The following is a 124,997-nucleotide window of genomic DNA, read 5'->3' as shown; positions in this document are numbered from 1 at the left end:
ACGTATATGATTATGAATGACAAATAATACATTTATAACCCTTTAATTATTTTTAGTTCATACAAATTTAAAAGAATTGGACAAAATGCACAATAAATACTTTTAAGTTAGTAACATATAGCAATCCTTAATGCCACATCGGATTCGAAGATTGCAAATATATATGCATAATTGAAATGTTAAATATCATAATACCGATAACGCTGTTGTATTTAGATTTGACTTCATATTTTTTTCACTGGAATTATTCATTTAGTTAGAACATTTTTTATAGGGTTCTGTTTCCTGTATCCATATCTACCCTCAATTTTCCGGCTAAACTTAGCTAGCACAGTGAAGTCTAACAATCTAAATAAATGTTGGAAGATGTGGTATGAGTGCCTTATCCCTATGGAATCGCCTTGTATAGTCTAGTTTTAAACAAGAGTCTTTTATGATTTATTATTTTCAAAAGAAGTATACATTGAGTACTCATTTGTTTCATTTCTTTATTACAGGGGCAGTGAAATAATTTTTATGAAGATATGCTACACTGGATTAGAATTAAACAAAAGACGGATTCAGAAAAAGTGCAAAAAGAAAGGGTAGCAGAAAACAAAAGGAACACTCTTGTGAATACAACCCATGTTAGATATGAAATAACTGTATAAATCTAAAAAAGTGAAATTACAGAACTAGGAAGTACATATAAGTGTATGAACTTGATGAAGTGAAATTACAGAAATAGGAAATAACTGTATGAACCTGGTGAAGTGAAATTACAAACTAGGAATTTACTGTATGAACCTGATGAAGTGAATTATATAACTAGTAAATAATTGTATGAACCTGATGAAGTGAAATTACAGAACTAGGAAATAATTGTATGAATCTGTTGAAGTGAATTACAGAACTAGGAAGTAATTATGATTGTATGAACATGGTGAAGTGAAACTATAGAACTAGGATATAACTGTATAAACCTAATGTCAGAAGTGAATTACAGAACTAGGAAATAACTGTATGAACCTGATGAAGTGAATTACATTGACAGAAATGAAATATCATGGATATACTTAATAATTTTCATTCTAGATCTGATGTTGCAACGTGTATTTACATAAAATAAAAGTTTTAAGAATTTGCTCCTTGTAAAATTAAATAAATTATGTATTGGTATTCATATTTTTGTATTAATTATTTAAGAAAAATAGGTAACATGGATGTGTTGATTTAATTCATTCAAATATGGGTACAATTCCTTATTGATTGTTATTTGCTAAAACGTCCATTGGCAAAATGTTCATGCATGTTCAGGAAGATGGAGAGAAAAACAACGTTGGGCCAATGAATGTTGATACGTTGGGCCATTGTTGTGCCAACATACAAATTTGGGACTAGGCTTAATTTGGGATCCAGATTGGTAACACATAATTATATTTAGGTTCCAGATTGGTTACACAAGGTTCTATAAAGGTTCCAGATTGGTTATACAAGGTTCTATCAAGGTTCTATAAAGGTTCCAGTTTGATTACACAAGGTTCCATTTAGGTTCCATGTTGGTTTTCCATAACGTTATATCATAACGTTCTTACGACGTAACTGGTAGTCCACACTTTTACGTTTCAACAATGTTAAATCACAACGTTCTCACAACGAAACAGAAACGTTCCTGGAACATTTCCTGAACGTTTTTGTGTTTTGTGGGAGTACACTGATATTGGACGTCATACTTAATTTTATGTCAGCTTCTTTATGACTGAAATTTATCATACATTCTTAACATATACACTGAAATAAAGTTACACACGATGATAGTAAAAAACACATAAAAAGATGAGAAGAAAATACAAATAACAAGAACGAATGATTCGACGGTTAGTTTAGACAGTAATAAGTTATAACAAAATGTGGTATGAGTGCTAATGAGGAAACTCTCGATCCAAGTCGCAAACTGTAAAAATAAACCATTATAGGTCAAAGTAGGGTCTTCAACATGGAGCCTTTGTTCACTCCGAACAGCAAGCTAGAAGCGGCCATACAAATGACAATTATAATAGATATAGGAAGATGTGTGAGTGCCAATGAGACAACTCCTCATCCAAATAACAATTTAAAAACCATTTAAACGGGAAAACCAACGGTCTAATCTATACAAAAAAAGAAGACCGAAAAACATTAATGAACCACATTAACAAAATTGTTAAACATCAGTTTCCTGAATTACGACAAGTGCAAAAACATGCAGCTTGTATAACTAATTTCAACGGTCATAAATCTTGTTTGAAGGTGCGTTGAATAGGCAAGTATCTCCTGTAACGCATACATTATCCTGCATCCGAATCTACGCGTAGTCAAATTGTCACAATCGAGAAATTCATAATTAATCCTCATACATTTGTTATAACAGTATATGTGTAACGAATACACCCATTGTAATGAAGCTTGTATAGTGTGATCATGCAAGAGAGTTCCTTATTAATATTGCTGTCTACACACCATTCGATGAACACAGGGTGTATTACTGGTGACCCGAAAGTTTATAATTGTTTTAAACAGTTGTGATCCCCAATTAATTTAAAAAATAAACTTGCATGTTATCACATTTCTGTAACAACACTGTAGATGCAATTTGAAACACTGCTTTATATTAAAGTTTTAACGATAAAGATATTAAAGTTATAATTATATCTTGTTAATGATTTTTAAAAGAATTCACAAAAAACTCTATTCCTTTTATAGCTAAACAAAAGCACTTCCTTGCATAGATAAAAAAAAACCAGTTAAATGTTTAAAAATGATGAAATATGCACATTCGTAAAGTAATATTGTTTTTTCTTATTAAGAAATATAATTGAAAATAATAACAAATGTATTACCAGATTTTCTTTATAAATTAAAACTTAAGGAACACTTCACAGAAGTTGAAAGCTAAGCAACACGAACACAATTTTTTTTTAAATCAACCTTAAAAATTAAAATTTCAGAAAAATAAATCAATTTAGATTTTTTTTATTCAAATAACAATAACTCAATATTCGACAGCACACTTTTGCAAGTTTTATTTTTAAAGCAGTTGGGTCTAGGACCAATTCAGTATATCTTTAATAATTTCCCATTCTAATTCATATATGAACTAGAGTTATCTAGAATTGGTTTAGTTATTGTATTTTGATATTTTTTTATTTGAAATACTTTTTTCACAATTTATTTTTGAACTTTTAATCAAACTAGCACGTGCTTGTAAATTTAATGATGTGTATGCATATTTATAAAAATATGCATAACTAAGTCTGTAATTAAAAGGTGTTTTGGTTCAGTTCCCATGGACCCAAGCCCATCATCATCGGGTAACCCTGGCCATATTTTTATATTTGTAAGTATTAAGAATACTTCAAATTTTCTTTTGATGTGTTGGGATACAACACGTGTTTATACATTCGTTTACCCTCTTTATGTATTGATAAACTTCTTTCTTTCTGTTTATTCCTTTGATTTAATCTTTCTGATAACTTTTTGAAAATCTTTTCGATTTTTAATGTCTTCTGTATGCAATAATCTGATGTTTTGTAAAAAGTATTTCTACATTTCTGTTTTTGCTCGGTTATGTGCTAATGGTTTCTTATAGCCCCGTAGTTTATTTTTAACGAATTAAATCTTGATGCTAAGATGATTAGTGGTGTCATTTCCTTATTTTTAAAAAAAATTATTATATCATAAATACTTTCTTTTTACAATTGTTTGTTTGTTATAATATTATCGATCTCGTTTTCGCATTGTCGTCTTTAAAGATGTAAGATTTCAAAATTGAAATTTCTTCATTTTTTATTAGATTTTTTGCAAGATCTAATAGAGCGATTAGTTTCTGCAGTTATCAATCATTGGGACACTAACGTAGGATGGGTTGATTTTCGTTTAGGAACACGAAAATTATCAATTGATTTTCTATATAGTTTTATGTTTAAAAATATATTTCTTTTCCCTTTGAAGAAAGTTATATCTAGAAATTGGATACTTTTAAATGCTACTTAATATGTAAATCTTATTAATGAGTGTTTTTAAATTTAAGCGATTTTGAAGAAGACCATAAGATCTTTACTTGGGACAAATAGGACGATACCAGTGTCCTGATAAATGGATAAATATAGATTCTTACATTGATACCAGTGGATTATCGGATTTATCCAATCGAGATAGTTAAATTATCAATTTTAAAGTTCGAGCCGCCTCGGCGAGTACTTTAAAATTTATAATTTAACTATCGAGAAAATCTTTTAACTATTTAACTATTTAACTATATAGAAAATCAATTGATAATTTTCGTGTTCCTAAACGAAAATCAACCCATCCTACGTTAGTGTCCCAATGATTGATAACTGCAGAAACTAATCGCTCTATTAGATCTTGCAAAAAATCTAATAAAAAAATGAAGAAATTTCACTTTTGAAGTCTTACTTCTTTAAAGACGACAATGGATAAATAGTTTAAGGATTTTCTTATATCATATCAAGCATTCTGATATCAGCTAAGCTAGGACTCATGTGGTTTCCCATATGAATTCCAAAGCTCTGTTTGACAATTTTAACATTAAATTCAAGTACATTCAAATATTCTAAAATTGTTTCATCAGGTCGGACAAGTATGTCATATCTAATTTCGATCTTTGACCAAGCTCTATCAACAACTTTAATTTGTTCTATGTGTGCTTGTGAATAAGACGTAATCGAAATACCTAGGCTAATTGATCTAATATTTTTTTATACCAAGTCATGAATATGACAGTTGTTTTCATTCGTATGATATGTTTTGCCATTTGAAAAGGGACTTTCCGATTTCAATTTTCCTTGGCGTATATTGTTATTCTATCCTTTTTTGTGTATGTCCATGTAATATAAAATAGAATTAGTAGACAGCTATTTCACAAGCAAAAAACATAGTTTGATTACAACAGCTTGAGAAATAGCCTATGTATAGATTTAATATACCTAAATTTACGAAAAATCATACATTGAATAAATTTAATATCTACGAAAATAGGAATTATTACAAAGCATTATAATAACATGTCAGATATACTGGTTTCGTCCTGAATCCATCCGATTTTAGTATATCAAATTAAATTAATTGTTAACTCTTTTTGCACTGTATTCTGCTATCTCATTAAATTGTAGTTTCTGTTATCAGTAAAAAAAAATACGTTATCACTTTTTGTTTTTGCTCAATCCAAAATCATTTAACTGTTCATTGATCCCTCTTGCACCCTTTTGTTATTGCAAAATATCATTTATTATATCAATAGTATAGTTATTTTTTTAATGGAAAACTAGCATTTGATATATTTGGGAACTATATTGAGGTTTTATAGATATCAATTTAGTACAGTATACTTATACATTGTTTACTTCTTTTGCAGACGAATATGTTTTCAAAAGTAAAAATAGTTCTACAGAATTTAATTGGATAAACCTAATATACAATAAGGAGATGTGTTATGATTGCCAGTGATACGACTTTCAACTAGAAACATAGATGTACGCAAAACATACGTCGCCATATGGACTTCAACACTGAACAAAACACATACGCCATATAAAATTGAGAATGGAAATTGTGAATGTGTCAAAGAGACAACAACAAAACCGTGCTAAAAAAGGCACCAATTCTATACATATCAGAAAAATATCTCAAACAGATATAAAAACAGGTGCACAACTACAAAATGTGTGCAATCTTCCTGTGAAGTTTCAGGGATCTGTGATGAAAACTGTAAGAGGAGTTGGTTACACTAAACATGTAGCTTTTTCATAGCTGATAAAGTATTAAGTAAATTCTAGAAAACCGTAGAGAAAAACTCTCAATTACTTCTATAAAATGAAGCCAATAGTAGAATATACCGTCATACATCGATGGAGCGAAAACAAATTTGATTTACAAACTAAATACTGTAAACCAACTTATTTTCGCGAGCGATTTATTTTCGCGACTTTCGCGAGTAGAAAAAAACGCGAATATAAATCGTCGCGAATATGTAAACCTTGGATCTTTCCCTATTAAACCTTTTCAAGTAAATAAGAAAATCCCGAAATTAAATAGCCGCGAAGTGGTCAAGAAAGGGTAAAACGCAAAATAAAGTATCCGCGAAAATAAGTTGGTTTACAGTAAACTAAACTGATTAAAAGCAAGTTCACACTATCAGATGCAAAATCATCCTTTCAAGCACCAGGGATTTTGGTTGAAACAGTAGAATGAGTTGATAACACATCAAACTTTTTAACACCGCCCCACCCATCCGCCCGACAACACTCTTCTATAAAGTAAGGCAACAGTATTATGTATATCGCTGTTCAATAGTCATAAATCGATTTAACTAAAACAAATCCGTGTCAAAAACAGAAAAAAAACCGAGGAAACACCTTAATAAAGGCAACAGTAGTATACTGCTGTTCGAAATTCATAAATCGATAGAGTAAAAACAAATCCGGGTTACAAACTTAAACTAAGGAAAACGTATCAAATATAAGAGAACTACGAAACAACAGAAACACAAAATTAAAATGTAACACACACAGAACGAACTATAATATAACAATGGCAATTTTCCTGACTTGGTACAGGGCATTTTAAGAAAAAAATGGTATGTTGAACCTGGTTTTGTGGCATGGCAAACCTCCCGCTTTAATGGCAATGTTAATTATAACACTAAAATGACAACATTACAAGACAGGACTACAAAATTAATTGGGAGAAAATATTGGACAGAGAAACAAACGAATAATAGCCAACAAAAGGTACCAGGTTACAAATTTGATACGCCAGACGTGCGCCACGTCCACACAAGACCAACTAGCGACGCTCAGCTGAAAAAAGTTTGAAAGCCAAAACAAGTACAGAGTTGAAGATTACCGAGGACCAAAAGTTCCAAAAAGTTGTGACAATACAGCAAGGGTTATCCGCCTGAGACAAGAACATCCTTATTATTTAGAATAATTCATACTTTTTCAAACAGTAAATTTTATAAAAAGACTATATAATAGATATACATGATTAAACTGAAGTTGTGACAAGCTACAGAATAAAAAAACGGATACATTGCAAAAATACACAGCCGTGTTAGCCAAAGCCAGTGCAACGCAGAAAGTACAAAGTGACGTCACATTTGAATTTCTAAAATAAATTCCTAAATTAAGAAAGATTTTAGATGAAGTTCAAGATCGGATAAACAGAAACACTGAATAGCCACATGAAACAAACTCCAACAAACATAGGAACAAACTATTTAATTTTGCCATTTGATCACGGACTTTGCGTTTTGAATTTTCCTCGGAGTTCAGTATTTTTCATGATTTTGTGATTTTACTATTTGTTAATATTTGCCATATTCCTAACTTAGTACAGGTCATTTGAAGAAAAAAGAGTGGGTTAAACCTGGTCTTATTGCTAGCCAAACCTCCTGGTTATATGGAAATGGCAAAAATACTGCTAAAATGACATTACGTGACAGGAATACAGTCAAAAATAATTGCAAGAACACTCAGGGCAGCAACATCATGATAGTATATTTCAACATGAAAATCATAGAATAACAATAAACACTTAAAATCAATTTACAACAGTACAAAAGTTTAAGCCCAAAAGTTATTGAGTAAAGCATATTGTCGAAGAACGTCTCGTCCTTTTCCTAAAAGCAATCATCAAAAAAGTACAAAGACCCAATAGAGAAATAGTTCAAGATGGTCTAGAGGTATACATCGTCTGGCGTATAAACAAATTTTAGTCCTGGTATCTATGATGAGTTTATTTACTACCACTGGGTCGATTCCACTGCTGGTGGAGATTTATTTCCCCGAGGGTATCACTAGCCCAGTAGTCAGCACTTTTGTGCTGACATGAATTGTCATTGATATGGTTATAAATTTACTGTTTACAAAATTTATAAATTTTTGAAATACTAAGGCTTTTCTACCTCAGGTATAGATTACCTTAGCTGTATTTGGCAACACTGTTAGGAATTTTGGTCCTCTAAGCTCTTCAACTTCGTACTTTTTTGGCCTTTTTAACTTTTTTGGATTCGAGCGTCACTGATGAGTCTTTTGTAGACGAAACGCGCGTCTGGCGCATAAACAAATTTTAGTCCTGATATCTATGATGAGTTTATTTTCAACTGTTGGCGGTGGATATTTTGTATTACCTGTGCAGTTATCCCTTGTTTTTCTATGGCTATTATTTCCCTTTTGGTCGTATTACTCTCGGTGTGACTCCAGCTATCAGGTTTTTGGCAGTATTCTAAACTTTGGAAAAGGGACTTTCAAGCAAATGTAATAAAGTTTATGAGAACTGTTATAACTAATTTCCAAATATACAAATCTGTAGCCCTGGTAAATTATTTGATGTGAAAGAATTGTTTTATTTGTTACACACTTCTTCCTTTAGTAAAGTTCGAAAAGTCAAAGGACAGGTATGTTAACGTTTCAATTTATATTAGTAATTATACGGTATGTTTAATTTGATAATTTTACAAACTGAAATGATTAATACAACACGAAACACGTATCTTTCTTAAACCCCCTTTTCCCATTAAAAATAAACAAAACAAAAAAATCCACTGAAGGTGTACAATGGAAAGTATAACAAAACATCGTTTGAAGTAATTAAAAAAGTATAATGAAGAAAATTTTATATAATTTAAAAGTTTTTTTAAATCAATTTGTCCCTTAATTCTTCGCTCCCTTTCCACCTGAAATTGAAGTCAATAGTATTTGATATTTCTGGGATTCAACATGTTTAGAGTGACCATTAAAAATGCATGTTAGTTTCCAAATATTAATTCAGGAAATCTTTGAAAATCATTAACGGTTGAAAAAAAAACGTACGAAATTGTGTAGCGAACTGTCTTTTTTCTGTAATGGACTTTTCCGCCCATATTAACATATTTTAAAATAAAATCAATACATATCATTTTCATAATCTTCTTTCGTCATTTGTTGAATGTGCTGTTCATTTTTACATATCCTAGACCAATTACAATGCCTAATCTAGCGAAAACTATTAGTCCACTGACGGAAACACATCTGTCACCCTAATATACAATTTTGTTGATGAATTTATCAATAAACCACACAAATGATATATTTTGTATATTAAATTTAACACATCGAAAAAACTTGTATCCTTGGGAGGATTCTTAAGACATAATTAGGATGTCAGGGTAGCATTAGCTGATATTTGGCAGTAAGTTTTCATTATCTTTATTATTTAACCATCAGGGATTAAAATGTTACTTTTGTATGGACATTTCACAATATTTCAAGTAATAATTGATGTGGTGACGTGCAGATAAGTTAAAGAGATTTAATTTCTTATAATCAATTGCATATAGGTGCATGATAAAAATCTATAACAGGTTAATGTGTTGATTTCAATCAATAATTTTGAATAATTACATTTTGTTCATTCAAATGAACTTTTAACCATTCCAACACATTTTAAAAATAAATTAAAAAAAAGCGAAAGGGAAGGTTTTTTCATACGATAAGGCTTAGAGTCCAGTATACTTAGCACATGCGTATTCTCTGAGGCATACCGATATAAATCACATTCGATTTGTAGTAAGTGGTATATAGCATGTTAAATCAGTGGAATGCATGGTGTTCATGCGAAAGATCGAAAACTAATGCTATTTTAGAAAAACAGAACAGATAAGATTAGAAGATTGATAGAACCTCTTCTTGGATAAGCAAATTCAGTTGTTACACTTGAGAATGCTTACATATTGAACAACTAAAAGAAGTATTAAATTGATTAGACAAAGAACAACAAAAAAACCATAATTTTTACAGAGAATGAGCACCTCGAAGCAGTGACTGTATAATTCACTCAGTTGACAAATAAATTTGAGTAGTGCACGTCACAAGAAGTCTTTAAAGAATTTACATATTTTGTTGCGTGTTTTTTTTTAAATTGGTTTCCGTTTCATGTATTCGAATCTTTTGAATTAAATAAATGATTTATATACGAGATTATAAGTACCTCTACGCTCCTTCAGTTTAAAAAAAAATTAGCCTGCTTTTATTATAGGCCAAACTCAATGACATATTTATATGCGTGGAAGGTCGTACACATTCACATTATACACATATAGCGTTTCTTGTTCTTTAGAATGATTTCTTTCAATAACTGTGCAATGCAGAAGTAATCGCATATAATATAAATTATCAGATAAAAAATGTATTGTGACATATGAAGTAGATACGTATAAACGTAGACTTACATGTGTGTAAACGTATTTTTAGTTGATTTTGACACGTATTATTAACTTATTTCATGTACACCGTATCTAGAGTTCATCAAATTTTGTTCATAATGACACAATAGTAATATGATGTTACCTAAAATATTTACCTGCTAAATATGCTTTTTCTGTATTATGAAGCAGATTGACTTTAATTTAATTTTAATATTAATTTAATTGCCATTTAAATCATTTAAAAAAAGATGTGATCCATAAGCATACAAAAAGATAACATATATGCATTCTATAGATGCAAAGATAAACAAACAGACAATAACAAACCTATAAGAAACATATCCCATAATAAATGTACAAGTAAAAAAGCAAAACAATCTATTTATATTTATAAATAAATTAAGAGTCCCCTGTCCCCAGTTCTTATGTCTGTCTAAAAAGGACCAAGAGCCCTCTTCTGTTTTTGAGGTTGATGTACATATATTTAAGTTTCAATTTAGTTCTTAATTATGTTGAAACTAAACGATTGACTAGGAAATCTTTAAATGAGTATGTATGCATTGTGATATATTATATGCATTGTGATATATCATTTTCACGTTTTGATTGTAAAACTTTAGCGGATGAATCACATTGACTGGTAAACATGATTATAGTAAGCTCAAAAAACCTAATATTGACAAGCAGTTTTCAGGTCTACTATACAAGTCATAAAAATCAGGCTTAAGTATTAAGTATTTGTATTTAGTTAACATATATAAATAGTACATATTGCACAGCGAAAATACAATTTACTTAAATAAATTGTATATTTAATTACAAATGTGTTATGTATATTAGTTGTAAAAAATATTATACTCAAAACCATTGACTGTGGTCTGTAAAGTATTGTCTTTGTCATTTCTCAAATTTGTTTGGTCAGAAATAAAATGCTAAAGCAGAAATCACAATAATTTTCAGATAACATGTTAATCTTGTAAGCAAATGTCCGAAATAAACAGTCCAACAAAACAGGAGAGAAAAGATTGAAGCACCGTTTATCCCAAATAGGTTTAAGGATGATCTGTAAAACCAAGCTAAAAGGCATTCCACGTATCTGACCAGGATGTATAAATACGTTGGCGCTTCTGGTCATAAAAGGGCGTTAGATCCTATGCTTGGTTAAGGGTATGTCACACTCTCTGAATATTAAATAAATCTTACAACAACTCTTTGAAGTGCCTGTTCGTGTCTGACAATTACTCACAGTGATATGTTGACGACCCCGATCTCGAATGGTTAAATCCAATTTGTTCAAGACTGAACCGCCCAAATATATTGGCATTAAATAAATGACGATTTAACGTCACATAAAGGTTTCGTACGTAAAGAACAGATATACAATAAACTCAACGACGGAGAAGAAGTATATCAATTTATTCTGACATTTGTGGCACATGTAATACAAATAAACAGCGGGCATATTTTATCTACATTACAGCATTGTAATGTCATAAAGTGCATATCTCCATTATTTGTTTCCATGCATTTCATTTCAAAGAAATTTGCCTTTCATGCAGACAGTTAAGCAAAATAGTTTCGTTTGAAAAAAAATAATTACATTTGATATTTGATTGAACACGATTGACATAAAATTAGACCAGTTATTTTTTGCTTTTACGTAGGTGTCCATTCAAACATCCAAGCAAATGACTCTATTTAGAATGTGTAATGAAAGAAATACATAAAACAGACACAAAGGAAACAGTAGTCGTAACATATGTATGTCATATAAAGGATAAAAAGCTGACTGATTTAAAGTTACAGGATATTACACCTAATGGGATGGCATTTTCAAGGATGGATAATGACTAAAGTCAATTTTGAAAATAATGTAATAAATATATTTACATGCATCTTTTGTACGCACAAACTCAAATGGTATGATTCATACAGGCATTAACGAATTAATGTGTTGAAAAGATGTAAAGATGACCTTAATGAACACGGGGATCACTGAAGCTTTGGAGAACTTAGTTTACTATAGTTGCATGTACATAATTGACTATTTTCTGAAAAGACTAATCGAAAGAAGTTGGTAAAAAATAAAAATACATAGAAAGTAACACTTTTGTAAATTTATCACATTAAAGGGCCTTCAGTTCATTTTCTGAGATTCCCATTTAACTAAAAATTACAAACTATTCCAATTATTTTTTCCCACCACAATGAATCATTATTTCATGACTTATTGCACATCTTTGTGTATATATATATTGCTTTGTTTCTCATTTGCATTTCATGGTTTTAAGTGTTATAATTTTTACAAAAAATAAGCATAACACATTTATAATGTGATATACAGTTTCATAGTTTGTATATATGACACTTCATAGCATTTAATGAATATGGTAAAATTAAACTTTCATGCTGAATATGCATGAAATATTCTACACCGGAGGTAAGAAAGCAACACTCAAACATCAGTAAACTTTCAAAGTCTGAATCCTGTTTTAAAAGTTGATTTGCGGTTAAAATTTAAAAAAAGATCGAAGTCATTGTTGAAAAGCTAGAGAGGCAAGGAACATTTTTAAATCACTGAAAACAAAATGTGTGGTTTTTTTTTTAAGGGAAACCGGATAGTTTTCTGACAATAGGCATATATTTTATCATTTTTTCTTTCGTTAATCCAAAGCAAGGTAACAAACAATCCTCAGTCAAATTGTTTCAAATATAAATTTAAAATTTGATATTAGTAAAGTATCTGCATATGCTGAATAAACTGCACTGCAATATCGATTAAAACAGTAATAATTGATAGACACATTTGTGTTGCATTTATAAAGACTTAATTTGTATATTTTTTGCTATTTGAAATGTAAATATTTTATTGAATTAATTTTCAATTTATGACGATACCATCAAGTACTTGTAGGCTATCTGATGAGATAGTATCAAAGGCCATCGGAAAGATCGATATATTGACACGTTTTATCGATATCCACACAGGATGGTGTTTATCTGCAATTTACAATCCTTTCCAACAAAAAAATATTAGATAAATAAAAGATTTATATACTGAAAGGCTATATATCTGCACTGTCTTCAATTAAAAAATGGAAGTGGGAATAAAATTCATTGGAACTCAAACAACTTCTTCTTATAATATTTAATTACCGAAAAAGAAGGTTTCAAATCCACATGTTTTGTTACATTTTACGTACGGTTGAATAAGGGTTATAAACATAAGAAGATGTGGTATGATTGCCATTGTTACAACTCGCCTTCAGAGAAAAAATGACGTAGAAGGTAGCAACTGTAAGTTATCTCATAGCCTTTAATATTGAGCAAAACACATATAACATAGCAAACTTTAAAAGGCCCCGATATGACAATTGTAAAAAAATTCAAACTAGAAAATTAACAGTCTGATAAATGTACCCAACACAACCCGAAAACCACATGTATACTATAATACGTCATCAAATTGTACCAACGAATTACAGGGTCCTGCCACTAAACAACCACATACATAATGTGGTGGGGTTGAACATGTAAGAGGTTCACTCTAACAAGGAACACACAACACACGAACAAAAGTTATCCAAACAACAAACGATAAACAAACATGATAAACAGCAAAACACGACAACCTGTCAATTACAGGCTACAAAATTGGAACAGACATGCATAGCATGTGGCGGGTTAAACGTGTTTTCGGACGACCAACCCTTCCCTTACACATGACAGTTGTGTAAAACATAAAACTTAACTCTAAAAATTAGTTAGCATGTTTTAAACAAATCAAAACGACAAAAGCAGAAAAACAATTAACAAAAACACATAAAAATACATAAATAACAGATCTGACAATATTCGCAGTTATTGCAATATATGAATATAGAAAAAGGCAGTTATTGCTGTTTATATTTGAATATTTAGAGAATTCTTTCTTATTTTAAAACGAAAAACGTTTCTTAAAGAAAACTTTTATAAGTGTTATTATATTTACCAACTAAATGGAATTAAGAAGGATCTGAACAGAGATTTGCCATACACTGTGTCTCATAACAATATAAGAACACCCCTTTATTGAGGTAACGTATAACAGTTTATTAAAATTGTTTTTCTCTCTCTCTGAGATTAGAGTCTTTATAACTCATTCTTCTGACATAAGTATCAATGCATTTATACGTTCTATATTTTTTGTGAATGATACATAAGAAACAGTTGGTCGTCACTTGCATGGCATAGAGCATTGTGTTGCTATTAAATAGGTTATGAAAAGTAAATATAATATGTTACCAAGGTGTTTCTATTCAACAGAACATCCTTGACATAAGGCCTTCATAGTGTACATTGAGATCAATAGACCAAATGTAAGATAATGGAATGATGAATACCAGGGTCGAAATTATGTTCTTTGATCAGGAGGTCAACCAATTCAATTGGACAAAAACGCCTTAAAAGCAAATAAAGACGTGTAACAATTTGTTGCACTCTAATAGTTTCGAACATTGATTTCACTGTTTAACTATCAGACCGACCTTTGGTTTAATATTAAACCCTAGTACACATATTTTCTTCTAGCTGTTTGAATAATACAAACGAGCGTTTTAAATACTGCGCTTCAAGAATTATTTCCAAGTCTTTCATCAGTTTTTAACAAGTATGAGAAGGTACAACCTGGTTATCAAATTCAATTATTTAATATGTTATTGATTGTTACTTTTACAAAATATAAACTATGCTATTTATAAAAAAAAAGGATAAGATTAGACATCAGTCTATTTTTTAAGACGATATAGTTATCTCTGGATGTTTTAGTTTGTTTTTTATTTGTGTTAGATTGCTTTCTTATTGAAGTATGATCAACAAATATTTTAATCATATCTACACGTCTTACTAAACTGATATAATAAATCGAATAATTGAAGTAATAATAAACGGCATTAAAACATGCCAGACTGAAGTATTTCATTCAGAACTGTAGCTATCACTTGTGTACAAGCTTAACAGTAAACGATAAGTAAACATATACCAAGGAACGGAATAACTGGTAAAAAAATTTAGTCAGGGATTTCGTGACCACACTTTACTTTTCCAGCCATTTCTGCCTTTAGAAAATGTAGTTTAAACGAATACATAATTTTACGGTGATGTTGTTATCGAGCACGGATATTTAGAGGTCCGGGATATAAACTTCAATTCTTCAAAAAGTTCAATAATTCAAGACTTTATTCGATCTTGTAATAATATGTTTATTTGTATAGATATTGTTGTTATCATTATATTAAAACACAAATTTATAACATCGACAAAAAAATCGATCGCACTTTCACGGTACTACAATATGTCGTTGAGCTTTGCAAAAGGTTTATTTCTCTGACTGTTAATGACGATTTTTAACTTGATATTGAATGTATACTGATTTTTATTTTAGTGTAGATACATGTTTCTGAAGTAGTTTTTATTGGCTTTGCACTAGTTACCAGTAACTGTGGCTACTCTCAGATCAGTACTTTGTGCTACTTTTTTGTTGTTGTTTGGAATGTATACATATCATGATCTTTGTTTTTGATAGATGTTTTTCTGTTTTATATCGATATAATAAAATAAGGCCTTTTCAAATCATTTTTATAGTCTGTCCTTGTGTTGTATCGTTACACTACTGCAATATTAGGAGTGGGTTGGCGCCGTTCCATAAGTGCCTGTCCTAAGTCAGGTACCAGATGGTCAGCAGTAGTCGCTGTGGTGCATATCTGTCATATTTGTTTTTCCTAAATTATTTTGTTATGAATGAAGACGTTAGTTTTCGTAATAAAATTTTTGTATATCTTTCAAGTCGTGTTTTTTAATAGCCAACACTTCAGTGAGGACTTTTCTCATGCAATAATTATAAAAAATTAAACAATGCTATTTTTACATTTTAAATACCTTTTGGGCTGATGTAATAATATAATTCACCTTATCGAAGTCAGCGTCATTGGAACACTGAAATCTAGCATACAGTGGAAATCATCAAATAGGATGATAATAAAATAGCAATTAAAAATTGGAAGATTGATCTCTGCATTCATTTTTATCTCTTTTGGTTTATATGTATTGTTTTCTCATTTGAACCAAAATTAGCTTTTTCAATTAGGTTTATCTTCACTTTCTGCATGCTTAATAAACTCAGATATATCAACAATCAGTTCACCATCAAAGTATCGAAAATCATTGGTAAAAATGTAAAAAATTATAACATAAAATTGAATCTAATAACATCGATAATGTTTATGGGGAGATCAAATGAATAAATATCTCTTGTTATAAAATAAAACAAAGACAGAAAAGGATTGTTTTATTTACCCTTGTTTTTGAAGCTGTTTCTACAAAACAAGGTGGTGTAAATTGTATAATGCTGCTTATGCTTAAATATATGTAAAACAGATTATCTCCCCCGTCAAATTCATGGATTCTCTAATCAATAAATAAATTATATTATGCAGTTTGATATCTCAAATCAAATGTATATACTTTTGCTTTAATCTTCGTGTATAATACGTATTCTTATTTTTATTCATTATGATTATACAATACGGCGGGGTTAAACATGTCTTAGAGATCTCAAACTTCCCCTATACCTCTAGCCAATGTAGAAAAGTAAACACATTACAATACGCACATTAAAATTCAGTTCAAAAGACGTCCGAGACCGATGTCAGAAGATGTAACAAAAGAAACTAAACAAAATGACAATAACACACAAATAACAACAGACTACTAGCAGTTAATTGACATGCCAGCTCCAGACTTCAATTAAACTGATTGAAAGATTATGTCTTCATCATATGAATATCAGGCACAATCCCCCCGTTAGGGGTTGAGTATCATACTATCATAAAATATATGAGAAGAACATAACCCGTGTCATTCGAACAACTGTTTTTTTTAACTAAATGCAAAGATCCTATAAGTGAATCAATATTAAACCAAAATATGCTTCTTCGTCCACGAGAACCATTTTTTTACGAACAGTTTTAGAAACTATATCCAAAATGTTAATAGAATCGGTTCTTGATATATTACCAATTCCCATGATATTATCATTAAGATCGAGAGGGTAGACTGCCTGTAATTTTTTAATCCAATTTAATTCAACTATTGTCCATGATCATAAAAACTTGTAGATTTCTGGTCAGGAATAATGATAGAAGAGAGGCGAAAGATACATTCGAACTTATAATTTATGTCATTATGGTTCTTATTTATAACGTTTGTCAACAGATTCGCGCCATAATTGTTAACTCCGTATCTTTCGACCAGATATTTAGAGAGAAACAAATGTTTACAGACTATAACTTTTTATGTCCCATTTATCGACATCATGTTTTTCGGTCTGTGCGTACTTTTCTTCGTTCTTCTGTCCATTCATCCGTTCGTCGGTCCGTCCGTCTGTCCCGAATCAGGTTAACATTTTTGGTCAAGGTGGCTTCTAATGAATTTGAAGTCAAATCAACTTGAAATGTAGTACACATGTTTCCTAGTATTTGATCTTTCTGACTTTAATGCTAAATTTGAGTTTTGACCAAAATTAAACGGTTGACATATACTACGATAGTGCGAGAGGGGCATTCGTGTACTATTGACACATTCTTATTTTAGTATGCTTTAATGCACTAGGTCAAGTTACGTCGTTAATGTTAATTTTATTTGAAATCTCTTATAAAACAAGCCAAGAACCCAAATGAGCCACGACATGAAATTCAGTTGAAATGAGTATACATTTATCTATGACAAGCCAATAGTATTAATCATTAAGGGGTGTGATTAGGTGCACCATCATATGCACGATGTACAAGGAATGTAATCGATTCTTGTATACAAAAATTTCGTGGTTCAATGTCTGCAATTTTTTGTCTGACTTTATAAGATGTTTTTTTACGTTGATATTGTCAATACAGTCATACGTTTTGTAAATTATATTAAATCATATCGATACTTTTAGGTTTAACATACAGCTGTTATATTGTATCAGTTTTTTTAGTGTGTGTTGGTATTTATGTAATCCTTAAATGCATTCAATTTAATGAAAAGGACCTTGTCTATTAACTGATGATTTGTCATTCTTTTTCATCATTTAATAAAAAGCAACATTTGTTCTCTCTTCTCTTTCGAAAAATAACAACTCATTACCATAAAACCTATAATGTATTTATTTAGCTTAACAGAATGTTACTTATATATAATAAAATCCAATACAATTGCACTCGATGTTGCATTAAGAATATCCCACTTGTTCAAACTACTGTAAATCATTAAGCACCTTTACAGGTTATGACAGCGCAATTAATAGTCAATGCATTTCTATATAAAGACTTCTCCCTACAACTATCAATGATGACGGAGTCATATATTTGGCTAATGATTTAGTAATGAGTAACTGCAAATGTTCAGTTGTTGAAATGTAGTTTTATTCTGACCTAAATAGTTATCAAAGGTTCCAGGAGTATAATTTAGTATGCCAGAAGCGCGTTTCGTCTACATAAGACTCATTAGTGACGCTCATATCAACAGTCTAGTTAGAACTCGTTTTTTGTCCTCTGTCCTTTCAACACCAAACTTTGTCAAATAACATACTGTGATGGATCACATTTTGTAGCATAAATAGTGTTTTCTTCATTGAGCCATTAAAACAAGGAATGAACTTAGAAGTTGAAGACCATCCCTTTGGAAATTGTACGGACGCCATCACGAAATAGTTGAGCTTTATGAAATATCCGTTTCACTACGATCTCGTATACTTTTCTTCGAATGTGACCTACCGAATTAGATTTATTACCGGGTTTGTACTATTATGAGAAGCACGACGGGTGACACATTTTGAGCAGGATCTACTTAACCTTCCGGAGCACTCTGAGATCACCCATTAGTTTTTGGTGACGTTCGTGTTGCTCAGTCTTTAGATTATTATAATGCGTTTTGTGTTCTTTTGTTTGTCTCTTTATTTTTATGCCATGGCGTTGTCAGTATATTTTCCACTTATATTTTATCTTATATCCTTTGCCCCTCTTTTATGTGTCAATGAGATTATTCATAATGCACTTTTTTAACACAAATTCTTCTACTTGCCTCAGAAATTGTTGATTAAAGCTGTATACAATAGAATATAAACAAAGAAGATTTGGTATGATTTCCAATGAGACAACTGTCCACAAGAGACCAACATGACACAGACATTAACTACTATAGGTCTCCTTGCGAAGTTGACATTTATGAATTAATATATCTTATTATATAAGTTATCAGAACTAATTTTTGTAAGCCAACACACGACTATAAAGGTTATGATGGTTTGAGTTGATGAATATTATATTAAAATATCAGAATATGAATCTGCAATAACTTACCCGTCATTACTATACACATATTGTCAATAAATAAAATAGACATTACCAGGAAGTTGACAAATGTAAGAGTATTTTCCTGTTCGGCAGACAGTTCTAGTATGATTGTATAATTAAACTAAGCAATGCGTACTCAATTTTACATATTTGAAATACAGTTGTGGCCTTTTTGTTTTTAACATTTTATGACCATGCTCTCTAGTCCCCTTTCAGTCTTTATGACTTTTAGATAATTGAGTTTTGAGAAAGTTTGTTGCCAGACCGATATTATGGTGCTTATATACATATTTGGTTGAACAAAAGTTCAAGAAAATATTAAGATGTCCTTTTATAATGCATGTACATCAACCAAAAACTATCATTATTTTCAGAAATATTGTTGTCTATTTATTTGTTACTAGACCATGTATCATCTATTTTATTAATATCACTCAGAGAAACTTTTGTAAAATGCCCAATCAATTTGTATTTCGTGTAATTGGGGGAGTTTTTTTATTTATTTTTACCCTTCCTTTGAACACTATCCAATTTTTAACATAAGGCGATTTTGCCTGAAATGACAAACAATGTACGTAGTTATATATTGTACTTTAAATTACTAGTATGTGTACCATATGTTGTCATATAAGAGACCTGTTTGCTTTCCTGTCTATATTTACTATTAACTTTTTCAAGCTGAACGATTATTGTACTACTAATTGATAAGGAGTAAAAAAAACACAGGTTTTTGTTTGTATGAAATATTATAACCGAGATTACATAGGTATTAATCAGTTTTCTTGATTTTGGTCGATTAATCTTGAAGTTTTATGAAAGCTGTTTGCAGTTATAAAATAAATAAATGTTTTTTACACATCCATAATGGGCATACTATACTGTCCATGTGTACATTTTCGTTGTTGTTTTGCCTCTTAGTGTATTACAGTGACCATTTCCGAAAAATAACAATATATAGTGACATTCATTTTGTTTTAGTAATTGTTTTTGCAATAATATTTTGTTTTTATAAAAAGAAACGAAAGTTGTCGTAAGATTATGGATGAATGGATGGACATTTTTATTGGTAATTCTGTACTTTAGGCTATCATAAATTAAATGGTTTGCTAATGACCCCTTCAGGATCGACATAGGACAAGAAAAATTCACAGGAGACTGGTCCGTGAAGCTCCGTAAGTCGAATCTTCTATGGATCCGTGAGGGCCAGTAGCAAAAGCAAACTATATTGAATTTGACTAACTGAGTTCGTTTTCTGCTTTGTTTTGTATAAAATAGCAATAGCTGACAATAATAAAGTCGGAATTTATTAAAACAACTATAAACACCGATTACGAGTATCGTTTAAAAAAAAACTAATTTTGAACGAATGTCATTTGGTTAATGTTAAATTTTGAATGATTGTCACTTCACTTTTGTGAAATAACTGTTCACAGGCATCATGTCTTGTGTTGCTAACATTTATTGATGTTTAATTTTTTACTTTTGGTTGTTTTTTTACAGCTGTTTTTTTTATTTACTTGTCTTTTGTCATGAGTTTGGTGGTTTTGCAGTCATTGAAAAGTAAAAATATCAAACATTTCATGCTTTTGAACTACAAATAAGATCCGAGATTGTCTGTGCATAAACAGATTACATTTTAATGTTTTGTTTTTTGGAGAGATACATTTTAACTTCTTTATATTACCCCTTTTTAGGGAGGGGATGGTTGTTATTAAAAACATTAATAGCTAAGTCTGGTGTTTATCAAATATTTTAACCAGTATACCTGTTTCTTTTGGCATGACTCCACTTGTTGTTTCTTTATTATAATTCTGCATGTGTTTTGGTTATTCCATTCAATGTTTCACACAATGTATTTGAGTCTGTTTTCAAAGCAAAGATTCACTTTATCATTGTATGCATGTTTTCTCCACACCGTCGACAAAATTAAAGTCTTATATCCTACATCACGTTTCAAATAGTCCAGAACGGAATTGTGTTTAAAAGTAAACTGGACATGTACAGCCTTTCCCTGTCATATTCTGGATGATTAGATAGTGGTCAACGTCCCCCTCTACAGATTGATTCACCTTGGCCCATGCAGCATCTTTCAAAATGTCAAAGTCCTTGTTGTTTGGAGGTGCGTTAAGAAGACGATTCAAGAAATTAGAATTGTAGAGATAACTTTGGTTAAAGGACTGATTTTATATACTGATGAACAGGGACAACTGACAAATAATTACTTCATTTGTGAAATACTTATCGAAAAAGATACAATAATGTTCTGAAAACCCCAACCAGTCTTTTATCGTTAATGGTTTGACGTGTTGAAGTTCAAATTCCTAAATGTTGTTGCAGACACAAAATTACGTCACCTGTTGTCTGAAACTTTGGTTAAAGGACCGATGTTATATAACGGTATATGAACGAGGACAACTGACAAATAAGTACTTGATTAGTGAAATACTTATCAAAAAAGGTACAATACTGTTCTGAAAATCCTAAACCAGCGTATTAAATAACTCACACTACCGACAAGACACTGAGTCGCCTACAAATATATTGGGATCGCCACGTGACAGCGTCAAATCAATCACAATATTACTATGAACAATTTGCTATAAGTATAATTGCACTATTTCAGTGTTATTATTTCAATACTAGTATATCTGCAGTTTAAACTGATTTTGTTGGAAGTTTGAGTTTGGGAAAGCTGGTACATGTTCTTGCGTTGTGAGCTTCCATTTTGAACTCTCGTTAAGGTCTCGGCAGTAGCGGGGAAAACTCGTATGGCATTAAAATACTGGCGTAATGTAATATCCGAATCTTTACATTAAGCGTTAATCAGTCAGCCAATCAGTCAATCAATCAATAATTCATTCAGTAATTCTGGAACATAAGACCGAAGAAGTGTCGCTAACTGAAAGTATTAAAATATTAAGGACATATCTTACAGACTAGAATATTTCATGGATTGAGTCAGTAAATCAAGTAATTACGTAACTGATTAGAGCATCCCTAGAATGTCATTCAAACTACTGACTATGGAACACCCAATGTGTTATGTAATATATTATTATTGCATGATTTGAAGTACTTGAATTCTTGTTCAACGTTCTATGTGTATGGTAAAGATATGTATTAATTTGTTTGTACAATATAAGATTACGTAAAGAACATCAAGGATGTTGTCATAGGTCAGTAAACTTACAGAGGAACAATGATGCAACAGCAGAAAAACGTAAGCAATGCACAACGACAGCTGTCTTGTTTTTGAAATGTTTCTGATTTTTATTGTTAGATTAACCATCAAAGGCGATATAATATGCAGCTTCTGATTGTCCTTCACAATGATAAAATCAGATAATAGGAATTCAGACACCATTGCTCTGTTTTTCTTATTGTTCGGCCTATTCACGGTAAGGGAACATTTAATATTTAGATAAGGAAGTGTTAGAAACCTGTTGCAAACTAGCTCATATATTTCCTGTATTTTACTTCTTTTCCGACAATATTAGGATCTTTCGCTTTTGCTGCAATAATTCAAGCTAGACACATTACTTTTCTTCAGGTCTTCTATAGGTTAAGCCTAGTAACGGTAAGGGAACTACATTTAATATTTAGGGTAAGGAAGCGCCGGAATTTTTTTTATTGATGGCATACTAATTTTTACCTGTTACTAGACAAGCCAATTTAGTTCCTGTATATTGTTTCCTTTCCTACAAGACTAAGACAATATTTTGCTTCAGATGACATAATTCAAGTGGCATTTGTTCGAGTCAACGGAATTTATGTGAAAGCCATCAGTTTTGTATTTAACTAGATTGTATAACTTTGAAAAAAGTCCTGTGCTGTTTGTTGTTGATGGAATATGTTCGTTGTTGTTCTGCAGTTATCATGGTAAGCCGTTAAGCGATATTTTTTTTCAAATGCATATAAACGGAATGTTCGCTAGCCATTAAACCAGGTTCAACCCACCATTTTTTCTTAAAATGTCCTGTATCAATATCAAGTCAGGAATATGGCAGTTGTTATTTTAAATAGTTTGTTTCGATAAATGTTTGCGTTTGTCGATGTTTTCTCTCAATCGATTTTCGACACATGTGTTAGCTGTTGTTTCGTTGTCGGAATGTACTATCTTGCATTGTTTATTTGCGTAATTGACTGTCCTGAATGTTCTTGCATTTATTTTTACTGAATTCATGTCATGTAATGGTGTCATTTAAATGTTATATTTAAGATTGTCTTAATTTGGAGATTTGACTACCTACAAAACCAAGTTCAACCAACATTTTTATTCATAAAATGTCTTTTACCAAGTCAGGAAAATTGCCATTTTTATGTTATAGTTAGTTTCTGTTTGTGCTACATTTTAGTGTTATGTTTCTGTTGTGTCGTAGTTATCCTCTTATATTTGAAAGTTTCCCTCAGTTTTAGTTTGTGACCCAGTTTTTATTCTCAATCGATTTATGAATTTTGAACAGCGGTATACAGTACAACTATTACCTTAATTAAGCTACTGTTGAATCTATTGCGATGTTGTTGGGTTTTTTTTAACTTACGTTGCATATGACGTAATACTTCGTAGTAGCATTCTGTAAACAATGTTTTATTGTTCCTTTATCATAATATTATGTTTTGTTTTGTTACATTACAGAATGACCCAGTGGCCGTGTTCAGTGTACGATGACGGCTATTGTAGTACTTCTATTGTTATCCATAACAGCTGCTGACTCGCATTCTTCTTATGGAGGCAGTTATAAATCTAGTTACTCAAAATCAGGTTATGGTTCTAATCTAAGACAAAAGTGGAACTCTGGCTACAAATCAAATAATGATTATCATAATTCTTTAAGTTCGAAAGTAAAATCTGCCTATAACTCAAAAGAAAAATCTGTTTACAACTCAAAAGAAAAATCTGCTTATAACTTAAAAGGAGGATATAACTGGAAATCAGCCAACTCTGGAGGATATAGATATAACTCAAGATCTGGTTACAATTCAAAAGATACCTTGTCCAACTTTGCCAAAGGTCTGTCCAAACCGAGTTCTGACAAGGCATTGAAAGAACTCTATTTTTCATCTGCGCGTAAGTAGAGTTAATCGATGCATGCTTCATTTGATTGCTTTAATATTTACAATATTTTCCAGTTTATTAGATATGTTGAAGAATACTCATTTAAAATGATAGACATTTCACAAGTACAAAGTATTAATAAAATTCTTTAATTATTTAGAAAATAACCAACATGATACGAAAATTGGAGAAAAAACCCGTATAAGAATTAGTTTTATCAATATTGAGGCTCTTTGAGGTATGGTGAGACAAGGCAGAGACTAAATAAATAAACGATGAAAATGAATTTATAACACTTTGCGAAATTAAGTTTACATCGTGCTATTTTCGAAATAATTTTATTAAAAGATTAGGTCTTCGAGTTTTTTTTCGTACTAGAGGATAAATAATGTCATATTTTGTCATAATTACATTTGTTAAAAGAAATTTTATGTGAATTATAAGAATACAAGAAAAGGTACCTTTTGATATTGTGTGTGCTTTTAGAAATTAAAGAAAAATAAAAATGTGATCAACATTTTGGATTTCTTCCTTCAATTTAAATTACTGTATCTTCATTTAAAAAATCATAAACTGACTAAATCGCCTTAAATTGGTCCAATCAACGTTTTCGTTATCATTCAAAAGTTAGTCTGCGATTGTGAAACAATCATTATTATACAATTGAATCACATGATTGTATTCGTTATTTTATTTATTGTTCTAAATAATGAGGATGTTCTTATCCCAAGCATAAAACACAGCCGTATTTGACACAAACTTTTTCAACTTTTAATCTTCATTGCTGTACAACTTTGTACTTTTTTTCAATTTCAATCTTTTATATCTGGGCGCCACTGGTGAGTCTTGTGTGGAGCCCCGTTTTTGGCGTATTGAATTTAAAACCTGATGCTTTTTTTTATATCTATTAATCATGTGTTTCTTTGTCTAATACGTTCTCCTATTTATTTGTTTTGTAGTCCTGTAATATTATGTTGTCATTTCATTGCCATTAAAGTGCGAGGTTTGGCATGCCACAAAACCAGGTTCAACCCCCATTTTTTCCATTAAAAATGTCCTGTACCAAGTCAGGATTATGGCCATTGTTATATTATTGTTCGTATTTGTGTGTGTTACATTTTAACGTTGTGTCGTTTGTTTTCTCTTAGTTTTTAGTGTAAATTCACATTGCGATAAGTCGTGTACTTGTCTATCCCAAATTCATGTATTTGGTTTTGATGTTATATTTGTTATTCTCGTGGGATTTAGTATGATGCTTGGTCCGTTTCTGGGTGTGTTACATTTTAGTGTTGTGTCGTTGTTCTCCTCTTATATTTAATGCGTTTCCCTCGGTTTTAGTTTGTTAACCCGATTTTGTTTTTCGTCCATGGATTTATGAATTCTGAACAGCGGTATACTGTTGCCTTTATTTAAAACTCATACAAATTGATCACTGAATTCAAGAACGTTTTTTTCCCGTGTCTATATGATGAAAGATAATTTCAGCGGATTCACTGCTGAAACAAGACTGAGTGAGTTCAGGCAAACCATTGCCAGTTATTAAACAACAAACAAAGGATGTTTTATTTCATAAAAAAAAATAGTAAAAATTATAACATCTAACACCAACTATTTTAGTTGAGCTCATAAAACTATTTCGAAAACACAATGAGTATATGTGTTTGTTTTATTATAATTATTGAGCTAAATAAATATGCTATCTAAAAGGTAGTAGGGTTTAAAATTCGACTCGAGAAATATAGTGAAAAACATTTCAGAGAATACCAAGATGTGCATGCCTTTTATAGCGGTCACAACAAATTAGGAAAAATAACAAGAAAACAAAATGACAACACCTTCGAGTATCCTGACGTGTTGGTAGGTTTCCTCCGTAAAATTTTCAGTAGTATGCCTTCTGATACCAGACGAGTACAAGTGTAACCGTATCGACTTATGTCAGTTTTGACCTAGTTTTGAGCTCGGTCTCAATTATCTCTGCCTCAAATTCGCTGCCAGTACAAGTATATATACAACATTAATACTCATTTCATTTAATTTTACAATATTTACAACTACACAAAAATCCTAATTTTGACATAATTTAAACGGATCTTGTTTTAGCTGGACATTGTAAGCCAATTTGTCCATGTTATATGAATGGGATAAGCTATGATCATGGTGACCGTTGGCAGTCAAAGGAGGATCCTTGTACAACTTACAGGTGTGGAAATGGTTTCTACGAAGCTATCGTACGAGGTATGAGAAAATAGTATTTAGTCCTAAAACAATGGCATTACCTTAATACATGTAATATTCATTATCAATTAAAAAATTAATTGTAAGGTGCATGCATAAAATAAGCGTCCTTTAGTTATTTATTTTGTAGTTTTTTAAGATATACCACGCGAGCATGTATTCAATATACAAACTTTGTCTGTTCTAGATGGTTAAGAGCACAACATATAAACCATATTTAGTATTGATGACTCTGAATAGAAGTTTGTTTTTGGAGACATGCTTTGACTTGCTTTGACGCTTGTAACCCATTAATCGTCGAATATTAAATAAACAACTGTTTAGATTCTGATCCTTAATCATTGATTTACTTTTAACTATGACAACAAGACCACCTTTGCTATGGCGTTATGAGCTTTTTTATGCACCATTTTTGGTCATTATGTTTTGTGGTCTGTGAGTTCGTTCCTTCGTTCTTCCGCCCGTTTGTCTGTCCGTCTGTCCCACTCCAGATTATTGTTTTTGGTCAAGGTAGTTTTTGATTATGTTGAAGTCCTATAAACGTCACATTTGAAACACATGTTCCTTATGATATGATCATTTTGATTTTGATGCCAAATTAGACTTTTGACCCCATTTCATGGTCCACTGAACATATAAAATGATTTTGTGATTGGGGCATACATGCACTATGGACACAATTCTTGTTTTTTCCTTTTTTTTGAGTTAGAATGTCCCTCTGGTATCTTTCACCTCTCTTTTATATATAATATAAACTGTTCAGATCAAAAGCAACCATATCAAATCACATTACCCTATGCCTGTACCCTCATTTCATCAATTATTTAATATATTCAAAACCATAAAGAGCACAACTCATTTGCCACATGTATTTACCCCTTTCTCCTGACAGTACATTTTAAATACTAGAACCGTGTTTGCCCTTTTCACCTCCGTACTAAAATGACTTCTATGGTATAAAAAAGAGGCGACATTTGTTTAAATCTAGTAAAACACTTGACCATTAGTTTGTTTGTTTGTGATTTCTAACAAACTGAAATGAAGAAAGCAGGTTAGAAAAATTCTCAATTTAATATAAACGCATAACTTTATTCATTCAGGTGTTATGTTTAAAGGACAGTGTAAAAATGTTGGAACGATATGGACAGAGGGATGTTTCACTTATCAAGTAAGACTAATAGGGAACAATCCAATGTATAGACTGAAAGAAGGAGGTATGTTTGATAGAGAGAAAACAATTAGAGATAAAAACAAAGTTTACGATTGAATCTATTGTATTAATGCATTTCATTAAGAATTTGATTTTGCCTTTTAACTATTTCAATTCGAATGCCACTAACGAGGCTGATGTGATCTGACGTACCAACTATAAGATTGGTATATTCGATGATGATCCATCAATATGTTAGTACTATATAAACGAATAAATACATTTAGAGCCCTAACAGGTCATCAATTGGAATGACAAAAAAAACCCAGAATGTTGAAAGTTGTCCGTTTGTCAATTTTAGATTTTGTTTTTTAAATTTGGGTTATGCATTTACACGCAATGACATACATGTTCGAAAGATACAAAAAAAAACGAACTCAGCCCAGCCTTAATAAAGGCAAAAAATTAACTTGAAACACTTATTGACATGAAACAAATCTACTAATGACGACAAATAGCATAACTGATATATCTGAACTAAGCTTTAGTCTAAATAAAAGAAAAGAAATAATAAGATTTACATCAAATGTATTTGCCTATCTTGTGATGCCGAAGCATTTAGCCATATGATCGTTCCGTTCGAATCATGACCAAGAAATAAACATTCATGATAAACAACAGAACTGTGACAGATGTTATCCATTCTTTTGATGTTTGAGCTTTTGATTTTGACATTTGATTTGGGACTTTCCGTGTTGAATTTATCTCGGAGCTAAGTATTTTTGTGATTTGATTTTTGTTTGTTTGTATCAAGTTCATAATATTTATATATTATTCCATGAAGGTTGCAAAGACGAAGAAGGTAACTGCTGGAGGGTTGGTGATCAGTTCAAGAAAAACTGTAACACATATGAATGTCAGATAGTAGGGACATGTTATACCATATCGCTTATCTCTAAAGGTAAGAATTAAGTTTCCCGCTTTTCATTATTTCAAACTAGTATCTGCCTTATATTTTTTGGCTTCCGCGGAACTATTGGATTTATTTGAATTTGAATCCCGGTTTTGAAATATGTGTGTATATTGACAAATTTGAAGCCAAATGACGAATGTTTTAAAATACATATACCAATAAAATGAAATAAATTCACACTATTTATAAATTCAGTTTTTTTTTATGAATATTTGGTTTTACTTACATCGGACCTTTTGTCTGTTGATTATCATTTTTGTCTATCGAACGGAATTACATTTTTTTTTAAAATCTTATTTATTTATTTTGAAAATCATCGGTCACTCGTTACCTGAAACTGAAAAAATAGTTTTTGTTGACGAGTTTTGCATTCGGTGTTACACTACTGACAATTGTTATGAAAAAAACACTCTATTTGATACAAAATACGTATTGTTTTATATCTACGTGTACAATGTGCAATTTCCGAATATTTCATTTGCAATAACTTGCAATATATATATAAGTTTCGTACATCACTTAGTAAAAATTCGAGAGGCACATGTTGAATTACCTGTCACCTTTAAAAAACACCTTGCCGTTGTATTGAAGTCTTTGTGATTTGGTTTTTGGACATTAATAGGCCAAGCGAGTACCGTTGAATATGAACGTTGAAGATTGAATCACACTGAACTTACCTTACATCCGAATTAACTGCTTGAAAAACGCAATCTTTAATAATATTTTCTGTTTGACCTGGTAACTTTTCTGTTTCATTCAATTGTTATGACAATTTCCGCCCTCAAAATTAGAATGATTTATAGGAATAAAAAGGGATGGGGTGGGAGGTATATACACGAATATACACAACAAAAAAAAAACAAACTCAAACCACATTTCTGAAATAATCTAGAGACTAAAATCAAGGGGTACAATCAAAATAACGTGATGGATATACACACACCGGAAGTAACAGTCGAGCAGACCGCTTGAAAGGTAAGTAGTCGTATTTACTTGTTTATATCAATAAAATTTAATAAATAAGGTAGTGCACCGAATGTTGGATACTATCTAGTTTTGAAATACATAATTATCCTTGCTGGAAAGCGTGCAGTTAATGCTATCACTTCGACACAGTTATCCGTCGAAAATTTTGAACTGTGTCGAAGTGTTTGCAATAACTGCACGCTTTCTAGCAAAAACAATTGTGTATTTTAAAACTACATACTATCCGACATTCGGTGTGCCAACTTATAAATCAAAATTTAATTGATATAAACAAGAAAATGCAACTACTAACCTTTCAAGCGACGAGTTCGACTGTAACTTCCGGTGTGTGTCTATCCATCACGTGATTTTGATTGTACCCCTTGAAAATGCATTTTAAAACCATTACCAAGGTTCGTCAATATAGGACGATCAGTCGATCGCTAACGATTCAAACTTTCTAAAAATGTTGGCTTGTTTTTCACTGTTTAAATAAATTGACTATTGTTGGATTTCTATGAAAACAATTATTTGCAACACAATCATTATGGTGCCATTTATTTTTATTTGCAGGCTGTGCATTTGATGGTGAATGCAAAGCGGTTAATAAATTCTGGCATGATGGATGTGCCATTTATCAGTGTATGGATCACAGTGGAAAGGCAGAAGAGGTACATAACGGTGAGTACAACAAATAATCTAAATAAACCCATCATAGACGTCATGATTGCAATATTGTAAATGCGCCAGACGCGTGATTCGTCTACAAGAGACTAATCAGTGACGCTACGCGACATATTTTTATTTGCTGAAAATACTAATAAATGGAATGTATAGGCATAATATAGATTGAATACAATCCCAACCAGACGCATTTTCTCTATCAGAGGAAATTATTACTGTAAACCAACTAATTTTCATAAGCAATTTATTTTCGCGACTTTCGCGAGTAGAAAATTAACGCGAATATAAATCGTCGCAAATATGTAAAACTTAGATCTTTCCTTATTAAAGTATATCCAGAAATTAGAAAATCGCAAAATTAAATAGTTGCGAAATAGATTGCAAAGGGTAAAACGCGAAATAAAGTATCCGCGAAAATAAGTTGGTTTACAGTATTTGTTTATGTCTTACAAACAAATTTGAGATGAAAAGATATGAAAAAATGGATGAATATGTTCAAGCTTTTATGCAGAGTCACGAGAAACAAATATGACTGTTTTTTGTTTTTCGCTCATTTTTTGTACATAAATATGGCCGTTAGTTTTCTTGTTTGAATTGTTTAACATTTTCATGACGGGGCCTTTTATACTGACAATGCGATATGGGCTTTGATCATTGTTGAAGACCATGCGGTGACATATAGATGTGAATTTCTGTGTCATTTTTGGTCTCTTGTGTAGAGTTGTCTCATTGGTAATCATACCACTTTTTCTTTTTTCAAATGTGTTGTTATAATCATCACTTTTGCTTGACTTTAAACGAAATCCTCTTTTCTTTTCTTTAGAGATTATGTACTGGCCAGAGGGTGATTATGGACTACTAAAATCAAAAACTGGTTGTCCAGTTGATGTTGCTGAAGAATGGTCAGAAGGACATAGAGGACATGTTGGAAGTTTGAAGAATTATGTTTCATTTGATTTTGATGCCTTTGGAATGTACAGTAGTTTTGTCTTTATACATTATTTCTGTATGAAGCGAGAAGTAAATGATTCTTCCATCCGCCCTCGATACCAGACATATTGGGAAACAGGCAAATATTGCATCATGAGAAAAAATGGAACTTGTCCTAAAGGTGCATATAATTAACAGAATGTTTTATATTAAGGGTTACAAATAATCGACATGGTAAAATTTTGTTATGATATACATGTATATGTACTCAAAAACAAAGCTTCACGTTAATGACGCGCGAATCAACGCTGAAAATATCCCAACATATAGATGACAACATAAAGTCTTAAAAAACTCAAAGCCATGCTATATTACTAACCATAAAGTGCCCAAATACACATATTTTGATTTGTATTTTGTTTATTTGTTTCAATGAAAATGTGCGATTTGTTCAGCATTACATTCGTTTTCTGAAAGACGAGTATCAAAGAGCAAAGAAATCTCATGTTCCACAATTCCATAGACATATACTTTGGGGTATTAAAGTGATTGGATTACTTACGAAAATATTTTAATTTTGTTTTTTCTTGCTCTGTCAGGTTTTCAAGAGGGATTCATTACCATGGATGATGTAGACAAGTTTGAACATCTTAGTACCACCAACGGTTCACTGCCTGATGGAAGTTACAAAAAAGACACTACATTTTATTTTTGTTGCCGAAATGATGGAGATACTGAAGTTCCACTGGTATTGCCAAAGGAAAGACCCTTTATATTGTTTATGGGAAGTAAGGCGGATGATTGTCAACAAGTTAGAGGTATATGATGCAATAAATATACTATGGTCTCTCATTTATAATGAACTAGTGTCATTTAAATTTTGGAGAACAATTTGGTTTTGTATTTACATGTTATTGTTCACCCTTTTGCTATTGAATGAAAGTAACATGATAATGTTAATATATTGAAAAATAAAACTGTATTTTAAAACCCTTTAAGAGTTTAATCAACTGTTCATATTAGGCTTATATTGATATCATGTATATTTACTCAAACATTATCATTTGCGTGAACACAGAATCAGCGTTTATAAAATAAAGAAACATGCAGTACTGATATTGTTTACTCAATTTTGTAGGTATGACGCACACCCTTGAATATTTTGCGTTTGATGACGATGACAGGAATCCTATGCCTATAATGAATGGGTCCATTCCAATGACAAAGGACGGTGATAATAGCACAGAAATATACTTTTGTCATTATAAACCAATGGATTGTGGTAAGTAAAACTAAACTCTAAAGCAATCGTTTTGTATCAATGGTTTTGATTTGATACCAAGACAAAAGACTGTGACAGTATTACAGAGATCTACTTTTGTCACTATAAACCAATGGATTGTGGTAAGTGAAACTTAATTATAATACAATTATTTTGTATCAATGGTTTTGATTGGATGCCAAGACAAAAGACTGTGACAGTATTACAGAAATTTACTTTTGTCACTATAAACCAATGGATGGAAGAACGAAAAATATCCGGACTTTGTTTCGTAGCTTCTGTGTAAAAAGCAATTCTATATTAAGTTAACCATGGTTGTATAAACAAGATATCCACGTCCTTGTTACCTGTTTAATATGCATAATTTATATGTAAGTACTGCAAAAATGCAGCTACATAGGAACGGGCAGTTCAAATTGATTGAAAAGTAAATCAATTCTCTCTGTTTAAGATGGGGTTTTGACGTTACCTGATCGACTGATTGAAAATGAACCATCCTTTTAGCCATTTTGTTTGGCTCATTACTTTTATCATCCTTTCGGCAACTGTTTCGGGTAGATCTTCTCAATTGAAATATAATATTATACTGTTTTACAACTTACTTTCTGAACCTAGGATGTGACGACGGAGACGGAAACACCGTTCTCGTTGGTGACAAAATAAAGAAAGGCTGTTCTTGGTTTACATGTAAAGAGGAACAGGGTTTACGAGTATTAACAGTGATTTCAGGTGGTAAGAACATTTTATTATACAAAATATATATTTAAATGCACAACACATATATGGTCAATTAAGCTGAAACCAGAACAGAAAGACACGAATAAAGAAAGTAAAATCACACAAATACTCAACTCCGAGGAAAATCAAATGATAAAACACATTAAATGAATGGACAACAACTGTCATATTCCTGAATTGGTGCAGGCATTTTCAAATGTAGAAAATGTTGGATTGAGATGATTTTATAGTGTATGACAGTTGCATCAAATTCCAATATATTTACAACGATGCGTGAAGAAAACAGAAATAATAGGTAAAATTGTCAAAATTAAGGTTCAACAAAGGCTTTTTGGATATAGGTCAAGGAAATTTTTTCAACGGCATGAACACTAAATGATATCTAGAACGTATTCTACAAAGATAAATATATTAATCTAATTTTATTGTAGGTGTAAAATTCACACAATAACATTGTATGTATCTTCTTCTGGTTCAAGACGAAATGCCGTTATATGTTTGAAGTTTATTTATAAGCAACCCAAAAAAGGAATTATAAGCTACGCACATCCTTTCAATAAACCTTATTTTATATATTGTTCGTGTATATGTTGATGAATTTAAAATTCGTTAATGTTATAGATGAAACAAAATATTTTCATATCGGTTAAGAATAATATTCTCTTATTGAATTGAAAAGGCCCACATGACATTCATTATTATTCAGTAATAAATTCCATCGGTCATTAACAGAATAAAACAGACCAGAAAACCGGTCGTTAACGGACTTTTACATGACAATGACCGGTGGTGCGTGGTTTCTGTCTGTTAATGACCGTTGAAGCGTGATTTCTCTGATTAGAGAGATGTTCCTTTAATAAATTTTCCTGTTTTAATTATCATATTTAAAATGTTGAATAGTTCACCTATGTTTTCTTAAATTATAAAATTATAGAGAACTTGATTTAGTATTCATGTAATGAAAAAATGCACTAAAATGAATGGCAGTATTTCTACGACTGATCTTTTCTCTTTGCCATAGAAATCGTAAAACTACTCGACTTTGCTTTGCACATTGTGAATTATGAGAATTTTCAAAAACATGAATCCTCAATAAAATAAGCATAATAGTTCTTGAAAAACTGGTCATTATCGTGATACATGGGCTGCCCGTAGGACAGTGGTAGTGACTGCGACAGCGATAATGACCAGTTGATATCACTATCCTAGTCAATACCAATGACCTGTGGGCAGTCCATATATCACGATAATGACCACTTTTTTCTAGAACTGTTATGTAATTATTATTTAGCAAATTAACAATATCAGTAAGGCGGCTCTATCAAACAGTATTTTGAAATGACGACAGTGGTACTAAAGGACATTTGTTGTGTTGTTTTTCAATTTTTTTTATGTTAATGGCATGATAATTTGTAATTTGTATGTTACAACGTGTATGCCTTTGTCACTTTCATGAATATAATTTGTTGTTAGTAAAGAGTTTATATAAGCTTCTTGGAATACAAAATATTTTTTACAAATTTCGCGTTTATAAGGTAAAATTTATTAACGTGGGATTAAAAAAAAATGTATATATATATTTTTGAAGATCTCGAAATATAAATATATATTCTTTTAGAATTTGATGTAAATGAAAGGAAGTGGTCTATAAATTTATTATATACTTTTTCTTTTATTTCGAAAAAATAACCTAAAAAGGACTAAATTGTATAATTAGAATGTTATTAAGACAAATATCTAACAATACATGTATGAGAGACCATTTCATATGTACATTAAGATATTGACACAAAGACTTGATTTCTTTATGACACAGACTTTAGATTTAATTAAGTTATCAAATTCAGTAACTTTAACGTTTTATTCTTTTCAGTTTAAAGATGGTAAATATGCAAACATTGCTTCGACATGACTCGTTATCTTAGCAAATATAGCGGGAATTTGTCATCTTGTTATGATTCCTTTGAAATATTTCACTACCCATACTGTACTTGAGCGATACTATGTTTTTCAGGTTGTAAGGATGACAAAGGCAACTGTAGAAATGAAAGTGAAGTATGGATGGCTTCATATGGTGAAACTTGTTATTCAAAGAGATGTTATAAAATCGACAACGGGGTTAAAATAGAATATCAAATAAAAACAGACTATAGAGGTATATTATAAATCATTCTATAAATTTAATTCATTTGAAATACTTATGACGGGTGCAAAGTTAGCCAGGAACTTCAAGGTCGCCTTATTACATGATGTATTTTGAACTAGGTAGAGTCCCTATGTATGTACATAGATACTGTAAAATTTTGAAATATTGGTGTAAATTGTTAAATACTGACAATTGTAAACTGGAAAATTGTTATGCAGAAATGCTGGAGGCTAGCAATGTAAAAAGTAAAAGTAAATTGAACTGGTTATGTAAAATAAGAGATTTATTATGTGATTATGGCTTAAATCATGTCTGGTTGACACAAAATGTTTAAAATGTAGATCTTTTTATAGCTGATTTCAAACAGCGTGTTACTGATAGGTTTATATCTGACGCAATGTCAGTTTTACAAATACATATATGATAGTGATGGTTTGCAGTTTTATCTAAGTAAACCTGTTAATTTTAGATATAAATCATTAATAAGCAAGTACCGTATACATGCAAATAATTTGAACATTGAAACTGGAAGGTTTTTTTTAAAATATAAACAGAAACGATAGAATATGTAATGTTTGCAACTGTGATTCTGTTGAAGATGAAATAACATTTTATTTTGGAATGTATTTGATACAAAGATATTCGTATGGAGTAGATCAAACCTTATTATTGGAGATAGCCATCAGTATTTAAACTTATACAATTGTTACCTGTACGTAACATAAAAGAACTTAATAATTTTGAGAGGTATTTATGTATTGCCGAAAAAATTAAGATTGTTAAAAAGTGCTTATTAATATCATGCTCCTACATTTGTTTTTAATTGTATTAATTGCATATTAATGAATTACCTTATTATAATATTGGTTGCTTACTATATTTAATGTAATATTTATTGTACTTGATACCTATAAGCTGTATTGCTTTTGGAATAAAGAATATACTATATTAATGATTGTTTTCGCGCGCGAAAGTGCACATAAAAGGGAGCAAATATCGACTTAAAAACAATTCTTATTTCTTCAATTTGACAACTATTTAGAATCATAGTCAGTTCAAATTGTTCACAAACAATGCAATATTCGTATTTGAGTCTAATTCTAAATTCATGTAAGCAGCATATCTTTGGAGTCAAGTTGTTTAAACATCATAAGAATGAATCGAATATTTTTAGATTTAACTTTTGAAAACGTAATTTACCTTGAATACTTCTTTTTTTGTGTAAAGGCTGCAAAGACGAAGATATGTGTCGGCCACTCAATTACCACATTCAAAGAGGATGCTATAATTCAGTATGTACTGCCACTCCAGGTTCACAAGACAGTCGTTTCCGAATGGTCAAAGCAGGTAACGTACTATTAACATTTTCAAGTAACGTACAGACTGCCTGGATAAAACAAATAAGATTCCATTTTCATTTTTAATGAAGGTAGTTTGAAAAAACATGTATATGCAGTGAAAGATATTATTAACTTCTGTTTATACAAAGGATTTAATATCAGCAAATACTACAAATAAAGTAATGTTAAAGCTTGTTTATATAAAAAAAAAGAGTAGATGTATGATTGTTAATACGATATCTTCATAAAGAGACCAACAACAAAACAGTTCAAAACTAACAGGTTACCGAACAACCTTCAACGAAGAACAAACCCCAATTTAAACGAAAAAAAAAACTAACGATCTTATTCACGTACAAAATAATGAACGAACACTAAAAATGTTACTCAGCAACAAACGACAACCACATAATTAGAGGAATCTAAGTAAGAACAGGCAAATACAGAATTTTGCGGGATTAAACTACTTTGTGCAACCCTTCCCCTAAACTTGAATAATGGTGTAACAGCACAAGATAAGAACACGCTATTCAAAACAATGAACAAAAAATTAAATATACGCAACAGCAAAAAACCCAACCCCGACAACCGCTGAATTACACTCTATAGACTTGGGACAGGTACATATATCATGTGGTGGGGTTAAACATGGTAACGGGATCCCGATCCTCCCTAAACCTGGGACGATTTAAAAGTACAACTTAAGAACAAACTATGAAAATCGGTCGAAAAGTCTTACGTGATCAGGTGGATAACCATAACAATATATCTAACACAAACATATAGTGGACGTGGCAGGGTATTTATACATCCCTATTACAAAAAGACACGAACTACAGACCTGAGAGTACTTGCACCTATTGAAAGCTAGTTCAAAGCCAAAAACAACGAAAAAGATCATGTATTTTAGACTTAGATAGCAATCAGTATACTTCAACATCCAATGTATCCACGTTCGTTATTACTAAATGGTTGATTTAAACAAACAGTTACTCGACGTACTGGTGACATGTTTTTCCTTCATATTCATCGTTTCAAAAGGGTGATATTGTATCTGAAATTGGATTCGTCAAGTTCCTACTAGTGACATATGCAAGTTGACATTCCTTAGATAGATTTGCTAAGCACTGAATACGAGAGTCCAGTAATTTCTACTATTTGTTATTATGCTGTGCTGTGACATATTGTCCCAAGTTTGGGTTCTATTATTTACTCTCACACTTTGGTATCAAGGGGTTTGTTTTATTAATTTACGGTACACAGTTTTCTTTATGGTCGTTCAGTGATCTATGATAATTAAAACATTTGTCATCGGTCTTAATAAAACAGTTGTCTGTCTTCCAATCAATTGCAAACGACACATCATTTTATTTGTTTTTTCAGGCTGTAGTGATGGTAAGGGGAAATGTATTCCTATCGGTTCTGAGTTTACCAAAAATTGTATGACATACAAGTGTTCAGCAGCAACTACGAAATGCGGAATGAAATTCCTACGAGGTGGTAAGTTTCCTCTCTGCTTGCTTTATTCTACAAATGTTAGTTTTACAAATGATACATAGTATTCATATACTTTGACCTATAATGGTTTACTTTTGTAAAATGTTACTTGGATGGAGAGTTGTCTAATTGGCACGCATATCACATCTTCTTATATCTACCCTATAATATTTATGGTACTAATTTTGCACCCTATTCACATTTCGTCAATGTGATTGTCTTCAGTGATGCTATTGTTATGTTATATGCCTATTGTTAACTGATTTTAGTAAATTACAAATGTGCTGTCATTTTTTTTTATGTATCTTAAATGGCTTTCCAGTTAACACTATTTCCTGTTTTGGTGTCTATTTTTTTTTACAGCAAGCTTGTGTTGCCGGCTTCACCTAAAAATAGTCATACAAGAAATCTCTATTTTTGAATGTATGATCTAATTGATATCAATGCCGTCAGACCAACTGTTTGTTTTCGAAGAACATCATACTATAACTATTAATGCAATCAACACTTTAATTTTAATTTATTGGCCAAAATAAATGGTACAGTTTATTTACTTGTATAGCGCTACAGAATACAGCATCGATAGTATTTTTTTTTATATGACTATACTGCTAATTTTATAGAACTTCCAAGAACTTTAAGCATCGAATACAGTGATGTTTTTAAAAAAAAAAAATTCATTGAACAGCTATACATGCATATTATTCAAAGTTTCAGTCTTATAACTTAATTTTATTTGTAGCATGCAAGTATGATGGAGAATGTCATGCAGTAAATGCAGTATGGCACCATGCCGCCTGCCATTGGTTAAAATGTACCATGACAAGGAAAGCAAATTCTATATCATTCAACATTGATTCAGTTGAGCAAGGTAAGGGAAACACAGACAATTATGTTGTAACAACAATATAGTTAAGGTGTACTTTTCTAATAATTCTATGAACATAGGGTTCAGGAAATTTATTAACAAGTAACGTAAAACGACCAACTTGTGGAGCAAGGTAGTTACTGCTGTGGTACAAATCATTCAAATAGTAATACTGGTTAATCGTACAATTGATTTATATACAACGGCTTATGAAATTGTCAAAATGTCAACTCTATTTTAATACCAATTCTCCATTGGTCTTCCTTTGCTGGAAGTACTACCCTCACCAGAGTGAGGCGTCCGTTTGCATGTATGGAATGTTCAAGTACACAGCCACGTCCGGCGAAAATTGGGATGTAAATCTGATGCCTCATATTAAGAGAGTACTACGCTCTTTGATCGTTGATAACCCTCCCAACAACTCTTTTAGGTGGCATGTTGCAAGGCTAAGTTCCTGTCCCCATCTAATAGATTTTTTTCCTGTGGCAGTTCAAATTTACCCGATTTTCATAGCTGATGTCCTCTATCATAGGAACTACATATATAGAGTGGTCAAGTCTTTAACATGTATAAAATATTTGGAACTGCAGTTAAGCAACCAACAGTTAATCAATCAAACAATACCAATTCTCAATAAATTCAATGGCTACTGGACATACACATCTGTTCATTTCGAAATCATTAGTACTTTAAATTCAAACAAAGAAACGAACAACTCTGCGCTAAAACTATAAAGCAAACAAATAATATATTATTTGAAATAAAAAAAAAACATGAATATTCATCGGTACGTTAAAAATGTATGAAAACGTTTCATTGTAATTAAAATTTAGAAAATTCAAAACGTTCTGTAGTTTTCTTTTTCCATAATTATACACATTTATTTAGCACTTCAATATAAATTAAGCATTTATCTAATTAAATGTATTCCTAAATAGTGTACCATATTTACATCATCACGTCAAGAATCATACCAGCAAGCATATTCCACTGTTTGCCTAAGAGTGGGTCCGATGCAGTCATGCTTTAGTGATTCCCCATACAATAAACCAATTTTTTCAACACAAGGGGGGCTCGGGACCCCTTCTCCTCATATATCTGCCTTTGCAATATTTCATCTTGATCCAATTCCGTATATGTTTGAACAATTGATTTCCGAAATATCTTCCAATTCAAACCAAAAACACCCCAATTTGAATATAACCGTTTCTCAGATATTGTTTGATTATTGGATGCTCAATGTCCCCCAATTTACACTTGGATACCATCTCGAGATACAAGACTCAAAATACCAAAAGGTTAGTGCAGTCTTCCTGCGTAAAATATAAAAGCCATTTTTCCTTTGAATGCTTTAGTTTCTATATATGATGTTTTTATTATTATTATAAACCGTCCATTACTAAGTGTACCAATAATTGATTGAGCGTTGCTTAACGTCCAGTGGCAAATTTTGAATGTATATTATGGACAATGCATACAATAGGTAGATCATCTTATATAGTTTTTCCGGGATGAAGGTCGTGAAAGTTTCGACTGCCACTAGAAAATGAACTCATCATAGAGACCAGGTTGAAAATTTTATATTTACGCTAGTCGCGCGTTTCGTCTACAAAAGACTCATCAGTGACCCTCGAAAGAAAAAAAGCCAAATAAAGTTCGAAGTTGAAGAGCATTGAGAAACAAAAATTCCTAAAAGTTTGACTAAATACAATGAGAGTTTATTGGATAAGAACTGAAATTTTGCATAGCTAGAGGCCACCTACGGACTCCTCAAAGTAATCTTGCAAGGGATCTTAACGAGCAGATAGCGAAGCACTCTCTCTCCTCAGGCATCGGATGTAACGTTCCAATTCTGACCGGACATGGCTGCATACTTAAAATATCCCACACAGCAAAACAAATGCCCACTGGGGAAAGGGTTTTACTGCCGGTCTGAAGAAGACATGTGATGACCCAATTTCTATTCCACCATTGTGTGCGGTTGCCAATGATATACTAGAACTACGAAACATAACGGTCGAATCTCATATTTATGTCTTTTTAGCGACAATCACAACAATTTTATGTACCAACATTATTTGCGAAAATTTTTGGTTTGTAAAAGCTAAAATGCGAAAATAATATAAAGTATTTGACAAGATGATACATATGTTTACTTTTATTTATTGACAGAATGCAATTACAAAGGCAAATGCTATAAAGCTGGTGACAAAGTGAAAGAAGGATGCTCCTCAAAACAATGTGTTATTGACAAAGACAAGAAGGTCGCTTATATGAGCACCGTAGCTGGAGGTACCGTAAACATTATGTAGAGATGATTTTTTTCTAAATGAATACAATTAATAATTTTAAAGAGAAGCAGTGTCTAACGTCTATTTAAATTTGACGTTCGTCGTTCGCTTTGGAAACAAAGTCATGTTTTAATTCAAATAAAACATGGGTTGCACGTAAATGACGTCAACGTCAGCTATTTTGAACAACGCTGGTAGTCTAAATGGACATTAGTTTAGGTGTTGCTAGGAATTTAAATGAAATCTTTTGATAGTAAATTTACATGTATATCTTCATTTGTTTATCGTGGAACAATTTTTGTTTATATCGTTTTGGCTTCATTAATTGACATAATAAATTGATGTTATAAGGTGCTTTATCAGCAGGGACACCAACTTATTTGTCATGGAGGAAGTAATTTGCAACATTTGGGTATTAAAAATATGTAAGAAAAAGTAAAATAACACTATAAGTACTGAACTCCGATGAATATTCAAAACGGAAAGTCCCTAATCAAATGGCAAAATCAAATAATAAAAAGTAAAATCACAAAAATACTGAATTGCGAGGAAAATTCTAAACGGAAAGTCCCTAACCAAATGGCAAACTCAAATAATAAAACACAAACGAATGGACAACAACTGTCATATTCCAGACTTGATACAGGCATTTTCAAATGAAGAAAATGGTGGATTTATCCTGGTTTTACAGCGCTACACCCCTCACTTGTACGGCAATGATGCGTGAACGAAACCGACAAAATAGGGGTATAACAACAACAAAACTGGGGTTGATTTCATGTGCTCCGGAAGGGTGAGAAGATCCTGCTTCACATGTAGCACCTGTCGTGTTGACCATGTAATTAAAAAGCCGAGAACAAAGTTGAAGAGCAATGAGGACTACAAATTCAAAAATATTGTGCCAAATACGGCTATGTTAATCTAGGCAAAGTCAGTTTGTAAAAATGAACGGTTACAAAATGTAGTGTATACTAAAATTGAAGTCAAAAGTCAAACGACGCTACAATTTAACGATACAAGATAACTGTTATTCGCAAAATATTTAAAGAAAAGAAACAATTTTGGGAAAGATGAGTAAATGAGATGTCATTATCAAAATACAAACACTTAATCTTATATAGGAGATGGCGACTGAAATTCGGTGATAAACCGTTCTCAAAACACCATTATTTTTTATTGATAGCATGTGTATACAATGGAAAATGTTATAACGCTGGAGACAAAGTAACAGAAGGATGTTACACTAAACAGTGTTTCTACGATGAAGAAAAGAGGGCTACTTACATGAATATCGTAGATGGAGGTATCTTAATATATAAAGAGTGTTGAACAGTTTACAATAATTATTTTCATTTTTCCCCCTGTTTTATTGAATGATAAAGTTTTAAAAACCATTAATACATAATATTTCATTGCAAACACAATCTATGACCAACGCTGTTATGGTTGCACATTTTTGTATCTTTGATGTATCAGTCTTCGTTTTTTTTTATTAAGATTTATTTTAGTTTTGTTTCATATATAAACATATTATTATCCATTAACTTAAAGAACACAACAGGAAAAATGTATAATATTAGACTTAATTTGATATGACGATTGCCAAGATTACGCCTACGATTCGTTCACCCCAAAATAAGACATCAAAATACTTTCAGTGTCTATAATGGTTTTTCCTATTTTCGGATATTACTTAGTGTGGATTGGCATGGCGGTTGATTCTTTCAGATCTAACTTTGTCGCATTATGTTCCTTATTTTCCATAACTATGTCTGCGTTTAAGTGGTTGCGACTGATATTTCTATAAAAGTATGCGGGAGATTAGTATAGATGATTCTATTAGAATTATATATATAATTAGTACTTATGATCACTCTTTTGGAACAACCTTTTCGGGTGAAATAATATTTTGATTCCATTATGGATACGACGTTATTGCTGACAAAATAGTTTTTGAAACTATAATATGAATTTTAATATTTAAAAAAAAATACAAAAATGTATAAATAAGAACATCAGAAACTTTTCAACCATATATAAAAAGCTGGACATACATTTTTCGATTGTTATATCACATTGATTAAATCTAGGTTGCAAGTTTAATGGAAAATGCATTGGTGTTAACATGACATGGAACAGTGGATGTACAGAGTACACGTGTCGCTGGTACAAGAATGGTCTCAGACATGTCTTCAAGCAGGAAGTAAAACAACAAAGTAGGTTTTATTATGTAAATAAATGTTGCGTCAAATTAACAATCTACGGATCGACTGACTGTTGTTAGTTTACAAGTCAGACAAAAGTAATCCATGCATATTCAGAACCTACGGATTTAAACAGATAGTTAAATAGAAAAAAATTTACATGAATATCAAACCACGAGGAAAATGTTAAATGGAACGTCATAAGCAAATGGAAAAATGAAAAAAAAAACGCAAACAAATCAAACGAATGGTTAACAGCTGACATATTCCTGACTTGGTATATGAAAAAAAGCACATAAACAGAAACGAAAGACAAGAATACTTAAATATATCATATAAAAACACAACGGCGGTATATACAAGTTCATAGGCACGTCAAATGGATACTGCCAAACATAGGGTAAACATTAAAGAGTTCTACAATGCTTTTCATTGACAAAGCACGCAACATTTGGCAGACCACATGCTTAGCAAAAGGTTACTTTCAGAAACAAATATAAAAATTATTATAGACCTGGTAGCTATATATATTATTACTTGCGTGTTATAGTGCTTTTTTACTTGTCTTTGAAAACAATTATCCTTTACTGTTTAGTCCAATTTTTTGTAATATCATTTTGTGCTGACATTCATGAATTATCATTGGTATGATCATTATTATAATTTAAATGTTTACAAAACTGAACATTTTTGAAATTCTATGACTTTTGTTTACCTCAGAAATAGATTTCTACTTCGTTTTCTTTTTTTCTGTTTAATTATTGACGAGTATTTTGTTGACGAAACGCGCGTCTTGCACAAATACTAGTTTTGAATCTTGTATTTATGATGAGTTTACATCTCGCCCAAGTGCAATTGTGTTAATGTCGTGCTTTGATTTCTTGTTTTTAAAATGCTTCTGTGCTTTGTCTTTATGTCATTTTGTTTTCTTTGTTGGTATATAAAATTGTTTTATAGTAGTTAATATCATACACAAATTGTTGACTGCTGTAGCAAAATTATATCTTTGTTTAGTTCATACATTGTTATACCCATTTGCGGTTATTATGTCTTTCGGTCTATATGTTCGACCGTCCGTCTGTCGTGCTTCAGGTAAAAGTCTTTGGTCAAGGTAGTCTTTGATGAAGTTGTTCAGTCAACTTAGTACTCTAATTTTAATGTCCACTGAACACAGAAAATGATAGTGCGAGAGGGGCACCCGTTAACTATATACACATTCTTGTTTGTAAATATAATGGAATTTAAAATCACTGCCATACAAGTGATATCTTTAGCTAGCTATATAACCATTTTCGAAATGAGGAATATTATAACAAGAAAGAGTTTACCTTCGAATGACATCTATAACAACCTATTGTTTTGGATTAACATATCAACATAAAGTATACAAGGCACGCAAACTAAAAAAAAACACAAAAGGAATGGCGAAATAAATAGGAAGATAATTAATTCATAGGCCATTCAAAAATGACTCAAAGTGATAAGGTTCATAATTGGTTTACTTTGATATTCCAGTATACCAAACCCCAAAACATGGCTTTTCATGTTGATATGGGACCAGTTTAAGTTTGCTAAGACTTTTAGTGCTCAATAAAATATAATTATCAATGTTTTAATTAATTTTAACAATTCTGTATTTCGACAATCAAATGTGATTAAATTACCAAGACCATGACATGTTTTAACCAGTTACAAATTTATATTTAAGAATGTAGTTTTAAAAACGAGTGTGTTGAGGAAGGTGCTCGGAGAAAACATGGTTGTGTTGATTATGAGTGTAGTATTAAAACAACCGACAAAGCGCAGTACGCTTCAATGAACCCAGTTTCTTATGGTATGATTATTGAATAGATTGCTGTGACATATAGTTGTTAATATCTATGTAATTTGGTCTCTGTTGCTCCATGCCAATCATACCACATCTTCTTATTTTAACATTTACAATAGAAAAGGAGAAACATGTTTTAGTTAACACATTTTAGATACAATCACGGGTCACCGACTTCGTTTTTATGGTATTTTCTACCCATAACTATTTCACATCATTTAAACAGAAAATATATGGAGTAAATTTAAGGTTATATGATATTAGGAAACGTTTTTCGCTTATTTTAAGTGCTTTGTATACAAAAATTCACATATTTTAAGACTTCAGTCGGTTATATTTTAGCCAAAAAGATATTAAAATGCATTATTTTTCGATTTAAGTTATAGTTATAGTTCAACGAGCCAAAAATATATGCCAAATTTTACCAAAATCACTATCAAAATAATTTTCTGAAACAAAATTTCAGGTGATCCGGAACGGTAAGCCCACCGTTATATGATTGATTATATATTACACTTTTTTTCTAGCCTGTAAAGATAAAAGTGGCAATTGCCTTGCCGCCAATGAGGAAATAGAAGAGGATTGTTCACTCTATAGATGTGAAAGCCAGGCAAACAGCACATTCCCACAGCTGGAAAGAGTTGGTGGAGGTTGTAACATTAAAAGATTTTAATACCTATATTTAATATATTTCAAAAGAATATTATTGTTTACAATTGTTTTAAATATATGACCATTGTTATATACGTCTAAAGATGACAAGATATCCCAATTTTTTGTGCAAATTGATGATACTCTTTTCTCATAAACGTGTTTAATATTATATTCCAGGACTATAGAATATAATTCCTGTTATGAAGAAAAAATCTGAAAATCAAACAAAACTCTATCCTTTCCTGGGAATCAACTCTTACTCCCACAGTAAAATTCTTTTATTTCAAACAATTGCTTCTTCTGTTCTTGTATTATCTTCCGCATTAATCGATTACGGCATTACGTTATCTCCTCAAGAGATCAGGCAACCACCTACTGAAAGGCTGATGAACCAGACGGGAAAAAATGCCTTAAATTCAGGGACAATCTTGGTTTTCAGCAAAGGTCTTTTCGAAAAATAGTTTATGGAAAATGATCAAAAAACTTATGCATAAACTTTTAAACAAATAAATTGATCAAATTTAAAGACAAAATTCAGTTTAAAAAAAAACAAAGAAAGAGATTGGGGAAACCCAGCAATATGAAACCATTTTCTTAATTTGTAATGCGTAAAGTTCAGTTAAAAGCCGCTAGAATAATTAATTTTCGATCGTTCTTTTAATACAAATAAGTTGACATTTTCTTTAATATTTTATAAAAGAATTTATTATTTTGCATAGCATATTAACGATTTGTAGCTGATTTTCCGAAATTCTGGTTTACAATTTGGAAAGAAGAATTGAATAAAACGCTATATCAGCTTACCTGAAAAGAGTTGTGGTCATTGACAGAAATAATAAAACTGTCTTGGTATAATAGATTCAGTAATATATATTTTTTTATGCAGGATGTAAAGTCAATGGTGTTTGTAAAGATGAGAACTCAGTCTGGACTGACGAAAGTTCTTGCGTTGATTATAAGTGTGAACGAGAGAAGAGAAGTGGTAACACAATATACATGGTACAAAGACCTGTGAAAGTTGGTCAGTAAAGCCATGAAATGTACAAGAGTTTCGAAGCGTATTGTTTGAATGCTCATAAAAGTCAAAATTTGCTTTGAAATAAAAGTTACATGTCACAATAAAGATAATAAGCTATATAAGCATAACAGTGGTTTTTTTTTTGTCTATTTTGTGCAAATACAAATCTATTGAACAAATTCTGGATCCAAGTTTGATGCTTAATTTTCGTTTCGTCATCCTGAAAATTTAACTATTGAAATGCTATTGATATAATTGAATTGCTATTCAAGTTTTTGTTATTCGATTCTAATGTAAAATACTAATTTAAGCTGTTATACACACTGAATTTTTAGAATATGTTTCTTTTATGTTTTAACAAGGTTGCCGCCATGATGGTATATGCCGTTACAATGGTGAGAAGTGGCCATTAGCCAGCAGACCATGTTTTCAAGTAGAATGTACTGTAACCAAAACGCCCGGCAGCTCATATGGTTTTAAACGATTACTGAGTACATCACCAAGTGGCAAGTGTATTCATTGGTTTATATGTCAATGAATGTAGTGTATTTTACCTTTTTATTTTGTAGATCTACAAGTTTCAATATCTGTAAAAGAAGTTTTTCAAAATATAAGTTTTTATTTACTTAATATTTTGATACACATATTTACTCCATAAAAGATACTCAACAAACTGTACAGGCAAAAAACCTAATGATTCAAGACAATGCATATTTTCCATACCTGTACTCTTGAAAATTCCGCGAAACATTAAATTGATGTAAAAAGGGCACCTTAACAAAACGTGACTGCTAACCAATTGTAATCATAAAATAAATAAATTAGTTTAAACATATTTATTTATAGTGGATTGGGAAACAAGTTTTGCAACTTATATTAATCCCTTTCCACTTTGCGGGTGCGAGTGCTGCCTTGTAGCGGCATTAGCCTACTCTTTTTCGAAATCTACAAGGGTGTCTTTAACGTACAAGAGATATGACTCTCTCTTAACACGGGTCAGCCATTTATCGTCCCCGTCCGACGGACTATCATCGTTTCCTCAAGACCATACTCGCATATGGTGTCAAGGGAGAGCCGAAAATAGAGTTCCTGAAATTTTCATCCCAAACGGGAATCGAACCAGGAACCTTTGTGTTAGTAGTCCGATGCACTAACCACTACACCACGGCTCTCAATAAATTGTTTAATCGACATACTATACCTACACATGGTCTACATAAATCATACTACGAATTAAATCATATATTTATATATTACCTCTGATACGTAAGTCGTAAACATTGCATTATCAAGCAAATGATGTCTTGCTTACCGTTTTAATTCACAATTTTGAATTGTCTACAAAGTAAAATCTTAAGGTTTATGACATTTTCTGTAGGCATGTGAATTACGAAATTTTCAAATGGCAATAGTATTAAATGACCAAATATAATAGGCGATTTTGTACATATACCAATTTGGTGCAATAAAACTGAGATTTTTGTAGAAAATCCACATACATTACAGACATTGTCGTTATTATATTTCAAACAAAGATTACCCACTTGTTGGACCATGATGTGCTAGCGTTTATCTTTTACGAAAAATGCTAAGTAGACCTTTACATTTCCAAAAATCTCATGCTGAGTCAATAATACGAGCCACCATAGAATTGGTCCATATTTATATTTGTTTTAACCAACATTTTAATTCACAAACTTGTTACAGGAAACCATTGCTAGCCCTTTATGCAATGATCCTATATATATCAAGCATCCAATTCTAAAATATAAGAATAAAAGAGGAAAGGCTTTGAGTTTCCTATAAAATTTCCATATGTTTGGACTTGAATCAACAAACCGGTATATAATCCTCAAAAATAACCGTAAACGGACACATATAATGTTTTCAACACTGTTTTAATAACACAAGTTTGGGAAAACTAGATAAAAGTTTAATGGTAAAACAAAATTAAAATTTGTCTTAAAAACTTAGATGTATTGCCAAAGGTACTGGCTATGATTGAAACAATTATCAAAATTAAATATATTCAGTATCAATCTTTTTTTCTCAGGATGTTTCGTAAAAGGAATATGTCGTGAATATGGATACACAAACTATGTTGGATGTATTCAATATAAATGTCAATGGGATGAATTGAGACGAATGGCAACATACAGATATGCCAAAGGAGGTATAGACTGTTTTTTTTTATTATTATTTTATATTTCTAATTCACTTTTCTTTAAACTATATGAAATGAATCAGTATAAAATAAATTGACAACGCCACTGCAATTTTTTTTTTAATAATATTGAAAACAGCATAAAACCCCTGAAGAATGAGACACAAACCCCGCAATAACTAAGGATACGCTCAGGTGCTTCAGATCTCACCTCACATGTAGTATCTGTCGTGTTGCGATCATGTCGGTACAAACCTGTTGATAAGTCTAAATTTGTAGTTCACATTCGGTGGGGGATTGGGGGGGGGGGGTGGATAAAGGCACTTTTTGACTATCAATATTACCGGTTTATTATTATTTTGTTATATATAAAATGACGTATAGAATAAAACAAATTTTATCATTATGATTTCTTGTCTTTCTATTCATAAGTATGCCCTTTTAGTAAAACGATATAATTCTGTAAGTATTCCAACTGTTCTTGTATAAATACTCTGTTTTTATAAGTTATTACAACAGTAAACTATGAGAGATTTCCATTCTCAATTTTAAGAGTTTATCTGGTTAATATTAAGAACATGTTCATTTATTTAAATCTATGAGCAGTTTACTTATGTCTCATATTCATTCATAACAATTCTCCTTTTTTAAATGTAAATATTAAAGCTGTAGCAATCCATCAACATTTTCTTATATTTAGATAAAGGCAACAGTAGTATACCGCTGTTAGAAATTCATAAATCGATTAAGAAAAAAACAAATCCGGGTTAAAAACTAAAACTAAGGGAAACACATTAAATATAAGAAGAGAACTAGTACACAACAGAAACATAACATTAAAATGTAACACACACAGAAACAAACTATAATATAGCAATGGTCAATTTCCTTACTTGGTACAGGACATTTTAAAAACAAAATGTAGAAGAGTTGTTTATATTTCCTGGTTATAATCATAGTGAAAAATTGACTAGACGTTAAACCTGCATTAAAATCGCAAAATTTATTTTAAGATGTAATTCCTGATAATGATATTGCAAAATAAATGTTTGACAAGAGTTAAATATATTCTTTATTAAAGGTTGTAAAGAATACACAACTTCAAACTGCCATGATGTTGGTGCAGAATGGACTGAAACTTATGGAAAAGCAACATGTTTAAAGATGAAATGTAAAAAATCAGGCAACTCATTCACGTATGATGTGGGCTATTGTAAGTATTACTATCATACAACAGAAGGAATGAACGAGAATCCTGGTCAGTATAACAGACCATACATCAACCACAAGAACTTGACAAACAACAATGAGTATTACATGGCATAAATAATCTGACTTGGAACAGATACAGCAGAAATTGAGGTTACACATATTATGTATGCATACAAACTTCATATTTGGCCATCTGTCATCAAACTCAAATACCCAATACAATAGCTGCACAGTGGAGGTACCAAAGGGGGTAATATACACAACTTGAACAAGGAAATAAAGTATGGCATATTTTTGGGATAAATATGGGTAAAAATGTGCTTTTGTCTTAAATAACTTTAGGCATTTAAAATTGTTTGAAGATTCTGATAATTAAGACATGGAGAAAGCATTCCTTCAGTAGAAAATAAGACGATTTAGTATGATTGCCCATGTGTCAACTCTTCATACGAGATCAAATGAAACAGAATTCAACAGCTAACAGATTTCATCCACAAATACAAAATCATTTGCGAAGTGTCAGTATGATTTGAAAGACCCATACCATCTTTTAAGTCAGTAGCCATTGCGGTTCAAAGATGTGATAAATCTCCGAAATCTCAATATGTTTTTCAAGTGTTTTAGATTAATTAACATCCCAATAATAATAGTAAAACATTCCATAGTTTGTGGTATCTGTAACTCTGTAAATGCAACTAGTATGTTTGTTGTTTCAAGTTAATTTTCTTTACATGCATAAGACAACATTCGGTACATATTATAAATCACACAATATGATGCAGCAACGAGAAACTCTGAATAGCAATCACTTCTGAACTCGTAGTTTAATATTTCTTTTACAGTGTGCCAAGACGCTGATGGATATTGTGTAAACCCTGGACAAAAATTTGAAGCTTTAGGATATAATGGACAGAGGCGTAAAAATTGTTACTGTAAACAAACGGGATCTCATGTTACAACCGTTTGTACAGCAAGTCATAATTATTAATATGATTATAAAACAATATTCATATGAGAGTTAATAAAGGAGGGTAAAACAAATTTTGAGTCTTTGTTAATTCTATCTGCCATTATATTCTATATAAATTGTCTATTTGTTTAACAAACATATCATAAAAAAACCCATCTAGCATGATCTCAACAAAACAATTTTCAACACATAGATATATTTACAATAATATGTGTGCAATGTCTAACCGTAGCAATGCTATTGTTGAGTTGCTCTCCGTTATCCACATTTGACATATTTAGCAATGTTTGCCAATTGGGACAGACAAAAGACCTCAAATAATTACCTGGGAAAAAAAATTCTGCAAGAACCTCATTTTACTCATTATGTAAAGTCATAATTTGAAGACGGAAAGTGTTTTAAATTGACGAAAACATATTTGAAAAGTTAATTTGAACAATTTTAAGAGCTTTTCTAATGAAACTTTATACTTTCTTTCAAGTAGATAAGGCTTATCAAGCTGACCACATGCACATAGGTGTATTCAATCACATACGTGTAAATATAATTTACAGTGAGTGTACTGATTAAAATGAGTGTAATTATTAGTCCTGACTTTCATATTTTAGTTATTTGTACTACATATTTCCTGTTATTATTACTTGGCGATAATTACAAGTCAATATTTAGCTTTTAGATAACATTTTTGTTCGGAATTCCAATTGAAACTTACTAATGTAACTGTGGACAAATTATTGCGGACCTGTATATATCTTACAGTGAATTTGTATAATCAGTGATTATGTAGAATCCCTGAAATTTTCAGGGATTGTGTAGAATCACTGGCCAGTTAAGGGATCATATATAATCACTAAAACTTTCAGGGATTGTGTATAATCACCAGAAAAAACGTCAGGGATTAAACATTATAACTGAAATGAAGAAATAGTTTTTATTTATAAAGAAAGTGAAAAAAAGTCAAATAATGTATGCTATAAAATCATATTAAAACAGAATTACACTGTATAAACATAAATTATTAAGCACAAAATATCAAAATGATAACCCTTTTTTTTTAAATAGTAGGCACACTTTTTTAAAATGTTAAACACAATATATTAAAATAGTATGCCTCACATCGGGTTTTACCATACTGTCCACATTTTAGACAACATTTTTTTCATTCACATATTGAATCAGATTTTATGACCGGCCTAAGAAAAATAAAGTGTTCAGTAAAAACATCTGTAGGTACCCCCCAAAAAAGGGAATTAACAACCTCGAACTGGTTCAAGCAAGATACCATGTTTTTTTGGCCAGGCGATATCCTTTTCAGACATTTGGTGAACAGTTACCATTATTTTTTTAAGATTCCTTTTCCATTTTTACCCTGTGGAATTGCTATGAGAATATTACACCAAATGCCAGCTTCCTCTAAAATTTTGTTCTAATTGCCAATCCTTAGATTTTCTATACATTTACATGGCTGCGTAAGTTCTCTCTGTTTGAAGTTCTTGTTTATTTGAAAAAAAAAAAAATTAGATGTTCCAATTATTCGTCACCATTATTTTACATGTACCACAAATAACATGCTCTGTGGATTTACAAGTAGAACATGAATATCCATTTGAAGCTGGAGTTAATAAACAGACAATAAATGTAAAGTTATCGCTATAAAGGGAATCTTGATATTATTAATTTTGAAGTCTTCATTTTTATCGTGAAGCCCTGTGTTGGTTATATCTTTAACGTCATCATCTGTGTTATAACAAATTTCTCTATAAACATTTTAATCAGCCTGACCATTCTATTGTTTCAATGAAAGTCCGGATTATAGAGAAAATATATCATCCTACAAATGACCCCATATTGAGTACACCACATCGTTTACAAAGAGAAGACTTTTGGATTAGAGAGTTGGGAACAGCCATTCCCTATGGATGCAATGACAAAATTGATGGTGTAGGTATTTTATCTAGTCCCAGGTGTAGTACTGTCAATACATTAAAATTATTTAATACTTCTGCTCGACGAAATAGAAGTCATGGTCACAAAATATATACCACCTGTTGTACACACCGTGACAATTGATAGTCTATTATCGTCTGTTCAAAAACCTTTAGGAATTCATCATATTAGAACTAAATTATACTCCATTCCATTGTCAAAACTTTCTTTACTATTTCAAGATGCCAAAAATACTTCCGTTACTGATTCTCGTTCTGTTTTGTATAGATTAGTTGCAATTATTATGGACATTGCTAACCATAGACTATTCAAACCAGTATTGACTACATCCAATATTGAGGAAAAACGTTACTTTTTTAAGGTAGAATTCGCCAATAAAGGTTTAGATGCTGAGTTTCTAACCCTTTCAAGAATCCGGAGGTTGTGGATGCTTTATCCTCTTTGCATGACAAATATGTCGTTGTTCCGGCAGATAAAGCCTCCAATAATATTGTCTTCATATGTAAAAAACATTATTTGCAATGTCTCACTACAGAGCTTGGAATTGATAAAACTACTGGTAATCCTACATATTCTTTAACATCATTTACCAAGGATGAAATTTTACAAAATCATAAATCTGTCCTTCTTTCTTTTGGTATCAACATCAAAGAAAACGAAGAAAACTTGCCCTCATTATACTGGATACCTAAATTACACAAAACTCCATATAAAGAACGATACATAGCTGGGTCTTCAAAATGTTCGACTAAACATCTTTCTAAAGTATTGACTACTATTCTTTCTACAGTTAAAGATGGGCTGCAAAAATATTGTGAGGAGATATATTCTACCAGTGGTGTTAACCAGATGTGGATTCTCAAAAATTCGAAAGATCTACTGCTTAACCTTCGATCACAATCTTTGCAATTTTGCAGCAACATAAAAACTTTTGATTTTTCTACGCTATACACTACTATTCCCCATGCTCAGTTGAAAGATCAACTTCACCATCTCATAAAACAGAGCTTTTTCTATAAAAATGGGAATCGTAGATACAAATTTCTTGTTTTGGGATACAATAATTCATATTTTGTAAAGAATCACACTGAATCTTCCAGAAAATATACTGAAGATGATATTATTAAAATGCTGGACTTTTTGATCGACAATATATTTGTTGAGTTTGGAGGATTTATATTTCAACAGACAGTCGGTATTCCAATGGGTACTAATTGTGCACCCCTGCTGGCTGATTTGTTTTTGTATTCGTATGAAGCAGAATTTATTCAGAACCTTCTAAAAGACAAAAAGAAAAAGCACCTTGCGAAATTCTTTAATTTTACTTTCCGATATATTGATGATGTTTTATCATTGAACAACCCATACTTCAGCCAATACTTACATCTCATATATCGTAGTGAACTTGAAATTAAGGATACTACTGATACTAGAAGGACTGCTTCATACCTTGATCTTTTCCTAAATATTGACGTAGATGGACGACTTCACACGAAAATCTATGATAATCGGGACGATTTCAACTTCCCAATTATCAATTTCCCATTTCTTAGCAGTAACATACCCTCTGCCCCTTCGTATGGTGTTTACATATCACAATTGATACGTTATTCACGTGCTTGTTCACACTATACGGACTTCATATACAGGAGTGTGCTCCTTACGCAGAAACTGCTCCAACAAAGTTATGAGGAGGACAGATTAAAATTGACACTTCGTAAATTTTATGGACACCATCACGAATTGGTGGATCCATATGATGTCTCTTTAACCAAACTAGCTAAGGACATTTTTACCACATGGTAGATTGTGGTTTGTCATTATTTCGTCTTATCTTTTAATTACCAAACGTGACTTATTCCCGATTGTGACTGTTTTGCTGTATGTGAATTCGTATTACTATAAGACGTGTTTCTGTACTTGTTTATCCCAAATTCATGTATTATATGTTTAATGTTATATTTGTAATTCTCATCTTCTCATTTTGTCAAATGTGTTGACGTCTTTTTATTATATTTAGGTGTTATGGATAGAAAAATTAATCACCGCCTTTATTAATTATATTTAATTTTGTACGATTAATTACGTTTGAAGTTGGATTCATAACAAACTGGACATATATATATTACAGTTAATTGCTATTAATAAGTATTGCAATATGCATTTTGTTTTAATGAATTATCAGTATTTAGTTTTAATATAATCTTAAAGCAATCCTAATTCTAGCTCACTTTTAAATTATAGTTTTTCATAGTTATCAAAAGTACCAGGATTCATGTGTGACGTCATGCTGTTTCTAAATTTTATAAATTCAAATGTAGCATAACGTTTGCCTTTTCGCCATCGTATGTGACGTCATTTTTTTAATTGCGTCAACGCCTGGACTGATTCTGGTGTGTCTATGCTGTATTGAACTTGGCATCATGTATTCGGGTTTAGTTTTCTGTAATAAGTTAATACTTTAGTTTCATTATGAATATATCTTTCACATTCATTTGTTAAAATTTACTGTTTGCAATAGCATGAATCGTTCTATATAATAGGGTTCTTATCCCGGGCATAATACAATGCCGTATTTAGTAAAACCTTTTCAACTTTTGATCTTCAGTGCTGTACAACTTTGTACTTTTTTCACTTTCGATCTTGTATATCTGGGCGTTATGTATTCGGGTTTAGTTTTCTGTAATTAGTTTTTACTTCAGTTTCATTATGTATATCTCTTTCATATTCATTTGTTAAAATTTACTGTTTGCAATAGTGTGAATTGTTTTATATAATATGAATATCTTATCCTGGGCATACAAACAATGCCGTATTTGGCAAAACCTTTTCAACTTTTGATCGTCAGTGCTATACAATTTTGTATTTTTTTCGTCACTGGTGAGTCTCGTGTGGACTAGACGCGTTTTTGGCGTATTGAATTTTAAACCTGATGCTTTTTGTTATCTATTTATCATGCTTTTCTTTGTCTAATATGTTCTGCTTTTTATTTGTATTGTAGTCCTGTAATTTTTTGTTTTCATTTCAATGTTATATTTAACTGTGCCATTAAAGTGCGAGGTTTGGCATGCCTTAAAACCAGGTTCAACCCACCACTTTTATTCCCCTTTAAAAGTGTCCTGTACCAAGTCAGGAAGATGGCCATTGTTATAATATTGTTCGTTTCTGTGTGTGTGTTGCATTTTAACGTTGAGTCGTTTGTGTTTTCTCTTATTTTTGAGATAAGACGTGGCACGGTACTTGTCTATCCCATATTCATGTATTTGGTTTTGATGTTATATTTGTTAATCTCGTGGTGTATTGTCTGTTGCTTGGTCCGTTTCTGTGTGCTGTTGCGTTTCGGTGTTGTGTCGTTGTTCTCCTCTTATATTTATTGCGTTTCCCTCGGTTTTGGTTTGTTGCCCCGATTTTGTTTTTTGTCCATGGATTTATGAGTTTTGAACAGCGGTATACTACTGTTGACTTTATTTAGAAAACAAAATTAGTTCATCTGGCAAGGATTATGTAAGTAAACATTATAATTTGTCTATATTTTTTTTTTAATGTTTTTTGTATCAAACAAAGGATCTTTAAAGTATTCATGATCCCTGAAATTATATGAGGAATTTGTAGAATAATTATTAAAATGTTCAGTGATAATGTAAAATCACTAGTCAATTTCAGGGATTATATATAATTACTAATGATTTTAGTGATTGTACATATTCCCCGAAAAATCAGGGATTCTACACAATCCCTGATTATACAAATTCACTGTAACATATATATTGTTATAAATTACAATTCAGACTAAAATCATCCACTATGCTTCGAAACAACATCTGATGCAAAAATTTAAGAACACTGTAAGTTATTTGGATGATATATTGGCTCTAAATAATGAAGACTTTAGTATGTACGCCCATTTGGAGTTTAGTATGGCGTTCATTATCACTGAACTAGTGTATATTTGTGTGGGGGACAGCTGAGGGACGCCTCCGGGTGTGGGAGTTTCTCGCTGCATTGAAGACCTGTTTGTGACATTCTGCTGTTGTCTGTTCTATGGTTTGGTTGTTGTCGCTTTAACACATTCCCCATTTACATTCTCAATTTTACGCTAAAGAGATTAATGCTACCGAACTGAGTTCAGGTATTTAGCATCCACTCTTTTATGCATCTATCCCATCGAACTAGAGATAAAGGATACTACAGATACAGTTAAGTCGGCCTCATATCTTGACTTATATCTATAAATTGACAATGAGGATCGGTTGAAAACAAACCTTTCCGACAAAACAGATGATTTCATCTTTCCAATTGTGAACTTTCCATTTCTAAGTAGCAACATTCCAGCAGCATCTCCATATGGGGTATATATCTGCCAATTAATACAATATTCCCGCGCTTGTATTTCCTATCATGATTTTCTTGATAGAGGGTTGCTATTTACAAGGAAGCTATTAAACCAAGAGTTCCAAATGGTGAAGTTGAAATCATCCCTTCGTAAATTTTACGGACGCCATCATGAGTTGGTTGATCGTTATGGAATACCCGTTTCATAAATGATATCGGATATGTTCCTTACGTCATAACTATAATCCCCTTCCCTTTCATGAATGTGACCTACCGAATTAGACTACATACCGGATTGGTTATCACATAAGAAACACGACGGTTGGCACATGTGGAGCAGGATCTGCTTACCCTTCCGGGGCACCTGATATCACCCCTTGTCTTTGATGGGGTTCGTGTTGCTTATTGTTTAGTTTTCTATGTTGTGTAATGTGTACTATCGTTTGTCTGTTTGTCTTTTTCATTTTTAGCCATGACGTTGTCAGTTTATTTTCGATTAATGAGTTCGACTGTCCCTCAGGTATATTTCGTCCCTTTTTTATGGGAATATTCTTTACAAAGCAAACAAATGTCGGCATTCACTCAAAAACTAATCAAACCTTTAAACAAACATCTTCAGAAGGGATATAGTTACGATACTGTGGTCAGTTCCTTAACGATGTTGGTGTCAGTATTTATTCACTCGTAGGGTCTTTGCATCGGAAATAAAAACATTACTTTTAAAACCAGTTGTTGGCATGATACGGGTTTTGCTGTTCTCACCAAACATGTTTAACCCCGTCGCAATTGTGCGCATGTCCCAAGTCAGGAGCCTCTGGTCTGTGTTAGTCTTGTACGAGTGTTTAATGTTAGCTGATTTATGTTTTAGAGTTTAGTATAACGTCCATTTTAACTGAATTATTTCACATGTTTGTTAAGGGGCTAGGTGGAGCCCGCCTCTTGGATTTTCTTGATGTGTTGAAGACCCGTCGGTTGCCTTTGGCTTTTTTGCTTTTTGGTTGGGTTGTTTTCTCTTTGACACATTCCCCGTTTCCATTCTTAATTTTATCTACGTCGCATTTTAAATCATACAACATGCTTATATTCCGAATTCGTGATGGGAAGTTCAGTACAGGAATGATAGAAATAATCATACATATGGCATATGAATTTATTGCTTTTTAAAATTTGCCTCGTCGTTATTATTTTCTGCTACTCCCCTCATCATTTAAACCTGCAACAAAAGTGTTTTATGTTGATAAATATATTGTGGAATATTACTATACACTAAAACCAATTGAATAGAAAGCTCTTTTTGTATATAAAAAACCAAAAGAAAACAAGTCGTCAGTACATTAACACCATTAATTGAGTAAAGATTATAATTTTGTGCCATTAACATAAACCATCTAAGTCAACATTATATTGCCATGATAGATTCGTAGATATGTTTATACTATGTTTATTGTTGATGTTTTAAAGGCATTATCCATATTACCCTTGCTATGTATAAGTTTGAACCAATGTTGCACTCGATCAAACCTTATCTTAAGGTTAGCGCCAAAATATTACGACTTCCGTTCTGCTAATTAAACATTTTTAAGGATACATTACATATGCTGTTATATTTTCGGATTTTTTACTCTTCCTGAAATCGTAAAATTGCCTAAAGTTTGGTTAAAAAAACTCTTTTACTGTATAGAACTTATATCCCTTTGTAAGGATCGAACTCACAGCTTTGACAATCGATTGTCAGATATTAAGGCGACATTAGTAAACCGATGAACAGCTAAAAATATTACAATTATATTATACAATATAAGCGTCGATGGAATTGAAACTGAACACTGAACCATTTTCTTCAAATAATTGTTGAAAGACTTTTAAAATCCTATAAATCTTGAATTCCTTTGTTCGATTTCGAAATGATGGCTCGGACCTTTCATTATTGTGTTCGAGATTGTGAAACTTAACTCATGGTTTTATTTATATCATGTAATTCATAAGACGTCTTCATATAGTAATGCAATTTTTGGAATATTTTATTATTCAAAATAAATAAAAGGTTCTTACATTTACTTTGATAAGTAACTACCATCTGATACCACCTGCATTTTGCCACAGCCTTAAATGAACCAGGACAAGTGCCATCGATATCCATTGATGGTTCATCCCATGTCTCCTTTACGTCACGACAGGTTCCTTTGGAATCTTTACAACCTTTATTTAAAGAAGAATATTTTTTAACAAGCATAACGTTTTATAATCTAAATAGTGAGATGAAAATCATCCCAAAACTCATCTTTTAAAAATATTTGCATTTTAGTGATTCGAATCCTTTTATTCCATCTGAACCGGTTCAGAACACAATTCACAGCTGATTTATAATATACAATGCAAGCGCTTCATCAGGGGTCCTCAAATTCAAATAATATGATCACCAAACAAATGACAAAGTTGAAATAGCATTGCAGATCCAAATCTTCCTATGATTCGTTATGTCTTAGATAAAAAGAAAAAAAGAAAAAAAAAGAGATTGAAACGACTTAATTGCAAATGGCAGCGTCTATGTTTTTTTCATTTCAGAACGGGATTTGATTATTGAACTGGTAATACTCTCGATGGAAAAAAAAACAGTTCACCAACCCTGGTGTCGACTATGTGGTTGTTATATGAATATACATTTAGTATTGATATCTTGTATAAACTTCTGCCATTGATTTAAGAAATGTGTTGACCCTATGAATTTGTTTGTGTCACTCTTACATTCACCCTAGATTCCCATTTATTCACAGAGTGATGTAGCAATCTCACTTTGTTAAAAAGACATTATCAGGTCATGTGAAATTTAAACAACGGAATCATACAAATAATGCAAGAACACAGGTAAAACAAATCGCTGTACAATATCAGACCATACTGTTTTATTAAAAAAAACAGAATCATCAGGAACCAATCTGTGTGGTAATTTTTTCGAACTGGGAGACGAAATATGAAAAACGACTGACAGAAGTTATTGAAATGTTATTGAGTGTGCTTCCTTCATGGCAAACAAATAAAGACGCAGCACATAAATTAGAAAGTAAAAATCCAGCAGTTTACTTTTACACATGATAATGTTGATGGAATCTTTTCAGTGTATATACCAGCAAGGACCCATGATGCTCTACAAGTGAAGACACTGTATTTTTTTTGGATTAAAAATATCAGTAGTAAGCATTAGAAGGAAGATCGATCTGACCTTACCTGACTTAACGTGTCTTATCTGCAATTTTGGTCCATATCTGTTACTAATTGTCACAAAGCACTTTTCCGTGTCACATTCAGAATTTTTCCATTCTACAAGATGCTCTTTACACTGACCATCAATATAACAACCTATAATTTCAGTAACGAGAATGGATATAAAGCGATGTGGCGTTAATGTCACAGTTAATAATTGAGAACAACTTGTGGTCAACTGAAAGTCTTCATGAGTAGAAATGTTTCTATTAATATCCGAAGACCTAATATGTTTTGTGCAAAATAATTCGAATTAATTTACAGTGATTACTTTATCACTATATTGTGTAGGTTTGCTTTGATCTTGTTTTTGATATATTTATTTATCGTGCTTGCTTCAAATAAACAAGTTTGGCTCGTGACGTCACCTTGAAAACTCCAGCATATCGACTAACTTAGAGGTTTTCTATTCAAAAGGTGATTTTATTGATTGTTTATTTTTACGTCAAAAACTTTCCATTCATATTTAAGCCAACAACACAAGAAAGAGAACTTTCTATCGACACTTTTAAGTGAGAGTATGTTGAAAACGCTTGATTTCAATCGTTATCTTTTCGTCAAAGTCTGAATTAAGGTGAAGTTATTTGTGCGTTTGTTGGACATGTTCGACAGGTTTTTTGAATGTCCAACAATCACAATTACGTTTAAATTATCAGTTCAAAGACACATAAGAATCCAGTAAGCTTACAAAACTTTAAAGAACATAAGCAATAAGCATATTTTGATATTCTATTTCTATTTTGTATCTTTGGTAAGTCATTTTTTTAATTCATCTATTTTTAAATTTTAATTTTTAAACGGACTGGAAGCATTTGTTAGATATTGAGAAAACTTTTTTTGTTGATACAATACTTATCATGGATAAGCTTCTAAATATCTGCAAAGACTAATAAATCTTTTGTATCAAACGTTTCTGGGTATAATCTTCGATTTTATACCATTTTGTATGTAAGAAAGTCCAAACATATGCTTTCAGAAAATAATAAAGCTATTGGATGAACCGAGGAATCAAGTAGAAATATACATCCAATCCTTAAATTGAGGAATTTCATACTACACAAATTTTATCAATACAAAACCGTCCAGAAACGACTTATACCACATTATTTAAGTATTCAAATAAAATGTTATACGCTAAATTACGAATGTGATACATTCAATTATATAAATTATTAACGGTTTAGGTTAAACTTTCCTACTTAATATCACTTTCATTGTGTCTTTGAATACCTTTTTTTACACAAACACCAGAATAATGTTTTGAATGTGGTACTAAACTTATTCAACTTTAAACTAAAAGACTTTCTTATTAAAGGATTTTTTCGTGTTACTCGATAAAAGTTTTGATCTTTTATATATCTCTTTTAAATTAAAATGATAAGCCAGAATGCGTGTTTTGTCTACATAGTTACGTAAATTTGAACGATCACGTAATGCTGTGATTTACTTGAAAAATTGTGTCTTTTTTCTGTAACTATTTTGATCTTAAAATTATGAATCTATAATGTTTTAATGTTGCTGTCTTTATATTTATTTATACATTATAACTAATTTATATTTTGAAGACAACTATCTAAGTTTTTATTACCTTTGTCTGTTCTTTTGTTATACGTAACAACAAATAAATAATATTTAAAATATATGAACAAATTACTAAACAACTCTCCTTTCCGGTCGATAGCTATGGTGTCAACAGATGGTCAAGGTAATTTATCTTACAAAAGAGAGACGTACACTTAATTAACATCAAGTGTTAAAACTATATTAATTTGATTTCGGTTTCTATGTTCCTTGTGCAATTTGACATTTGCATATTTTGAGTACAATTAAGTTACCAGCTATTGCTGTTCTTCGATATATTTTCTCCCTGTGACAACCGAGGCAACCACACAGGGCTTACATGCTCTATATATGTTTGTACATCTTGAAATCATTGCAAACTGTCATTACTGAATTTTGTTTGTAATTTTTTCAGATGGTATGATAAGACAATATTTTCGGCATTTGAGTGGCTCATCAAGAAGTTCAATAATCTATCTGCTATTGTAAAACTTGTTTCTTGCTTGTTTTTCATTTTTGCTATGTGCTTTGTATGTATGTCTATATATGTTTGTTTTTTACATATATGACTTTGCTCTATACTTATATATCCCGTCATTGTTTTATTGTACAATAGTAAATTTGTGTATTTTTGTCTTTCACTTTTTCTTGGGCTATACGCCATTTTGTGCTTCTATGTTACATATTTCTTAATTTTTTAAGTGTTTTAGATTATAACACAGCGTTGACTGCAGTATTTATTTTTACATTTTTACCTATTATGTCTCTTTGTTTTGTTCACGCATCGTTGTCAATATAATGGAATGTGATCCAGTTTCAATCCACCATTTTGTACATAAGAACATGCCTGCAACAAGTCAGGAATATGACAGTTGTCCATTTGTTTGAAGTATTTCAACTTTTAATTTTGCCATTTAATTAGGGATATTCCGTTTTGAATTTTCCTCGCAGTGCAGTATTTTGCGATTTTACCTTCTACCAATTATCATCATACAGACATCACAACAACATTGTACGTGTTTAAACCTTTTGCATTTAACACAACAAAACATTATTATTTTATTATTTTTTAAAAACAAAACAAGGTTAATGACTGTGGCTAAATACTATTTTGGTTTCAGCTGTTGCAAAGAATCAAAACACAAAACAACCTCCAATATCTACGACAAAAAGATCTTAAGCAGCGTTTGGTAATTATTGATGAGGATTAAATTCATTTTATATATGAAAAGATAATTCCTTTCCCTCTTTTTGTCAGTAAAACAAATGATATCTTTTAAAATACTTTTCATTTTTTTAGCCTGTGTCTGTCTCGCTTCTTATAATACTTACCTCTTTTACTATAAACCCAACGACCAGTTTTGGTACAGACGGCTTCTGAGCAAGGATTAACCTGGATTGTATGCCCTGCTGCGTTACATTTGCCGTACATTCTACAACCTTTTGATAAATATACGATAATTAGTGGCAAAAATTTTATAATATTCATGAGCGAGAATTGATGGTGTGCCATATTCCTAATTGCTAATATTAAGTAAAATTATTTTTTGAAATATAATCGTTAAAAACGATATCGTCAAAGTGAATTCTGGTTAAATGTTCTTTCAGTTGAATTAATGATAATGTACTAATATGGGGTGTTCAACGACCTTGACTGAACATGCATGAGGGTCTCGAAAGGTCGGTGATGATTATATTAACAGAACATACATAATTCTTCCATTTGTAAAAAAATTCAAAATTCATTTAAAAAAAATGAAAATGCTTATCTTAAGCAATGACACACATCATCATATAACAGCATGCAAAACGGGTAACCACAAGAAACAAGCAACCGTCTACGGGACTGTTTACTTCTAATACATTTAGCAAAATGAGTTCAGTCAAATATTCGGGTTAAGATTCAGATGTTTTGAAAAGGTAAGTAGTTCCTGTCCTCCTTGTGTTGATCATGTCAAGTTCCTATTTCATACTGTGGATTCATTTATTTTCGTGGGTACCAATTTTCGTGGATTATGGAAATCTTGCAAGTTCGTGGATATTTAATTTCGTGGTTTTGTCGAAGTCTACATACAAGGCCTATAGAAATTTGTTATTCGTTGAACATTTAATTTCGTGGTTCAGTAGTACCCACGAAAGCCACGAAAATTGGTATCCCACGAATAATAATGAATCCACAGTATTTAAACGCTTGAAGAACTCTTGTCAATCAATTTGAAACTTAATGTGACGACAAATTTGTAAAGAGACCCCAAGTTTTGCAATATTCTACCAAATAAAAGCTGTACTCTCCGTTAAGGAAATATGATTCATATGAAAAAACTATTATATGAAAATAAGCTTATCATAGATACACGGATTTTTTTTTATTTGAATCAGACGCGCGTTTTGTCTACAAAAGACTTATCAGTAACGCTCGAATAAATTAATGTTAAAGGGCCAAATAAATTTGAAGAGCATCGAGGACAAACATATCCTAACATATCCTAAAAGTTATACCAAATCCAGCTAAGGTAACCTATTCCTGAGGTAGAAAAGCCTTTAGTAATTGTTTCATAAGGTGAATGGTTTGGTCTGATAAAGATTTTTTTCTTCATTTTTCAAATTAAAGATTTACAAACCACAAAAAACAAAAGCAAATCCAAAATAAAACGATATAATCTAGTGTCTAATGGCAGATATGTATATTGGACCTTCCTGAAGGAAGACGATATGATCAAGTGCAAATGAATTTAACATAGATGAGAAAGATTGAGTATATTTAGTTGGTTCTATAATGATATAAACATAGTTAAGTTACCTCGTGTTAACGTTCTTTCTACACGGTGTAATTCAATTTATTTCGATAATGTCATAAACATAGATAAGTTACCTCGTGTTAACGTTCTTTCTACACGGTGTAATTCAATTTATTTCGATAATGTCACAAACATAGATAAGTTACCTCGTGTTAACGTTTTTTCTACCCGGTGTAATTCTATTCATTTCTATAATGTCATAAACATAGTTAAGTTACCTCGTGTTCTTTCTATACGATGTAGTTCCGTTCCATACTCGTCAACAGTTTTCGTACATTTCTGATCGATACATCTTTTGTTATTGAACCATATTGCTCCAACAACAACACACTTCCCAAATGACAGACATTCTACAAAATTGTAAATATATTATTAAGCAATCGGCATCTCCATACCGATGAAAATTATTAACTTTATGAGAATAAAGATAATGAAGACATTATTTTGGTGAACTTTCTCTTCCTTTACGGTGTGCTAGACGTTTCTATTGTATGCATGTATTCGTGATTATGTTTTATGCACGTCTTCCCATTATGTTTTTCAATTGAACCCACATTTTAGATGCAATACCAATTGCAATCACCTTGTCCATCCAACCATTGTTTCATTACACATTTTGGATATACTTTCTGATACATTGCTTTATATTTGACCAGTGTTATCCCCCTTTTTCTGTTTTCTGATATTTTGAAGTACGATTGGAGTAAATGAGTAGCATGACATGGAAAATATTCTTGTTCCGTTTATTTTTACCAATACGTAGGGATGTGTAAATCAGAGCAAAAATATAAGAAATTCAAATAGCGAATTGCATTGACACTTTACATTATACCTTATACATGCATTGAAACTCGGCTGTTTTATAAATAATAAAAGAAAAAATGTACGCATTCAAATAAAATATGAGGAGAAAATGACTTTGAATACAGACTAACGTGTCGCAGTTCCCACGAACGAGGCTTTCTTTCCTGTTACATCAAGCCTGCATTCAATTCTGCTACATCCAACCCGTTTTTTCGTTCCTACAGGGTAGCATTTCTTTTCTCGTTTGTAATAACAACCTAATAAGAAAATAGCATAGCTTACATTTTAAAATAGTTTGACTTGATATTAAAGACGTGGAAAAGCAAAACATTTGATGATAACCAAATTTAAAGATTAAAAAAAAACAACACAAAAAAGGGAGGATTGTTATCCGACAAAATAACGTGCGACTATACTAAAAATAGAAGGATATCTTTTCGTGTAGTCGATAAAAAATGAAAATAGTTTATTAATGAGAGGAAAGGAAATTAGAGCTTTGTTTCTTTACTTTCAAACATTTAAATTTAAATCATAGCCGTGAAAGAACAGACGCGTCAAACGGGCTAAAAAAGGAGAAAATAGTTATCAAAGGTACCAGTATTATAATTTTAAACGCCAGACGCGCGTTTCATCAGTAACGCTAAGATCAAAATAATTTTAAAGTTAAACAAGTACTTTTAAAAACAAATCATAGTTTTGTGAGTTATAGATGACTAAGTACCTGGTACAATTGACTTGCAGCTGGAAAATTGACACCCATCATTAAATACCTTAACGACAGGATCACCTTTTGGAATTTCTGTAAAAGAAAAAATCTGCTAAAGATAATAATGTCTCATGCATACATTGCTTTATCACATTAAAAACGCGGTTGTCTGTTCTATGGTCGGAATACAGCAGTCAATATTGTGTTATAATTCCAATCTCTATGAAAACAAGCAAACATGCCAACAAAGACAAACAAAATTGGCAACAATGAATACTTAAACAGGTTATCAAGATGATAAACAACGCCAATACCTAGAATCTATAATTGTAGTATTATTTGTGAAGTTATCTTGTATTATTTTTGAAGTTGATACGGAATAGTTATCAACAAGGTCTTGGTATCTTCCGATGAACCTTTTAATAAAACGTATTTTAACATACCGCTAGTACATCAGCTTTGTGCTCAGACACTGATGACGTCTTACAAGTCTGAGCAGAAGAGAAATGCTCTTGAATACTGAATGAGTTAGAAAATGAATATCCCATATGCAAGTGTAGTTGGTATATTCCTAGCAAGGTAGAGGTAATTAATATTTTTAAAATTACAATCGTCTTTTGTCATTGAGTTTTATACTGAAGTGACGTTTTATGTCAAACTCGACTTGTTTGTTTTATTATTATTTTATCAGCACCTGGTATATTCTTAATAAGACATTATGATAAATGGACATCTCCAGTTTTTTTGTGATGTTCTTGTTGCTGAGTCGTTTTTATGATGTGTTTTGTCAACTGTTGTTTTCATATTATTTCATGAATTCTTTCTCTGTTATATTATCGTGGAGTTAATTCAAACGAATGAATTGGTAGTTTTCTTTTTTGTGTTTCGGCTCCTATATGTCAATTATATTATTCAGTTATTGTTTTCGCTTGTACTTATACCATGATGATCAAAGACTTCTTTAGAACTTTTTCATTTGAAAGGATTCCGTATAAAATTTAAAAGACATGAATGCAAATAATAGCTTTCGGTTGCAAATTGTAATTTCAAAGTGTGTAAATTTAACACTTCCAATATAATATATTGTAGTTGAACAAACTGTGACAACAAACTTGTGAAAAAATGTCAAGTTATTAGGAGTGCTGACACAAATTACAATTATATAAGTCAAATATTTACGTTCGATTGTTTTTTCTTCAAAAGTTCCATCTGGATGTTTGATGCAACGCTTTAATGAACAACCAGCCAACCACTCATCCTTATCGTTGTAACATTTCCCAGGGTGCATCGGTTCTTTGCAAGCTGTTTAAATGAACATCATGTTATTATAAGATTATGTAAAACGGTATTAAGGAATATTTATAATTGATAATATTGTACCTTGTTTTTATATATTCTTACGCTATTTGATATTGCTCAAAAGTAAGCTTTATACGCAAAAAATACCTGATTTTTGTTCATAATGTTCCCTGGCACAGAACAATTTAAGTGAGACATTTGTAAGTTTGCTGAATATTGCGACAAAGCGTTAGATCTATAATGTTCTAAAAGGTATAGCAAAAATGAATATAACTCTAATGGTAAACAACATGTTGATTTCGATAGTGAACTCATCATTTGATTGGTTGAAACTATCACACGTATCGTCAAACAAAACTTCATATTTACCTTTGAGTATCAAATTCTCCTCTGTAAATCGGGACCTAGAAGTATGACGTTACGCGCGGTTAATGCAAATACCGTTTTGAGGGTGTTTTTTAAATAGCGTTAGTAAAGTCAGTACCGTGTTTAAACTTATTCCACCGTTTAAATAAAATAAAAAGACTTTTTTCTCAATTTTGGGGCCCTTTATAGCTTGCTGTTCGGTGCGAGCCAAGGCTCCGTGTTGAAGGCCGTACATTTAGGAGATAACTGTATTGTATTTCAAGCTCTGATAGCATCAATTGGGGATTTGATGGTCGCTAATTAAGTTTACTGGCGACGCGTTAACGGAGACAGTAAACGGGTATTTGCGACCATCAAATCCCCAATTGATGCCGTCGGAGCTTAAAATACAATATTGTTATCTCCATTCTAATGAAACTGACAGAAAACAACGTTAAAACATGTATTTAAAATCTGTCATATGCCGCCTGCGCTTGCGCGTACGTCCCATAGCATCAATTGTCAATTGATGCCATGTAAATAAGTGACGTTATCCAATCAAAATGAACGTTACAGACGTTGTTGCATTAGAATGACCTATAATGGTTTACTTTAAAAATTGTTATTTGGCTGGAGAGTTGTCTCATAGACACTCACACCACATCTTCCTATATCTATTCATTTACTTTGATCCGTATTGGCTATTAATGTGTATGCCGTGTTTAGTTATTTAATCAAGCGGATAAGAACACAAGCGAATGTAAATTAATATCTTATATTTTAAAAGTAAACAAAACATTAACAGTTGAATAAAACAATTATTTCCCTTAACTTCGAGAGATTTGAAGATTTGTTCTCCCTCGAAAAATCATATTTCACGAGGGCTTATCTTGAATGGTGAACAATTCTTCATATCTCCCTCAGCCACGGTAATTAAATTAATAATTAACAATGTACACTAATCAGAATACCAACCCACTTTGACCTCTTTAAATTCGGCGCCAACTTCCCCATCATCTTTTAACATGCATTTTCCAGTAGTGCTACAGTCATCAGGTGTGATATCATGTACAGTCTCGAAGTCATAAAAGTTTTTGTCGTAAAAGCACATATATTGAGAAAGATCTGTTTGTAGAAATCGAAAATATAATGATTGGAACAAAATATTAAATGCTGTAAATACTTTATCATTTACATTGATGGGTTAATCGATTTATCTGCCATTTTAACAGAATTAAAGACCTCACTACAAAAAATTATCAAAGGAATTTATTTCGTCTTGTTTGATGTCCTAGAAATATCTCTAAACTATATGAGGATCAAAAACACTTTAATATGTAGATGTAAAATCTATAATTGCTGCACAATTTTCCCTTTTTTTTTTTAAATATATAAATAAATAGAATATCGAAAGTGTATACACAACTATTATTGCATTTTGACCCGATTCCACAACCATATGGTCCAGCGGTGTCAGAAGTATCCTATTTAAGTAAGATAAAAGCTCGCAACGCCTAGGTGAGTAAGATACATTCACTTCATTTACACTTTGTTGAATAGTTGTCTCATTGGCAATCATACCATATCTTCTTATTTTTATCAGCTTGAAAGTAGGACTAAAACAAACAATTATACTCATTTGATACTTCAAAAATAAGTAGGGTTCCTGTTCCGTCACTGTACAATGCACCTTAAGGGAAAATGTCTTTTTAAATGAACGTCGTCAGGTTATTGTCGACTTTATTTAATGAATGTTCGTCTGGTCCGAGTACACAGTTATCGTCCTTTGTGTAACTTGCCAATTTTTTTTTATACACAACCCCTTCCAATTTAAAAGTCAAGTAGTAATTGGTCAAGCTAAAAAGGGTGAAAAATAGTTGTACAACACACCGTAACAATAATTTCGAGAAAGTGCATGTGGGATTTTGTTTAATTATCATTTATTGTCTGAAAAGAAATGCACTACGAAGTAACTGTGCGTAAGACCCTCTGGTATCTTTTAAGAGTGTTGATGAAGAAAATTTAAAATGAGAGAATACAATAAACTTTGTAAGTATACTTACCTTCCATAGGATCGAAAACCATAAGCTCCGGGTCTTCAAATTGTAAATTAGAAGCACAATGACATATCGTTAAGGCAAAAACTAATTTGTTCAGCATGTCTAAAAAAGATGATTTTTGTTTTATTATTTTGGAAGATGAAGCTTTATCAATATCCTTTGTAAACTATCGGCATTCCAGATAAATGGTTTTATTCATGTTAATAAAGAAGATTAATTTTCAACACTGAGATAATATACATGTATATATGTTAGACTCAGATCGACGGCCTGTCTCTAATCGACGTCCGTTCCTCAAATCGACGTCCAATTGTTTGATCCCCTTATCAACGTCCAATGTGCCGTCATGTATTTCCAAAATGATCCTATTGATTGTAGTCTTCTCTAATCGATGTCCATTTTAGATTAATAATAAAATAATAAATTGATGCACTTACACTTATGCATGTACATGCATATTGATAAATGACATGTGAGTATACGTAGATAAGCACCCAACGACATTTATGTAGGGCAACACTCAGTCATCAACAATAGAGAAAATAAAGAATTAATGACAACTGTTTCAGAGTTCCGGGGTATTATAATTTGGTGAAAAATATTGGCATTATGTTTTTTATGTTGTGCTGTTACACCACTGTTCCAAGTTAGGGGAAGGTTAAGTGCTCACAAACATGGTAAACCCAGCCAAATATTGTATGTGTCTTTAATCTAGTGCGTGTTCGTTGGTTTATGTCTTTAAACTTGTTTTTTCGGATTGTTTTCGTTATAAGTTAGTTTTTAGTTTTATAATAGTTGTTTTAAAAATATGTTTCATGTCATGGTCTTGAACTGCCATCTTTATCATTGTTGACAGACGTACGGGTGCCTTTACATACAAGAAGATGTGGTATGAGTGCCAATGAGACAACTTTCCATCCAAGTTACAGTTTATAAAAGAAAACCATTATAGGTCAAAATACGGTCTTAAACACGGAGCCTTGGCTCACACCAAACAGCAAGCTACAGCGCTATATAATTGCTTACATCCACATCATTTGAACTCTGGTGTAAAGTTTCCGACTAGCAATCACACCACATCTTATTGTTTTTAATGAGCTCTTCAATTACATTTTGTCCTTTGATTTGGCAATGAGATTAGGGACTTTCTGATTGAGATTTTCTCTAAGTTCAGTATTATTGTGATTTTACTTTTTACATAAAAAATAAAATGATTACCTGTAAACATCGGTAATACATTTAAAAAAAATCATTTTAATATATTTTATTTCTCACTAATTCTATGTTTTGGTTCTATGAACATTGACCTAGAACTGTCTTAACTACTCTCTCGGACAATCAAAATTTCAGTTCTGTTGTTTCGGCAGTTTTTGTTAATCTGTTAAAGATGTATTTCGGTTTAATACGGCATGTTGGCCCAAAATGTTTCGGCTTTGGATCTTTCCATAGGTCCATTAAAACAGACGTCGATTAGAGAAGCTAACAATTGGACGTCGATTAGAGGAGCCAAAAAATGGACGTCGATTAGATAGGGATAGAATTGGCTGTCGATTTGGAGTCTTATTTTACTGTGACGTCAGCATTGGACGTCGATTTGAGGAACGGACATCGATTAGAGACCGGACGTCGATCTGAGTCTTACATATATACATACAACTCATCTAAACATCAACCCAACAATGATAGATCTGTAAATTTGCTTTCGCAAATTTTTCGTTCTGTCCTCGCCGGGATTCAAACCCATGCTACTGAGATATCGTGACACCAAATCGCTTGCACTGCAGCCGTACCGCTAGACCAAGCGACCACCTAGGGCTTCACAAAAAAAAGCTTTCGGTGGCCGTGTGTAACCTTTCCTCGTCAGTTTTAATCTAGCGGTGTACTACAATACATGATATATAAGGCAAGGATATGTTATTGTTACAGATCAGCTCAATATATATATACAACTCGTCTAACCATCAACCCAACAATGTTAGATCTGAAAATTTGCTTTTGCAAATGTTTTGTTCTTCCCTTGCCAGGATTCGAACCAATGCTACTGAGATATCTTGACACCAAATCGCGTGCACTGTAGCCGCCTCGCTAGACCACACGACCACCTGGAATTCACAAAAATAAAGCTTTCGGTGGCTTGTGTTACCTTTCCTCGTCAGTTTTAATCTAGCGGCATACTACAGTACATTATATATAAGGCATGGAGATGTTTTTGTTACAGATCACCTAAATGATCAATAGTAAAGGATCCTACAATTTAATGCAAGATACAGTCACAGAAAATAATTATATTTATAAGTACGTCTGAGTCAGTGACAACTCTACAACAAATTTCTCCAGCGGATCACCAGCAATGATGGTGATACATGGCAGTGAACATTATGTATATACAACTCGTCTAAACATCAACCCAACAATGTTAGATCTGTAAATTTGCTTTCGAGATATCGTGACACCAAATCACCGGCACTGTAGCCGTCCCGCTAGACCACACGACATATATATATAAATATATATGAATCAAAAAACCTTTCAACTGCAATTAGACTAGTTATTGAAAAAAAATATTCTGAAAATATCATAAAATAAATAAACTGGTATCCGTTTTACCAGCATGTTTGTTTGAAACAACTGTACATGTACGTTTTGTGTCCTTTAAAACTTTTAACAATATGTATTTAATTTTAATTTCGATTAAGTACGGTTTAAAAAAAATAAATCAAAATTAACTTTCACTTAAATTAACTTAAACGCTCACCTAATAGACCCCTATCGTAAATACCGCACACTGGACGTTTACTATGTACTGCGCTGTATGAAACGTCACGTCATCTTGACGTGTTACTATGTTTTTTCTAATACATCTATCAAATATTCAAGACGTCTTTTATTTCTATCACCCACATTAGGATATTATGGTGCCGTAACCACAAGGGAAAGGATACGAAGATCAAAGCCGTACGAGCGGGACACACAAGCGCAGAAACGAAACTCCTGAAGAAATTTGAAGAAATTCAACAAAGTTCCGAAGCGGATTACGAGGAAATTTAAACATTATTAGAAGTAGTCACTGAGAAGAAAAGTACTTCATAGAACATCAACGAGAAAATATTGGAGCAAACTTCGGTTGACGAAGTAGCAGTGAAAATACAGGAATCAGATAAGTACATGTTCAATTTAGAATACAAATTACGGCAAATTACAAAATTGTCAAAGTCAGTTCAAAATCAAGAGTTTACCCGCAAATGAACCAATTTTATTGAATTCGAACTCTCATGCCGATAGTTTTATACAATCAGTTCCGTCTACATTTATTAGTCAACCTTCAACATCAGCAAACCAACAATATTCGCATAGCTCACGCTCATCGTCTAGCACAAACAGCGAGTATCACAAGCTACCAAAGTTAAACTTACCTATATTTACCGGAGATATACTAGACTGGAAATCGTTTTGGGACTATGAAACCACGATCCACACAACTCCTACACTGAGTGATGTACAAAAATTCAACTACCTAAAGTCCCGTCTACAAAGCGAAGCGTTAGTTACAAACTATAGCAGGTTTTTCTATGACGAAAACAAATTACAACAAAGCAATTTCATTACTCCAGGAAAGATACGGGCAAACTCATAAAATCGGTCAAACCTACATGCAGGCCTTACTTGATTTACATGCTCCAATTTATACAATAACTAGTCTCCGTATCTACTATGATAAGACAGAAACTTCTGTAAAAGGTCTCAAGTCACTCAGACAGACAGACGATACGTATGGATCACTACAAGTCCCTGTAATTCTTAATAAATGACCCGCAGAGATACGTCAACATTTAGCACGAGAACACAGATCAACAAACTGGACATTACATGTTTTACGCAAAGCGCTTCGCGAAGTACTAAATATTATGGAAGCCGGCAAATTACCGGAAATAGTAGAAAGCCCAGTCGCTACCGCAACATTCTTGACCAACGCAAAATCACGTACAAAATCATCATTCAACAAGAACGAAAGGTCGTATTCGGATAAAAAGATAAACACAAAGCAATGCGCATTTTGTCACGAAATCTGACATACACCCATCAACTGCACTAAAGTCACAACCGCTTACGCGCGGATGAATATAGTCAAGAGTGAACGACTGTGTTTCAACTGCCTAGGTCACCGCAAACTAGCTGATTGTAAATCAAAACGTAACTGCCGAAATTGCAACAAACGTCATCACACTAGCATATGTAGTAAAGATGAGAAATCTGAGGAATCGGAAAAACCGCCAGCCAATGAAACCGAAAATACGGTGTTACATTCGTCCCTAACACAAAGAACTACAAATGTACTGTTGAAGACAGCCGTCGCTACTGTTAGTTCGAGAAAACCAAGTAAAGAAGCCAATATTTTGTTACATGAAGGCACGCTGAGGTCCTTTATAACAGAGACACTTGCATAGAAGTTGGATTTAGTTTCAAGCGGAAACGAATTAGTGCTCCTATCCGGTTTCGGAGAACTAAATAGACAAGTAAGACACATGAAATCGGCAACAGTTTATATGTAAACAGATGAAGGCGAAAAAATACCTCTAAACGTGCTAACTATTCCTGAAATTGCAATGCCATTACAAATTCACGTGAAATTTGTTACGAACATGAGACCCCTTTTAAAATTGATATACGATGATGACTGATGTACCCATATTTTGACTATTTTATTAATTGTAACTGTTTATTTAGAGGGTTAGCGCTATAGAACCAGGTTTAATCCACCATTTTCTACATTTGAAAATGCCTGTACCAAGTCAGGAATATGACAGTTCTTGTCCAATCGTTTTTGATGCGTTTTGTTATTTGATTTTGCCATGTGATTATGGACTTTCCTAATTGATTTTCCTCTGAGTTCAGTATTTTTGTGATTTTACTTTTTACGGGGACTAAAATTAGCACATCCTGTATTGGGCGATGACATGTTTGAAATTGATATACTAATCGGAGCAGACTATTTCTGGAATATAGTATGATATGACATTATTAGAGGCGAAGGACCAACCGCCGTTGCATCCGGGCTTGGATACCTCCCACAATGACAAGTACGTGTACCACAAGTAGGAGCTCTATTTTTAATGTTATCGAGACACACAAGCAGGAGGAATTAAACCTAGAGAAATTGTGGGAGATTGAATCGCTTTGAGTTGAAGATAAGACTGCTAATACTGAAATCGACGAATTTGAAAAAAATGTACGAAGAAACAGCAATATCTTACTATAACAACAGGTATATAGCCAAACTTCCGTGGAAAGCAGAACATCCAACGCTACTTACAAACAAAGCTGTTGCTTTTAGAAGGACTGAGAATGTAATAAACGTTTACGGAAAGAACCAATTACTTTTAAAATACGGAGAAATAATTGATAAGCAGGAAAAGCGAGGTTTCATTGAGAGAGTTGATAACGAATAAATTAAACAAAATACCAAGCTGCATTACATACCACATTACCCAGTAAAGACGGATTCAGTCACGACGCCAATCAGGATCGTATATGATTGAAAATGCACACAGACACCAGACAGTGCTAGCTTGAATGACTGCTTACAGAATGTACCGCCTAAATGAAATGAAGTCACCGCCATACTACTCAGATTCAGCTTGAATAAATATGCAGTATCTGCAGATATCGAAAAGGCGTTTCTAAATGTTGGACTGAACATTGAGGACCGGGACGTAACTAGGTTTTTCTGGTTGAGTAAACAAACAGACCCCAACAGCGATTTAACAACGTACAGATGCAAGTCCGTACTATTTGGTGCTACATGCGCGCCATTTATATTGAACGCCGTATTATCAAAGCACTTGAATAACCATCCATCTGATTTCACGGGAAAAAATTAGCCAGAACGAAAAACGTTATGGACAAAGATCAACTAATTCAAATCTTAGGAATACGATGGGATACAGCCAGTGACACATAAGGATTCGTTACGCCTAAAATAGGTACATTACAATTAATAATAAAACGCGAAGTACTAAGCAAATCATCAAGGATTTATGACTCGCTAGGAAGAATAAGCCTTATAACCGTCCGCAGTAACATGTTAATGCAAAACATATGAGAGAAAAACTGGGACGAAATACTACCAGACTCAACGATCCAAGAAAAGAGGAATATCAGAAAGGATATACAGTTGGAAGCCACAAAGAAAGATGTACCCGGACATTACTTTGATGAAAGTTCAGACACAAACAACGACAACTTAATACATGTATTCACGGACTCTAGTATGAAAGCATACGGCGCATGTACGTACATTTTCGAAAACGGAAAAAGTTTCTTGATAATGGCAAAGAACAGAGTAGCACCTGTGAGGCAATACCGAGATTATAATTGATGGCTGCCGTAATTGGAAGCAGACTTTTAGCACACATTAGGAACACTTTGTAGATAACCTATGCAGTGTTATGGAGTTATAGCCAGATAGTTTTGACCTAAAACCATTCATTGCAAACCGCGTTAAAGAAATCACAGAGTTAACAGAAGACTTAACTTGGCGGTACTGTCCAAGTGTGCAAATCCTGCTGACTTACTGTCAAGAGGGATAACCGTAGATAAATTCGAAGACAACCGACTTTAGATGCATTGCCAAGTTTGGCTCACAGTAGAAGATAATTGGCCAGAATGCCACACAGATGAAGCACGAATTTTATCCACTATTGCACAGCAGGAAGTCATAGTAGATGCCGTACAAGCTAACAAGATCAAATTTACTATACACATGATACAAAGGATCGGAAATGTCATAGATTTGAACAGATTCAACTCATTCAAGAAACTTCTGCGAATTACCGCTTACGTGAGAAGATTTATTACAAACTGAAGAACACGATCTATACAAACAGGTATGTTAAACAAGATCGAAATACAAAACGCATCTTTGACAATACAATACAAAAAATGGATACAATACATACAGAAAAGGCATTATTCAGAAATCATTTGAAAACAGGAGAGGGAAACAACAAAACCTTGTCAAACAAATTAAATTATATATAGCTACAGACAAATTAATTCGCTGCGACGGACACATTCCTAATGCACCTCTTGAGGAATATACATAATTCCCGATATTGCTAACCGAAAAAAGGACAAATTGACACAACTTATCATACTGGACGCACATGTGACTCAGTTTCATTCAGGATTATCGAGTACCCTAACATTATTGTGCCAAACCTATTGTATACCATCGATAAGACAAATTATCAAGAGCATTATACATAAATGCATGATCTTCAAGAAAGTTGCTGGTCGACCGTAATCGGCTCCAGATCCACCTCTTTTACATAAAGACCAAATAACAGAAGCACCCCCTTTTCAGTAACTGGGGTAGATTTTACTGGTGCCTTGAATGTTAAAACCACAGATGGACTTACCAGTAAAGTATACATTGTCGATTTACTTACGCAAACACTCGTGCTGTACATTTGGAAGTAGTGATGCATTTATCTGAAGAGACATTCATATTAGCGTTTCGAAGATTCGCCAGTAGAAAGTCATTACCAACAATTATGATTTCAGACAACGGTACAACATTCATTGCAGCTACAAAGCAATTAACAAGATCATCATCCGTTATAGAAAACTAAATAATTTCGGCACTACATGGAAGTTTATATCAAAAAGAGAACCGTGGTAATTGCTTCCAGGAATCAATTAAAATAAAGTTAACTTCTTCTAAATATGAATAAAATAAGGAATTTTCTTCAGAAAGAAGCATATGAACATAAGTTTGATAATGAAAACTATCCATTGAGTTATAAAAAAACATATGCATTATTTTTTTCCCCGACATATTTTCCGTATGCGAAGTGATCTCAGTGTGAACCATCTCGTAAAAATCCGGTGATCACAATACGCATGGGTGTCCTTAAAATAAACTATTATCTGAGTTTACATGTTAAACACGTGCTCAATTTCCATGCTTTGTTGTTGATTTTTTGTTGATTGTTGACAAACAGGTGACAATCGTTAAACTTCGGCTTCAAAACACGAACGTTAATTACCTGCAATATTTCACAACAACACTTACCGATTTTTGTACGAAATTTTCACGAGAAAATTGTTTAATTCGTGCACAGAATACTAAGTTTATGACGTTTGTATGCATTGGTTCAAGAGTTGGAAGAACATTTTTTTCTCCGGTCACTCGTTTCTTATGACTTTGATTAATTCCGAACTTATGTGTTTGACCCATTCCTTGTAAATTTGGAAAACTGAAGAGGAAGTGTATTAATTTTACTATAAATTTGTCACAATGTTTTGAAACTTAAATATAGTTAGACCACAAGAGTAAGTGTCTTCCATATCAATTTGCGTTTTGAAACTTACTCTAAAGCTTAAGTATAGTTAGAGCGCTAGAGTTAGTGGCTTGTATAGTATTAATTTATGTTTTGAAACTTATGTATAGTTAGAGCACTAGAGTTTGTGTATAAGTGTCTTGTATACTTTTATTTCATGTTTTGAAACTAAAGTATAATTAGAGCACTAGAGTTAGTGTCTTGTAAACTATTAATTTGTGTTTTGATGCTTACGTGTAGTTAGAGCGCTAGAGTAAGTGTCTTGTATACGGTTAATTTATTTTTTGAAACTTAAGTATAATTAAGCACTAGAATAAGTGTCTTGTATATTATAAATTTGTGTTTTGAATCTTAAGTATGGTTAGAGCGCTAGAGTAAGTGTCTTGGGTGTTGTTTATTTTTTAGTTTTCTATGTTGTGTCATGTGTACTATTGTTTGTCTGTATTTTTTTTTAATTTTAAGCCATCAGTTTATTTTAGATTTATGAGTTTGACTGTCCCTTTGGTATCTTTCGTCCCTCTTGTATACTATTCAGTTGTGTTTGAAGTTTACGTTTAGTTATAGCACTAGCGTAAGTTTCTTGTATAATATTAATTTGTGTTGTGAAGCTTAAGTATAGTAAGAGCACTGGAGTTGGTGTCTTGTATACTATCAATTTGTGTTTTGAAACTTAAGTGTAGTTAGAGCACAAGAGTTAATGTCTTGCATACTATTAATTTGTTTTATGAAATTTACTCTAAAACTTAATTTTTGAGCACGTTTTTGACACTGTGTCTTTTAATGTTTTCTGAATTACCTTTTGATTAAATTTGAATTGTCAAGTCAATTTTTGAATGATTTTTTTGAATTGATTGATCATTTGCAAAAACAAATAACGTCTATCATTGTTTACTATTTGTAAAGTTTTGATATCAAATTTTTGAGAAAATGTCACATTTTTTATTTTGGAAACTGTAGTGTGTTCTTTGTTGTTTACTATATTAAGATTATTTGGTTATCAAGCTTCTTGTGAGATTCTTCGCGGGTTATTCAGTGTGCACCACATTTGTCATGTTATTTCTTCACAGACAGAAAAAATATTACAGTCATTCCTCAGATAGTAGAAATATGTCATAATATGTTAATGATATTGTCTTGCAGACTACGTCTTTAAAAAGTAATTGTAACAGAAATCATATCTTCTTTGACCCAAAAACCTTTCACTAACTAAAGTAAGTTACTCTACCTTTTTTCTGAGTTTATTCTACAATAATTGCACTGAAGGTTTAGATACCTGAACCGACGCACGCTTTTTGGTGAGTGAAGCAAGAAATTTATCAATTAATACCGATACGTCATTATACTTTCTTTCGTATGATAAAATATATAATTTGTTAATGGCAACATATGTAGTGTGTTAAAGATTGGGGATACGTTTGCCTTTTAATCTTGTCAGCGTGTTGCCACGACACAATAGATTTCACAACTTTGTTCCCTTTACAAATGGTCAACATGTTCACGTTCTTTTGATTGACTTTATGATTTAATGCCTTGCTCGATTACGCCATATTTCAATCGGGAGTGTACGATACAAAAGTGTTGTGTAATTCTGTATATGCATGGCTAAACTTCAATTGTTAATGAATTAAAATATCAAATAAACAGCGAAGCAAAAGAATGAAAAAAATAGTTTTGTCATTGTGTAAATGCCAAAAGATTAATGAACTCATCATAGATAAATTTTGTATATACGCCAGACGCCCGTTTCGTCTTCAAAAGACTGATCAGTGACGCTCGAATCCAAAAAAGTAAAAAAGAGGCCAAACAATGTACGAAGTTGAAGAGCATTGTGTGCTATATAAATATTGTGTGAAATAGGAATAACGACTCGGAAAAACTATATCTCTATTTTCAGTAAATATACTTTAGATATAAATCTGTGCTTTCACAGATTTTCATAAAGCTGTCACTTTTATACTATAACAGTTTCGCTAATGAAATTTTCCGACGATTGTTTTTACAATTCAATAATTTTAATTATCACATTATATAAACTCCAGATATTGTTTTTAAAAGGTTTCGCATGAACCTGATTTTAAACCAATAATTCAGAATCACATACGTATAGTTACATAACAGAGCATTCAGAACAAGAATTCCAATTTTTTTTAATCTTCATACTTTCAATAAACACTAAAAACATTGAAATCTTCATTTGAACATATTCCTTTAGTCTGACTATCAGATTAGCGCTCAAAACCACTTTATCTTCGATATTTATATTATATGATAAACTATTAGCGATCACAATTTCAGTAATGTCTTAATCTAAGCAACACAGCTTCAAATGCATTTACTTTAACTATCAACGTATTATTTCACAAAAACATAATATGAGTAAAACACTCTTAGGTTATTACATACGGTGTATTACATTCAGACTGCTAACTTCACATACATCATTCAGTATAACTTATTTGAGACCTATTCAAGTCAAAAGATTGTTTACCAAAATTGCACTGGGTACAGTTTATGAAATCAAATCTAAAACTTGCCTATTTAATTTAGTTTAAAAGTTTGACATAGAGTAATAAGATGCAGTCAGTTTAGAAGGAACACAAAAAAAATTGTCATCTCTTGATAATTCCCATTCGGTTTTAATACCAATTATGCTACAATAATTTCTGTATTATTAGAACACTAATTCACCAGAGTTGTCGATATCACAAACTATTAAAGACCTTTACTAAATTTTACCATCGATACAAGGACATTACTTGTAAATATCAATCACAACGCAGACATTTTATACGCTCAGGTATTTCACATTCAATCTTGTATGGTAATATTCTTTACAAAGCACAACAATGTCAGCGTTCACCCCATAACCTAACTAAACCATTACACAGACTTACACAGAAAGAATATATAGTTAAGATAATGTTGCCAGGTCATTAAAAATGGTCTATGTTGGTATTACTATTGATTCACTTATAGGGTCTTTACAACCGCCCGCCAGCTCATTTGGTTTTAAACGACTACTGAGCACATCACCAAGTGACAAGTGTTCAATAATCATTGGTTTATATGTCAATGAATGCACTGTTTTTTACATGTTTTCTTATTGTAGATTTTCAAGTTTGAATATCTGTAGAAGAAGTTTTTAAGTTCGACTTTTGTAAAATATGAGTTTGTTTTTATTCCAAAAACATCAAGGATACTCAAAGAACTGAACAGAGAAAAAAACCTAATGATTCAAGACAATGTAAATTTTCTTGACCTGCACGTTTAAAATTCCGCGAAACATCAAATTGATGTAAAAAAGGTCGCCAGCGTAATACAACGTGATTGCTAACCAATTGTATTCATAAAAGGATAAATAAAATCGTTAAATCGACATATTATACCTTTTACACATGGTCTACATATTTCATACTACGACTTATATCATATGTTTATATATATTACCTCTGATACGTAAGTTGTACAAATTGCATTATTAAGCAACTAATGTCTTTCTTACCGTTTAAATCTACAATTAAATAATTAAATAAGGTTGATGACATTTTCTATAGGTGTTTGAATTACGAAATTTCAAACAGCAATAGTTTTTAAACAGCAAAAATAATAAGAAATAAAAATTCCTTTGCATTGTTTCATGTAAAAATTAAAATCTTCTAAAGTATGACAAATGTAATGTTTGTTCACATAGTTACAATGATACAATAGGAAAATGTTTTATATAAAAAAAAACAATTAAGAGGTTTTTTTTTTAAATTTAGAATTTTCTATCTATACAAAAAATCCTAAATAGACATTTACATTCCCAAAGAGCTCATGCTGAGTCAACATTACGAGCCTTCATAGGATTGGTCCATATTTATATGGGTTTTAACCAACATTTTAATTCATAAACTTGTGATAAAAAAACCATTGCAATAATCCTCAATATATCAAGCACTGAATTCTCAAATATAAGAGTAAAAGATGAAAGGCTGTGAATTTTCTGTAAAATTTCCATATGTTTAGCCTTGAATAAACTTTACGGTATAAACTCTTTAGTTATAATAATAAACAGACACATATAAAGTTTTCTATACAATTTTTAAGTTTGGGAAAACTAGGTAAAGGTTTAATGGTGAAACGAAATAAAAAGTTGTCTTAAAAACTCAAAAACTCGAAGGTACTGGATTTGTTTGCAACAATTATTAAAATTATAGTATATTTTTTATTAATCTCTTTCTCTCATGATGTATCGTAAACGGAATATGTCGTGAATATGGATACACAAACTATGTGGGGTGCATTCAATATGAATATCAGTGGGATGAATTGAGACGAATGGCAACATACAGATAGTTCAGCCTTTTCAATAGTCATCTAGCGCGAAAAGTACGATAACTCAATTTTAAAATTAAATATTTTTGGAGACGGTCAATTTCCGGAATTGCATGCTTTATAATCACGATTTTTTTTCTTCTTTGGCCGTCGACAACAGAACTATTGCTGCATTCTTTGACTATAAGGTATATTTAATAAGGCAGTTTTATCAATGTATTATCGTGGTATCGATATACGTAAGTAATGCTAGATACCTGAATTAATTGTAACTTTGGCAAGGACAATTCATCACTTAACCTGAAAACATGATTTTGTCATATATCACTTATCGGCATCTCCGTGTGGCAAACCAGATCAATGTCCTGATTATCGTAACCCCATCATTCTGATTGTTGTTAATTGCTACATACTACCGTTTTTTTAAATGCGTGTTTGTTTACATTATCAACAAATGTGAGTAACATTCTAGGTCGAGTTGTCGTTCATAGTGTATAGTTTGTTCTAAACCATTAATTGTTTCTGGTACAGGTTGGCAGTTCCATTTCCAAAATAAACAGTTGGAAGGCAAACGCCTGAATCTGACAGATAGAGGTCAATTTGTCGACAAAAAAAGAACCCGTATGTAAAATGTTTACGCCCACAAACAGCGCCACCTATAATTTTTTCTACGGCATCTTTGAGAACGATGTCCCATTCTGTAGTAAATAAAAACATTAAATTAAATAAAACATAGAAAAGTAACTGTAAAACACAAATTGAAAGATATATTTGCAGATGACTGTTTATGCATGATACGCTGGCAATGTGCGCAATGTCCTTTAATCCAAGATTGAAAATTAGTTTGTTTCCTACGTCAAGATGGCGGATTTCAATGTTTACATTTTTTCACCTATTTATAATCTGACAGAAATTCGTATCCAATCATTTATTAGCAATTTTATTATTGATCTTTGAAGATCATCCAATTGCATTTGCCGTTAGAAAGTGGCTACACGTTACCAGCCGTCGTTACAAAGTAGCCATGTGTTTTGTGGGGATACCTTTGGAATGTTGTGTATTCAAAAGATATATGGCGTCGTCGACAAACTAGAAGGCAATGACTGCTGGCATTCCATCTGACGGCTGAGAGGGGTATCCACGGAGGAAGCCGAACATTTACGAAGCTGATGTGTGTGTCATCGGGCTTTCCACGGAGATGAACGAACTTTGACGGAGTTTCTACCAGACCGGAAATCCACGGAAGGAGCCGACCAGTGACGGATATTATTTGTGTAATCGGAATATACACGGACTTAACCGAACATTGTCGGAGTTAAAGATTGAAGACGAACATTGACGGAGATGTATAACAGTGCCGAAACCGTTTACCAATGAAGTAACTGTTTTCTGTATTTGGAATATATGTGATATTGTGATTTTTTCAATCTGGATTATATGTTTTATTCATTTTGGATTATGTGTATTATTCATACTGGATTATAGTTATGCATTGATTCATTTTTTTGTGAATATAGAGTGGAGTTATATATTGTGTATTTTTGCAATTTTTGTATATATTTTTGTAACAATTTTCAATAGTTTTGAAAGTTCATAATGGCAAGTAATCCTACTTGTAAGTCTTTACAAAAGCAAGTGACTGAGTTACAGAATAGAATTAAAGAACTATCTTGGAAACCTAGTGTTGAAAATGAAGTGAAAAAGACACCATCGAACGAAAAGAATGTATATGTGCAGAAAGACAGAAAAGTTCCAAAGTTTACTAGATATAATTTTCAAGTTGAAGATTGGATTGAAGATGTTAATACTGTGTTACATGCACGTGAGATGTCCCGTCAAGAACGAGCGGATTTTATATATTTACAACTTGAAGGTTCTGCTAAAGATGAAGTGAAATATCGTTCTCATCTAGTTCGACAAAGTCAAGATCGAATTTTAGAAATTTTGCAAGATGCATTTGGTGTAAAGGATAACATTACTAAACTACAGAAGAATTTTTTAGATCGTGTGCAAAAGCCAAATGAATCACTCAGGGAATATTCGTATGTGTTAATGGATTTAATGAGTAAAATAACAAATAAAGATTCTACTTGGATGCCTAATAAAGAGAAAACATTGTGCGACCAATTTTCAAAAAATGTACAAGACAGTTTCTTAAGAAAACGTCTGAAACAAATAGTTCGTGCACAATCTCATATACCATTTTGGGATTTACGTGAAGAAGCTATTATGTGGTCTGATGAGGAAGAATATAAAGATAAAAGATACAACACAAAGATGAAAAGCGAAACAACTGATACTGTACCGGAAGAATCTACAACTGATGTTTGCGCTAGTAAGGATAAAACTGACAGTAGTAGTGAACAATCTGATAAATTCAACCAATTATTGGGTATTGTACAGAAACAAAGTGAACCGATTGAAACATTAACAAAGATCGTTAATACAAAGCAACAATCGACTAATAATAACAGTAGATACAATAGGTTTGAGCCACAACGACGTTCTTCGTTATGTTTTGGATGTAATGAGCCAGGTCACAAGATTGCAGATTGTCCAGTTGGCTCAATATCTTTAATTGTTTTTCCATAGGCGATAATGGTAACGTTTTTTCCTGTAGCTCAGTCCATATCGTAAACTTGGATATGTATGATAGCTCGTTTCGAAGCTGTGACATTTTCACATATGTGGTTAAATTTTCGGGGTACGAAGTGAGATTACTTTTTCCGTAAATTAGCAAACCCCGAACATCCGTTTGTGATGTGGCTCCTTGTGGTAAAATATCCCCTTTTTAACACAATAAGTTCTTTGAAAATTTAATACTTTGAACACATTCAATAGCTCCATAGTTTTTACACATTTATTCTATGTTCCTCTACTTTCCTAATAACCACAAATAAATAAGTTCAGTCATTTGTTAAAAATAGAAACATGTCCAATATCACTACACAGAGATTTTTTCTTTACACGTGACTTTTGAGTTCCTCATTTCAAGGCGCATTAGGGATGTTGTCCCATATTGCAATCCATAGTTCTGATTTTTCCAAATATTTTTATGTGATCTTCATCGGTATGACATTCTGAATAAATCTGTGTATTTTTGTCCATTTCTGAAAAAAAATAAAGTTGTTTCAGCAATATAAGGCAATGACACTTTTATCGCTATATTTATTTATTTTGAATACAAAGTGTATGCATAATTTATTTCTTACAGTATACCTTCACTAGTCAAAAGAAGGACAAAACATCTGAATGTAACCTTAAATTACAACACACAGACCCTGTTAAAGCATGCAATAAAATTTTCTGGTGCCTAAAAGTGCATTTTGACAGAGAAATTATGCAAAAATGAAGATTTCATAAATAAAACACCAAAATACTTAATTATTCTAGCCAGTGGAAACCTGGTATTTTATACTGTAGAAACCACTATAAACTACTGTAAAAGTCATTTGAATCATATAATTAGAGTGCAATGAAGTGCAAATTTTCAAAACTTGTTCTTTCACATAATTGTATTTGAGAAAAAATGTTTTTTACATGTATTTCAGTGAAAATCTTTTATCAGTGAGATATTGGCATGAGGTTTTAAAGGAAACATTGTGACATCACACGTAATATGGCGTCATTAAATAACGACATATCAAAATAATGCTAATTATAGTTTGCAGAGTTACATGAGGAACAGTTGCCGCAAGGTTTAACTTGAAATATGGAGTCGAAAAGATCAGTAACCAAGCATTTTCATTTAATGCCAAGACCATAGCAACAGTTTTCATATCAGTATATATTTAACATACCGACTGTAATTTGAATTGCATAAATACCATAAATAAACAATTTAGAGCTTGCCAAATAAAACAAAATGCTTACCAGTTATTCAGGACCTTTTAAAACCTCTAGTTTGTCATCTCAGGTTAAAAAGTAATGATATGTCTGGAACTGAAATAAGACAACAAAATTACTCAGGCTGTGTTATTATTTGGTTTAAATACATAAGTATTATTGAGAGAGCAAAAATCAAATTCTTGAACGTTTTATCGCAAAGAAAGAAAAATGCTTCTCCCTTGTGGCTTATCAACCTTCGTTTAAATCTTTTATATTAGAAGCAACGAGTGGTAGCTAACTAGATTAAAAGTTGAAAAGGTGCAGCAATATTGTTTTCGAAAGGTTTGTTGACCCTCCCCCTTTTTCACTGAGAAAAGACAATATCTTGTGATTTGCTAGTGTGCATTACAAATAATAATTCGTGATTTCTTTAATACATGTACATGTTTGTCTGTTTATTAACTGCATATGATATCTACTGACTGACCATGGGTCAAATTATTGGATAAAAGCACATGATGATGATGTATTTCACTTTACTCGTATGGAGTGTGTTATCTCCCTTGATTATCAGTTATTCCTGTAATCCGGAGTGATAATTACATAACAAAGACTGTATTGTGTCATGTTTACTTACAGATAAAACTATTATGTTAGTTCATGCCTTTTTCAATTCATAAACAAATTCCTTTCGGATCTCTCGGGGGTGTAAACAAAGTTAGAATTGTGCCTAAAAAAAGTGTTCAGCCCCGTGCCTGTAATGCTTTCTAAAAGCGAAAATTTCATTGAGTATCTGCTGGTATTTATCTATAATGGTTATCTGAAATCCTCTGGGATATATAGGTATAAATAAAAAAATACTTACCATCATTTTCACAATTTTCCCGGGTGTATAAGGTGAAATCATCCATAGATCACTCTGGAAACTTCTGATTTATCTTTTTGTAAATTGGCTCAATATCTTTAATTGTTTTTCCATAGGCGATAATGGTAACGTTTTTTCCTGTAGCTCAGTCCATATCGTAAACTTGGATATGTATGATAGCTCGTTTCGAAGCTGTGACATTTTCACATATGTGGTTAAATTTTCGGGGTACGAAGTGAGATTACTTTTTCCGTAAATTAGCAAACCCCGAACATCCGTTTGTGATGTGGCTCCTTGTGGTAAAATATCCCCTTTTTAACACAATAAGTTCTTTGAAAATTTAATACTTTGAACACATTCAATAGCTCCATAGTTTTTACACATTTATTCTATGTTCCTCTACTTTCCTAATAACCACAAATAAATAAGTTCAGTCATTTGTTAAAAATAGAAACATGTCCAATATCACTACACAGAGATTTTTTCTTTACACGTGACTTTTGAGTTCCTCATTTCAAGGCGCATTAGGGATGTTGTCCCAGTTGTGAATTCCAAGAAGTCGGGAAACGGGTAGAGTCTACTGTGAAGAGTCCCATTGTAGATGATAACCATATGGACTCAATTCAAGCTGATCGTTTAGTGGGTAAATGTCCAACCATTAGTGCTTACGTTGAGGGATTTGAAGTTAACTGTCTAGTAGATACTGGGTCAACTGTTACAACAGTTACTGAGTCATTTTATTACCGTTTTCTTAGGAGATGTACTGATCTACAAACTGATATAACGTTTAATTTGAAAGGTGCAAATGGAATTTGTATACCGTATATAGGATATGTTGAAGTTGATATTGACATTATGGGCCAACGTTTGCCAAATAGAGGTGTTTTGATTGTGAAGGATCCTATTGATAGTTATACCCGTATGAGAAAAGAAAATGTCCCTGGACTTTTGGGAATGAATGTTATTAGCTTATGTAAAAAACTTTTGCAAGAAGATTATGGGAACCAGTATTCAGAACAAGTTACCGAAATAGCCGAAAATTTTAAACTTAGAGAACTTTTTGAAGCTTGTGACAAAAACGAACATTGTAATACTATTGGAATTATTAAACTTTGTTCTAGTTCACCAGTTCGTATTCCTGCGAATTCTGTGATTATTTTGAATGGAACTGGGCCGAATTTACCAAGAGTGTATGATGCTGTGGTTGAACCTTTACACACTAGTGGACACTTGCCTTCTTCTTTTATTGTTGTACATACGTTTGTTACTGTTCGAAATGGACGATTAACTTTTAGAGTTGCTAATATTGGAGATGATGATATGTGGCTTGCTCCAAGAACTAGAGTTGGTATTTTATTGAAAGGTGATGTAGAAACCCATGATAAAGGACATGTTGAATTTATACGAACAGGTCATACAGAGGAAATTTATATTCATGATATTGCTAATTGTGCAGAAACTGATGTGAATTTGTCAAAAATTGAAGATTTTGAAATGCCTGTAGATATTAGCCATTTTTCAACAACAAGCAAGCGAAGAGATGAAATAAAAACATTATTTTATAACTATAGTGACATTTTTTCGAAAAGTGATACTGATGTTGGATAAACAAAGACAGTAAAACATAAAATTCGCACAGTAGATGATGTACCAATTGTTCAACCGTATAGACGAGTTCCGCCTAATCAGTACGAAGAGGTCAATCAACATATACAGAAGCTAGTTGAAAACAAGATTATTCGTGAAAGCACAAGTCCGTACGCTTCACCTATTGTACTAGTGAGGAAGAAAGACAATTCTCTGCGCATGTGCGAGGACTTTAGAAAAATGAACCAGAAGTCTTACAAAGATGCTTACCCATTACCTCGTGTTGAGGAATCTTTTGATGCTTTGAGTGGAGCTAAATTGTTTTCAACAATGGATTTAACTAGTGGTTACAATGTTGTGGCGATGCATGAAGATGATATAGAGAAAACTGCTTTTACAACACCGTTTGGACTTTACGAATATCTACGAATGCCGTTCGGATTATGCAACGCACCTGCAACATTTCAGCGTTTGATGCAACATTGCTTTCGAGATGAAATTTTTAACATTTTGTTAGTTTTTTTAGATGACATTATTGTGTATTCTGCAAATATTGAAGAACATTTGAAGCGGTTAGAAGTTGTTTTCAAGAGATTACGAGAACATGGTTTAAAACTGAAGCCTTCCAAATGTCATTTTTTTAAACGAGAAGTTCGCTATTTGGGCCACGTCGTTTCAGATGAAGGAATTCATACAGATCCAGATAAAATCAGTGCAGTTCAAGATTTTGAAATACCTACAACCGTTAAGAAGTTAAAGACTTTTTTGGGTTTAGCAGGATATTACCGTCGATTTACACAGGGATTTAGTAAAATTGCAGGACCTTTACACAAATTAGCTCAAAAGTTTACACCTCATCCACGAAAATTATTTGGTAAGGAATGGACTACTGATTGTCAGACTGCTTTTGATACTCTGAAAGAACACTTAGTTACTGCTCCAATATTAAGTTATGCGAAGTTTGATGAACCGTTTATTTTGGAAACTGACGCAAGTATGCAAGGATTAGGTGCTGTTTTGTCACAATTTGTCGATGAAAAATTACATGTTGTTGCGTATGCTAGTCGTGCTTTAAGGCCAAATGAGCGCAATATGGATAACTATAGTTCCAGAAAATTAGAACTCCTAGCTTTAACTTGGGCAATTACAGAAAAGTTTAGAGATTATTTACTTGGATCCAAATTTACAGTTTTTACAGACAATAATCCATTGTGTTATTTACAAACATCGAAACTAAGTGCACATGAACAAAGATGGTTGTCGAAATTAGCCGTTTTCAATTTTGAGGTAAAATACAGACAAGCTAAACATAATACCAATGCCGACGCACTATCCCGTATGCACGATAAAATTAAACATTCGAAATCTGAGGATGTTAAAAATTTACTTCAAACTTTTGCTGCAGGAACTGTTGTACCAAACGACTTAGCAGCAAATATACAGTATGAGTCAAGGAAAACAGTTTATACAGAGGAATCATTCGTGACACTGCCTACTTTAGATAGACAGGAGATTAAAGATGTACAGAAACGAGATACTGTGATTGGTAAATTTATTGAAATATGGAACACTAAATGTAAACCATTGAGATCGGAGCAACGGAAATTTGAAAGACCGTTAGTAACATTATTACGTCAGTGGGATCGAATTGAAGTTGTAGATGGCTTAGTTTATAGGGTAATCATTGATCCAAATCAGGGACACTTGAAGCAATTAATTTTACCAGCTGTGTGACGGGACAAAGTATTGAAGAACTGTCATGATAAATTAGGTCATCAAGGAATTGAGCGCACATTCTGCAGTATCAGAATCAGGTGTTATTGGCCGGGAATGTTTAGACATATCAAGGATTATTGTAAGTCGTGTGAACGTTGCATTGTTTCAAAGATGCCACAACCTGCCATAAGACCAGCAATGGGCCATTTGATATGACATGATATATTTCAGTATTGGTTAACATGGCTGTCTCCATTTAAAATTTGCATACATATTTTCAAAAGAATTAGATGTACGGAAATGTCCCATCGGAAATTTAATTTGGAAACTTAAAATATTTCAGTTCAAAAATAAAATTTTGACAAGAGAATTCATTGAATTGTATCCACTATGCGGGATCGTTTTGTACTAAGTGTTTGCTCCCGAAATTCGAATTGAAAAATAAATTGAGCTACATAATAAATTACAAAAAAAACCAAACAATAGATTTGCAATGTCTTGCGGAAATGTCCGAGTTCAACTTTCATGCCTTCACAAAACTTTTACGGGAAAAAAACCGGAGATTTGATTTTGTGAAGATTATTTTTCGGCCTTGATAACCATGATAACTATACCAATAAAAAGTACTTTTAAAGTTGAAGTTGGTACATCAAATAACATTAATATTACAGGGTTATTTATAAAAAATACGGATTAATGAAAATGTCTTGCAAGTTTGTCCGTTATTTGACGTCGCTACACGCGTAATACGCTAGGGATGGCATGCACTGCGTGTTCCTTCCTCCACTAAATATAAATGTCCTGCTTTCAACAAAACAAAATGATGCACATATTACAAAAATGCATATCTATATGACTGTCAAAAAGTAAAAAAAACTTCGGTATCATAAGTATAAGCTATTGTATGTCACTGCTTGTATAAAATCATACTCGGGTTGAATATATTATGCAGCAATATTACTCCAAAACACATGATTACTAACAGTAAAATTGAATATTCTACGTTAATTATAAAATCATATTGGATTGGATTCGCGCAGCATTTATACCTGTGTGTTATAATTTGCATTTACCCAAAAAGGAAAGAAAGCAGGAAGAATTAGATAAAGCGCGTTTCCAATTCAACGTCATTTTTATGTTACACTAAATGGTAGCAATATTTGACGTTGCGTCATACATATAGTGGACGTGGCAGGGTATTTATACATCCCCATTACAAAAAGACACGAACTACAGACCTGAGAGTACTCGCAGCTATTGAAAGCTAGTTCAAAGCCAAAAACAACGGAAACAAATCATGTATTTTAGACTTAGATAGCAACCAGTATACTTCAACATCTAATGTCTCTACGTTCGTTATTACGAAATGGTTGATTTAAACAAACAGTTACTCGACGTACTGGTGACATGTTTTTCCTTCATATTCATCGTTTCCAAAGGGTGACATTTTAACTGAAATTAGATTCGTCAAGTTCCTACTAGTGACATATGCAAGTTGACATTCCTTAGGTAGATTTGCTAAGCACTGAATACGAAAGTCCAGATATTTCTACTACTTGTTATTATGCTGTGCTGTGAAAATACTGTACCAAGTTAAGAGGAACGGTTGTGCACTCTTGTCATAACTGTTTCCGTAAATTGTTATATTATAAAAAAAAAAATTGAGTTTTATTATTTACTCTCACACTTTGGTATCAAGGGGTTTGCTTTGTTAATTTACGGTACACAGTATTCTTTATGGTCGTTCAGTGATCTATGATAATTAAAACATTTGTCATCGGTCTTCATAAGACAGTTGTCTGTCTTCCAATCAATTGCAAACGACATTTTTTTTTCTTTCAGGCTGTAGTGATGGTAAGGGGAAATGTATCCCTATCGGCTCTGAGTTTACCAAAAATTGCATGACATACAAGTGTTCAGCAGCAACTACGAAATGTGGAATGAAATTCCTACGAGGTGGTAAGTTTCTCTCTGCTTGTTTTATTCTACAGATGTTAGTTTTATAAAGGATGCATAAGTATTCTTATACATTGACCTATAATGGTTTTCTTTTTTAAATTGAGACTTGGATGGAGAGTTGTCTAATTGGCACTCATATTACATCTTATTATATCTACTCTATAATATTTATGGTACCAATTTTGCACCCTATTCACATTTCGTCAATGTGTTTGTCTGCAGTGATGCTATTGTTATGTTAATTGATTTTAGTAAATTACAAATGTGCTGTCATTTATTTTATGTATCTTAAATGGCTTTCCAGTTAACATTATTTCCTGTGTTGGTGTTATTTTTTTTTTTACAGCAAGCTTGTGTTGCCAGCTTCGCCTAAAAATAGTCATACAAGAAATCTCTATTTTTAATGTATGATCTAATTGATATCAATGCTGTCAGACCAACTGTTTGTTTTTTAAGAACATAATACTATAACTATTAATGCAATCAACACTTTAATTTTAATCTATTGGCCAAAATAAATGGTACAGGTTGTTTTTTTACTGTATAGCACTACAGAATACAGCACCGATAGTATGGGTTCTTTTTATGGCTATACTGCTAATTTTATAGATTTTTCAAAATGTCTAAGAATCAAATACAGTGATGCTGTCAAATTTGTTTTGTTCATTGGAATTTGTTTTTGCCTAACATACATCAGGAAATTATATTTGCTTACAAAATTCACATTACACAAAATATTAGAATTCGGCAGATACAACGATAATTTAAACTGCTGTATATAATTGAATGTTTCAGTCTTGTTAATTTATTTGTAGCATGCAAGTATGACGGTGAATGTCATCCAGTTAATGCTGTGTGGCACCATGCCGCCTGCCATTGGTTAAAATGTACCATGACAAGGAAAGCGAATTATATATCATTCAACATTGATTCAGTTGATCAAGGTAAGGAAAACAAAGACTATTGTTGTAACAATAATATGGTTAAGGGGGTAGACCTTTGTTCAGGAAGATAACTCATTAAATCAGTAATGCGTTTGTTAAAGTAAAGTTTTATCAAAGTATTTTAAGCATTTACCTGAAACAGATTGGAAATAATCTATGTAACATAGAAGCTTAGAATGTATCTATGAAAATGGTTGACACAAACGTACTGATGATTTTAAGAGTTATTTCCCTTTACCTAGGTCTACCTCCTTAAGGTGCACTTTTCTAATAATTATATGAACATAGGGTTCAGGAAATTTATTAATAAGTAACGTAAAACGACCAACTTGTAGAGCAAGGTAGTTACTGCTGTGGTACAAATCATTCAAATGGTAATACTGGTTAATCTTACAGTTAATTTATATACAACAGCTTATGAAATTGTCAAAATGTCAAAGTCTATTTTAATACCAATTCTCTATTAGTCTTCCTCTGCTGGAGGTAAAACCCTCACCAGAGTGAGGCGTCCGTTTGAATGTATGGAATGTTCAAGTACGCAGCCGCGTCCGGCGAAAATTGGGATGTAAATCTGATGCCTCATATTAAGAGAGTACTACGCTCTTTGATCGTTGATAACCCTTTCAACAACTCTTTTAGGTGGCATGTTGCAAGGCTAAGTTCATGTCCCCATCTAATAGACTTCTTTCCCGTGTCAGTTCAAATTTACCCGACTTTCATAGATGATGTCGGTTCGTGTTGTTTATTCTTTAGTTTTCTATGTTGTGTGATGTGTAATGTTGTTTTTCTGTTTGTCTTTTTCATGTTTAGCCATGGCGTTGTCAGTTTGTGTTGGATTTACGAGTTTGACTGTCCCTTTGGTATCTTTCGTCCCTCTTTTATAGGAACGACATATATATAGTGGTCAAGTCTGAAACATGTATAAAATATTTGCAACTGCAGTTAAGCAACCAACAGTTAATCAATCAAATAATACCAATTCACAATAAATTCAATGGCTACTGGACATACACATCTGTCCATTTCGAAATCATTAGTACTTTAAATTCAAACAAAGAAACTAACAACTCAGCGCTAAAACTATAAAGTAAACAAATAATATATTACTTGAAATAAAAAAAAAAACCATGAATATTCATCGGTACGTTAAAAATGTATGAAAACGTTTTATTGTAATTAAAATTTAGAAAATTCAAAACGTTCTGTAGTTTTCTTTTTCCATAATTATACACATTTATTTAACCCTTCAATATAAATTAAGCATTTATCTAATTAAATTTATTCCTAAATAGTGTACCATATTTACATCATCACGTCCAGAATCATACCAACACTGTTTGCCTAAGAGTGGGTCCGATGCAGTCATGCTTCAGTGATTCCCCATACAATAAACCAATTTTTTCCAACAAAAGGGGGGCTCGGGACCCCTTCCCCCCATATATCTGCCTTTGCAATATTTCATCCTTATCCAATTTCGTATATGTTTGAACAATTGTTTTCCGAAATAACTTCCAATTCAAACCAAAAACAACCCAATTTGAATATAACCGTTTCTCAGATATTGTTTGATTATTGGATGCTCAATGTCCCCCAATTTACACTTGGATACCATCTCAAGATACAAGACTCAAAATACCAAAAGGTTAGTGCAGTCTTCCTGCGTAAAATATAAAAGCCATTTTTCATTTGAATGCTTTAGTTTCTATATATGATGTTTTTATTATTATTATAAACCGTCCATCACTAAGTGTTCCAATAATTGATTGAGCGTTGCTTAACGTCCAGTGGCAAATATTGAATGCATATAATGGCACTAGTAACCCGAATTTAACTTGAACGGACAAAAACGTGTTAACGCTATTTAAATGAGATTGATCGTTATTTGATAAAGATTGACAAAAATTAAAAATTATATTTAATTCATTTCAATTCATATCAATTCATTTTAACGCCAGTCAAAGAGATTTCTCTGCGGTGAATCAATTGAAATCAAGTTGCTGGTTAGTTGCGTTAAACTAATAGGCCACGCCCCCGTTAAACTATTTCAAACATGCATTAATTCGTTTTAAACATGGATGAGACCCGGGCTTTTTACAGGTAAATCACCCAAGCAAAACGACCCCGATGTATCTATCGTTCTTTGTTTCAAAGATTAAATGCGTAGTCTTATTAAGTCACATGCTCCACAATTTAAACAAACGAACATTTTCATATAAAAGGCATTTAAATAAAAACATTAAAATATATATGCACGCGTGGTTTAAAAATGTCAAACTAGGGAATCTGTTGAAAATAAAATAGTTAGATGGATAACATAAATTTAATTTGCTCAAATGCACTAGATCTTAATCGCACACACACATATATATATATATGCGTTTCAAAAATTACCGAATGCTATGAAACCTCATTGCATGTAAGTAACATGTGGTCCTTTGCAACTATTTACGAAACTTTATGTATTCCTGTATATTTACCGTTTCTCTTTTTTCTGTTTACTATATTGTACTCGTAAATCAAATTTAGACATGGAAAACTATACAGAAATTATTTATTGTGCACATAATTTGAATCGATGTATCTTATATTTCCGGTAAGCAACAAATATTCATTCTCTTGCTGTATATTGATATATGGAAAAGCTTGTAATGAAAAACAAGGTTTTGTTGAATAATAAAATTGATGAAGATAATGTTGACGTATGTTGAATATGATAAACAGAAAGTCATGCTCAAAATTATAAATGAAGAAGCAGACCACTGAACTTTTAAAACTGTGTTAAATTGTAATACCGGTCACTGGCCAAATCGGGCGTTAATTGTGGAAGAGAAGCAAATATCAAACAGATATATTGTTCTTACGATTCTGTAAAAAGATTATTGTGCTGCCATGCACCCTGACGTACTTGTAATAAATGAACATATATATATGAGATAAATTTTAGTCTGCGATAACGATGTGCAAGTTGATTTAAGTTTAAAGACCTAGACTGGCTATATATCGGCATACTCTCGCGTTTTTTAATGTTTTAAAAGAAAACATATAGTTACGTTTTGGGCATTAAATATAAGTCTACTTACCAAATTGAAATGAACATAAATATTGTTAAAAAAAATGGAAAAGAAACATTCTGCATTGTTGCTTTCATATAATTTTATTTCCTATATATTTCAGTGGAAATTTCTAAGTTAAAACTGATTGTAGTATAGATACAATATTTCATCTAGGTGCTCTCGTTGAAGTTCGCATTACATATTAAAATGATTTCATTGGTCGGACCGTTTGCAAACTTTCAATTCAATACACAATATGGAGTCCAGTTTGGCAAAAAGAAATCAAATTAATACTCTACGATGTCCGATTAAACAAACAGAATTAAGAAAAATAACACTTTTACGATTCTTCCAACCACGACCAAAATATCTATCTTTTTCTCCGCTGAAAATCATTACTATTTATATTAGAACAAGTCAAAAGTTGCCGGAGCTTGATTTATGATGCATACGAAACTTTAATAAATAATTATACGGGTTGTATTTTTCCAAATAACTACTATATCCGATAAAATTCGAAAAAATAAATTATCGGTAAAAACTAACGATTTTTCTATGAGACAAACATTATCCTTATATGAGTCGAATTTGTAATATAGATTCATGAAGGACAAACCATATCCTCATGTTTTTTTATGCAGCACTAGTAAGCATAGTTCGTCTGTTCTCGCTTCAAACCAAGCCATCATAAATACACCAGAGATGACTAAAATGAAAGTCTTTTCGCTCATTGAGATTTTTTGGTAGGTATTAAGCTTCAATTCGACCATTAACTACCGTAAATTTTAGATTTTTTCAAAGTTACGAAAAATATGTTATAATCCTTGACCTTCCCAAAGCTTATACTTCGTTCAGTCGATTGTGTGAAAGTTTTTTTTTAAGAAACCGGTCTTTTAATGCAAAATAAAAAAAAAAGATAAAAGAGATTTTTGTTTGAAGTAACGAATCTCAATCTTACAAGAAAATGAAAGTATTCGTGTTTTATGTTGTGCTGAAGCAAACGTAACAGTTGAAATAAAAATTACACTCCGAGATTACACTAAAGACATTTCGCTAGCACACAAGTCAAAATTAATAATTATGCAAAACAAATGATAAAACTTCCCAATTCAAAATTGAGAAAAATCCGACAGGAAACCAAAGTACAAAGGTACGGCATTTATTTGAAAACAATCTCCATCCAACTTCAAAATGTGAGGTAAATCGATAAGCTTACGCTAGCCAAGCAACCAACAGACAAAATAAATCTTGCCTCTCCGATCAAGACTATCTATAGACACGGAATAAAAAATAACGGAAAATAATAGCATGTTAGAATGGTTACAAACACATGTATGCAAACATGAAGCAGCTGTTTCTTTACTGAACTGGTCAGTGGTAATACAAAGCCAGGGTTTCAAAAAGATGAAGAAAAAGAAAAAGACATTTAAACATGCTAAAATTTATGAAAAGGCAAATCAGACATAGTGTTTAACTAAAATTGAAAAAAAGGATCATAATAGTCTATAATATGTAAACATTTATTTCAGAAAGCTAACAACAAAATGAAAGGAAACTATGTATTGCTTAAAACAGTGATCAGAGCCGTAACAGCCTCATGTTTGAAATTTTAAAACAAAGTCACAGTACAAAGGCTTGTCTTCATATCAAATTGTTTTCACGGCGAATGTCTTGCAAGAAGCAAACTCCCATTACTCCGGTGTCGCCCCTGCATAATTTTGCGTGATCCATGCATTCCCCATTTCCATTCTCAATTTTGTGTTTCTGAATTACTTGTCTTTTGTTCATTTACTTCCCTACTAAATGTCTATACTATATAGTCTAAGTGTTAATTTTCATTTGTAAATGTCTGGTTTCGCAATGATGCATGTCCACAAATATCCAGACGAAAAATATAGTTTAGAAGATATTATTCTATGCTGAAAACAGAAAACATATAGTCGTTTTTTCATGAAGATTTGAACTCTAACATTAAAGAGTACCAAACTGGCTCTCCTTTTTGAGTATTTCCATCCGGTGTCTTACATTTAAGGGTGTAACTTGTATTAACATGAATAAGTCGTGTCAACTTACTGTCAAAATAGACGCCTTTATAGAAAATAAAGGAATGTGGGGTAAACATACACGGGACCTGATCGAACACAAAGTCAGAGCTTAACAAAAATACAAATTATCAATGGTCAGCGTTTTTATTCCTGTTCATCTTTATAGTCGCTAGCTATAGAGGGTCTTCAATAATCAAAGAATCTGAGAGTACTTAAGTTTCTGACAGCTAGTTCACATTGTTACGTTTGAAGTCTTCCTGTCCGTCATCCCGCAATCTGATAATTTGATTTTCTGTCTCAGGACCTGCGCATATATAAAATACTTGCCACTGAACATTGAACCAAGTAAAATCAATACACATCGTTTCATATGTAAAAAATCAATCTACAGATGATTATGCATTTCTTAGTTAGTTAGATTCCCTTTTGTGGGAGTTGAACACTTTGCGGGACAATTTCCTTCTCATGGGAAGATATATTTTTCCCATGGGAATATTAGTTTTTTCTTTTTTTTTTCTTCAGAATTTGTAAAAGTGCTATGAAATATCGAAATGGACTGACAATCATGCACTAGTAACCAATGACTGGAACAATTTAATATTTCAATAAATTAAAAGTATTTCAATCATAGTACACTCAAAAGTCTTTTTATATCGTTGAATGATTGATAGAAATTCTACCGTCCAGCGGATGATTTTACAATTTGAATCTTTCACCTTTGTTTTGGGTCAATATCATCGTGCATTTCATGTCATAGTGTTCGCTGAACTGTCAAGTACCAGACACATGTCTTTTGAATTTCAGAATTAAAATTATAATTTTGTTTTAATCTATAATTAAACATGGGGAATGTCTAATCGTGTTTTAGATTATTTCTAAATTATAACCTTTTAATTTCGTGAATTTACATCATAATTATTATGAATGTAATTATTCTTTTTAGTGTAACTCGATATGCGTGTTTTTCGCCACTACAAAGATGTGCACGTACTTTTTCTAGATCTTTTATAACCTCTCAGGTAATTTTCAAAGAAAATCCAGAGTTTTCAACTCATCACTGTTAAGCTGGTGGCCAAGTATGAAGTCATTCATTTTGGAGAAGTCTTTGATGAGATATTTTGAAGCTCATTTTACATATATATTGAAAATTTTATGAGGAATTATAATAACATACAATGTATTTTACTGTTTCGTTTGTTGCTGTGTTACATACCGTATAGCGGGATATTTTCGCGGGGTGCAAATTTTCGCTTATTTTCACGGATAGAACAAAATCGCCAAAATAAATTCCACCAATTTAAAAGTGTACATACAAAGGTAATGTTAAAAAAGCTGAATCCGCCAAAATAATAATCGCCAAAATATTTCGTATACCTCATTCAATGAAAATCGCGAAATTTTACATCCGCGAAAATAACCCGCTATACGGTATTTGTTTTTCGTTCAATTATTTGTACATTAATTAGGCCGTTAGTTTTCTTGTCTGTTTTACATTTGTCATTTGAGGCTTTGGTTTTTATAGCTGACTATGCTGTATGGGCTTTGCTCATTGTTGAAAGTCTTACTGAGACCTATAGTTGTTAATTTCTGTGTCATTTGGTCTCTTGTGAAGTGTTGTCTCATTGGCAATTACACCAAATCTTCTTTTTTATGCTTACATGTATTATCAATTTAAACTTACCCTTGTCTGAAATAGCTGCAATTGTCAAATCTTTCACAATGATAGCCTTCTTTTGAACTCGACTGGCATCCCACACTTTTAACAAAGGCATAATTTTCTGTTAAAATAAAATTTTTCTTATATTTTTTTTTATTACTTAAAAAATTATGAAGATCAAAAGAAAAAACATGTGTGTATACATTGTTTAACAATTCTGCATACTAGTAGTATAAAACATACAAACAGCCAAGATATATGAATTATATCAGGTAAATTAACTTAAATAACAAACATGATATCAAACAGAAAATATTAAAAGTCATAATACATCAAGGTAAATCTAATGTTAAGAGAGCATATTTGTTCATTACAAACAGTTTGCCATTTAAAAGATGCATATCTAGTGGTAGCTTGATCACAAGATCTCTGTAACTTACTAGTTGAAATGAATTCTCAAATTCTATTTCATAACTGATTAAGTGAAGATTAACATCAACTATTTGAGATTTTTGCACAAGAAAAATTTGTTTTGATCTTTGATTACAATTTCAATAATCCTAACAAAACTAGGATTAAAATAATCACATGATGAAACCACAATAACACCTTCTCCATAAACACATCCATGGATCTTAACCTGTTTTGTTACATAGACAGACTCAGAATTTGGGAATCTTTCTTTTACACATAATTTGTGTAATTCTTGCATTTCCTCAATAATTACATTGTCACCTTCTTTTACTTCATCTCCAGCATACAAAAAATTTCCAGAGTATGTCCCTAATGGTGTAATCATTTGTCCACACAGCCATTTCTGATGGAATATGGCCAAGCTAAGAGGTAAATTCTTAAAGCACCTCCATTTTTTATTCTTAAAAAAAGCATGTTTTGCTTCAAACCTCATGCAAGATTGAAATCTTCCTGGACCAAATCTTTGAATTTGCTTTGCCATATGCACTAAATAATGCATTTTGGGTGGTACTGAAGCTTTTGGATATTCTCGACGAAAATTTAAATGATGACTTTCTACAAGATTTCGAAGGTCCTCAACAGTTTCTTGCGCTGCATAAGGATTGTGACATACAAATGTTATCTGTATTAGTTTTAAAAATGTCAACCACTTTTTATCGCCCCTTTCAACTTTTCTAGCCATTATAAAAGGTAAAAAACTAATAAGAGATAGCATCCCTGATGCTGTTTGTTTTACATGTGCATTAACAAAGTAATGTTTTCTCTGAATAGGTTCAGGCTTACTACAAGAAGTTGCAAGAGAGTAAGGATAAGAGTCTATTTGTGAATTAAGCCAGTTCAGTGAAAAGTACTTTTTCATGTCAATGCAGTGAGTAAGTAAAAGTGACATTTCATAAGGTAATAAACCTTCAAGTAAAACATGCATTGGATCATGAGTTAAACATTGTATGATATCAAAATTATCTAAAGAATTGAGACAGCTTCTACTGTTTATACCAAACATTTTACTCCAATAACTTTTTGTTTCACGTGTCATTTCACCCTCTAGAGTTCTACAACTTTGGTCATAATTAACATTTGTTCTTTCGATGAAATGGGTGTCCCTAAATTGCCTGCTCAATTCATTGTTAGATATAAGACAAGTTCTACACTTTTTATATGCAAACCCCACACCTTCTTTAAAGCCACCTAGACTGTTTGCAGCTGGAGTGTCAGCAGGCGCCATTACTAATGCCCCTTCAATGTTATGGGCCCTACCATTCACTTGAATTTCAAACCCACCTGATACCAATCTACTAACAGTTTGAATAAAATTTTTCAAAAGTTTTGACACACCATGCTTTCTGATATATCTTGATTTAGCAACAGCCACCAAAAAAATTGATTGTAGTTTTGAACGATATTCTGGAGGAATATTTGCAAATGCTACATAAAAAAGTGTAACTTTGTGCTTTTTTACATGTGTCCCTAGAGGATTTACAATTTCTATATCATCATTGTACAATATTATCTGCAAAGCATTGGGGTTTCTCCTGAAAAGGGGATTTTCTTTTATGTAGCAACCATCACAAATATCTCTCATTAAAGTGTCATGAGTTTTATGATTGTTCTGGAACCAAAATTGTACCTCTGGCAGACAATACAGGATAGTAATTAAATCTTCAAAAAGAATAAAATATCCATAGTCTCTTATTCTCTTTATCCCACCTTGAGATTTTTTTAAGTGGTATCCAAGTTCTATAGACTGTGGACTAACCATATTAAAATGAGTCTTATAAAATGTGCGACGTTTATGTTCAGATTTAAGCTCATCAAAACATGATAATGCTGCTTCCTCTTTCAGTATATTTTCTATTTCTGCATGCCCTTTTGTCTGAATTTCATTCTTTAACTTATTTCTATGCACTTCTAAGTGTTTACTTATCAGTTCCGAGGTGTTGTGAGCTATTATGTTAATTGCAGACTGTGTAATGTTGTGACAAGATTCTAAAGACAAAAGATAGCTTGCATTTAAAACCTGTGTATTATCTAATTCCATATTATTTACATTAACTATGTCCCTGCCAAAATCATGTACAATTATACCATTGTCATCATCATGATCATTTACCAAATCATTTAAAAGATCATTTCTATGGCGTTTACTGATATGCTGTTTATAGCTATTCCAAACCTTTGTACTGAAAGCACATTGGCCTATTTGACAGTGTATGATAAACCTGGGGTCATGTTTGTGTACTCGTACAATATGAATGCAGAAATCTTTATGAGATCTTGTAGTGTAAACACACATAGGACAATAGTACTCCATCAAAAACTTTTACATGTAGGTAAAACTGTATACAATGTATGGCTTCAAACCACCAGTAACGGTTTAAATTAAATGTGTCAAAAACATGTACTTAGATGCATCAATACTTTACGCATTTAACTTCATTTTATTTTTTTACATATTAAAAAAATACTTCAGATGCATAAGATGTGTAACTATTACTATATATAAATACTACCTATCACCAGAGACATATATACATATATATGTCTCTGCTATCACTTATGTATAAATGCAAATGCAAAGTATTGAAGTCATTTAAGACAGTAAATTGAGACATTTTAATAACCTCATAATATTTTGTAATACAAAAGAACCATGAAACTCTTTCAATAGCATAATATTGTATTGTTCCAAATCTGTGTTACAAAGTATTACAGGTACATGTATACATTTGTACAATAATTAATACTGACTTGTTTAAAACAAATTATATAACTGAAAAATGGATAAAATGTAGATCTTATAGAATTCTTTACACAAACATTTTTTATTCACACTAGCTACTCAATCCACCAGTGTGCCATAAAAATGGGATTAATGTGTTTAAAAAGTGATACTTGTCAGTAAATATAATTTTCAGTTTGCATAACCGTCTTTAAATATATGACACACACATGATAAATCCATTAAATGTAACAGTTATTGAAAGAACACAAAAGATATGCCCATGCTTTGTTTTTTGAACTGTTGAAAGTCTGCACTGTCTGGTACAGTGTACATGCACTTGTACCGGTTGTACTTGTTCTCTTCTTACTTGGGTATATTTTCAGATGTGTAATGGATCTGGAAACAAAAATATTACTGTAAAATAATCGGGTATATGTTCAAATATTCAGTATGAATTTATCAGCTGGAGTGTATATTTACATCGGAAATGACGGTTGTAACAGTCATGTCGATGACGGTGAACAAGTTGAAAAGTATTCCGTTCGGAGAACACGTGACACCCACCCCCCTTTATCATGTTTATTATAATTAACTAAGTTGAATCCTTTTTAATTCCAAATTATAAGAATAAAAGCCATCACAAATGATAAAAAAGTTATTTTGATTATATCAGTATTTAACAAAAGATAGGGATATATGTATTAACCACTATCAAGCCATCCGGCATCACATGTGATGGAAACGCGCGGCAACTCTTTGAACTTGTCATGCCAAGACTCAGAGATTTCATGTTATTGTCTCTAGACAGGCAAGCATCACACATAATTATATATAAAAGGAAATACTTACATTTTAGTTGATAAAGTTGTATTTAAATCTGTGTTTGCTTGTTTTCTTTGACGTGTTGACCACTTTCTGACTATTCTAGTTGTGATTCCAACTTTTGAAAAGATGGAGCGTTTCGAAAAAGGCGGTAAAATTTCAGCATCCTGTCACGTGCTAATTCAGAAGAGATTAATGGGTGTGTTAATCTGTGTGCATGCTGTTTTCACATCCGTGTTAAAGATTAATTTGTTCTTATCCCAATAGTTGGTTTCTGAATAATTACGTTTTCAATTAATGTCATATTAAGATTAGATATGCCTAATTTTGCTAAATCTTTGTGTGTACAAAGAAGATAATTGGTTCTTGACTCTGTTGGATTCGTTAATGATGTTTTTTTTCATTTTTCTAAATTATTTAATGAAATTTTTAAAATAAAACTAAAAAACGATAGTATTGAATACATATTAAATCATCGTAAACAAGTGTTCTACAAAAAACATACAATGTACTTCAATGTGCTGAAACAAAAAATTTAGACTTCCATCTATCAATACATTTTAACACTTCAACGTGTTATTCCGGGCCACAGTGTTAATTACAATTACTCTTTAACACACATGGTGAATATTTTTTAACACTAGTGTATTCATTTTCACACTTTCACGTGTTAAACTTTAACACTATTTTTTACAGTGTATTCCTTTCACGGATTTGGCTATACTTTTGGACCTTTTGGATTATAGCTCTTCGTCTCTTATATTAAATTTGCTTTTGACTTCATATATTTTGGCCTCGAGCATCACTGAAGAGACATGTATTTTCGAAATGCGCATCTGGTACAAGAAAATTGGTACCGTTAATTGTATTCTATATTAACCAGCGACACGTGTCCAAATTTTTTTAAGAAGAGGGATAGAAAAAGTATAAAACAAAACTATCCGGTTTTTCAAAACTATATTTTCAAAATGCATAGCATGATTTAAACCGATTTAAAGTGTTTCATTTTATTTTATGTTTGTGCGTTTACGAAAAAATGATAGAAAGTTAAACTTCACTGTTCATGACTTACAAGTATTATATTTCTTGTAAAATTGATAGATGAGCGGTTTTCACAAATACCGAACATAAGAATATATCGTAAACGTCAATTAATGAACAAGCAACCCAACGAGAAAAATATAATTTCAGAGGCATTTACATGTACATCTATAACTAGTTTTGAGTTAGAGAAATCATTCACAAGTTCATTGCCATATGATTCTATTCAGATTTGTGCGTTTTTTCGATTTACGAATAAGTCTATAAGATACAAAAAAATAATAGAAGCAAAAAAAAGACAGAGACATGAAATAACGAATTAACATAAGTTTACAAATACATACCTAGATGCATTTACCAAAACAATATTTGAACTTATTAATACATTTTTTCATATTATTGTAATTTTATGTTTATGTACCCGATATGGAGCTCTTCTGAAATTGAAAATCACTTGAATGGGTATTGTACATGTATCACACTTGCTATATATCTACATGTACAATATACGGAAATGACACGACTGGGTATTGCTAAGTTACTGAAGGTAGATTACTGGCAGGTGTATATCCCCGGGCGAAGAATTTACTGATTTGTCAAAACGGTTAGATGTAATTTGTCATTTTGGAAAGGTTTGAATCGCGCTCATCTCTTTTTTTTTATTATATGAATTGCGCCAATAAATGAAACTTGACACATTCCCCATTTCCATCCTCAATTTTATTAATTGTGTCATATTTATCTCAAAACTATTAACCTATTTACACGTACATGTAACATTAGAATACTTACTTCAACTGTTAAATAACTTTATAATTACTTAAATTCAAAATTATGTACTTCTCCTTCCGTATGCTATGTTTTTTGTGTCAATTCTATCTTTCCATCAGGTCCAGAGTGCACTTTTTTTGTCAGTCTAAGTGCTCTAAGGAGGCCCTTTCAGTTTGCGATTTCTGTACCTACATGTAAATATTTGCGCAATTAAATGATAGTTTTATTGGCGCTGATGAATGTTGCAGTTTTTATGATAAAGTTATGCAAATAAAGAATTCGCGTAATTAACTTGTGGTGCAAATTAATTCTTTTTTAGCCAAACTGGATATCGGCCTTTAAAACATTGTGTATACACAAACAAAGCAAAATTTATCTTTTACGCAGTCTAGCCGGAGAATACAAGTTTTTGCAATTTGTGAAGGATTTTAATTTTAGAATGTAATGAACAAGTAAAAAGATCGTTAAATCGGAAAATAAGCTATGCACGATGAAAGGGAAAAGTTTGGTGCGTCGATAAAAATTTCATGGATTCACTTGATAATTGTAAAGTTTCAAGTCTTTAAATAACATCCATTTGTAGAACTGATTATTTCGATCCTTCAAATATGCATGTGTAGAATAATAATAAAAAAAATATATTATCAAGTCTCTTTCATATTGATACTGTAGATTTGTATTTGAACATCGATTGCAAACATAACGTTCAGTGAGAAATATTTCATGTATTCGTACAGAAAACAAATCAACTTCTTTCAGAATACAATTGATTGGTTATTGAAGTAAATGATTTGCGACAGAATCAGTGACACTTGGCCAGAAGCTTAACTCTAAAATAAAGAAATATAAAAAAAGGTTACTCATAATGGACTTAGCACTTTTTGCAGTCAATGCCGAAAATATGAAATACATCGATTTAAATTATGTACAAAATAAATAATTTTTGTGTAGACAGTTTTCCGTGTCTACATTAAGATACGAGTATCATATAGAAAACCATCATGTTATATATTTAACTATTTTATTTTCAACAGATTCACAAGTTTTGCATTTTTAGACCGCGTGTGCATATATATTTTAATGTTTTTATTTTAATTCCTTAATTATATATGAACATGATGCGTGTATTATTCATTCGTTTCAACGTTTTAAATTGTGAAGCATGTGAATTTAATAAGACTATACGCATTTAAAGTTTGAAACAAAAAACGATAGATACATCGAGGTCGTTTTGCTTGGGTGATTTACCTGTAAAAAGCCCGGGTCTCACCCATGTTTAAAACGAATTAATGCATGTTTGAAATAGTTTAACGGGGGCGTGGCCTATTAGTTTAACGCAACTAACCATGACTAACCAGCAACTTGATTTCAATTGATTCACCGCAGAGAAATCTATGTGACTGGCGTTAAAATGAATTGATATGAACTGATATGAATTAAATTTAATTTTTATTTTTTTTCAATCTTTATCAAATAACGATCAATCTCATTTAAATAGCGTTAACACGTTTTTGTCCGTTCAAGTTAAATTCGGGTTACTAGTGTGGACAATACATAAAATAGGTAAATCATCTTATATAGTTTTTCCGGGATGAAGGTCGTGAAAGTTTCGACTGCCACTAGAAAATGAACTCATCATAGAGACCAGGATTAGAATTTTATATTTACGCCAGTCGCGCGTTTCGTCTACAAAAGACTCATCAGTGACCCTCGAAAGGAAAAAAGCCAAATAAAGTACGAAGTTGAAGAGCATTGGGAAACAAAAATTCCTAAAAGTTTGGCTAAATACAATGAGAGTTTATTGGATAAGAACTGACATTTTGCATAGCTAGGCATCGGATGTAACGTTCCAATTCTGACCGGACATGGCTGCATACTTAAAATATCCCACACAGCAAAACAAATGCCCACTGGGGAAAGGGTTTTACTGCCGGTCTGAAGAAGACATGTGATGACCCAATTTCTATTCCACCATTGTGGGCGGTTGCCAATGATATACTAGTACTACCAAACATTTTAACGGTCGAATCTCATATTTATGTCTTTTTAGCGACAATCACAACAATTCTATGTACCAACATTATTTGCGAAAAATTTTGGTTTGTAAAAGCTCAAATGCGAAAATAATATAAAGTATTTGACAAGATAATAACTATTTTTACTGTTATTTATTGACAGAATGCAATTACAAAGGGAAATGTTATAAAGCTGGTGATAAAGTGAAAGAAGGATGTTCCTCCAAACAATGTGTTATTGACAAAGAAAAGAAGGTCGCTTATATGAGCACCGTAGCTGGAGGTACCCTAAACATTTTGTAGAGTTGATTATTTTTCTAAATGAATACAATTAATTATTTCACAGAGAAGCAGTGTCTAATGTCTTTTTAAATATGACGTGCTTCGTTCGCTTTGGCAACAAAGTCATGATCTAATTCCAATAAAACATGGGTTGCATGTGATTGACGTCAGCATAAGCTGTTTCGCACAACGCCTGTAATCTAAATGGACATTTGTTTTCGTGTTGCTAGCTAAGAAATTAAATAAAACTTTTTTTAGCACACTAAAACAATGTTGTGAAATCATTTATTATCAGGGTCAACAACTTATTCATAATGGAGGAAGGAGAAGTGTTTTGCAACTCTGAGGAAAATTCAAAATGGAAAGTCCCTAATCAAATGGCAAAATCAAATGATGAAACAGATCAAACGAATGAACAACAACTGTCATTCTTCTGACGTGGTACAGGCATTTTCTAATGTAGAAAAACGTAGAATTGAATCTGGTTTTAAAAGCGCTAAACCTCTCACTTGTACAAAAATGATGCGTGAACAAAACGGGCATAAAAGGGGAACAACAACAACACGAATCCCATCAAAAACTGTAGCACCTGTCGTGTTGCTCATGTTATTAAAAAGCCGAGTAAAAAGTTGAAGAGCATAGAGGACCCAAAATTCCAAAATGTTGTGCCAAATACGGCTATGTTAATCTAGGTAAAGTCAGTTTGTAAAAATGAACGGTTACGAAATGGAGTAGACAATAAATTTGAAGACAAAAGTCAATTGACACTACAATTAAACGCAAAATATTAAAAGAAAAGAAACAATTTTGGGAAAGACGAGTTAATGAGATGTAACGATCAAAATACTAAATCTTATATCGGAGATGGCGACTGTAATACGGTGACAAACCGTTCTCAAAACACCATTATTTTTATTGATAGCATGTGTATACAATGGAAAATGCTATAATGCTGGAGACAAAGTTACAGAAGAATGCTACACAAAACAGTGTTTCTACGATACAGAGAAGAGGGCTACTTACATGAATATTGTAGATGGAGGTATCTTAATATATAAAGTGTGTTGAACAGTTTATGATTATTATTTTCATTATTTTCCCAGTTTTATTGAATGACAAAGTTTGATAAACCATTATTACATAATATTATTTTGCAAACAAAATATATGACCAACGCTGTTAGTTATGGTTGCACATTTTGTATTTCCGATGTATCAGTCTGTGCTGATTATTAAAACTTGTTTTAAGTTTTGTTTCATATATAAACATCTTATTATGCATTAACTTAAAGAACACAAAATGAAAATGCCTATCATTAGATCAAATTTAATATGACGATTGCCAAGATTACGCCAACGATTCGCTCACCCCAATATAAGACAACAAAATGCTTTCAGTGTCTGTAATATTTTTTTCCTATTTTCGGTTATTACTAAGTGTGGATTAGCATGGCGGTTGATTCTTTTATAGTAGAGGTTTCCAGATTTGCTACCGTACCAACCGCAGTACGAAGTGGGAGCCGTCATTTAAGTTTTGAAAATTATTGATGTATACACTTTATATCAACAAATATTTTAGGAATCATATGCAGAACTGTTTTGAGAATTTTTAGCTGTAATTTGGGACTAATTTCATGTGGTTTCTTCTTGTATTAGTAGGAAACAATAGTGTGTGCACTCGATTATGCTTTCAAGCAACCGTTGCAAGTAACCGTCGGTACGAAAGGTTTATAGTTAAGAGTTATTTCCCCGTGAAACTACATAGATACAAAGAAGCTAAATTAGAAAACAAATTTAAAACTTTATAAATTTTGTTTGTAATAACTTTATGTATCATTATAAAATGTTGAAGTTTTGAATTATTTTGGTAACTTTTTAGAAAACATGATCAAATAAAATGTATTTGAACAAAATAAATTGACCTTAATAACAAAAGAAAAATGACAAAATTAATATAAAACTAAATTTACCATTCATAATGAAACGTTGAAACTACAACACTTGTCGAGGGATATAGTATAAAGATATAATGTCTAGGGAGACATACTTTTTTATTACAAATTACCACTCAATTGGTACCTTAAACCGAAGGTGTCAAAACGTTTGATTTCTGATTATTGTACTGATTATGTGTGTCATTATACTTATAACATTGCCTTGTGATAATTTTGTGTAATATGTAATATATCTGTTGTATATATATGTTGAAGAATTGAATAAAGATACAAAAAAAAATCAGACGTCCGGAATGAAGTTATTAAATACAAGGTCGTTTACATCTTGTGCATAGAGATATGGCTGATATCGAAGTTACTTGACATCCTTCCTTTTTGGACAATCATCTTTACCGTCGGGCTTAAAGTTTTTCTTTATAAAAAAAAAACCTCGTGAAATTAATATGCTCTATAAATTTTAGAAACATGCCCTTTTTTAAAACACAACTGTTCATATATATTTTTCGCAGTAAGCCGAGAGAGAAAACTCAGAAAAACTGGAGTTAAAACTATTTTAAGTAATATCGTATTCATGATACAAGTACATACAAACCTGAACAAATTACATAGAACCATTTACCACCCGATGAAAATTATCCTATGTCTGTGTTTAAGTGGTTGCGACTGATATTTCTATAAAAGCATGCGGGAGATTAGTTTAGATGATTCTATTAGAATTATATATATAATTAAAAACCAATTGTTCAAAGAACAATTGAAGGTCTTTCCACTAGTTAAGATCTATTTTGATATTGATTTAGGAAAAATCAGTTAATAATGTTAGTTCCTATGGATTTATGATGTATTTATATGAATTTAAAGTGAAGGTCAAAATCTAGAACGTCCTATTAACCTATGACCTTGACCTCAATTTCAAGGTCACAAACTAAGGACCTCAAATCAAGAGACTATGGGTCTTATTTACAGTTAGTTAATGAGTTATATCACCATACGCGTATTTTTTAATACAAGAGGGGAGAAAACTCCCTTTTACGTTCAACGTACCCTTACAATCAAAATTGACATGTAACAACATGTCGCAACAAACAATTTAGGTAGAATAATTTGTCGTTATCTTATACAGTTTCTGGAAATGAGAAAGAATAAGCCAAATTCAAAAATTAGAATATGACCTTGACCTTTGACCTTGACCTAATTTTCATTTTTTTGGACCAAGGACCTCAAATCAAAAGATCCTAGGTCTCTAGCACTTATGGTTTACAAGATAGAAATGCATATCACTTATATCAAATGCATAAGGGGAAATAACTCTCATATGGAGCGTTCATATAGCTTCGGTCAAAATAGGACAAATCATGCAAAGGATATAACGAGCAATTTTGTAAAATAAATTTGTCGTAATCTTGTACGGTTGCGAAGGAGTTGTGCTAACAAAGAAAACAGTGTTTGGGGAGATAACTCCTACAAAGAAAAGTATTCGGTTACACAGGGTAAATTTCTAAAGCGCATAAACTGTTCGATATCATATACCAAATATCTAAGCGACATGTTGCAAAACAAATATTTATCGCAAGAACAAAATTAGGTGGAAGAAAAAAAAAATAATCAGAAGAAAAACAATAGGTCTTTCCACAGAAAAGTGGAAAGACCTAATTAGTACTTATGATCACTCTTTTGGAATAACCTTTCCGGGTGAAATAATATTTTGATTCCTTTATGGATACGACGTTATTGCTGACAAAATAGTTTTTGAAACTATAATTTGAATTTTAATATTTTAAAAAAAATACAAAAATGTATAAATAAGAACATACGAAACTTTTCAACCATATATACAAAAAGCTGGACATATATTTTTCGATTGTATTATCACATTGATAAATCTAGGTTGCAAGTTTGATGGAAGATGCATTGGTGTTAACATGACATGGAACAGTGGATGTACAGAGTACACGTGTCGCTGGTATAAGAATGGTCTTAGACATGTCTTCAAGCAGGAAGTAAAACAACAAAGTAGGTTTTATTCATTAAATACATTTTTTGTCAAATTAACAATCTACGGATCGACTGATTGTTGTTAGTTTACAAGCAAGAAAAAGTAATCCATGTATATCCGGAACCTACGGGTTTTAACAAATAGTTCAATAGAAAAAAGTAAATAAACATAAATACCGATCTCCAAAGACAATTTCAAATAGAAAGTCATAAGCAAATGAAAAAAATCAAAAAGCTCAAAAACATCAAACGAATGGATAACAGCTGTCATGTTCCTGACTTGGTATATGAACAAAGCACATAAGCAGAAACGAAAGACAAGAATATTAAATATATCAAAACACAACACAACGACAGGATATACAAGTTCCTAGGTACGTCAAATGGATACTGTCAAACATTCAAGAGTTCTGCAATGCTCTACATCGGCAAAGAACGAAACATTAGGCATACAACATCCTAGGCAAAAGGTTACTTGCAAAAACCTGGTAGCTATTTCTATTATTACATGCGTGTTATAAGTGGGTTTTTTTAATTGTAAAAACATATTCCTAACTGTTAAGTACATTTTTGTTCTTATTGTTCTTTTTATTTGTTTCCTTATTAATTATTTAATAAATTTTATTACAGCGTCTCTGGTGGGTCTTTTGCGGACGAAACGCGCGTCTTGTGCAAATACAAAATTAGAATCTTGGTATCTATGATGAGATTATCGGTACTTATACATCTCACCATTGTGTAATTGTGTTAAGGTCATGCTTTGTTTTCTTGTTTTTGATGTTTGCTTCTGCGTTTTGTCTTTATGCCAATCTATTTTCTTTGTTATTATATTTAATTGTTTTATAGTGGTTAATAGCATACACAAATTGTTGACTGCTGTAGCTCTACTATGTCTTTCTTTTGTTCATTCATTGTTATACTCCATTTATTGTCATAATATTTTCTGGTCTGTGCGTCCGTCCGTCCGTCTGTCCTGCTTCGTGTTAACGTTTTTGGTCAAGGTAGCTTTTGATGAAGTTGAAGTCCAATCAACTTGAAACTTAGTACCCAAATTTCACGGTCCACTGTACACAGCAATTGATAGTGCGAGAGGGGCATACGATAAAGAATATAATAACTATTTAGAGTTTACTGAGAATGACATCTCGAACAACCTCTTGTTTTGGATTATCATTAAGTATACATTTAGTCTTAGAGGCATGATTTTTTTATTAGTTGTTAATGGCTTTGAACTAGCTGTCAGATAACTTCGAGTACTCTCAGATCTGTTCATTATGTCTTTTTGTGTCGGGATGTAGAAGTACCCGGCCACGTCCACTTTTATTTTTTGTCTATCTGATGAGTTGAGCCTTTTTCAACTGATTTTTATAGTTCGTTCTTATGTTGTACTGTTATACCACTGTCCCAGGTTAGGGGAAGGGTTGGGATCCCGCTAACATGTTTAACCCCGCCACATTATTTATGTATGTGCCTGTCCCAAGTCAGGAGCCTGTAATTCAGTGGTTGTCGTTTGTTTATGTGTTACATATTTGTTTTTCGTTAAATTTTTTACTTAAATAAGGCCGTTAGTTTTCTCGCTTGAATTGTTTTACATTGTCTTATCGCGTCCTTTTCTGACTATATGCGGTTTGGGCTTTGCTCATTGTTGAAGGCTGTACGGTGACTTATAATTGTTAATGTTTGTGTCACTTTGGTCTTTTGTGGATAGTTGTCTCATTGGCAATCATACCACATCTTCTTTTTTATAAGGCACACAAACTCAAACACAAAAGAAATTGCGAAATAAATCGGGAGAGAATTAATTCATACGCCATTATTAAATGACTCAAAATGATACAGTTTCATAAATGGTTTACTTAATATTCTACAATACAAAATCAAAAACACGACTTTTCATGTTGATATGTGATTCTTTCCTCTAGTGTATATTTGCTAAGACTTAAAGTGCTTATTAAATATGGTTATCCATGTTTCATTATTACTATACAAATACTGAATCTTGACAATCAAACGGAATTTAACTACCAAGACCATGACATGTTTTAACCAGTTACAATTTTATATTTAAGAATGTAGTTTTAAAAACGAGTGTGTTGAGGAAGGTGCTCGGAGAAAACATGGTTGTGTTGATTATGAGTGTAGTATTAAAACGACCGACAAAGCGCAGTACGCTTCAATGAACCCAGTTTCTCGCTTTTTTTAAGTGCTTTGTATACAAATATTCACACATTTTAAGACTTCAGTCGGTAATATGAAAGAGGGACGAAAGATACCAAAGGGACAGTCAAACTCATAAATCGAAAACAAACTGACAACGCCATGGCTAAAAATGAAAAAGACAAACAGAAAAACAATAGTACACATGACACAACATAGAAAACTAAAGAAAAAACAACACGAACCCCACCAAAAACTAGGGGTGATCTCGGGTGCTCCGGAAGGGTAAGCAGATCCTGCTCCACATGCGGCTACCGTCGTGTTGCTTATGTGATTACAAATCCGGTAAATAGTCTAATTCGGTAGGTCAAATTCATGAAAGGGAAGGGGATTGTAGTTACGACGTAAGGAACATATCCGATATCATTTGTGAAATGGTTATTCCATAACGGTCAACCAACTCGTGATGGCGTCCGTAAAATTTACGAAGGGATGATTTCAACTTCACCATTTGGAACTCTTGATTTAATAGCTTCCTTGTGAGCAGTAACCCTCTATCAAGAAAATCATGATAGGAAATGCAAGCACGAGGATATCGTATCAATTGAGAGATATATACCCCGTATGCAGGTGCTGCTGGAATGTTGCTACTTAGAAATGGAAAGTTCACAATTGGAAAGCTGAAATCATCTCTTTTGTCGTAAAGTTTTGTCTTCAACCGACCCTCATTGTCAATTTCTAGATGTAAGTCAAGATATGAAGCTGACTTAACTGTATCTGTAGTATCCTTTATCTCCAATTCGATGGGATAGATGCGTTCCACATAGTCACCAAATTTTGAATTGTTTAGTGAAAGAACGTCATCTATATTTTAGCCAAAAAGATATTAAAATGCATTATTTTTCGATTTTAGTTATAGTTCAACGAGCCAAAAATGTATGCTAAATTTTACCAAAATCACTGTCAAAATAATTTTCTGTTACTTGACCGTTTGCAAATAGCAAAATCAAAAGATCAAACACATCAAAGCAATGGATAAAAACTGTCATATTTAAAATACTACACAGAAAGAAGAAAAAAAACTGCAGGTAATTCGGAACGGTTAGCCCACCATTATATGATTAATTCTATGTTACACTTTTTTCTAGCCTGTAAAGATAAAAGTGGTAACTGCCTTGCCGCCAATGAAGAAATAGAAGAGGATTGTTCACTCTATAGATGTGAAAGCCAGGCAAACAGCAAATTCCCACAGCTGGAAAGAGTTGGTGGAGGTTGTAACATTAAAAGTTTTGAATACCTATATTTAATATATTTCAAAAGAATATTATTGTTTACAATTGTTTTGAATATATGAAACATTGTTATAGAAGTCTAAAGATGACAAGATATCCCAATTTTTTGTGCAAATTGATTATACTCTTTTCTCATAAACGTCTTTAAAGAACTGCCATATATCAGTAGTATATTCAAGGACTTCAGAACTATAGAACAAAATTCCTGTTATGAAAAGAAGATCTGAAAATCAAACAACACTTCATCCTTTCCTGGGAATCAACTCTTTCTCCCACAGTTAAGTAGGAAGAAAGGAATACCCCGAAAATTCTTTTATTTCAAACAATTGCTTCTTTTGTACGTTCTTATTATCTTCCTCCTTAATCGATTACGGAATTACGCTATCTCTCCCAGAGATCAGGCAACCACCTACTGAAAGGCTGATGAACGAGACGGCAAAAATGCCTTAAATTCCAGGACCGTATTGGTTTTCAGCAAAGGTCTTTTGAAAAATAGTTTTTTTCTGGAAAATGTTCAACAAAACTGATGCATATACTTTTATACAAATAAATCGATCAAATTTACAGACAAAAATCAGTTAAAAAAATAAAGAGATTGGGGAAACCAAGCAATTCGAAACAATTTTCTTCATTTCTAATGCGTAAAGTGCGATCAAAAGCCGCTAGAATAAATAATTTTCGATCGTTCCTTTTATACAAATAAGTTGTCATTTTCTTTCACTTTTTCTAAAAGACTCTCGTTTACAATTTGGAAAGTAGAGTTGAATAAAAACGCTTCGTTTTAAGCTTACCTAAAAAGAGTTAAGGTCATTGACAGATATGATAAAACTGTCCTGAAAGAATAGATTCAGTAATATATTTCTTTTCTTATACAGGATGTAAAGTCAATGGTGTATGTAAAGATGAGAACTCAGTCTGGACTGATGAAAGTTCTTGCGTTGATTATAAATGTGAACGAGAGAAGAGAAGTGGTAACACAATATACATGGTGCAAAGACCTGTGAAAGTTGGTCAGTATAGCCATGTGATTGACACAAGTTTCGAAGCCAATTGTTTGAACTATCATTAATATCAAAATTTGCTTTGAAATACAAGTCATATGACACAATATAAATAATGAGGTTATATAAACATAACAGTACTATTTTTTTTGTCTATTTAAATTTGTGCAAATACAAAGCTATTGAAAATAAATCTGGATCCAGGTTTGATGGTTGTTTTTTTTTATTTCGTCAGCCTTGAAATTTAACTATTGAAACGCTATTGATACAATTGAATTGCTATTCAAGTTTTTGTTATTCGATTCTAATGTAAAATACTAACTTAAGCTGTAATACACACTGACTTTTTAGAATATATTTCTTTTATGTTTTAACAAGGTTGCCGCCATGATGGCATATGTCGTTACAATGGTGAGAAGTGGCCATTAGCCAGCAGACCATGTTTTCAAGTAGAATGTACTGTAACCAAAACGCCCGGCAGCTCATATGGTTTTAAACGATTACTGAGCACATCACCAAGTGGCAAGTGATCAATAATCATTGGTGTATATGTCAATGAATGTAGTGTATTTTACCTTTTTTTTTTGTAGATCTACAAGTTTCAATATCTGTAAAAGAAGTTTTTCAAAATATGAGTTTTTATTTACTTAATATTTTGATACACATATTCACTCCATAAAGGATACTCAACAAACTGTACAGGCAAAAAACCTAATGATTCAAGACAATGCATATTTTCTAGACCTGTATGCTTGAAAATTCCGCGAAACATTAAATTGATGTAAAAATGACACCTTAACAAAACGTGATTGCTAACCAATTGTAATCATAAAATAAATAAATAAATTGTTAAATCGACATAGTATACCTACACATGGTCTACATAAATCATACTACGAATTATATCATATATTTATATATTACCTCTGATACGTAAGTCGTACACATTGCATTATCAAGCAAATGATGTCTTGCTTACCGTTTTAATTCACAATTTTGAATTGTCTACAAACTAATATCTTAAGGTTTATGACATTTTCTGTAGGCATGTGAATTAACGAAATTTTCAAATGGCAATAGTATTAAATGACCAAATATAATGAGCGATTTTGTACATATACCAATTTGGTGCAATAAAATCGAGATTTTTGTAGAAAATCCACATTCTTTACAGACATTGTCGTTATTATATTTCAAACAACGATTACCCACTTGTTGGACCATGATGTGCTAGCGTTTATTTTTTACGAAAAATCCTAAGTAGACCTTTACATTTCCAAAGATCTCATGCTGAGTCAATAATACAAGCCATCATAGAATTGGTCCATATTTATATTTGTTTTAACCAACATTCTTTAATTCACAAACTTTTTACAGGAAACCATTGCTAGCCCTTTATGCAATGATCCTATATATATCAAGAACCCAATCTAAAATATAAGAATAAAAGAGGAAAGGCTGTGAATTTCCTATAAAATTTCCATATTTTTAAACTTGATTCAACAAACCGGTATATAATCCTCAATAATAACCATAAACAGACACATATAATGTTTTCTACACACTGTTTTAATAATACAAGTTTGGGAAAACTAAATAAAAGTTTAATGGTAAAACAAAATTAAAATTTGTCTTGAAAACTTAGATGTAATGCAAAAGGTACTGGCTATGATTGAAACAATTATCAAAATAAAATATATTCAGTATCAATCTTTTTTTCTCAGGATGTGTCGTAAAAGGAATATGTCGTGAATATGGATACACAAACTATGTTGGATGTATTCAATATAAATGTCAGTGGGATGAATTGAGACGAATGGCAACATACAGATATGCCAAAGGAGGTATAAACTGTTTTTTTTATTATTTTATATTTCTAATTCACTTTTATTTAACCTATATGAAATGAATCAGTCTTAAATAAGTTGACAACGCTACTGCAATTTAATTTTTAATAATATTGAAAACAGTGTACTGTACACAACATAAAACCCCTGAAGAATGAGACACAAACCCCGCAATAACTAAGGATACGCTCAGGTGCTTCAGAAGGGTGAGCAGATCTCACCTCACATGTTGTATCTGTCGTGTTGCGATCTTGTCGGTACAAACCTGTTGATAAGTCTAAATTTGTAGGTCACATTCGGTGGGGGGGGGGGGGGGGGGGGGATACAGGCACTTTTTGACAATCAATATTAATATTTTGTTATATATAAAATGACGTATAGAATAAAACAAATTTTATCATTATGATTTCTTATCTTTCTATTCATCAGTATGCCCTTTTAGTAATATGATATAATTCTGTATGTATTCCAGCTGTTCTTGTATAAATACTCTGTTTTTATAAGTTATTACAACAGTAAACTATGAGAGATTTTCATTCTCAATTTTAAGAGTTTATCTTGTTAATATTAAGAACATGTTCATTTATTTAAATCTATGAGCAGTTTACTTATGTCTCATATTCATTTATAACAATTCTCCTTTTTTAAATGTAAATATTAAAGCTGTAGCAATCCATCAACAGAAAGTATTTTCTTATATTTAGATAAAGGCAACAGTAGTATACCGCTGTTAGAAATTCATAAATCGATTAAGAAAAAAACAAATCCGGGTTAAAAACTAAAACTAAGGGAAACACATTAAATATAAGAAGAGAACTAGTACACAACAGAAACATAACATTAAAATGTAACACACACAGAAACAAACTATAATATAGCACTGGTCAATTTCCTAACTTGGTACAGGACATTTTAAGAACAAAATGTAGAAGAGTTGTTTATATTTCCTGGTTATAATCATAGTAAAAAATTGACTAGACGTTAAACCTGCATTAAAATCGCAAAATTTATTTTAAGATGTAATTCCTGATAATGATATTGCAAAATAAATGTTTGACAAAAGTTAAATATATTCTTTATTAAAGGTTGTAAAGAATACACAACTTCAAACTGCCATGACGTTGGTGCAGAATGGACTGAAACTTATGGAAAAGCAACATGTTTAAAGATGAAATGTAAAAAATCAGGCAACTCATTCACGTATGATGTGGGCTATTGTAAGTATTACTATCATACAACAAAAGGAATGAATGAGAATCCTGGTCAGTATAACAGACCATACATCAGCCACAAGAACGTGACAAACAACAATGAGTATTACATGGCATACATAATCTGACTTGGAACAGATACAACAGAAATTGAGGTTACACATATTATGTATGCATACAAACTTCATATTTGGCCATCTGTCATCAAACTCAAATACCCAATCCAATAGCTGCACAGTGGAGGTACCAAAGGGGGTAATATACACAACTTGAACAAGGAAATAAAGTATGGCATATTTTTGGGATAAATATGGGTAAAAATGTGCTTTTGTCTTAAATAACTTAGGCATTTAAAATTGTTTGAAGATTCTGATAATTCAGACATGGAGAAATCATTCCTTCAGTAGAAATTAAGACGATTTAGTATGATTGCCCATGTGTCAACTCTTCATACGAGATCAAATGAAACAGAATTCAACAGCTAACAGATTTCATCCACAAATACAAAATCATTTGCGAAGTGTCAGTATGATTTGAAAGACGGTATACCATCTTTTAAGTCAGTAGCCATTGCGGTTAAAAGATGTGATAAATCTCCGAAATCTCAATCTGTTTTTAGTGTTTTAGATTAATTAACATCCCAATAATAATAGTAAAACATTCCATAGTTTGTGGTATCTGTAACTCTGTAAATGCAACTAGCATGTTTGTTGTTTCAAGTTTATTTTCTTTACATGCATAAGACAACATTCAGTACAGATTGTAAATCACACAATATGATTCAGAGAACCTCTGAATAGCAATCACTTCTGAACTCGTCGTTTAATATTTTTTTTACAGTGTGCCAAGACGCTGATGGATATTGTGTAAACCCTGGACAAAAATTTGAAGCTTTAGGATATAATGGACAGAGGCGTAAAAATTGTTACTGTAAACAAACGGGATATCATGTTACAACCGTTTGTACAGCAAGTCATAATTATTAATATGATTATAAAACAATATTCATATGAGAGTTAAATAAAGGAGGGTAAAACAAATTTTGAGTCTTTGTTAATTCTATCTGACATTATATTCTATATAAATTGTCTATTTGTTTAACAAACATATCATAAAAAAACCCATCTAGCATGATCTCAACAAAACAATTTTCAACACATAGATATATTTACAATAATATGTGTGCAATGTCTAACCGAAGCAATGCTATTGTTGAGTTGCTCTCCGTTATCCACATTTGACATATTTAGCAATGTTTGCCAATTGGGACAGACAAAAGACCTCAAATAATTACCTGGAAAAAAAAATTCTGCAAGAACCTCATTTTACTCATTATGTAAAGTCATAATTTGAAGACGGAAAGTGTTTTAAATTGACGAAAAAATATTTGAAAAGTTAATTTGAACAATTTTAAGAGCTTTTCTAATGAAACTTTATACTTTCTTTCAAGTAGATAAGGCTTATCAAGCTGACCACATGCACATAGGTGTATTCAATCACATACGTGTAAATATAATTTACAGTGAGTGTACTGATTCAAATGAGTGTAATTATTAGTCCTGACTTTCATATTTTAGTTATTTGTACTACATATTTCCCGTTATTATTACTTGGCGATAATTACAAGTCAATATTTAGCTTTTAGATAACATTTTTGTTCGGAATTCCAATTGAAACTTACTAATGTAACTGTGGACAAATCATTTCGGACCTGTATATATCTTACAGTGAATTTGTATAATCAGTGATTATGTAGAATCCCTGAAATTTTCAGGGATTGTGTAGAATCACTGGCCAGTTAAGGGATCATATATAATCACTAAAACTTTCAGGGATTGTGTATAATCACCAAAAAAAACGTCAGGGATTAAACATTATAACTGAAATGAAGAAATAGTTTTTATTTATAAAGAAAATGAAAAAAAGTCAAATAATTTATCCTATAAAATCATATTAAAACAGCATTACACTGTATAAACATAAATTATTAAGCACAAAATATCAAAATGATAACCCTTTTTTTTAAATAGTAGACACACTTTTTTAAAATGTTAAACACAATATATTAAAATAGTATGCCTCACATCGGGTTTTACCATAATGTCCACATTTTAGAAATCATTTTCCTTCACATATTGAATCAGATTTTATGACCGGCCTAAGAAAAATAAAGTGTTCAGTAAAAACATCTGTAGGTACCCCCCAAAAAAGGGAATTAACAACCTCGAACTGGTTCAAGCAAGATACCATGTTTTTTTGGCCAGGCGATATCCTTTTAAGACATTTGGTGAACAGTTACCATTATTTTTTTAAGATTCCTTTTCCATTTTTACCCTGTGGAATTGCTATGAGAATATTACACCAAATGCCAGCTTCCTCTAAAATTTTGTTCTAATTGCCAATCCTTAGTTTTTCTATACATTTAGATGCGTAAGTTCTCTCTGTTTGAAGTTCTTGTTTATTTGAAAAAAAAAAAAATAGATGTTCCAATTATTCTTCACCATTATTTTACATGTACCACAAATAACATGCTCTGTGGATTTACCAGTAGAACATGAATATCCATTTGAAGCTGGAGTTAATAAACAGACAATACATGTAAAGGTATCGCTATAAAGGGAATCTTGATATTATTAATTTTGAAGTCTTCATTTTTATCGTGAAGCCCTGTGTTGGTTATATCTTTAAGGTCATCATCTGTGTTAGAAAACAAAATTAGTTCATCTGGCAAGGATTATGTAAGTAAACATTATAATTTGTCTATATTTTTTTTAATGTTTTTTGTATCAAACAAAGGATCTTTAAAGTATTCATAATCCCTGAAATTATATAAGGAATTTGTAGAATAATTATTAAAATGTTCAGTGGTAATGTAAAATCACTAGTCAATTTCAGGGATTATATATAATTACTAATAATTTTAGTGATTGTACATATTCCCTGAAAAATCAGGGATTCTACACAATCCCTGATTATACAAATTCACTGTAACATATATATTGTTATACTGTGAAAGTACTTTAATCCCTGGGTATCAATTTTCGTGGTTTCAGCAATAATAACATGCTCGTGGGTTTTTAAATTCGTGGATTAAAGTTTTGTAGAAAGAAACAAAATGAAAAATTGAGGTCTTTAGAAACAAGGTTACACTTAGTCTTGATTGAAGGAAATTGCTAAGTAAGCATTGACCCGTATAAATTGTAGTGACAACTCTAATTAACCCAAGATAAAGTAATCAACTTAAGACCATCAAATGTGTTAATTAGGCCATAAACATGTCACCTAAGGAAAACAGTAAAATAAACAAATGCTTTAAACGTATCTTGAATTGTAATATAATTCTTATCAAGATCAAGCCAAGCATGAAATTTTCATATGTACGAGAACTATGAGGATATACAATGAACACTTTATCGTACTACTTCAATACTGGAAATCTGACTTTCGTCGATCAAAAATATCTTTTATGAGAATAAAAAGATCAAAAGTTGTACAGTTTAGGTTATTAAAGATTAAATGGATATAATTCTGCATGCAGTTGTAGTTCATAGTGCATTTTCCCTGTGACTACTATTATAGTATTCTGAGATTTGGCGTTATTCAATGTATTCTCTAAATAATAAACAGTAACGTCAATCTACATGGGTATCTTTCCATGTCTTGATTTGGACAATGGTTGTTTTATTTCGTTGGACACTTAAATTCGTGGATAAAGTCATCCACGAAAACCACGAAAATTGGTACCCCACGAATAAAGGTACTTTCACAGTAAGTTACAATTCAGTCTAAAATCAGCCACTATGCTTCGAAACAACATCTGATGCAAAAATTTAAGAACACTGTAAGTTATTTGGATGATATATTGGCTCTAAATAATGAAGACTTTAGTATGTACGCCCATTTGGAGTTTAGTATGGCGTTCATTATAACTGAACTAGTGTATATTTGTGTGGGGGCCAGCTGAGGGACGCCTCCGGATGTGGGAGTTTCTCGCTGCATTGAAGACGTGTTTGTGACATTCTGCTGTTGTCTGTTCTATGGTTTGGTTGTTGTCGCTTTGACACTTTCCCTATTTACATTCTCAATTTTACGCTAAAGAGATTAATGCTACCGAACTGAATTCAGGTATTTAGCATCCACTCTTTTATGCATCTATCCCATCGAACTAGAGGTAAAGGATACTACAGATACA

The 124,997-nt window shown here is 32.0% G+C and overlaps 3 protein-coding genes and 1 long non-coding RNA gene across 4 annotated transcripts; 2 read left to right on the top strand and 2 right to left on the bottom strand.

The window, feature by feature from the left end:
- Positions 1-9,092: 9,092 nt before the first annotated feature.
- On the top strand, positions 9,093-121,845 carry LOC134722040 (uncharacterized). The gene is made up of 24 exons (XM_063585458.1): positions 9,093-9,207; positions 24,227-24,658; positions 26,747-26,881; positions 27,982-28,095; positions 28,876-28,992; positions 30,544-30,651; positions 31,478-31,765; positions 32,184-32,402; positions 32,723-32,866; positions 33,482-33,598; positions 35,619-35,759; positions 36,978-37,097; positions 38,474-38,590; positions 39,330-39,458; positions 41,628-41,747; positions 42,930-43,049; positions 43,837-43,962; positions 45,659-45,784; positions 46,306-46,428; positions 47,319-47,453; positions 47,813-47,956; positions 119,472-119,591; positions 120,680-120,811; positions 121,646-121,845. Exons 2-24 carry the CDS (start codon positions 24,256-24,258, stop codon positions 121,789-121,791), a joined length of 3,444 nt encoding a protein of 1,147 aa, XP_063441528.1. The 5' UTR covers positions 9,093-9,207; positions 24,227-24,255; the 3' UTR covers positions 121,792-121,845.
- On the top strand, positions 49,509-51,850 carry LOC134723816 (uncharacterized). The gene is made up of 3 exons (XM_063587364.1): positions 49,509-49,623; positions 50,696-50,827; positions 51,669-51,850. The coding sequence occupies exons 1-3, from the start codon at positions 49,596-49,598 to the stop codon at positions 51,812-51,814; spliced, it is 306 nt and encodes a 101-aa protein (XP_063443434.1). The 5' UTR covers positions 49,509-49,595; the 3' UTR covers positions 51,815-51,850.
- Positions 59,212-80,575, bottom strand: LOC134723814 (uncharacterized). Its single transcript, XM_063587363.1, has 11 exons — positions 80,476-80,575; positions 70,912-71,010; positions 69,824-69,973; positions 68,384-68,506; positions 67,220-67,297; positions 66,630-66,755; positions 65,913-66,044; positions 64,229-64,336; positions 61,301-61,432; positions 60,128-60,274; positions 59,212-59,288 (listed from the first exon to the last, which is right to left on the bottom strand). Exons 2-11 carry the CDS (start codon positions 71,006-71,008, stop codon positions 59,257-59,259), a joined length of 1,125 nt encoding a protein of 374 aa, XP_063443433.1. The 5' UTR covers positions 71,009-71,010; positions 80,476-80,575; the 3' UTR covers positions 59,212-59,256.
- On the bottom strand, positions 86,414-88,794 carry LOC134722039 (uncharacterized). Its single transcript, XR_010107955.1, has 3 exons — positions 88,261-88,794; positions 87,441-87,509; positions 86,414-86,677 (listed from the first exon to the last, which is right to left on the bottom strand). It is a non-coding gene; the product is annotated as an uncharacterized LOC134722039 (long non-coding RNA).
- Positions 121,846-124,997: the final 3,152 nt, after the last annotated feature.

This window comes from Mytilus trossulus, chromosome 6 (assembly GCF_036588685.1).
Source record: "Mytilus trossulus isolate FHL-02 chromosome 6, PNRI_Mtr1.1.1.hap1, whole genome shotgun sequence".
NCBI classification, from domain to species: Eukaryota; Metazoa; Mollusca; class Bivalvia; order Mytilida; family Mytilidae; genus Mytilus; species Mytilus trossulus.
This window is presented reverse-complemented; position numbering and strand designations above follow the sequence as displayed.

Bases quoted from the DNA above. Each gene is read 5' to 3' on its own strand.
- LOC134723814 (XM_063587363.1), bottom strand. From the start codon at position 71,008: ATGCTGAACAAATTAGTTTTTGCCTTAACGATATGTCATTGTGCTTCT. The intron at 68,507-69,823 runs GTTGGTATTCTG...TCATTTAAACAG, and splicing joins ATTTAAAGAGGTCAAAGTGG to CTTGCAAAGAACCGATGCAC. The intron at 61,433-64,228 runs GTAAGTATTATA...CTGAAATTATAG, and splicing joins TTGGGTTTATAGTAAAAGAG to GTTGTTATATTGATGGTCAG.
- LOC134723816 (XM_063587364.1), top strand. From the start codon at position 49,596: ATGGCAACATACAGATATGCCAAAGGAG. The intron at 49,624-50,695 runs GTATAGACTGTT...TCTTTATTAAAG, and splicing joins ATACAGATATGCCAAAGGAG to GTTGTAAAGAATACACAACT. The intron at 50,828-51,668 runs GTAAGTATTACT...TTTCTTTTACAG, and splicing joins CACGTATGATGTGGGCTATT to TGTGCCAAGACGCTGATGGA.
- LOC134722040 (XM_063585458.1), top strand. From the start codon at position 24,256: ATGACGGCTATTGTAGTACTTCTATTGTTATCCATAACAGCTGCTGAC. The intron at 33,599-35,618 runs GTAAGAACATTT...TATGTTTTTCAG, and splicing joins ATTAACAGTGATTTCAGGTG to GTTGTAAGGATGACAAAGGC. The intron at 120,812-121,645 runs GTAAGTATTACT...TTTTTTTTACAG, and splicing joins CACGTATGATGTGGGCTATT to TGTGCCAAGACGCTGATGGA.